At 27.9% G+C, this 107,987-nt stretch overlaps 14 protein-coding genes across 23 annotated transcripts in view; 8 read left to right on the forward strand and 6 right to left on the reverse strand.

Moving 5' to 3' along the window:
- The window catches only part of LOC103568265 (protein Smaug), an 8,723-nt gene extending 508 nt beyond the window's left edge, over positions 1–8,215 (forward strand). Inside the window, exons 1-6 of one of the 3 annotated variants that reach the window (XM_008545050.3) lie at positions 140–553; positions 1,233–1,539; positions 1,642–2,718; positions 2,806–2,965; positions 3,045–3,291; positions 4,092–8,215. In XM_008545050.3, coding sequence (XP_008543272.1) covers positions 1,326–1,539; positions 1,642–2,718; positions 2,806–2,965; positions 3,045–3,291; positions 4,092–4,256 — 1,863 coding nt within the window. In that variant the 5' untranslated portion in view covers positions 140–553; positions 1,233–1,325 and the 3' untranslated portion in view covers positions 4,257–8,215. Of the gene's footprint in view, positions 1–139; positions 554–999; positions 1,061–1,232; positions 1,540–1,641; positions 2,719–2,805; positions 2,966–3,044; positions 3,292–4,091 lie in introns of those variants that run through there. The other 2 variants (XM_008545052.3, XM_008545049.3) reach the window with 2 other exon arrangements.
- Positions 8,216–14,361: 6,146 nt separating this feature from the next.
- LOC103568262 (arfGAP with SH3 domain, ANK repeat and PH domain-containing protein) lies at positions 14,362–31,653 on the reverse strand. 3 transcript variants are annotated; one of them, XM_008545045.3, is made up of 16 exons: positions 30,960–31,653; positions 30,543–30,870; positions 24,739–24,811; positions 24,161–24,306; positions 21,845–22,342; positions 21,417–21,681; positions 21,103–21,330; positions 20,049–20,271; positions 19,786–19,966; positions 19,421–19,699; positions 19,159–19,278; positions 18,868–19,078; positions 17,884–18,168; positions 17,562–17,728; positions 15,717–15,785; positions 14,362–14,775 (listed from the first exon to the last, which is right to left on the reverse strand). In XM_008545045.3, exons 2-16 carry the CDS (start codon positions 30,666–30,668, stop codon positions 14,560–14,562), a joined length of 3,087 nt encoding a protein of 1,028 aa, XP_008543267.1. In that variant the 5' UTR covers positions 30,669–30,870; positions 30,960–31,653; the 3' UTR covers positions 14,362–14,559. The 3 variants fall into 3 exon arrangements, with proteins under 3 accessions (XP_008543267.1, XP_014296416.1, XP_053594223.1); XM_014440930.2 differs by having other exon boundaries at positions 30,543–31,653; XM_053738248.1 differs by lacking the exon at positions 15,717–15,785 and having other exon boundaries at positions 14,364–14,775; positions 30,960–31,652.
- Positions 31,654–33,523: 1,870 nt separating this feature from the next.
- LOC103568261 (40S ribosomal protein S19) lies at positions 33,524–34,499 on the reverse strand. The gene is made up of 3 exons (XM_008545044.1): positions 34,410–34,499; positions 34,081–34,151; positions 33,524–33,953 (listed from the first exon to the last, which is right to left on the reverse strand). Exons 2-3 carry the CDS (start codon positions 34,149–34,151, stop codon positions 33,560–33,562), a joined length of 465 nt encoding a protein of 154 aa, XP_008543266.1. The 5' UTR covers positions 34,410–34,499; the 3' UTR covers positions 33,524–33,559.
- Positions 34,500–34,572: 73 nt separating this feature from the next.
- On the forward strand, positions 34,573–37,508 carry LOC103568260 (persulfide dioxygenase ETHE1, mitochondrial). Of its 2 annotated transcripts, none has more exons than XM_008545043.2 (7): positions 34,573–34,673; positions 34,898–35,135; positions 35,285–35,429; positions 35,849–36,034; positions 36,146–36,234; positions 36,338–36,548; positions 36,823–37,508. In XM_008545043.2, exons 2-7 carry the CDS (start codon positions 34,974–34,976, stop codon positions 36,885–36,887), a joined length of 858 nt encoding a protein of 285 aa, XP_008543265.1. In that variant the 5' UTR covers positions 34,573–34,673; positions 34,898–34,973; the 3' UTR covers positions 36,888–37,508. The 2 variants fall into 2 exon arrangements, with proteins under 2 accessions (XP_008543265.1, XP_014296427.1); XM_014440941.2 differs by lacking the exon at positions 34,573–34,673 and adding an exon at positions 34,757–34,828.
- A 4,643-nt stretch (positions 37,509–42,151) lies between these two features.
- On the forward strand, positions 42,152–61,543 carry LOC103568259 (amyloid-beta-like protein). 3 transcript variants are annotated; one of them, XM_008545039.2, is made up of 13 exons: positions 42,152–42,686; positions 50,905–50,958; positions 51,064–51,195; positions 52,749–52,875; positions 53,233–53,323; positions 53,565–53,695; positions 55,761–56,218; positions 56,307–56,489; positions 56,612–56,683; positions 56,756–56,946; positions 57,073–57,233; positions 57,325–57,599; positions 57,695–61,543. In XM_008545039.2, exons 1-13 carry the CDS (start codon positions 42,621–42,623, stop codon positions 57,950–57,952), a joined length of 2,199 nt encoding a protein of 732 aa, XP_008543261.1. In that variant the 5' UTR covers positions 42,152–42,620; the 3' UTR covers positions 57,953–61,543. The 3 variants fall into 3 exon arrangements, with proteins under 3 accessions (XP_008543261.1, XP_008543262.1, XP_008543263.1); XM_008545040.3 differs by having other exon boundaries at positions 56,316–56,489; XM_008545041.2 differs by lacking the exon at positions 42,152–42,686 and adding an exon at positions 48,812–48,831.
- A 2,137-nt stretch (positions 61,544–63,680) lies between these two features.
- LOC103568258 (hormone-sensitive lipase) lies at positions 63,681–69,013 on the forward strand. The gene is made up of 7 exons (XM_008545037.3): positions 63,681–64,707; positions 64,778–64,979; positions 65,272–65,485; positions 66,608–66,798; positions 66,885–67,904; positions 67,978–68,103; positions 68,862–69,013. The coding sequence occupies exons 1-7, from the start codon at positions 64,331–64,333 to the stop codon at positions 68,928–68,930; spliced, it is 2,199 nt and encodes a 732-aa protein (XP_008543259.1). The 5' UTR covers positions 63,681–64,330; the 3' UTR covers positions 68,931–69,013.
- A 526-nt stretch (positions 69,014–69,539) lies between these two features.
- Positions 69,540–72,313, reverse strand: LOC103568257 (probable N-acetyltransferase san). 2 transcript variants are annotated; one of them, XM_008545035.2, is made up of 4 exons: positions 71,855–72,313; positions 71,363–71,519; positions 71,103–71,269; positions 69,540–69,902 (listed from the first exon to the last, which is right to left on the reverse strand). In XM_008545035.2, the coding sequence occupies exons 1-4, from the start codon at positions 71,860–71,862 to the stop codon at positions 69,734–69,736; spliced, it is 501 nt and encodes a 166-aa protein (XP_008543257.1). In that variant the 5' UTR covers positions 71,863–72,313; the 3' UTR covers positions 69,540–69,733. The 2 variants fall into 2 exon arrangements, with proteins under 2 accessions (XP_008543257.1, XP_008543258.1); XM_008545036.3 differs by lacking the exon at positions 71,855–72,313 and adding an exon at positions 71,617–71,831.
- Positions 72,314–73,931: 1,618 nt separating this feature from the next.
- Positions 73,932–76,917, forward strand: LOC103568254 (cap-specific mRNA (nucleoside-2'-O-)-methyltransferase 1). Its single transcript, XM_008545032.2, has 2 exons — positions 73,932–74,166; positions 74,326–76,917. Exons 1-2 carry the CDS (start codon positions 74,085–74,087, stop codon positions 76,899–76,901), a joined length of 2,658 nt encoding a protein of 885 aa, XP_008543254.2. The 5' UTR covers positions 73,932–74,084; the 3' UTR covers positions 76,902–76,917.
- A 305-nt stretch (positions 76,918–77,222) lies between these two features.
- LOC103568253 (nudC domain-containing protein 1) lies at positions 77,223–80,438 on the reverse strand. Its single transcript, XM_008545031.2, has 3 exons — positions 80,277–80,438; positions 78,802–79,777; positions 77,223–77,778 (listed from the first exon to the last, which is right to left on the reverse strand). The coding sequence occupies exons 1-3, from the start codon at positions 80,389–80,391 to the stop codon at positions 77,223–77,225; spliced, it is 1,647 nt and encodes a 548-aa protein (XP_008543253.1). The 5' UTR covers positions 80,392–80,438.
- A 782-nt stretch (positions 80,439–81,220) lies between these two features.
- Positions 81,221–83,786, reverse strand: LOC103568252 (N-alpha-acetyltransferase 60). The gene is made up of 2 exons (XM_008545030.2): positions 83,149–83,786; positions 81,221–82,328 (listed from the first exon to the last, which is right to left on the reverse strand). Exons 1-2 carry the CDS (start codon positions 83,612–83,614, stop codon positions 81,751–81,753), a joined length of 1,044 nt encoding a protein of 347 aa, XP_008543252.1. The 5' UTR covers positions 83,615–83,786; the 3' UTR covers positions 81,221–81,750.
- On the forward strand, positions 83,447–88,135 carry LOC103568250 (tether containing UBX domain for GLUT4). Of its 2 annotated transcripts, XM_008545028.2 has the most exons (10): positions 83,447–83,538; positions 83,911–84,025; positions 84,087–84,222; positions 84,327–84,420; positions 84,500–84,555; positions 85,576–85,825; positions 85,901–86,392; positions 86,469–86,826; positions 87,284–87,449; positions 87,536–88,135. In XM_008545028.2, the coding sequence occupies exons 4-10, from the start codon at positions 84,334–84,336 to the stop codon at positions 87,729–87,731; spliced, it is 1,605 nt and encodes a 534-aa protein (XP_008543250.1). In that variant the 5' UTR covers positions 83,447–83,538; positions 83,911–84,025; positions 84,087–84,222; positions 84,327–84,333; the 3' UTR covers positions 87,732–88,135. The 2 variants fall into 2 exon arrangements, with proteins under 2 accessions (XP_008543250.1, XP_008543249.1); XM_008545027.2 differs by having other exon boundaries at positions 84,087–84,420.
- Positions 88,136–88,195: 60 nt separating this feature from the next.
- On the reverse strand, positions 88,196–91,048 carry LOC103568251 (protein ecdysoneless). Its single transcript, XM_008545029.3, has 3 exons — positions 90,449–91,048; positions 89,493–89,986; positions 88,196–89,296 (listed from the first exon to the last, which is right to left on the reverse strand). Exons 1-3 carry the CDS (start codon positions 90,693–90,695, stop codon positions 88,202–88,204), a joined length of 1,836 nt encoding a protein of 611 aa, XP_008543251.1. The 5' UTR covers positions 90,696–91,048; the 3' UTR covers positions 88,196–88,201.
- Positions 91,049–92,484: 1,436 nt separating this feature from the next.
- On the forward strand, positions 92,485–97,242 carry LOC103568249 (xylosyltransferase oxt). The gene is made up of 5 exons (XM_014440947.2): positions 92,485–92,910; positions 93,080–93,564; positions 93,633–93,775; positions 93,902–94,068; positions 95,145–97,242. The coding sequence occupies exons 1-5, from the start codon at positions 92,728–92,730 to the stop codon at positions 97,065–97,067; spliced, it is 2,901 nt and encodes a 966-aa protein (XP_014296433.1). The 5' UTR covers positions 92,485–92,727; the 3' UTR covers positions 97,068–97,242.
- A 1,558-nt stretch (positions 97,243–98,800) lies between these two features.
- LOC103568248 (E3 ubiquitin-protein ligase ZNRF1) lies at positions 98,801–104,943 on the forward strand. Its single transcript, XM_008545023.3, has 4 exons — positions 98,801–99,794; positions 101,588–101,683; positions 102,256–102,361; positions 103,790–104,943. Exons 1-4 carry the CDS (start codon positions 99,392–99,394, stop codon positions 103,845–103,847), a joined length of 663 nt encoding a protein of 220 aa, XP_008543245.1. The 5' UTR covers positions 98,801–99,391; the 3' UTR covers positions 103,848–104,943.
- The last annotated feature ends 3,044 nt before the right edge of the window (positions 104,944–107,987 follow it).

Here is a 107,987-nt window from a genome sequence, read left to right on the forward strand (position 1 = left end):
ATAAAAAATATTTAACGTACATATACATATACATATATATGTATATTATCACGATAATCGAGACCCAAACATTGAAGATGGTGGCGAGACGCCCATCCCCTTTAATCCTCGTCCCTCTTGTCTAGGTTTAAAACCAGCCGACGCTTACGACGCGAGTAAGGACAAACTAAACCCACAACATTTGTGTAAGAGAAAGAGACCAATAATAGACATATATACATATACATATATAGGAATAGAAGGAAAGATTCCTTTTTGAAATTTGAGACTTAGTGTGTGCGTTTGGTGTATACATGTGCGTGTGTTTTGTGTCGTCGGTTTAACACCACGACAGCAGACGGGTTGTTAGTCGTCGTCGAGTCGTCATCATCGTATCATTTAACATTAAACTGACGCCTACTGCTTCTAATATACCATAAAAGATCGGATAATAAAATAATAAAATTGCCATTTGTCAGTACTATTATTATTATTACATTTTTTTTTATTAACACACAATTAAATGCATTGTCTAACTCAATGACATATTGTCGGCGAGGTGAAACAAGAGCGCGTAAGTTATTATATTTTAAATTATATTTATTCCATTAGTTTTATTTTATTTTTTATAAATTGCAATTCAACGCCGGAATGGATTATATGGTAGTCGAGCGAGTTGCTATAAATACACTCATCGTGGGGTAAACAAACTTGACCTCATCGGAATTCTTATCGATGTTATATACGTTGAGGTTATGTGGATGTTTTAATATAAGTAAATTTATAATTATAATTATAATAATAATTCGATTGTTAATTATCAAGGTGTAATCAGTATTTAAATTTAAATTTATTATTATTATCGTGAATATGTGAATTATTAACGCTGTATATATTTTATATAGTATGTTATATATACATAGTATATAACAGTATACGCAGTTGGTATAGAAGAAAGAGAGCCAAGTCAATATTATTTTCAACATAACAGATTAGTCGACAATGATGGTAGAGGTTGAGAAAGGTTCGTGCCAGCGAGGCGAATGACCTGTTGTGCGTTGGGTGGTGCTCCGTTTTTGCTGTAGTCTTTTATTATATTTTATTTTTCTCTGCTCTTTCGTTTTATTCATTCCTGTTTTATACCATTTTATTAATACTTAGATTATATTTATTTAAATTTTTTTGTTTTATTGTTGATTTATTTTTATGAAAAAATAAAGAGAAAAAAAAATTTTTTTTTTGTGTGTAATTAGGAGACGAGTACTTGTAAAATTTCATCCAAGGACGTCAGGACGTCAAGAATAATAATAAATACACCGTACTCAAGTACGAATAAACTACTAAATATGAAGTGGGCACCGGGTGCATTATTTTGCGAGCAAGTTGGCGAACTTACTCGTGTATTTTCACAGTGGAATGAGTGTGAACAAACAGTTGTACTGTACGCTCTTTTACGCCGAATACCAGCAGTACAAGCACGATTTTTGGCACAAGCAGTACAGCATTCACTTCATGCACTATCTGAACTCGATACGCAAGAGCTTAATGCCAACAATCCAGGTTAATACTTTGTTTTTATTCTATTTACACCTTACACACTTATTTTTGTAATGGCTATTTATTAAAATTACTTTTTTTTTTTTTTATCTATAAATATTTTAGCTTTTATCAATTCCCTGCTGTCAGAGTCAACTGAAGTTGCGATAAATCAACTACTAGCTCATCTGCCACTTTTACGACCTGGTAATGTTGAATGTAAACAATGTTATCTTGTGGCTATTCCTGAATTAGTAAGCCACTGTGTTAGCACTGGACAATTTACTGAACAAACTCAACAACTATTGAGTTATACATTAATACATCCAGCGATAACAAGCCAGGATCGTAGATCATTAACCCAATGGCTAAAACATTTAGAAGAAAGAATAACTGGTACTCCACCTATTCATAGTTTAGAGGAGTACACCAATCCATCGAATAAATGGGAGATCACGTGGAATAGAAATTCAAAACAACATCAACAGCATCCTAATAAAACGTCAAATTTGTTTACTGGTAATGGTGGCAGTGGTGGCGGACAGTCGGGCAATAATACATTTAATGTACAATTTCCACCGCAAATTATTCGTCAGCGAAGATCAAACAGTTTAACACCACCAGTTGCACCACCTCATCATCTTGAAGTTGCTGAGCGTACTAATAATACTCATAATAGTACCAGACACAAACCGCGTAGTTTCAGTGTGTCTGGTGATAACTCCAGCGGTCTTATCGGTTTAGGTCCTCTCAGTCCTCAGAGTTCATGTACCAGCAGCGGCAGCGAGGGACGCTTGGATGAAGCCTCGAGTCGTCCACTCAGCAGCGGAATGCGCGATGTACCGCGTTGGCTAAAGACACTACGTTTACATAAATATAGCTATCTTTTTACGACAATGAGTTATGATGAGATGTTGCAATTAACAGAAGATCAATTAGCTGAACAAGGTGTCACCAAAGGTGCACGCCATAAATTAGCATTGTCAATTAGCAAATTGCAACAACGTTACTCAACTCTTGTTAATTTAGAAAAAGAATTATTGACACCGATTGATACCCTTGAAACTTTTGGTGATGGACCAGCTCTGTTACTTGTTTCTACTCTCGATGAACTTAATACGATTCTTATGACGCCCCTGAAACCAAGTCAGGAAGATGATCCCCAGGATATCCCGGCACAGTTTACTAAAGTTATTGGCAAATGTATGTTTCTCCAATTCATTTATGTGTTATTATTATTATTCATTGTTGTATAATCGTTGTAATTTTTTTTTTTATTTAATGATTTAGTATGTAGCAGATTGGTATTGGATATGATTGATGAACAGATTCTCGTCGGTTGCATTAATATTTTAGAAAAAGTTCTTCAACATGATTGTTTCACTCCAAATCAGAAAGAGAAGGTACAGCAGTGGCGCAGTCGGTTGGGAAATCCACGACCTACACCAAAGTAATTTAAATTGCCTACTATTATTATTATTGTAAAGTGAAATAAAAATATTTTATTATTAATAATTAAATATAAACAGGTGGGTTTATGGAAATTACAGCAATAGACGATTTTACATAAATCCGCACACTAAAAAACCCAGTATCTACAGAGGTCCAGTTCATGATAATCATTTACAAAACAATAAATTTATGACAAGTTCACACAGAAATAGTATTTCAACACCGTACTTACAGAATAATCATAATCATGGAATTAACTCGAATATTTTACGAACAATTCATGTTGCTGAAAAACGACCGAGTTTACAAGAAAATAGTTTAGAGGTAATTATTACTTTCGTTTATTTTTTATTATGTATTGCGGATATTCTCAGACAATGCCCCCACTTTTTAAAAATATGCAATGACTTTCAACTGTCAATCATGTTCAAATTTTATTAATTATTTTTAAAAACAAATTAAAACCTCAATTGAGAAAAATACAACGTAGTCGCAATTTCGCCGAGATAAAGAATTGTAAAAAAATTACTTACAGTTGTTATCAGTTAGGAGTTAAACAAAATTTGTTGAATAAATTTTAGTTTAAAAAAATTCGAAGTATAAAATTGATTTGAAAATTTTACTGAAATTTATTTAAGGTAGTATTGTCGGTTTTAAAATCACGCTTCAGAATTTAATGAAACTCGACATATTAGTAGGTAATGATAAGAAAAAGATCCAATTAAATTTTTGAAGAGCTACAGAGAAAAAATAAATTCAATGAAACTTGTGATTTCTCTTGTAGCTTAATGTTAAATGTATGAAAATAAAAATTTTACTGGTTCTCTGTGGCTCTTTAAAAATTTAATTGGATCTTGCTCTTATCATTTTCTACCAATATGTCGAATTTCATTAAATTATGAACGGTAATTCTAAAACTGACTATACTACCTTAACATATTTTTCTTTAAGTCCCAACTGTAAGTAATTTTTTAAAAATCTACATCTCTTTAATTTTTTTTAATCAATTAATAAAATTTTGAAACGCTTATGACAATTAAGTCATTGAAATTTTTTAAAAAATAGGGAGTACTGTTTGAGAATGGCCTTAATTAACTTTTTTTTTTGTGCTTGTTTCATTGTAGCAATTGCAAAAAACTCTACAACGTACATTTAGTGCGCCGCGTGATCACTTTCTCAGTCAAAATAACACATCATTAGAAACGACCGAGCCAGAAATAAATTCAAGACTTGAATCACTGTGTATACGTATGACTGAGCAAGCTATTGGCAATTTCGGTGAGGCTTAATTTATTTTAATCATTTTTTTCTTTTTAATTTTACCAATCCATCTCGCTATTCTATTTTACTACACCGTATGCATATATATATATATATATATATATATATATATATATGTAAAAAAAAAATTACAAAAACTAATAGCTACAAGTGACACGGGACAAGTGCCCCTCGTTAGCCGTAATTTTCGGGAATTATATAGAAACATCGATAATTTTAATTAATAAAAGAAATGAAAATGAAAAGAATATGCATATATATATTTATATGTATGTATATTCATATTAAAAACAAGCATTGACTAATTAATTTTTCTCTGATGAATTTGTAAATCATATTTTATCAGTCATTGCAATTGTATTATTTATAATTGAAAAAAAAAAACTGACAATTTGGCAAGCCAAATGCTAATTGAAAGATTGATTCTTTCCGCTGACTTTTACTTCTATATTAATTAATTAATTAAAAAAGAAATAAAATATATATTGTATACTACAACAGAATTTGATAAAAATTCGTAGTGAGAAAGAAGAATAAAAATAATGTAATAATACGCGATTGTTTACTCGATAAATGTAAACGATAATTAAAAAAAAATAATAGTAATAATAATAATAAATGATTAATGTAATGAAGTAAACAAATTACGCGTTATTTGCAATATTTTATGTTATCCATTTCAGGAAATGGAGTTCTTCTTATTTTAGAACATCAATCAAGCATTATATGCGTTGTAATTTTTTTCTTTTATCGACTGATTTATAAATAGTAAATATTTTTTTTTTTTAACAGTTCCGTCAAACAGAACTTAGCAATGATTTTTTTTTTTTTTTAATTAAATTATAATCGAATCAAATTATTTTATATTTGCTTTAAAAATTTAATTTGAAATTAATTTTCACACTGATTAATAATTAACAGAAATTATTATTTGTTGCATGATATATAATTGAGTTGCGTAAATATTTATTTTTTATTTGTTTTTATTATCTTACAAACATCACTTATATAAAGACGAATTTTTTTCTGCGTATACAAACATAGCAAACTATATACACAATTATCTTTATAATTAATTAAATCTTAACAAAATCATTTTTAAAAAATTTTTAACAAATAAAATATTATTTTAATATCCCGGTGGCAGTATAGTAAGACTAAAGACCGTTCTATATACGTAATTCCATATTTTTTATTAGACTACTATTATTTCATAACAATTATCATTAGTACCATTAATTCGTTATGAATTACAATCATTAATGTTTAGTTAATATTAACTTAATTAATTATTTGGTTTTAAAAATTAAAAAAAAAACAAATTCAATGATTTTGTTTGCAAATATATATATATATATTTATCTATATATATATATTGCAAACAGTTACAAGGTATATTGAAAAGTAATATGAGTGCAAGTCGCAATAAATGTACTAATTATTTTTTAATTACCTGTCATTTTTCACAATACAGATAAAAAAACGTAAAATATAAAAAAAAGTAAAAAAAAAAAAAACATAAATATAGTATTTAAAAAATAGTTATAAAGATTATCATCACATAAAATTGCTTGTAACATCGAAATCTGTGGCTTTAAATTATAAACTAATTAATAAAAAAAAAGTAATAAGTAAATAATGAATAAATAAAAAAAAAAACACAACGTACTAAGCGTTAGCACTTGAATTAGCTTTGCGATATACCTTAATATTTTTTTGTGCAACACAAGTAAATTTACTAAATAATAATTAAATAATTTTAAATGCTAAATAAAAATTTAATTAAATAAAAAAAAAAAATAATGAAAGACTGACAATTTCGCGCGCCTGATTAGCTGAGAAAAATAATGATATGTAATAAATAATTTAAAAAATGTATGTAAGTAAATGCATTAATAATCTCTTTAGATAATTATGATCTCTTATTATTGTCTCTCGATAAATAAATTAATTAATTTTTTAAAAATGTATAATTAATTCTAATAATTAGTAATGTAATGTATAATATAACTTTGACCATGTTATGCTAATTGTTGGCGCGTGAATGTAACAATTGGAAGACTGCGGAAGGGAAAAAAACCTGTCAAAATAATAATTGATTAGAGAAAGGTATTAATAAAAAAATATAAAAAACAAAAAAAAAGAAAGAAAAAAATAAAAATAAAAAAAAAAGAATAAGGAGTACTAGTAGTAATTTTTTTTAGAATAATAATTAATATTGCTAATAAATAGCATTATTACTATATTTAGTATTTTAATAATTGATTAACAATTATCGATGATACGTGATAAATAATTGGTGATTAGTTATTCAACTATATCCCGATAACTGTCATGTTTATTGATGATAATGAGCTGGCTCGATAGAGTTACACCAAGCAATCACTGATACCCAAGATTATAAATGCAAACAATGAAAGAAAAATTTATTTCATAAAGTAACAAAACAAAAAAATAGATAATAGTTAAAAAGAGGTCTCATTGTAAAAAAGACAAAAAAACATTTTTCATCGTAATAATACATTTTTTAATTGTTGTAATAATATAATGAAGTTTACTATAGTTAAAAATTATATTTTAATATTTCTATAGGAGCAATTAATATTTTTTAGGCTTATAATGCTTCTAGCTCTTTTATTAACGACCAGAGAACTAAAATTTTTATAATGAAAAAAAAAACTTTGAGTCAATTTAAATATAAAGACTTTTTTTTATGTCCCAGTGAATTAGATAAATACTAATAGTGTTGTTATATATGGATGGAAAAAAAAAATATTTTTTCTGCGTATATTAATTTTTCATACTTGTATCCATTGTTTAGTTAACAGTAATTGTGAATTTGTCAATTTTACGATCAAAAGCTAGTCAACATTTTTTTTTCTTTTTAACTAATTTTTTTTTTTTTTAATCATTTCATACACATATATATATGTTCCGATTAATTATATATTATACATTTAAATAATCAATGCAACAATAAATGATTATACTTTGTGCAAGTGAATTAATTACATATATAAATATATATTAATTATTTCACTAGAATAAGATACATTTCACCGGATAGGCTTCATGTACTGAAATAAAAAACGAATAATGGGATTAATCAATTTGATTAAACAATAAATGAAATGGATTGTAATTGTAATGAGCCAATAAAATATAAAGACTGTTCCTGTGCTTGATATTGAAGAGCAGGAATTTCGTTTCAGTGTAATAATTTATCAGTAAATGAATCACATTATCTTATCTATTATAAAGGCAGGACCTAAAGTAACATTAAAAAAAAAAATTAAAGTGCAAGTCAAGCTTTTATTTGTCAATTTATTAGGAAATTGATAATTTAAAATCTTATGGTGTACCGAGTCTTAGAGAGCATGGGAGTCAAGGGTCATCGACGAAAAAAAAAGAAGATAACGTTATTTGGTTTAAAAATAAAATCACGCATTGTAATGCCTGTTGTTAATTCTTTTTTTTTGTTCTTCACTACCACCGTAATCTCACTGCTATTAGTTAATTAATTGATTAATAATCAATAACAATATAGTAATAATCACACATCACGAAAACCACCACAAACGTATTCGACATCCTGGTGCGACTTGGAGTTCACTCTTAGCTCGTTATTAAATAATCATATTATATTTAAAGAATGTAACACTTAAATTTATATTATATTAGAGGAGTCTGTATTTATTTTATATAAATATATATCTATATCTATATAAATATATACACAGAAACAAATGATTTCTTGGCGCAAATATTTTATGTGAATGTAGAGGATATGAGAAAATTTATAAATTTTAAATAAATAAATTAGGTAATTAAAATTTTGAAATTGAAGAAAATGCGCATACTTGTATTTTAATTATCTAAATACGCATTTTTTTATTCTTATATTTAAAAAATTACCAATTGTCTACATTTACTCTCATAACATTTTATGATAGTAAAGTAGGCAGATATCTGACAATTTTTAAAACTTTGAAATAATAAATTAAAATGTTTATAAAATAAAAATAAAAAAATGCATGTTTAGAAAATTCAAAATTCAGTACATGCATTTTTTTTAATTTTATGGTTTTAATTATTTAATTTTTTTATATGTAATTCAAAAATTGTATGTCTGTTACATTGGCACTCATTAATATTTTGCAATATCAGATAACATTGAATTTAGCGATTAATTATTAAAAAAAAATATTTCAAGCAATTGCACTTATAGTTTTTTTAATTTTCTACTTGTGCATATATTTAGATTTTTTTTTTTTTTTGGTAATTAAATAGTCAAAAAAAAATTCAAAAATCCTTAATTGTCTGCTAACTTCAAGACCATTTTATCAAATGAAAACAAAAATTTTTGGACGCAATAAATTTTTTTTTGGTCTTAAGAAAAATTTTTTTTGCCCCAAGAAAATTTTTATTTCAAATTTATAATTCGAAAAATTCTTTAGGGCAATTGAAAATTTTCTTGGGGTGAGTAAAAATATTTTGTGCCAAGAAATCCCTTTTTTTCTGTGTGTATATATAAAATTTAGAAATGGAATAAAACAATGTATCACGTGTTCTCGTGTTTAAGACTGGCGAATAGGGTTGTGTGTACTTAGGTAAAAGGCTGAGAGTTAAGAAAAAAAATGAAAAAGAAAAAAAAATTAATAAATAACAAGAAAATAGAAAAAAAAAAATCATTATTATTAAATAATTGAAAGTCAAATTTCGTGGTAATGTTGCTTTAGATAAAATTTTTTTGAGGCGGTGGTTAATTGTTAATTTAGTAAAAAAAAAAAAAAAAAAAAAAAAGTAATAATATTAACAATACAGACTTGCTAGATTTTTTTTTTTTTTAGTAATGTATGCGTATTTTAATTTATCCATAAGACACCGAGATTTAAAAAAAAAATAATAAATTAGCCAAACACTCGCTGCATGATTTTTGAAGTGCTTGTGTGCGTGTGTGTGTGTGGTGATAATTTGTTCATTTATTCATTATAAAGTGAACAAAAGAATATTTTATTATAATTAAGACGAGAGTTTGGCAAATGGTGTCTTTAAAACCCAGATAGCAAGCTAAAACTCATTTTTAATTTTTAAAAAATGATAATAAATAATCCTTAATGGATAATGATCTCTCTTTCTTTTTTTTTAAATAGATTTAATATTGTGCCCATAATTTTATTTTGCAATTTTTTTAATTTGAAAAGCGGGCTCCTCTGATTTAAAAAAAGTGTTTGCTAGCTGGGATTTATTATATTAGTTATGTAAGCCAGACAATTTGTAAAAACGCAATTTTTGTACTGTTATGAATTTATTGATAACAATAATATTAATTATAATAATTATAATATTAATAATAATAATAGTAATTGATAGACGAAAGTACACTAATGTTGCAGTGTGAAAATAAAAACCACTTTTCAATAAAAAAATTTTTCATACGCAATCAAAAATATAAATTGTTGTTTGTCTATTTATTTATTTATGTCACGCTTGATCGCATGCATTTGTACCTTTTTCCGATAAAACGATTTTTGTTATAAATTAAATTTTACATCATTAATTAAGACTATTCTTAAGCTATAATTATTAATGAGTGATTGATAAAAAAATTTTAGTTCTTATTCTAATATACACGTGAAAATTATCTCGTGTACAAAAAATTTTATTTACAATGAATTTAGATATAAATTTAATCATGAAATTCAGATTGTCACACAAATATATGATTGTCATAATTAATTTGTATCAACAACTATAGTCACGACAAAATTATGACTCAGTTAAATTTGTATCCAAGTGATCCAAAGTTCATTCACTGGATTAATTTTACAGTCGAAACTTATTTATGTAAATCAAGTACATGATAGAAGACATTTATTGGTAAAGTAATTTAAGTCAAGTTTCTATCGAAGTCATCCAAAGTTCAATCCAAAGACGTAATAAATTAATTTTAGAATTGATACGGATTTACTAGACGAAAAGTTGGAACAATTTCATGATGAAAGTCATATTTGTGTCACGATTGAAGTTTCGTGATAAAATCCAGATCTAAATTCATTACCGACAAAAATTTTTTTCACACGGGATTCTTGTTCAAAATGCTATGGTGTCATAGTAATGCCGGGCCATGTTGACGGTGGTAATCAAAAGGGATCATTAAGACTTAAGTCTGATTAAAGTTTGAAATAATTTGTACTCTAAAAGTTATACAAAAAATAAAAGTTTTTTTTTCGTATTATAAACTACTTGCCCGATTTGCCTCAAAATGTAATCAGCAGACTACGGAAGTTTGTGATCAACAATAATAATAAAAAGAAAGAATTCGACAGCAAGACTATTAGTAACAATTAGCAAGACCATCAGCAAGACAATTGTCTTATTGACATATTTTTTTCACAGCCTCAAGTTCGACGTTCTTTTATGACATTCGATATTTGAATTTATCTTTTAATTTAACCCAAGTAACACAGAATCAACTTTAAGATGTCTTTTAGAAAGATAAAACAAACTTTTTTTTGTCTCAGTCATCTTTTTTGGTATAAATACGACATACAAATGTTGGTTCCGGACTTCCGGAGATAGAGCCGAGTTATATTGTTTTTTGTCTTACTTCAATTTCTGATCTTTTTGTCAACATGTTAGTGCCTTATCGATGTGTCAAAAAGTAGCCGAAAAACTGATATCTTATAGATGTCTCAAAGGCAAGTGTGCTACTTGGGTTGATTCACGTGAATTTCCTCGCAAATGTCATTTTTGTACAGGGTAATTTGCGGAAATTCTTTTCTTTTATTATTATTGTTGAGCACAAACTTCCGTACCCTGATTATTATCAAATCCTTGTCAAACAAAAAAAAATCTGGAAAACGATTAACCCTGTGAGCAAACTCCAAAACTTCCCAATGTTTTTGAACTCAGGAAGCTTGAAGACATTATTTGTAAATTTTGCAGCTCTTAGAAATTAAAAAATGACTACATATTTTGTTGTTGAACCAAGAAAAATAAATTTAGCTAAAAAAAATTAATTATTGTCATAAGATATCTTAGGAACAAATCAACAGATTTAAACGTACTTGGACGCAACCAAAAGAATTCATCAAGATTTAAAACTGATTACGGGTGTAAAAGAATGTGTAGAATTGCGTTATTACTTTCAGAGTAATCAGTTTTCAGATCTAGTCTTTAAAATTTTTTATCATCTAAAGTCATTCGGGGTAACCGTACGCAGTCGATAAGTATACGCACCCCCTTTATCTCCAAAGGGGGGCAGAGGGGTCATGATATGCGCAGCGTAGTTAATTGTATAGTTATGTAGGGCACTGTGCGCACACTTACCCACAGCGCACACTTGCCCCACATGACTCTATCAGCGAGGAAATATTTCACGCAACAGAAAGTGAGATTTAATTATCTGTCATTTTGTTTTTAAATATATCAAGAATTCTATGCTACAGAAATAACTTTTGTTATCGCGGCAAAGATTTTCAAACCGAATTGCAGATATTCACGAAGGTAAATTTTGTTTTTTTTTTTATTTCGGTAATGTATTCAACTTCATTATCCAGCATAACTTTTGAGGTTATGTTTGGTTGCGATTAAGTTATACCCGGGTATACTAGGGGTGTGCGAATCGAATGGAATATATCTATTCGATTCTTATCGCATTATTTGAAACTTAGTAAATTATTCGTCAATTTTATAATGATCCGAAAATTTTTGAACTATTTGTAATTTTTTAAATTACTAGGTTCAAATCGAAAAAATTTTAGTCAGTGTTTAAATTTCAATTTTTATTTAATAGAGAGCTTAGTTTTGATAGTAACCAAAATTTGTTTCTAAATTCGATTTACTTCTGATAAAAATTTGAATTATTCGAAAAATTATCACTATTTTAAATCGTTCAAAAGATCATTTTTGAATTATTCGTAAATTTTTGAATAAGCCGAAAATTAATAAATAACTCGGAGTTTACAATTATTCGAAAATTTACAAACTATGCGATTCGCACATTCTTATTATATATATATATTTCTAAAAAACATCAATTTGGGGTAAGCTTACCCACGTTGTCTTACAGAAAAGAACGAGAAATTTTTCTAGAGAAAAAATTTATTTGATGTTTATTTTATTTCAGATTTAAATAATAATGCCGCGTAATTACATAAGAAAAAAACCTGAACGTACTCCTGTCACTGAACAACAAATTTCTATAGCGAAAGATTTGATATCTAATGGAAAAAGTAAGAGAGCTGCAGCAAGTGCAATTGGTATCAGCGAGTCTTCTTTACGGAAACGACTTAAGCTTGACGCAGCTGCTCCTTCATTAGGTAGATGGAAGCCAACTTTTAACGAAGAGCAAGAAGCAGAATTTGTATGCTATTGCAAGCAAATGGAAAATAGATACTGCGGGTTGACTACAGAAAATCTACGACGCATGGCTTATGATTATGCGACAGCTAATCAGATTGAAAACCGATTCGATTCATTGAGTCAAATGGCGGGCCGAGATTGGGTTGAAAGTTTTTTAAAACGTCATCCAGAATTAATTCTACGGGAAAAAAAGATCAGACCTGATCGGACCTGATTATAATAATAAAATAATAATAATAAGAACCATTATATTATCAATATTTCTCTAAATAATTTTTATTTGAATTAAATTTGATAATAATCAAACTGTGATAGTTTTTTTTTCTTCATATAATATTTTCAAAAGATTTATTGTGCACAATTATCAACGGTGACTGCCATCTATCAAATAGTAATACATAATTTATTAATGATAGTATATAAATAGTTATGCCGTTTTCTTAATTGATTCATTTTTATTTAGTTTATTTCATGAGTATGAATGCAGCTGACAGCAATTTTTTAAATTTTTGAATAAATAAATAAAATTTAAGTATAACTAAAATTTTAAAATTGCGTTTTTCAAAATTAAAAAAATTAGTACGCGCATTTTCCAAAATTTTATTATTTTAATTGATTAATTTGTTTATTTAAAATGTCTGTTACATTCACGCTCATTTTATTTCAGCCTTCTAATTAAGTATATGACTTGTTCGCCTTTTCATTTCGAACATTTAATTAAATAATTAATTATTAAAAGATAATGTGATAAATTTAAATGTTTACAATACAAATATATTAATAAATTTTTAAATTCACAACATAATAATAATAATTATCAATATATATCAAATACTCAGGCGATGTAATTTAAAATAAAATAAATTTGTCTTGCAAATACTTAATAAAAATATTTTAAATAATCATTATTTTATTATATTATAATTATTTCAAAGACAATTATTTTAAATATGACATGTAATTGCTGTTTGAACAGCTAATATTATTGATTGATAAATAGTCTGACATTTAATTGCATATTCTAGTAATTTTGTGTCTAACAAAAAAATTATCAAACAATAAAAGTTTCTGCATTATAAACGCTTATTCAATAAGTAAATATATAGATATATGTACACAATTGATATATTTACACTACCACGAAACCCATATCAGTTGATTAATTAACATTAATCGAATTTTCTTTGGTCTCACGTATTACAAGTCAAATTATTAATCAGCTTGAGTACATCAATATTTACCATTTACATTTTACGTCCTTACAATATTAATAATAATAATTATCTACAATTAATAAAGAATCTAATGACTAAAATTTAATTACTACATGCTGCTATCTTTCTTTATTCTATCTACAAACTAGACATTTATGGCAAATAAAAAAAAAATTCAAATTTTTTTTTCATTACGTCTTTTTTGTAGTTATATAAATAATTACTAATAATACTTTTTTTATGCAATACATCTATAGATTTATATATTAATTAAAATTATTTGTTCATTTAACGGCCAATATTTTCATATATTTTATAAATTTATATTTATTTAAAAGCCATCTTCTTTGAATTATTTTTCTTTTTCTTTTCTCAACTTTTTTTGGTAATTTTTTATTTTTCATTCCAAAAATATTTATCGAACTAATTATTATATTTTATATCTTTATTTAAATCGAAATGAAGATAATTATGTGTATATAGATTTATATACTTTTAATCATTGATTAATAAGTTAAATAATTAAAATTATAGATACATATAGGTCATATATTTATGTATATCACATTTAATATAACTCTGAACTCTGCATCAGAGTAGAGAGAAAAAAAATTGATAAAAGCAGATAATTGTTATGTATTAAAAAAAAGGATCAAGTGATTGAATTTACAAGTATTTAACATGCAGCTGACACTTAATTATCTTCATTTCCTGACTAATAGTCTTGCTGTTAGTCTTGCAGCATGTGCACAAAACTAATAGGGAACATTCCACGTCTTTCTGGCGATCTTTCGAGGGCTCCCTCCATCCAATTATCATCGTCAGTTTGCTCGTTGGTGACGATGATAATTTCGCCCTCACGAAATGACAGTTCATCTTCGTTGTCAGCATCGCAATCATAAAGCGCTCGGCATCGACGCAATCCATTTAAACTTGATGTCATTGGCTGTTCAAAATATAAATAAGATTTCAATATTATTATCATTAATCAATAAACTTGTTTACATTTAATTTAATTTTTTTTTTTTTTCAGCATTAAAATTTTGTTCTACAGACACTTGTGACAATTATTGTGACAACCTTGCGATAATTATGCAGTTTAATGCTGCATTTTATTTGAAACAACAAACTCATGCTTATTATGTAGAAATTTTTTTATAGCAAAAGTCATTAATTTTTGCATTAACTATTTAATTTCACAGATCTACTTATTTATGATTCTAAAACATGTTCTTTTTTTTTTTATTTTTTTTCAAATTTTATTTACTCACTTGTAGATTAAATTTATATTTAATCAATTACTGACATATAAGTTGATTAAAAAATATGAATGTTTTTTTTTTTTAATGCTTTTTTCATATAATTATTCAGTTTTTCACTGATTAGATGGATATATTTTACTTGATAATTAATATGTAAAGTATTTAAGAAAATAATATATTTAATAACCTGCAATTAAATAACATTATAATTACTTATTTTTTTATCAATTAATGAATGCGAAAAAATTGAAGAAAAAAAAATCTAAAAGAACATGTTTCAAAAAAAATTTGTAGAATTGCGAAATTATTTAATTAAAAGTTTTTTACAAAAATTAATTAAAAAATAAAAATTAAAAAGTAATTTTAAAATTTTTATTCTTAAACTGAAAAAACAGCTTAAAAATTTAATCATTAATTTATTTAATAGTTTTTAAACTTTTATTTTATGACATGAAGTATTTAATGAGTTATTGAGTAGTGATTATAATAATTAAGATTATTTGAGTATAAAAAAAATGAAATATGATAATAATATTTCTGAAAATGCAGATGAATGAGTGATTGATTACACATAGATGCAATTCACAAATGGCCATGCGGATAGGGTGCCGTGCAAAATGTTTACCAGATTCAAATTGGGGAGCAAAGATGAGGGCTCCTCGGCGTAGCTTTCAAGTCTGGATCGGTCCCTTCGCTGTACCAACAATGGTTAATAACAAACCATAAACCCACTATAATATACATATGAGATCTCCAAATAAAAAGCATGCTGCCTTTAATAACATAATTTCCAATATTTCCCTCATTTCTTCCTCAAATCACTTAATAATCAAATTTATTTTAATTATTCTCAGCACAATTTTTATATTTTATATAATTTAAGCAATCAATTTTTTTTTCTACATAAAATTAATCTTTGGGTAACGATATGATTTATGAGATGATAATGATCGATGACAAATATTTCTACTATAAATTTATAAATAATTATGATGTTATTTATGTTAATAATAAAATATGATTATTTAATTCAATTATTATAAAACATGACTTAAATTTTTGAATTATGGTTTATTTTATTAGTATGAAATGTTAAAAGTGCTCAAGCATAGTAAATTGTGGTTAATTGTTATTTATAGATAATTAAAATTAATTAAATTAACGCAATAAAAAAAAACTACGTGGCGTTTGTTAGTTAATGATTTTACTTTACGTTCTACAGGTAATAAAAAAAAAAAGAATATGAAATGAAATGAAAAGAAAAAAAAATAATGAGATTTCATTATTAGGTTTTATCCCAGCCACCTTAATAAATTAATATTTAAATAAAAATAATAATAATAACTTAAAAAGAAATTAAAGGAAATCTAAGACGACCTTCCACTTTTTTAATTTAACCAATGGACGAGCTGCAATAACTTTATTAAAATTTTATTAATTAATTAAAAAAAAAAATCGAGCATTGATTAAAAAATAGTCGACGTAGTTACAATTTTGTCAGAATATTGGTTTACAAAAAAAATACAGTTGTTTTAAGTCGCTGGTTTAATAAAATTTTTTAATTAAATTTCAGTAAAATCTTAATGCTTTGATTATAATTGGAGATTTTTAATGTTATAAGTTAAAATTTAATTAGAAAATTTAGTAAAACAGAGAAGATAAAAGACTCATTACCCGGTCACTTTTAATTGGAGTCAAATTAATCCACTCAATATAAATTGGTAAATGAAATGAAAAAATCAATTTTTTTTTTTTAAGTATTTTTTGTAATTTTAAATTGTATAATATAATTTTAATTTTAAGAATAATGTTGATAATTAATTTTTTGCATAAGATCATTGAGTGTACCCATGGTTGCTCACTAAAAGTTGTGATGTACCATTAATCGATTAATATATGGCAATATACTTGCTCTAAGACAATATCAGTTACATAACATATAGTTATAAGTTATAAAAATTATTAAAAAATTGAAGGTAATCTAAATTTAATCTGACAAAGGAACGTTTAAGTAAAAAATGTCAGGCTGCACGCGATTTTAAAAACAGCCACTTAATTTAAATTTATAATAAATTATCAAATACTTTATTTAATACGTCATATTCTTTTATATTTAGATTCACAAATAATTATTTATCAATGATAACGGTTTTTACTTGAAATTTTTACTATAAAAATTATAAAAACGCATTAATCAGTTAAAGTGAGCGACTAATGGTACGGATCGGGTTTAGGGACTTTCATCTCAATTTTAAACTGTGATAATTTTTTTTTCAAATCTATATCTTAGCAAAATTATAACTGTGTTGTTTTTTTTTTTTAATTGCTCCAATCTTTTTCTTTTTTTCAATTGATTGAAAAAATTTCCGTCCAGTTCTGACAGTTGATATTCATTGGAAATTTAAAAAGTTGGAGATACTGTCTAAGATTGCCTTTTAAAAAAGGAAAAAAAAAACTATCTAAAGCTTACCTTCCGGGGTGGAGGTACAGGATTACCTATTCCATGCTCAGAACACATTGAACTAAGGGATTCACTGCTACGACCATTACTTAATCTTGCAGAGCTACCGGCGGAAGGTGCAGGCGGTGGTGGATTCCTTGGTCTTTGTAACGTCGATGAATTTGATTTATCTATGGCTGTATAAGAAAAAAATGATATAATATTAATCATAAAGAAATCTCTGAAATTGAAGTAATAATAAATATGTGGAGTAAAAAAATAGTGGTAATACATAATATGAAATATAAAAAATATAAAAGAGGAAAACAAGGTGTAAGAGTAAAGTACATACTGTGGCTGGCTGATGAATCACCGCTGGGTGATCTTTTGTGATGCAGACTATTCAGAGTATTCAATGAATGTGGCAGACTATGCAATGTGTTACCCGCAAGAATGGGCTCGCTGGTGGTTCTACTGTGCGAGGAGCACGCTAAAGTTGCTGATGACGGTAAAGTTCCATAATGAGCTGTCAGCATTGTCCCGCCGTTTCCAGGTGGTGGAGGTGGTGCTACACGTTTCTTTAGTGACCCATGAATATTTACCAGACTGTACTCTGGTGGTCCCATTGGACTGGGAACTGTTAATAATTTTAAATAAAAATTAGTTAAGTGATAAATATTTATTTAAGAGCATTCTCAGTGTCCCTCATTTTTTAAAAATATGCTAATAACTTTTAACTGTCATAAGTGCATTAAAATTTTAATAATTAATTGAGAAAAAATTGAAACCTTAAGTAAAAAAAGGACACCGTAGTTGCAATTTCGCCGAGATAGAATTTTTTAAAAATTACTTACAGTTGTTATCAATTAGGAGTTAAACAAAATTTCTTGAATAAATTTTATCCTACAAAATTCAAAAATTCTAATTAAAATTGATATGAAGATTTTACTGAAATTTATTTTCCAAATTTCGTTTAACTCTCAACTGTAAGTAAGTTTTTTTATAATCTCTTTATACCTCAGCGAAATTGTCCTTTTTTTAATTAATGCTTTAATTTTTTTTTAAGCAATTGATAAAAGTTTGATACTCTTATAACAGGCGAAAGTCATTGAAAATTAAAAAAAAATGTAAAGCACTGTCTGAGAGTGACCTTTAGGGATAACATTAACATTAACGGAAGGCCAAAAATACTAATTTATCTCCAAGAAAAATTGTTTTAAAATTCTCATTTACTCTACGAGTGCAGCAAAGACAGTCCCGTTTATATTTTTGAGAATGAGAAAAAGTTCCGTTGGCGTTTCCCCTTAAAAACATAATTTATATTTAATAAACTAACCTACGACTGGTTTCCTTGACTGCGGAGGTGGTGGTGGGGGCATTTGCTGTCTACTTGTCATAGAATTTGGCGATGAGCCACTTTGCAGACTGTCACAAGTGCTGCTTCTACTTCGAAGTGTTATCGGTGAATCTCCTGGACCAGATCCACCGCCACCGGCATAAGAAGGTGGCCTACTACGTGACTTTTTTTCAGGTGTTAAACATCCGTTCTAAAAATACAAGTTTTTAATTTTTATATAATCCATTTTCCTTTAAAAATAATTAAAACCTAAAGTATATTTCAACATACTCGATCTTCAATTATTGTTTCATCATCAGAAAAGTCTGTCGATCCCTCATCATGTGATAAATTCCAATCAATATTGACGTTATCAAACAACGTTTTTTGTCGTTGCAATGCATGGCTTAGCTACAATAACAAACAAAAAAAAACATATTTATAGACTTTGGTGTGCTGTAGAAAATCAATATTAATTATTAAACACAGTTCCAATAAAAAAAAAATTGTTTTTTTTTATTTCTTTTGTCAGAATTTATTTTTAATGAATTACCAATTCTTTACAAGTTGGATGACCCATTTCCTGGGCAATATCCAACGGAGTCTTTTCTTGTTTGTTTCGTAGAGTTGGATCTGCGCCAGCGCGTAACAACAATTTCATAGCTTCCGCTCGATCATGCCTTGCAGAAAGATGTAGTGCCGTTTCACCCTCACTTGTAACCTTGTCTATATTACCCGTCGGCATATTTTGAATTAAAAAATCAACTATGTGAAGGCAATTACCCCCTATTTCACGTAAAATTGATAAATGCAATGCCGTCTCCCCAATATCCTGAATTATTATTGAATAAAAAAATAACATTTATATTTTTAATAATACGATAGCAATTTTAGCAATCAATAATTTTAATTACTTACTGAAGTAGGTAATGGAGCTGCCAGGTCAACCTTTTCACCATAAACTTGTAGTAAATGCTGGAGATCTTTATTGTTAACAGCATGCTCAAGATCAGACAATAGATCTCGTTCATCTTCACAAGTCCTCAATACGTATTTTTTATCGACATATTTAGCTCTTATGAATTCATATCTCTCCTCCCTATATATGTATAAAATACAATACAATAATATATGTACATAGATTTATTAAAAGTAGTAAAACTATTTGTACTATTACTAACATTGTGGACGTTGGAGTTGGCTTGTGATGATGATTTAAAGTTGCCTCCATAACTTCATTGAATGCTTGGTTGGTCATAAAACGTGCAAGTAACAATTGTGATGTACCAACATTGTCTAAAGTTAACGATTGTATCCTCGATATATGTACACCCAGATCACGATGAATGCCGCTACACTCAATACATACTATTATACCAAAGTTTGTTGACAGCCACGTTGCATCTATACAATTAGACAGTTCATTAATATTAGACTAATTCAAAAGTCTATTGTTTTTTCTCGAAACCTCCTATTAAATAGTTGCAGGGAGGTGAAATAAGATGTATGTTAAAAGATGAGCTCTTAATATTCACTCAGCAATTTTTGATGTCCCATTTAAATAACGTGGGGAAAAAAACAATTGTAAATTTGGAACTTTATACCGACAGTGGCTCATTGTACAGATAAGCTCAGGATATAATTTCATAGAAAATTGAACGCTCTACAAAAAAAGTCTTATCATTTTTTGACAAATTCATCTGTTCAAAAATTATTGGAACTTGACGTCAAATTTATAGTAAATTTCTAGATTTTTTTACTTTTCTGGCAAAACTATCAGACTTATCACAAAATGTCATAGGACTTTTTTTGAAGACAATTTTATTCTTTACAAATTATCTTTGATAAAGTTTTTTAAAATTTCGCATTGTTTTCTAGTTATTTCCATTTTAATACCAAGCTCTTGAAATCGATCAGAACACTATTTTTGAAGAGTTCCGTAAGAGCTCCAATAACTTTTGAACAGATGAATTTATAAAAAAGTAATAAGAGACTTTTCTTGTAGAACGTTTAACTCCCTATGAAATTATATCCTGAGCTTATGTGTACAATGAGCCATTGCTGAGGTATAAAATTCCAAACTTGAAATTTTTTTTCTCATGTTATTTAAATAGGAAATAGAAAATTGCGATGAGCGACTTCTAATTATTAATAGTAAGAGCTCATCTTTCAATAGGCATATATATATATATATACATATGTGTACGTATGTATAAAATAATTAAAACAAATTACCATTTTGTGATGAACAATCACAACATTTATCATTGCCATCTAATCGTAGAACACATCGTATAATAGCTTGCTGAAGTTCAACAAGACTAGGATTACCCTGACCAGCTTCAGCTTTCCCACTAGCATCAAAAGCTTTTAATAAAGCTCGTTCTTTACAATTAACAAGCACTGACATCCATGCACGTTGATCAGCTTCATCTTCTGCTTGAAAATGATACGTTCTACTGTCTAATAAAAAGAGAATTTTATTAATTATTAATTAAATTAATTTGTTGTTCGTAGCGTTACCGCAAAAAAATTAAAATAAAACTTACAGCTAATGAGATCAAAACCACGTTTATCATCGGGTACCAATTTAATCTGGCATGTTAATAAATTAACTCTTGTAGGTGGTTTATTTTCATCTGCATGACAAATATCAAGATAACCTTCAGCTTGAACAGCGCAACGACGTTTTTGCCAAACACGTCGCATTTTACCCTCACTTTTTTTTAACAGATGGCCGGAACGAGTGACTCCGTGCTGCTTATCGCCCTGCAGCTGATGAAGCGAATATCCCACGCTGGCGTTTGCATTCAACTGTTAAATTGTTTCACCATACATTCAAATTACTTTAATTTAAATATAAACATTAAAATTTATAAACTCATACATAAATTCAAGTATAATATTAAATATTTAAATATCTAAGTATAATTTAAAAGTACACAGAGTAATAAAATAAATAAAAAAATAAACTAACTTCCTTATCACAACCGGAACTCCTCAAGAGACTTCTCAACTCAGTTAAACGTCTTCTTTCTTCATCTTGAGTTTGTCTTATCTTCTGTAACTTAACACTCAAATCCGCAATGTAGGATCCAAAATGTTCAATTGTCTTTAGACCATCTTGAAAATAATTTGTTTGCGCATGATAATACTCAACAAGATGTTGCAGCAGCTCAATCCCTTTTTTAGTTTTTATTTCGTTAACTTTTATTAAATATTCACACATCTGTAATTGAAATAAACGTCGCTCTTTTTCCATTTCATCGGCAATCTCCGCTGGCGTTACTTCCGATCTAATAAGACCGGCTTCTTTAGCATGTTGTTTTTTTTCTTTTTCTATTTTTGCATACTTGGCCTCATAGTCTTTCCAGGCTTTTTCAAATGGCCTCTTCAGGTCGCCCTTGACACCCCGCAGGTCGCCCTTCAGCACTGAATCCAGTGGAAACATTACAATATTATTTATATTCTGCATCTGTAAAATAATTAATTTTTACTATTAATATTAGTATATGATATATTTATTTATTTATTTATTATTATGGTGAAAGTTATTATAAAGAAGGAAGAAGAAATTGAAGGTAAGCATGAAGATGAAAGTGATTCAGGATTTAAGGTGGGGTTTTCGCGGATGAGTTGTACCGAGGGGAATATCTTATAAGGAAGGAATCACATCACAGCGTCTTGATGTCTAGTCTTATAAGTTGATGAGGTAGGCTATATATATTTATAAACGTTATATATAGTCTGTATTAATCTATAGACGGTTAGTACTTATTCTCATACTCAAATCTATAACCCTCGATCCTTTGTCTAGCCCTCTCGACAGTACGATGACTCATATTGCTGCTATATGATGTTAGTAGTTTGCTTGCTTACATAAATGGATAGGAAAGAGAAAGGACCAGATATTAGATAGATATATATGGGTAGAGAGAAAGAGAGGCATTAAAAAAAAAAGAAAAAGTTGAGGACCGCTATGGATATATATGTGTATGGTTTTGTATGGTATTCCCCTCTAAAGCTAGATGCTCTCGAGCATGATTCCCCCTTGGATGCTTTACTTGCCGAAACGTGTATAGTACTACGATCGACGAGTAAAAGTTGAATGTGCTTCTGATAAAAGTTGTCAGTAAAGAGTATACTTGAAAAAAAAAAAAAAAAAAAATCAATTATGCTGACAACTTGATTTTATTACTTTTTAAGCTTGATAAAAAAAATCATGTTCTATCAAGGGAATATAAAATTTAAAAATAAAACAAACTGAAAGTTAATTTGAGACGATAATTGAGTTATTGCACTGAGAAAAAAATAACTTTTGCGAAAACAATATTTTTTTGAGTAATAAATCGATATAAATCATTGAATTATTAATTTCATATATAATGCGAAGAATTATTTTCTTGATAAGAAAATAAAAATTTATTTACACTACTGCAAAAAAAATATCAAAATATTAGTAGATTGGAATGTTTTTCTAGGAACGAAATGAAACATAAAAAATCTAGGTCTAGGCGACTGTCTAATTTCAAAACACAGTAAGGAACAAATTTTTTAAAATTGATTTTTTTAGTTCCAGTGAAGTCTTGTGAACATGATTCAATTAATGTTTAAAAAATTTTATTTTTGTCAGTTACTGTATTTTGAAATTAAGCAGTCGTAGATTTCTGAAATGTTTCACATAAGTGCTAGTATGCCAACAGAAAATTTCAACCACCCCCAATCACCCCACAATTCGTCTTACATATATTTTTTTAATTTTCGTTACGCGAAAAACCTTCCGATCTTCAGGTACATAAAATATCTTTATAAACTTGGGTTTCTTCAACTAAGAAAATTATTTTGAATGAAATTTTCAAATTTTCGCGCGAAAAATTGTGGTAGGAATATACAATTGTTTTAAAAGGTTTTTTTGTCACTGTGCGAAGTGGACAATAAAATATAAAATAAAAAATAAATAAATAAAAATCATGACGCGTGGCAAACGTGTCGAGGATGTTACACAACGCACAGCGACTAATAAGGCAAACACATCGAGACAGGATGAATTTGCACCAGGCGACTAATGAGTAATACCAATGAGCCTGAGGGCCGGCCTTCGAGACTTGTATTGCATTAATTGATCTATCACACAATTGAAACAATCATCAAATTATCAAGCTTCAGAAATGTCATCATAATTTATATTCATTATCATCATCAACTATCAACTCCATAATCCAGAGTTCATAGGCACTGAAGTTAAAATCATAAAGTAAGTGTATAAATAAAATAAAATATTATTTACGCTTACAAGAGTCTTCATCAGTGCACTGAGCTCCTTTGTAACGACAGCAAATTTAAAGAAAGCTGCACCAATATCATGCTCTTGTTCCTTAAGTGCAGCATCTCCTAATTTTTCCAATGCTCGTCCTAAGTACACTTCATTGTCCACGTGTGCTATAAATTTAAAAAATTAATTTTATTAATATTATTGATTTATGATATATAAATTATTGGTAAATGTAGTGCAAGCAAGAGGTCATCGACTACATTTAGTCCTTGTATTTAAAGGCATTGAGCTATACTAATGTAAGAAATAAGAGGCGCCAGAGAAATCGATTCCGTCTACCATTGCTGACTGCTGGCTTTCTCAATACACTTTGTACCTTGTGTACAATATTCTTGTTGCTATATTAGTACACCACTATTATTATAAAATGTACATAAGCTTTATTAAAGTCGAGAACATTATGATGAGACTTGGCGCGTGACCCGTGTCAAGTTCTCTCTTTAAGAAAACGCCTATCATAAAGTACTAAGGTTTCCATTCTACTCTGTACTAAACCGTCTTCAGTTTCTATTAAACTTTATTTTTTTTAGCTTCCTTACCATTTCCGGAGTTGTGAATAGCTTTGATCGCCTTCTTCAGCTTCGTTAAACCCTCACGATCAAAGTCCAGGGTCTGTAATATAAATTTAAAAAAATATAATAGTGATAGTAATAATAAACGAATTAAATTATTGTTTGATCATTAATCAACACATATGTAATAGTTTACACAAGGTCATTATAATAAAAATTAAATAAATGCTAATTATTATTAAAAACTCACTGGACGATAAATACATCGCACTGTTTTGTTGTTCATCAATTATTATTACATAAATTAGTTTATTAATGAATAATAATGATAACAATAGTAGATAATTAGTTAATGTTTTAATGAAAGACTTAATGATACACTGACAGTAGATTTACCGCAGACAAAAGTTCAAAGGCAATCATTGTTTTATTTTAATACTGGCCCGAATCTAAAGCTATTAATTGGCTTACAATCATACGAATCATCAAGGACAAAAAAAAACGACTAGTATAATAATAAATATAAATATAGTCATACATTTTGTTTATTTTTTTTTTTGCTTACTCAATTGCACTTTAATTTTAATTTTTCTCTTACCCTCATGCATGCAGAAGCAGTACATGATTTAATTGCAATCGTTTATACGTGAGTGTTAATTGGTGAATTACAAGCGGAAGTAATTTCAGGCACGTGGGACAGGTGAATACTTTTACGATAGCATTGCAGTACTGCCCAACCAAACAGATCCAACCCCTCATGAATTTATTCTTTATGTATTTTTATATAATAATAATTATTATTATTATTATTATTATCATCATATGAAACATGTACACTTACATTTTCATTCAATGACTCACACACCTTCATACCAATTTATCCATCTTATTTTTTTTAAATAAAGTAAAAAAATTTTATCGTTTTTAAATCAGAATTCCGGTTTTTCTATACCATCGCTCGTTTATATACTTATTATATACATTACATTAAATACATACATACATACATAAGACACTGACCTAAGATAAAGAAGAGGAGGAAAGAAAGAGGAAAAAGTTTTTTTTGTTGTTTTCCAATTAATCGGGAGCTTTCGGCATCTTCTGTCTCTTACTCAGCGTAATCGAGAAAAAATTTTTTTTTTATATCTATAATTTTTTCAGTCTATTCAGCAACAGCCAGTACTATAACTTTTATCTTCTGCGATGTCGAATGTAAAACCCAATTAATTCAAAGTGATAAATAACTTTTTTCTTTTTTTAAATAAAAAATTTTATTTTTCATCCCTAGTAATTACTGCAAAAAAAAGATTTAATTGGTATTTTAAGTGACAATTGTAATTAAAATGTTGACAATTAAAAAAATTGAATTGAGAATTTAATGAATAATAATTGTAAGAGAGAAAGGTATAATGAAGTGGACGAAGAAAAAGAAGAAACAGGTGATCCAGGTGTAAACGATGAAGAACGGAAGAAACCGAATAAATCCGAGGCTGTGAATATGAACTCCTGGCACAACAAACCAGCAACAGCACAGTGAGTGGAAGGAATTCCTGGAGCTTCGTCCTTGGTAGGTCGTTTATATTGCAACGGTTACGTGCTGTAATTTACAAAGAACATGCTCACGAGAAATTCACCATCAAGTTGTTGTGTTGTTGTTGTTGTTACTTGTTGTATGTCCGAGTTGCGTCTGTAATGTCTACTTCTTCTTTACGACTTTTTTTTTTTTTTCATTTTATTTATTACTATTTATTTATACTTGTTTACTGTGTATTCATATCACTAGATATATATAGATATATATATGTTTAACTACATTCTACAAAAGATAAGACTATTAAATACACACCCGGAGAAAAATGAGCTCAGGAAATTTATGAATTTTTATTATGCTCTCGACGAAATTTGAAACAGGAAGTCGAGTCGTCAAAAAATTATTATACTGTACTACAAAAAATATACATTTAAAACTTATTGATAAATTGTAATGAATATTATTTGTCTAAATTAAGAATTATAATAGAAAATTTTTAATTTCCACTCACAATAATAATTATAATACAGCATAATAATTTTTTAACATCTCAACTTCCTGTTTTAAGTTTGGTCAACAGCATAATAAAAATTCATAAATTTTTTGCTTCTATTTTAAAATTTTTGAACATCGAGTAATTTTTGGATTTTTTTAATACGATAAATTATAAAAAAAATAATATTGGAAGAAATTGCACCTATAGATCTTTTAATTTTCTACAAATGCATATTTTTAGTTTTTATTTTTTTGTACTTGACTTTTTGAAAAAAAAATCCGAAAATTGTTAATTGTCTGTTAACCAGGATCATAAGTTTATAGACAATTAACAATTTTCGGATTTTTTTTTCAAAAAGTCAAGTACAAAAAAATAGAAACTAAAAATATGCATACGTAGAAAATTTAAAAAACTACAAGTGAAATTTTTTTAAAATATTTTTTTTTATAATTTATCGTTTTGAAAAAAATTAAAAAATTAGTAGACGTTGGCTAACTTCCATATCACTGTACATCTCAAAGAAAGTAGAGAATAATAATTTGCATGTCCTGATGAGTTTCTTTCTACCTTACCGCACCTTCTGATGATGATGAGTAACAACATGATAACTAATAAGGGTATTTTGTGCACGGGTAAGTGTAAAAGGGTGTAGATTGTAAAATAATATAATATGTATATAATAATATAAGATTTAATTCGTTTGACCTATTTCGAGGTGAGGGCACTCCCTTCGAGGTAGAAAGATCCACGCCCCCTGACCCCCATAGGACATTGATCCATCGTTTTTTTTTCTATTTTATTCATTTTTTTTTTAATCATTTCTTTAGATATAATATACACTCGTGCTATTATTATATTTATTTTATCGCGACTGTGCGGTTTATGCAAATAATTTTCTTATATTTTATTTATTATGTTTTATTATTTTTCATTCCGCCTTTTCGCTTCATATCACTTATTCCTATTTTCGTTCTATCCATTCTAATGTAATGTTATGTGTAATGTAATGCGTGACATACGTATTATATATAATAATATTACATTGTCTAAGAATAAGCCGTACATATTTTTCATTACGTTAGTCATCAGCTATAAATATATATAAAATCCAGCTTTATGTCGTTTCGCTTTTATATTTAAATATTTTCATTTAAACTGTAGAAAATGAACGGAGTAAACATGGAGTAAATCCGGAGTAAATGATGACTATTAGTTTAATACTTTCGGAGTCAAATTCACTCCAAAGGAGTTTCCAAGTCGGAGTGAATGTGAATTTAAATAGAATCCAGATTACTCTGAAATCACTTCATTGAAAAAACGAATTCCGAATGACAAGTGAACTCGTGAATTAAAATCCATTTTCACTCCAAATTTATTTCCAATTTTTTACAGTGTACTTTTATGACAGAGCGATAAAATTATTTTTTTAGTATTCAAAGCCATTATTGACTTTTTTATCTAGTAATTGATTATTTTATTTTTAGAACTAAAAAAATTTTTCAATTTTTTTATATCAATCACCCAGGCGATAGATATTTTTTTATTGACGGATTAAACTTTTTTATTAGATTGATTTAAAAAAAAAAATTAGGGTAACAATTGATTTGAAAGTATTCAATAATATCTCAATAGTAATAAAAATAATTTGAATAAATTTTTTATAATAAACCGGTTATATAAAATATAAAACATGTAAAAAAATATCTGAATAGAAATAAAATGAGAATATATGAGAATGTATTTTATAAGCACAAGTTGATTTTAAACTAGAAATTCAGACTTTTGCGAGACATCGGAGAATATAAACGTGGACTAGTTCTACAATAGTATATAAGTATACATGTATATCTATGTGTACGGATATATCTACACTATTACATTGTATGAGAAATTTAACGACAGCTGTGGATTCTAAACTATCCCGAAAGCCCCTCGGACATATGAGTAAGAAAAAAAATATCACCCGGCCAACTTACAATAGAATCTCCCGCCAAATTATTTTAATGGTAAATATAAATATTTTAATATATTATTTATCCGTTATTTACGTTAAATTAAAATTTAATTATTCATGTGATTTATTTTTAAGGTCACTTGAAACGCGAGTAAAAAATTATTTTTTTTTTAAATATATCCGGTCCGGAAATATCACAAGATATGGAGAATGGACGACACCGCAAAATATCCGGACTTGCGTCCGGTATAACCTTTGGCATCACAGAAGATTCAATATTTCCATGACATGCGATTATTTAGATTACGAAACTGATCACAATCTTTAAATACACCCAAAATTGTATATATTGCAATATTGACTTTTAAAAAACACATTTACTGATTTTTTACATTTCATTTGGATACATGACTAAGGCCATTAGAAATGTCAGACATCGAAACTGATATCATGACCAGCACTTTTTTTGTATTACTTTACTTTTATAATCTTTCTTTATTGCTTGTAAATTTTACCAAACTAATTAATGTAATTTTATTATTGATTTTTGATTATTTAAATTTATGTTTAGTATCGAATTAAAATTAAATTAAAAAATATCTATTATTATTATTATTATTTTTTTTAAAGAACCGTAAGAAACAGTACACAAATTAAAAGGATTTGTTGGCGCAAAAAATTTAAATTACCTCAAGAAATTTTTTGAATTATAAATTGAAAACAAAAATTTTCTTGGGGTGAAAAAAAATTTTTTGGAGCAAGAAAAAAATTTTTGTCTTGAATTCATAATGCAAAATATTACTTATGTCAAGAAATCCTTTTCTGTGTACAAATAACAAGAATTACAGAGGACTTGTGAGAGACGAGACACGATGCCGACATCTAGTAAATTACAAAGTAGCAAAATAACTTTTTAAAAATCTTGTTTATAATAATTTTGATTATAAAATTTGTTCTTTCCATGTAAATTATAATTATTAATTATAAATATAAAAACAAAATGAACAACTATGATTTTTAAAAAAAATTTCTTTACGATGACGGAGTACTTGTTAGACAGGGGCGTGTGTTGGATGCCAGCAGCTCAACATTTAGAGGCTCGTCATCGTCATTGAAATTGTTGGGTCTCCAGCTGACCATTATTATATCTCATATTATAATCAGTACCATTATATGGACATAATTATTTCCGCGAAGATCCAGACCCCGTGTAAGAGCAAAATAAAAAGTGAAGGAACCGCGATTAGGACAACACCGGACGTTAAATTTTCTTGCTCAATTTTTTCTCAATCGTTTCAATCGCCAGGTCATTGAAATTCAATTGAATAAAATAATAGTAATAACCACATTCAAGTAAAAGAGTATAAAGTTTAATATTATGGAGCTCTTTTATCACAGTAAACAAAAAAAATATCATGCCGTGAATCCTCTGCAATTCGATCGCTTATTTTATTTTATTTCATTTTTTTTTTTTTTTTTTTTTATTTCTCTTTCTTCCTTTGTGTTTTTTTTATTTCACAATTTCTTATATCCACTTTTTTATTATTATTATTATCATCTATCCCATTGTGTTTTTTTTGTTCATGTATCGCATTCTCGAACTGTTTTAAATTCTTTCCTAATTGTGCCATTTGTTTATTTAGCACAATAATAAATCTTAAAATGTAATTATTCTCTAAAGATAACAATAATTAAAATTAATAAAATACAAAATAATTAAAGTGATAAGATTTTATGCTATATTGTAAACGTCAGAATATCAATCTTTTGTCTGACGTTAAATTCCTTGTTTCTTGACAAATAAAATTTATAATATTGACCATTAATAATATTTAAAAAAAAAAACTTACTTCTTCAAGTGCAGTTATAGTTTGTCTGCATTGTGGCATCCGAGATACAAATGTCGAAGTGGTTGGTGAATTATAATCCTCCCTCGTCTCCTCAACAAATTCACTAACCGCAATTAAACCAGGCATTTTTAACAATTAATCCATATACTTTTACTAATATATAGACATAAATAAACGATCACATTGATATTAATAAAAACAAAACTGTCACAATAGTATAATATAATATGAGTTTGCGAATCACAGTCTAAGAAGAAGAAGGAGGAGGTGGAGGCTAGAACACACCTCTCGTTTTTTTTACGCCCCCGCTTTGCCACTCACTTTTTCTCTTGCGTAAAAAAAAAACAAAACAAAATTAAAAATAAAATAACAAACTTGTAATAAAATATAATAATCCACTAATGTATAAATAATTACCCTGTTGATATATACACGTAAATATATATTTAATCCATCAGATTTATCACATTAACACTTAGTGTCTAGATGAAGCACATGCTTTGAGCATGAGCTCGTGATTATTTTCGTAACATCTTATTTACACTTAAGTAGTTAATTAAAAAACAATGAATCGTTATAATTTTTATATATTAATTTATATTGATAATAATAAATATGATAATTATTATTTTAAATATACGTGTATATATTTTATTGTTGTCACACAAACTTATGACCGATGAATACGATGAATAGATGTTATGGAATTTTGTTTAAGGATCACAATGGATCCATCAACACAATTTATACTATACATTATTATTAGTGTGTATTGAATATGTATCAGTGTTTAGATTATTTTATATGAATTACTACAATTGATGACTAGTGGTTTTATTATTATAATATATTATAAATCTCACTGGCACTGGTGATGGTGACTATTGTGTATGATAAAACCGACACTTGTGTGACTTGGTACTCGGTCGGTGCTAAGACAATTTTCAACTGTTTTCAATAGACAACACACACTACTGCATATTTATTGTACACACATACATACACTGAGCTGTAACGTATCGTAGTTTTCTGTAAACTATACCACGAAAGACTGCTACCAGCCTACCAGTCAGCTTTAGCTTCATGTCACAGTCTGAGTCTTATTCTATACATGTATACATTTAGATATATGTATATATTTTTCGTTGATGTTGTCTTTGTGTTGTGTGGCGTTGCTGTTTCGATTTTTATTTCAATAATGCGCATATTCCGCGTCTAGATGCCGCAATTTTGGCTGATAAATAAGAAATCTGTTTCAAAGTTCGCGCCATCTTTCAACGACTTTGAAAGAAAAATAGAAAATTTAAGAGATAAAAAACATTGATGGTAAAAAAGAATAAATTATGAAATGAGGAAAGAAATTAGATGATACTGATGTTAGTTGACGTTTAATTTTAAGATATTTTTAAAAATGATAAATTATAAAAAAAATATTTGGAAAAATTGCACTTCTGGTTTTTTAAATTTTCTATCTGTGCATATTTTTAGTTTTTTTTTTTTTTTTTTTTTTTTTGTCATTGATTTGGTAAAAAAAATCGGAAAATTGTTAATTTCAGAATCATTAAAGGAAAACAAATTTTTAAATGAGTGTCAATTTAAAAAATTTTGAAATAAGTGAATTAAATGTAGATCGAATAAAATTATAAAAATGCGTATTTATAGAATTTAAAAATCAATATGTGCATTTATTTTTATTTTTAAATTTTTAATTGCTTAATTCATTTAGTTGTAATTTAAAATTCGTTTCATATCTGCTACATTCACACTCATAATTTTAAACACTATTTTTTCAACTTCTTTTAATATTTTTGAAAGTTTTGAATATATATGTAATATCTGTGGAATATATGTAGTCAAAAAAAATTTACTTATGGTTTACAATACAAGAATTTGAGTAACAAAAAAATCTGTCTTGAAAATTTATCAAAGTATTATTTCAAAAGTTTTTTTAAATTTTTGTAAACATGGAATACTTATTTTAAATCTTTATTTATTAAGAGTAAAAACGATTGATTAAATTAGTAAAAGCTTGTAAAAAAAAATTTATTTATTATTGATAACAAATAAAGTAAAAGTACCTATTTTGGAATGATACTGAAAGTCATAGACTTAAAAAAAAATGTATTTCATTTTAATAAATAATTAAAATATTTATAGAGAAAACTTTCAAAAACTGCACATAAAAAATTTATAAAAATATATTTGTGCATATTTTAAAAATTTTATTCTACTTACAAGTAACTTGTTTAAAAAATTACAAAAATTTCTGGTGACTGCTACTTTCAGTATCATGTTTTGGGCACTACACTATTTGTAGACACTTATTTATTTATTTAACGTACTCTGCATTTTACATCTTTAAATATCACTGATAAATAATTCACAGTGATTTTATAATTATACACATGTAATATTGATCTAGTATATTTGCATAAGTACGTCGTATGCACTATCAAAGAAATTAACTTCTACTTATTTCCCTGTGTAGATCTTCAAGAAGTTCTAATCTCATCAAAAGCTCTTAGATCTTGAGGTACGAGAATAATGTTTAGATTTTAAATTATAAGTAGATCCACCTGAATTTCATTCATAAAAGTTAACAATTACTGAACAAAAAAAATGTTTCAATAATCATTTATTTTTATCTTGTATTTTGGTAAATAAATATATAAAATATGAGCATAATTAAAGTAACTTGAATACGACAGAACCATCTGAGAGTTTACTGCGAATTGAATAAATTTATTTAATCAAAATTTTAAAATGTCCGGAACTGGTAATTTTACCCTATAATAAATAAATGATTACCCTGATTAAACAAAACGATTCACTCAATGATAAATAATGTAAATCTATATAGTAGTAAAATTGAATAGTTTTGGTTTGTTTCTAATCGTTTTGAATCGTTTCTTTTAATCAGAGTATCGTAACAACCTTTGAAATATGAATAAAAAAAAACAAAAAAAAAAAAAACAATAACGTAAATTTAAAAAAATTTTATTATTGAATTACAATCCTTAAAGAACGAGAGTTTCTTGAAGTTTCAATTGTTTTTTACTTTTAGCTTTCACCTGAGCAGCAATACGATCTAAATCACGGCGTCCCTGGCTGGTGAGTTTACGACCACCAAGGGGAGCTTTTTCGATAAGTTTAAGTTGCTCCAAACTTTGAAGAGCTCTACGTGCAAGGCCGCCAGAAGATTTGCAAAAGTGGCTGGGGTGAGTTCCATTACGTTTACGTCCACCGAATATTTTTGTTACCGCACCAACACCAATGGGACTGCGGATGTAAATATGACGAACGAGGGCTGCGCACCTTGTGAAATACCAATCGGGATCATATGGTGCTAATTCTTTGAATTGACCTGATTTTATTATGTCCATACATTCTGGTACGCGCATTTTACCAGTTCTATTAAAAAATAATTTATAATTTATTACCAGTACAAAATTTAAATATGCGCATATATAAATATATAAATGTTGGTAAAGTAGAAAAATAACAAACTAAGAATTAGGTTAAGTTTTTAAAAACTCACTTTTTTAGAAAGCTTGCAAAAGCTTTCACAAATTTGTGTTGATCAACGTCTAGCAAAGTCACAGACGGCATCTGAAATAATTTGAATTATTTATTAGCAATAAATATTTAAAATATAAGAGTTTAAATGTCACGTGAACACGTATCACATGGATGCATAATAAAACGGTGTACACATGTGTTTATATTACAAATAAAATAAAAAATTCGCCGTAAAATATTTCAAATTAATAGTAATAAATTAATAATTAATATATTTTTGATATTAAGAATAGTTTATTTAAATATTTTAATTGATTAATTCGTTTTATAAGCATGGATATGACAAACCTTGGATCGCTATCTTAAATCACGACGAAAAAGAACTTGTTGAGATGGCAGCATGGGAAATAGGGGTAAGTAGGCCATCTTTATTCTCCGTAGGATGGCAGACGTGATTATTCTTTTGATTTGGTGGCTCCATTGGCGCGCGCGGGTGGATTTAAATGCGCGCGCATTTTGAATCTGTAAAAAATTATTATTGATTTGAATTTCAAAATGAATAGAAATAAAAATATCATCGTGTTTAAATAATTGATTGCATAATTAAAATAGGTAAGTTTTGTATTTTAAATTATTTATTAATTAATTTTTAAATTTATAGATATTATTTTAGACAAGTACGTAATTGAAACTAGGTTATGTTTTAAATTTCAGTAGAAGTGCCACGGATAAATATAAAAAAGATTATTTGATTAATTATTAATCTGGTTTGATAATGTGATAATTAAAATATGAACCAGACAGATAAAATTTAAAATAAAATATAACTGTTTCAGTCTGATGTCACCACTGAATAATAGTGTCATAAATTATTATCGTACTTGGATATCTCCCCAAAATCTGTCATAAATAATGTCAAAATTAATTGGTAAATGTATTAATATTTTAACAATAAATATTAAGCGACATTGTGTTACCAAAATGACCCGGAAGTGTCTGTCAAATGTACAATATCACAAGGATGACACTTTAACAGAGCCAATACCTCACTCCAAAGACTTCTTTTTCCGCCAGGTAAATTTAATAAAAATAAAATTTTTATTGATTATTCACCCGATGACTACATACAATATTAAACTATAGATCAATAGAATATTTCAATAAATAATAACATCCATTTTTTATTTTCATATTGAATAATAAATTTGATATTTTATTTACAGCTATTTGACATTACTTCCAGTACATATACATATTTATTAGCAGATATATTAAAAAGAGAAGCAGTTTTAATAGATCCAGTTGTTGACTTGGCTGAAAGAGATGCTAAATTAATCAGAGAACTAGGATTAAAACTCAAATACGCAAGTAAATATTTTATTTTATAAGTAGGTATATATTATTAACATAAGACAATTAATAAATATATATATATAAGCAATTATTGTACACGAGTGTACAAAGTGTTACTAGTGTGAAATCTTAATCGAAATACTCAGAATAGTTTTAGCAATTGTTAAACTCTCATTGCATAAAACTTTAATCTCTCATACTACTCTACTAATACCTAAAAGCTTTCCACCTCTTGAGAATTTGACGACTTATCTGAGGATTGCCGAATTAACGGTAAACTTTGGCAATTACATTCAAGAAGCTAAGATTGCTTTGATAAAATTTCATGAATCTCTATACAACGATTGTAGAATAAACGATACGAGATATAATGTTGATATTAATATCAATTAAAATAAACTAAACAAAATATATATTTTTTTAAATTGTTTAAGTAAACACCCACATGCATGCTGATCATATAACAGGAACAGGTAAATTAAAATCAATATTACCTGGTTGTAAATCAATTATATCACGACGTAGTGGTGCGCAAGCGGATATTTTGCTTGAACCACATGATTCAATTAATTTTGGACGACATCAATTAGAAGCTTTACCAACTCCAGGTCATACAGAAGGTCAGTATTATTTTTAAAAATCAATACGACACTAAAACTTTGTTTGTATGTTTTATTTATTTATTCTAGTATTAATTAAATTGATGTTTATCTTTTTTATTATGTATACAGGTTGCGTGACGTACGTGTGTCGTGAACAGGGTATCGCATTTACTGGAGATACTCTATTAATACGTGGATGTGGTAGAACAGACTTCCAGGTTTGTATTACATTTACTATAGAAGCCCGTCAAGTAGCACAAGGATATTTCAAATCCACGGTAATTTTTATTATTATTATTTTATTTGTTTTTGTATACTCAGGGTGGCTCACCAGAAATTCTTTATGAATCAGTACACACGGTGATATTTAATTTACCGTCAAACTTCCGGCTTTATCCAGCTCATGATTATACAGGTCGTACTGTAACTACAGTTGTTGAAGAACGTATTTTAAATCCACGACTTAGTAAATCTAAAGATGAATTTATCAAGATTATGAACAACTTAAATCTTCCTTATCCTAAGATGATTGGTATATTTACATTTCATTATTTATATATATAAAATATATATTATTCGGCTATGATGTTTAATCTTACAAACTTTTGGCGGATGTCTAGCAAATGCTATACTTATATTTTATTTTTTTTTTTCTCAAGCGTGAGATAAAAATAAAAAATAGAATAAAAGTAAAAGAGAAAAAGTTTGAAATTTCTCATGACAGGCTGTTGTAGAGTATAGCAGCAAGACGTGTCTTGTTTTACTGATGACGTTGAAAAGAGCCTCACAGTCGAATATTGTTTCAGACAAAGCCGTACCAGCAAACAAAGTTTGTGGCATTTACGAGTATCAAACAGAGAAAGAAGAATAAATGATACTATCGCTTCTGCTACCGCTGTTACTGTTGTACTAAAGAGGATAGAGGTAAAGTAAAAGTATCGAGGAAATCCACATATTTTCTTTTTCTTTTTCATATAAATAGTATAAAAAATAGCAATGATAAAAGATAAATCTTTTGGCATCTTCCTCACTTTTCGCGAGAAGCGTAATCGTCTTTTATTTCACAATGAATTCAACAGTGAAGGGAGAGTTTAAAAATAAAAAAATAAAAAAAATAGAAAATAGAGTAAAATAAAAAGTATCTCGAATGTGGTGTGACTGGTACGCGAATGTCAGAGGCAAAGAGGAGGATAACGGTACGAGCGAGACTCTATTGTTAAGAGGAAATAAAACGGATTCGCTGGACTCTGATGGCACGTGCGGTATCGTCAGCTCTTTGTGAACAAATAATCGCGTTTTACGTCGCTGCTCCATTATACCAAAGCACCATCGGCATCAGGTATAAGAAACTAAAAATTCCTCTGTGATTATTCTAAAATAATTATATTTTATAAACTATTTACATATTTATATTCATAATTACTGTTTTTTTAAATTTTAAATATGCATTCAGGGATTATTGTTAATAATAAATAAAATAAAAAAAAGAAAAAAGTTATTAAATTGCATTTTTTTTTAAATCGACTTTAATTTTTTTTTTATTTTTATTTCTGTTATGGTGTTACCAGCGGCATTCATCCAAGTCTTTTAGCTTGAGGCTTTAAAGCCTCAGTAGTTTCTAAGATGTTGCTGTCTCTTGTATTGGGTAAGTGTAAAAGAATTGACTATATACAATGTGAAAATGAACGAGAGAATTGAATTTTCAGGCGTACATTTCCCATGCTAGAGGCATCGAGAAGCTTCAACTTGCCCTCTTGTTCCCCTTTTATTTTCTCTCCCTTACTTTAGCTCTGGCTGATTCGCTCGCTCGCTCACTTTGGATTGTGAGAGGAGTTTACGGAATATAATCGTGTTGTCGAAACCCGCGTTTCAACGAAAGCACTGAAACACTGAAAGCGGTGAGTAGTACGGAGGGTGCGAAGAGACAGAGGAACTTTGAAAGGTGAGAGAGTAAGAGAGTTAAGCTCGAGGAGAGTGAGAGTGGGCGCGAATGTAGAAGGATTGAGGGAGTAAGAGGGTGGAAAACACAACCCTATGGTGTCAAAGTGCACTAGTAGTTGGTTATACATGTGATGGTGGGCTTCGTTCCTGGGTTCTTCTGCTGTATGGCCGAGGGTTGAAATCGATACCGTTGCCAGGACAACCGTGACTACGCTACGCCCGCCACACGAGCGAGAAAACTCGCGGGCCAAGGCTACTCTCTCTTACACTTTCTCTCTCTTGTTCTCTTGCTCTTTCTTCTTTGTCGGTTCTCTTTTTTTTTATTTTTCCCCCCTTTCTCCCACAGTTTTGTACCGCTTATATATACATATAGGTATTTTTTTAAAAAATAAAGTAAAAATAACAATGTAAATAGAACGAAGAAGAAGAAAAAGACTAAGGAGATGAAGTAAAAGAAGAACAAGAAGAAAAAATAAGTTTGTTACTTATAATTTTACAATGCCGTAGGCGAGAAATAGGAAACGAGAGAAACAGTTTACAGTTTAAATTTTATTCCGAGATAAATATTATTATAAAATTATATAAAATTTTAAATTATGTATGTATAAAATAGCAGCAGGCGATGAGAGACCAGCAGAGGTTGAATTAAAAAATAAGAAATTTTTAATAGTTTTATTTTTTTAAATATATAATAACGTTATTATTATCAAATATTCTACTCTCTTGAGCTTTTAGCCGCAGCACACAGTAATATTGGGTGTATACCAACGCTAACGAGACGTACTTGGCCTAATGGCAAAGTCTTTTTGAAAAAACGTAAAAGAGAACTAAAAGGAGCTAGAGAGAAAATTATTAAGAATAAGAGAGTTTCAAAGCTTTAGACGTTAGAGTCGAGAGATGAGAAGTTTGCTGCCAGCACGAAAATTGATGTCAACTTGGTCAAGTAACTGGTAAGGAGAGAGAGAGTATATATAGAAGAGGATTAACGTGAGGAATTGAGGATAAAATAAAGCGATAGATGTGGACTTTTGGACTTTCTGGGGCTGGTTTGTTACACATTGGCTGAGGGTGGAAACGACGTGGACAGATAGCAGTAGGGGGTTTCCGAGCTTAAAGAAGGGGAAATCCCTGAAGGATATAGCATGGTAGGCTCTCTCTTTATATATATATAAAGTAGGTATAGCTGGTGTGAAAGAGCCAATGAAATGGCTTGAGTTAAAGCCACCACGTGAATCCAACAGCGTCATCATCAGAGGATTATCGTCGTCAGCCACCAGTCATTATTTAAGACTGCCATTTTCAATTTTATAAATTGACCTTCTTTACTTTAATATAATATATATGTATATACGTATGACCTTCTACGATATTTAACATTTTTTATAATATATACCGTCTACATTTTTCGACATTTGATCATTCTTCAATAAGCTTGATGGATTTAGTTGACTAGTAATGAGGCGCCAAAGCCGGAATCTCGTCCTTAAACTAAACAAGACAATTGCGGACAAGAAAATCCATATGGACGAGCATTAAACACAGCTTGGGCTTTACTTCACTCCAAGTTTGAGTCAAGTATCTACAGGTTGTTGATTTAAACACCGGGGAGAGGGGGGAGGGTGTATTTGAACATTTTCACGACATCGATTTGTCTGCGACGACAATCATTCGTTTTCGATCTGTCAATTAGTTGTATATATAAGTACGTATGCATTTACTTTTTATCTTTATCTAAAACCTAATCTATCTCACTTAATTCCCTCTACTCTCGTTCTCTTTTGTCATCGATTGAATGCTAGTGGCATACTCGAACACTCATGGCATTCGAGTGCCGTTTCAATTTCTGCGGGAATCCCATGCTTGGAATCCAGTCCGAGACAATTCCTCGATAATCAAGTCCCTCTCCTGTTGTCGTTGTACTTCCACTCGCCTTATTCACTTGACATCTCGAGTTTCCGTTATTAAACCGCCTGTCGTTACGGTTCTCTTCCAATCACGATTTACTTTTTTTATATAAAAATAAAAAGAAGGAAATTAACTAAAATAAAATAGGATAAGAAGTCAAAAAGTAAATAGAATGAAAAATCTTAAAGTGCACCAATTCCCTTTACTTGTAGTGTATAACCAATCTTGATTCAATGAGAAAACGAATGAGTCACTCGAGTTAACCGCACGCTCATTCTCATCCTCATCGTACAACGTACATTCAATTTTATTCTATTTCCTCAGACTTATTGACCTAACATTTAAACCAACTTGTAGTAATATTCTCGACAAATGTTCTGCAAATGGAAAAAATTTTACTTTTGTTTGATTTTAAATTTTTACTCTGCTAATATTAACAATATCTTGTGGTAATTTTACATTATACTCATTCACATTAAAAAAAAAAACTTTAATCTTAACAATGTCAAGTTCTCTAATAAAAATTTACATTACTACTTTAAATTCCACTATTCAAATATTATATATTTTAAAATCTCTTAAATAAAAATTCTATTCTATCGATTTTTACATTAAAATTCTTATATATTTTAAAGCCACCTCATCATTTTTCAAGCAGTTAAAAATGTCATCGAAAGGATCACGATCTCGTCATAAATTTATTATTAAATACCACATATTTTATTTATAAGTTGTACGTTCCCATCACTTTGATAAATTACTAAATTATTGCCAATAAATTATTTAATTAAAAAATGCCGAGCAATTGAATAATAACTCATGAGAAAAAAAAAAAATTTGCATAGATTAATTAAATGAAACGAAAGAAAATTTTTAAAAATTCATTTGATTTTTATTTGAAATTTAATTCGTTAAAAATTAAAAAAAAAATTATCGAGTTTTTTTTTAAAGCTTTTCTATTCAATCGAAATTACTTTTTGATGCAATCCATTTAATCTATTGAATTAACTTTTTCGTGAATTAATAATCTAAATTATTCAATCTTATTTAAATTAGATTTAATTTCCCAATTTTTTAGATAACTTTTTTTTCTTTGTTATAAACATTAATCTTCAAGATAAAGAAGAATTAATTATCAATTAACTTAAACAAAAAAAATTTAATTATTTTGTAGAAATTTTTTTTTAAAATCATCTAATTCTCTTTATAAAAATAAATTATTCAAATTATTCTGAAGTTAGTTGACAATTTATAATTTTTGGATTTTATTTTTTCAACGAATCAATTAAGAAAAAGAAAAAAAAAATAAAAATATGCACATGTAGAAAATTTAAAAAACTATAAGTGAAATTTTTTAAAATTAATTTTTTAAATATTTTATTTAAAAAGAAAAACCAAAACCTACTTGACATTGGCTAATTATGATACTGGATTTGGCAGACGTCAAATAATTTTTTGATTCTTAACAAACTGATGAATTATAAAAAAAAAAATATGTAAAAAATTTGCACCTTTAGTTCTTTAAATTTTCTACATGTGCATATTTTTATTTTTTTTTTAAATTCAAACTGTTGAAAAAAAAAAAAATCAAAAAATTCTAAATTGTCTGCTAACTTCAGGATCATGGCTAATTTCAGTACTATCTTGAAGTTAACAGACAATTAACAATTAATAATTTTCGGATTTTTTTCAACACATCTATTACAAAAAAATAAAATAAAAATATATAATTTGTCATTTTGAAAAAATTCTAAAATTATTAGACGGCAGCTAATTTCAGTATGATTCTTGTTGACAGACAATTAAAAATTTTCGGATTTTTTTTCAACAAATCGATTACCAAAAAAAAAAAAAAAAAAACTAAAAACATGCACATATAGAAAATAAAAAAACCTATAGGTGCAATTTTTTATAACCCTTTTTTACAATTTATCGTTTTGAAAAAAATAATTAAACGTCAGCTACTTCCGTATCATATTATTTGAAATGATTAAATTAATGGATAATTATAATTAGATATTGAATATCATTGAGACACAAAGACGTGAAATACAATTTGTGGGATTAATGTGGTTTGGATTTGACAGCAGAGAGCTTTAGACAGAGAAATATACAAAAAATCCTGTCTAATTTTTAAAATAACTGGGTTCCCGCCGCGTTATCGACTGGCGTTACTGCGCATCCTCATGACGCAGCAGCCCCCAATAAACGTTTCTCATTGGTTATTAATTCAGCGCCGCCATATTGGCTCTTTCACCGTCGTCCCCGACGTAGTTCGGTGGTCTGATGGTCTGATCGAGCGACCCACCCAGCGGGTAGCGAAAACGAAGGAGCCACAGTTACGCGGCGGTAACCGTGCGGCGCCTGATTCTGGCGTCTGTCAATTCTTCATATATACATATATACCTAAATAATACTGACTCCATTTACGCAATAAAATATTACGATATATTGTTATCAGAGCAAGTATTTAAATACAATCCAGTAATAATAAAACTGACATATCAATTCACTTGTGAGTGATCATTAAGTGATTTAAAAGACGTGACATTTACGTGTGTATTTATTTATTTACTCGTGTATTTTATTTAGTTTTTTTTTTATCCATTAATTTGTGATTAGATAAAATATTGATTTGAAACTAAAGCATAAAAACAAATCATAAACTGTAGGCGTTTTTAAATTTTATAACAAAAGGACGACGTGCTGCGCCGGCAGCGGCAAGGAATTTTTTTATTTTAATAGTGTGTACGACAAAATGTCAGTAAGGATGATCAACATTTGTCTGACAGCGATTATCGGCCTCCTGGTGGCACAGACACAGGTGAGTTTTATTCTACGTACCATTAATAACGATCGATTATTAGTTTTTTTTTTAGTCAGGTAATGCGGCAAGTATGTTATGTATGAGGAGTGTAAGTGATACATTTTTATTACTAAATTGTGTAGATTTCTAGAGACATCAATGCTGGCTTGGTAATTTTTTTCTTCCAGTTTTATATGAACTGATGTAAAATAATGTAAATAATAGACTACAAGTAACGTAATATCGATCTAAATTAACGAATAATTTGATTACTTGTTAAAGCGACGTTTTGTAAATGGAGTGGAGAGTGAGGGAGTACGAGGAGTAAAGAGAAGAGAAGAGTGAAAGAGTAAGAGGGGTTCAGCATAGCCAGTACATACGTTCTTTCTCTTTCCCTTTTACTTTGTCTGTCTCGTCCAATCTCTCTTTATTCGCCCTCGCAATCTCGTAACGCCTCTAACCTGATTACCGGCAGCATAACGCGGATTTTCGTATGATGACGTTATAAAAGAGTTCATAAGAGCTCAAAGACAATTTACGGCAGTACGTATTTTTTTTTTCTTTTTATGCCAATGTCCGAAAAGAAAAATTGGTCTGGGTTTTCGATGACTCTTTTGTTCATGCACTTTAGTTTAATTTTTTATGCTTGTTGTTTTCTTCTTTTTTTTCTTTATATTTTTATTTTCTTTATTCTTACCCAGCAAATTTACCATCTGCCGCGTAATTTAAATTTCAAATGGTCTGGCATCCTCCCGCGGTAGGGCTGACTCTGTTTGCCGAGACTGGAGAGCGTCAACTGCAGAGACGCAGGAAATTGCATGAGGTTTGCTTTAGAGTAGGAATAGGAAGTAATATATATGTATAACATATATTGAATATATATATATATATATATATATGGAGGGCTATGTGGATGGTAGCGTGTGATAGCGATTTCTCTCTCGATCTCTCAATTGTTATCACTATCTAAAATCGATTTTTCAAATCATTCCTATTCTAAACTATATTTTATCCTTGACAATTTTCTAAGACGTCTTTTCCATTATTACTATTATTATTGTTATTATTATTATTACTATTATTATATTTTTTAGTCTAAGCTTTTTCAATTTCATGGCAGTAGTCATATAGATTGGATTTATAAATCTGACAATTCGATTTCTCGACACGACTCGACCTGGTTTGCAAGTGGACTTTTAATAAATTCAAATCGCGTCCAGAATAATCGCTGGCAAGTTGAAGAAGTGGAAGAAGAAGAAGAAGAAAAAGATGAAGAAGTGAAAGAAGAATGAGAAGAAGGAGCAGCTCATCCGATAGCTGAGATGAGATAAGATGAAATGGGAGTAAAAAGAGTAAGAGAGATGAGCTTTGAAAAGTTTGTCGAGTCGACGATCTTATGACATCGATATTCGTCTCCTTGAAACCTTCTTCTTCCTTACCGTCTATTATATTATATCTTTTCTCTTCTTGACACTTTAGCACAGTGCAAACTGTGACTCGTTAAGTCTAATAATTGATCGTTAGTATATTAGTGAGAGTCTGTTAACGCTGTACTCACTGATAGCAGTAGTCAAGTTAAGTAACAACAACGTGCGTTGTAGTTGTATAAGAAGAAAATTACGAACAAGACAAGAGAAGAGATGATGAGAAGAACAAGAATTAAAGAGGGGATTTATTATTCTTGAGAGTGTAACGAGGGCGCGAAATTCAAGAGATGAAAAGTATAATAATGGACGAGGAGAAAATGCAAATACAAGAAGGCAAAGCACTAAGTGCATTAAATGAATCCTCTCAGACTAAATATTATGTAATAAATAGGTAAAAAAGTCTTTATCATTTCATTTTTTTTATATTATTTGTTTTCACATTTTTTTTTTAATTTGTTGCTTCATTATAGCGTTTATTTGATGAGCTAATGTAGTAAACATTTATTTTTTTTTATAATGGTTAAATATAAGTATTGATTTAATTGAATAACAATGTACTCCCACATGTTTATTATTATGATGAGAAGGAGAGAGAGTTGTAAAATTATTGAATACCGTTGACGCATAAAGTTAGATTGGCATATGGATCAATGATGATGTGTATTGTATGCTATATGATATTATTATTATTATTTTACACATATTGTTTTTATGTTATTAGTAGGCGTGGTAAAGAGTGTGCGAAAATAAAATGATATAACAATTGCGTCATATTTAAATATCAACATGACACATTCATTTGTATACAGAGAGAAATATAAATATTTATACTAATTTTAAATATTAATGTCAAGAGGAAAAATAAATAAAAATAAAAATTATAATATATTAATAATGAATATGAAAGAAATAAAAATATATTTTCATATTTATGTGTGTTCAGTAGTTACTGCCGTTGAATGAATAGTATATATGCTTATAGCATAGCATACAACACTCTACTAACTCTCTACTGGTCTGCTGAAGAAAACGACGGTGGCTTTTACATATTTATTCATTGCGGCTAAAACCCGAGAAAGAGGTCGCGAGTCAAAGAACCGAGAGACGTGAAAAAATAAAGTATATATATATATATATATATATATATATATATATACATCTAAGCGTAAGAGAAAGAGAGAAAGATAAAAATGATAGTATGAGAGAGTAAAGTTAAAAGTATATAGAGAAGGTGTGATACGTGCAACGAGACGATGAGTTGAGAGAGTAGAGAGTGACGATACGAGAGGGGACGGAAAAAGCCAACGAAACCCTTGAGAGTCTTAGAGCTGTGGACATTGTCGAATGTTCTATGGAGATGAATAAAAAAAACGATATATAAAAGCTGATGAAAAAAAAATAAATAAAAAAAAAAAAATGAAAGAAAAGTAAAGTAAAAAATAAAAGAAATGAGAATGAGAATAAGAGAAAATGTGTGTTGGATTTTCTTCAGTCGACTCTATTTTCTTTCGCTTCTTTTACTTGTATTCTATTCTATTCTTTTGATGCACGCAGCCAAGAATGGAACATTTGTATCGACCTCAAGCTTACTACTATAAACCCAAAAGACAACACACAAAACATAAGACACTACAAATGACATATATATCTATATATACAAAATCCACACAAAACAACACATCAAGCATCAAGATAAGACCGAAACGCTCGAGTGCAACTTCCGATCTTGCTTTCTGGTTACGAGGAGAGATGACTAATGCTCCATGCCATGACTTCCACTTAAGTGATCATGCTTTCAAAATAGTCGCGTATCATAGCTTTTATACTGTTTGTGTTTTCTATTTATAATATAAAAGCCGATATTCATATATGTATATACGGTTATAAAAAAAATCCTTAATATATTTTTATTAAAATTGATTTTTCTTTTTTTAATATTAAAATTCAAGGTTAATGGTTCTCTTGCTACTCATTACAATGAACTTTTGATACTTTAATTCGAGTATTTGAATCAAGACTTAACGTTTTAAACAACCTATTGTACTAAGTTGAGATAATTATGAAACAACTTTATTTAAAACATTTATTACAAATTTATGTAATACGTACTTCCTTGCAAAACTCTCTACTTATTACAATTCTAATAAATTACACGTTGTTTAAAGATCATGAGATCATAAGCGGTACTATAATAGCTTTCAATAATACTCCAACTATAAGTGATCGTAAAAATTTTTTATTTGTAATAAAAATATTTAGAAAAATTAAAATATATGTATTTTTATACTGAACAATTATTCAAGAGATTAAATTAAAGAAAAAATTTATTGTAAACTGTACACTGTAAAATATCTGGAGTGAATTCGGAGTGATCAAGGATTTTATTTAAACCCAAATTTATTCCGTCACTCGGAGTTCCGGAGTCTTAGAAAAAAATACTCCGCATACGGAGTAAATAAGGAGTTTGTTTTTTTAGCTGAGTGATCTGGATTTTATTTAAATTCGTATTCACTCCGATTCAGAATTTTAATATTAAAATAAACTCCCCTTCGGAATGAATTTTACTCCGAGTTGATTAAATAAATACATACACGGAAAAAAATGATTGACAATAATTGTAGTTAAACTTCTTATAATTATTTATGTTATGTTCAATAACTAATGTCGTTTCAATCAGTAAAATTATGAGTTTAATGTTTAAACTGCTATAATTAACAGTTAACTTGTCGAAAAATTGTATCTGTTATTACTTTCTTACGTTCTACTCCATAATATTTACTAATATTCGGTCTAGGCGCGCTGCTGATGAGAATCTGAGTATTATTTACTAATATTTTTTTTCCGTGTAGTCATCCACTCAGGATTTAATACTTGTTCACTTTGCAAATTTTTTACATTGTAAGGTAAGAGACCCAATACCCAATCAGGGAACTCTAGTACCCGATCACTCATGTATTTGTATATCTATATTAACTAAATTTTACTCAATATATATATATAAATACATGGAGTGATAGGGTACTAGTTTTCTGATCGGGTACTACGTCTTTTATCTTACACTGTAAAAAATTGGGAGTGAAACTGGAATGATTATAGATTTTATTTCACTCCAGATTTAATCCGCGTTTACTTCAAAAATTTTTTACAGTATAATAATAAATTTTTCATAATAAATTTATCAATCAATAACTGTGTATTGAAAGTATAAAAGAAATGGTATTATCTTAAAAATTAATTTCTCATTTTAATAAAAAAGTAATAATGGAAATAGGTCAGTAATAAAGATTCATTAATAAGGACATAAAGGAAACGATTATTAATATTATAATAATAATAATTATTATTATTCGTTATTAAATACCATTACTATTATAATTTTTTTAATAAAAATAATATGATAATATTATATATAAAAAAATCGTTTAACGCCATGCCGGAAGTCCTGTGAATTCACACCACGTTTTTAATAAAGCCAAGTACAAGTAGCAAGTAGACGTTTCCTGAGGCCTTCTATTCTATTCTATTCTATTCTGTGTAACTATTCTTGTGATATTCAATTCAAGAAGCATAGCTAAAGCTAGCGTAATCGACACGTGATAAAATAAAACTTTACTTTTTACACTATGCTACTTCATTCCCTTCTGGGTTACAATTTGTCTCAGACTTCAAACAACTCCTCGATTTTTTTTGTAATCATTATCCTTATTATTAGTATTATTATTAGTTTTTTTTATTCTACAAGGTTTCATGGGTATTGCAGTTATTTATGTGCAGAAGCACAATGACTCACGACCCCATAGAAGACATGAAAGAGTCAGTGACTCATTGTTAAAATGTGCAAACCCTCAAGAGACATAAAATAATCAATATCACGGTACTTTAATTAAATTATTTTTTTATTTTTTAAACTCATAAAAAGCTTTTCACTTGACTTTATTTCTTTATTATGTAGTTCTCTTTACTTTATTTTACTTCACTTTACTTCAATTAAATTCATTTCATTTTATATGCTGATGATATTTAATTTGTATACTGAGTAAAAAAATACAACTCTAAACAAAAGAATATTTTTTAATTCAAAAATTTATTTTTCTCTTAATAAGTTTTTGATGCTCTAAAAATTTTCTTCAAGTTCAACTTTATTTAATTTTAATTAAAAATTATAAAAAATATTAAAGATTTTTATAAATATATATACAGAAAAAAATAATTTCTTGACACAAAAAATTTTTATTTGTCCCAATAAATTTTTTTCATTATAAATTGAAGACAAAAATTTTTTTTGGTCTAGAAAAAATTTTTTGCAGTAAGAAATACTTTTTTCTGTATACAATTTTTATAAAAATTTACAGACAATTTCAGTAAATTATTTTAAAAAAATCTTTTATGTAAGAGAATATTTATTTTTTTGCATAGTATAGCTTTTTTTTATTATATCAATGAGATTTAATGATGTGAGACATAAAAATCGATGACACTATAAGTAGTATGTGTAGTACATGTAATGTAAGTGGTAATATACACATGAAAATATTCATACGAGTAGTGTCTAGAGGACTGTGGGATACGTTTGAGTGAAACTCGAGAGAATCAGAGAGCAAGACCGATATTTCTCGCGTGGGTTATCTTCAATCTGTGAACGATAAGACGATGTTGGGTGTATAGGTAGCATTGGTTGACCTGTGGGAAACGCTTGGTGTACCCAATCACTCTTTCTCGTCTCCAAGGAACTAAATGTATATAGTATATAAATATATATCTATCTATATCTATATGTATGTATACATTTCATTAAAAAGAGTCGTACATCTATGCCAATCTTTATATTTTCTGTACACATTTTTGTGAACACCAATATTTTATTAAAAGTACTATTTAACAAAAATTAATTTTATTTAATTCAAAAAAATATATGCAAATAAATTAAAAAATTATTACTTGAAATAATTCAAAAAAATGGTAAATCAAATAATGGAATATTTAATTTGTTTAAAAACGTAATTATTTTATATTTTTAAATTTTTTAAAATATGAATATTTAAAAATTGGGAGTGAATTTGGAGTAATTACGGATTTTACTTCAACTCGGATTTCCAGAGTATTAGAAAAAGTTACTTCGCATACGGAGTAAATAGGAAATTTGTTTTTCTAGCGGAGTAATTTCAGAGTTATCTGGATTATATTTAAATCAACATTTACTCCAATTCGAAGTTTGAATATTTAAATAAATTCCTTTTCGGAATAAATTTTACTCTGAACCAGAGTTACAATATTAAAGTAAACTTTTTTTCCCTTCGGAGTGAATTTTACTCCAAAAAAATTAAATATATACACATGCGCTCCGCATTCACTCTGGATTTCATCTGCATTCTCTACGCAAATTTTTCATCGTATGTCGTGTAAACAAATTCGAACTTTTTAATTGCTCAGAATTTATTTTATTTTATTTGCTTAATATAAAAGAGCATTCTACTGTTAAGAGCTCAAAATATACCATGTTTGCTGTGATTTTTTTAGCTCCGCAAATAAATAAGGTCAAAGCAATTTTTTTTTCTCACATTTTTATTAAGGTTTTATGGACAAATTTTTTTTTTTTCATCCAATAAAAAAAGATTGATTTTACGCGCCTCGTAACGCGCAGTGATTGACGTTGTTCAATATAAGTCGTGTCATACTCTTTTAAAATGAAAAAGAAAAAATGTCTATTGTTATTAAATAATTTATTATGTCGTAATAATATTTTTTTTTTCGATTAAAGTTAATAATTGATAAATTGAAATGCGGTGAATTTTTTCTTTACTTGTCATTATTTTTATGACAAATGATGTGATAATATTTAATAATTAACTAAATTGTTATTAATTCTATATACTATTATTTTAAAAAATGATTGTATAGAAATTCCAATTAATTGATGTTTAGTTGAAACTGATGAAAAATTTTTTAAATATTTACATACATATTTGTTTTTGTTAAAAATACGTTTTTATTATTTGCTATTTATATATTTTTTAAACCGCTTATTTGGCGGGGGATTGATGAAAATTTAATTGCCAGGATTTAAATTTTTAAAAAGTTAAGGGGGAATTGAAAGTGAGAGAAAAATCGAAGTTCAATAATATGGTTGATCTGTAATTGAATATTTTAGCAAAGGTATTTTTTTCCCCAATTTGTTTTTATAACAACGCAATTCTGACACTAACTATTCATATATATATAAATATATATGGAGATATTTTAAACCATTTGATTACTTCTAACTGAAATAAATGGAAATATTTAATCTATTCGTTTACTGGCAATATTTTAATTAATAAAATTGAACAATAAAAAAAAAATTGCCGCTATTTTTTTAAAGAATTAAAATCTTGATTTAAATTCAGCAAGAAAAAATGAATTTAATATTTTATAGATTATCAGTAATCTAGTCTCATATATTTGAAATAGAGCTGAAAAAATAATTTAAAAAACTAAAGATTTTTTTGTTAGATTTAATTTAATTTTTTGTGACATTTATCGTGTGAACGAATATATTCATCAAATTGTATTAAATGTAGGATTTTTTTTTTAAATAAATTATAACTAACAAAGTAAAATTGAATGTTTAAATAACATTCGTAGTATTAATTAATTAACTTTTTAATCAAGCAATATGTAAAAAAAAAATTCAATTTTTTCATACACTGTAAAATTCTTTGAACTATATTAATATTAAAGGATTTTAATTACAACCGTAAAAAATGACTTGTGAATAAAATTCCTTTAAAATGATATTCTTCTATTAAATTTATTATTAAATTTGATTACAGGCCGTGTCAGAGAGACTAGAATTGGCGCCAGCCGGAGGAAGATCTGAGCCTCAGGTATTTAATTATTAAATACTAAAATATATATGAATGTTATTAAACATAATCCACAACAGTATTTATTTTATATTTTAATGAATTTTTTTATCATTAAAAAACTAGGTTGCTACGCTTTGTGAAGCCAGTGAGACGTATCTTGCACAGCATATGGGCGAACAAGGACGATGGGTATCGTCAACGGACACAAAAAGCTGCATGACAGACAAACTGGAGATTCTCGAGTACTGCAAGAAGGTGAAAAAAAAATTAAAATATACACATTTTTATTTAAAAATAAACTCCAACAATTAAAATTCACAATATATATATACACTGATGTTCATCTAGTATCATACTTCATTATACAGTCGTTTTTTCTTGTATAGTACTATCATTACAATAATAACAGCAATAAGAAAAATAATGAGAGAGTTAACGAAATACATTAAAGATAAAACACATGATCCTGAAGTTAGCAGACAATTATGTACCTGAAGATCGGAACGTTTTTCGCGCAACGACAATGAAAAAAATTCATGTAATTTTACAGTTTAAGGCTGGGCCGTACTAAACGAACTATTGAATTTTACTATTCTTTTAATTTATTAATCAATTGTTATTATAGAAATTTTTATAGCTCCCGAAAATTTTTTCACATTTGTGTAAGACAAACTTTTTCGGAAGGTTTTCATCGTTTGAGTGACATAATTATTCAAAACGTTATTAGAAAAGTAAAATTCCAAAATTCGGTTAGTACGGCCCAGCTTTAAAGATGACTTTAAGGGTAATCGAGGGTCGCTGCAAGTTTCGGCTGGCATACTAATATTTATGCGAAACATTTCAGAAATCTAGATCCAGTAGATTTTTTATTTTTCATTCCGTTTTTCTATTTTCGTTCTGCGATTTTCGGTTTGTTTTTTAACAAATCAATTAAAAAAAAAAAAAAACTAAAAATATGCACATGTAGAAAATGAAAAAAAGCTACAAGTGCAGTTTTTTTTTTAAATTATTAGATGTCCGTTAAATTCAAGATCATTAAAACACAGAGACCAGTACCGCCCACAAGATAAGATGACGAGTAAGGGATTGTCAACAGTTTGATCTCTATTTACTTTAATTACTTAACAATTAGTACATATAATAGTTGAATAATTAGAAGAGCCTACAAACTTAATTGTTCATATACATATTCATTCGACAGCTCGAGGACGTATAATATAATAATATATTCAACGAGTATTATATATAATACAATATAACGTGTTGTTACAGTAGTAGTAGTAGTCGTAGTAGTGGTCATATTAAGTGTAGTGGTAGTTTCACTTCTACTACTATAATGATATTTTAAAGTGAAAATTCATAGCTAAAATGTATAATACCAAACGATCATCTTGAACGAGATTTAGCTAATCCATTTATACGGAAAAGCGGGCCGGAATCCGCCACAGTGGTCTGTACGTTAATCGTCCATGCAATCGCGAGAAACGCTTACCTTCCTAAGGATCACTTTAATCTGCTTAGTTTTGGGATCGGTTTTCTTGATCCCCCCAACTTGTATATCCCACGTTGGTAATCTTCTGTATCGATCATTTTCGATCACTAAATTTGAATTGTTAATCCGGATGCTCTCTATAAGTTCAAGCGAATAAATCATGTTACTCATAATAGTATGAAAATAAAAATAAAAAAAAATGAAACTGTCATATTTCTTTTTTTATTAATTCTTATCTGGTAAATTTATTGGTCTCTTGTGATAGTATTCTCTGTTATATATCTTAATACTAAGTAATATATAATTTTATTTTTAGGCATATCCGAAGAGAGACATAACGAATATTGTCGAGTCGTCTCACTATGTACGAGTTGGCGGTTGGTGTAAACCTGGACGAACTAAATGCAAACTGTCTCGATGGGTCAAGCCGTACAGATGCCTTGGTACTTGAAAATATATAAATCTATATAACTGTCTATCTTGAAGCACTCCAGACTACAGTTTATTGATCAATTTAATAAAAAATAACACAATAAAAAATTCAACAAGAAAATTTATTTACGAGTCTTTAATTTTTTTTTTTTTTATAAGACACGTGTTTATTGATTTGCTAAAAAAAAAGTATTAAATTACACGGTTTAATATTTAAATCGATAGAATTGCATTAATTGATGTAAAAGAGTTGAATAACCTCGAGTGACTCATAAGTAATATTTAGTAATGATAATAATGATAAGAATCAAAGAAAAGACGTTAAATATAGAAATTTTAATCAATTTTTTTTCTTTTTTAAATCACAGAGGGACCTTTCCAGAGTGACGCTCTTCTTGTACCAGAAGGATGTCTCTTTGATCACTTACACAATCACACCAAATGCTGGGAGTCTCACAGGTAAGACTCATTGAAGTTAATTAATTTAATTAAATACTTTTCATTTTTTTTAACTGTAGAAATCCGATCTTTAAAAATCACTTTCTATTTCGAGTTAAAAAAAAAATGTCTACCAAGTGAATTTATACTTGAATTATACGTCAATAAAAATGACGTGACATATACATGCATATTATAACTACGTTGAAGATCATTTTACAAGATTAAGTACATAGTCATGTATATTTGTTTATGACTCTAGGTGGAACTCGACGGCAGCAGACACATGTCGAGAGAGAAACATGAATTTACGGAGTTTTGCGATGCTATTGCCTTGCGGAATATCTCTCTTCTCCGGTGTGGAGTTTGTGTGCTGTCCCAAACATCTGAAAGGTAGTTCTATATCTTTGTAAATAACAGCTTACTTTAGTAGCCCGTGCATTTAAGAAAAAGCTAAACAAATAAAATATAAAAAAGTATAAAAAATATGAATAATATGACAATAATAAGTAAACTTGTGGACACAAACACGTCAAAAGGTGACAGGTAAAAGCCTGACGTATTTATATTTTTTATGTAGTGTATCGGCGAGAGAAAGATAGCGTCAGAGAGTGAGCAAGCTGAAGAGGGTTGAAGAGACGTAATTTATCGAAGAACACGAGGGTGTATTAAATGAGTAGGGTATGGCCTTCTGTGTCCTAGCACGTTTTGCTTGGCGCTGCTCAAGCAATCAATAATGTACGTCTACGTCGACGACTGCGCGTCGCGACGACTCTATACAACATATTCCTTGTCCTTTTCTATCTTCCCAACAAAATAGACATATATATATATATACATATATATATATATGTATACGTATATACATACACATATACAACATAGTTATATACATTACTACGGTATATCCACGACGCATAAAACGTCATGGAATTCCGGAGATAACGTAAATACGACTGGCTATCTACTGGCACTCGCAAATGGTTACCAACATAAATGATATGTATATATATATGTATATAAAGGTATAGGTACATATATATCGTGACATGATGACTTGAAGCCTTGGTCCAACGTTCAGGTTTCGTCTATTCAGCATTCGGCTTTATCTCCGTTAGAATTGCGGCTATAGGACATCCGTTCTTCTTTTACTTTTTCTTGGTCTTTATAGTTTTTTTTTTATCCAACCGCCACCCTCGTCAGGAGTGAGCTCGATCGATCCCTCTTCTCACTCTTTTGGTCTCGCTTTGATTATCGAGTACCCCAAACCAAGCCGACGATGCTTCTCGTTACGTCTATTGCACAGTAAATTGCCCGATTCAATGCTTTAAGACACAAGACTTTGTGACCTACACATGTACAAATACACATCCAACGACTACTGAGTGCTGTATTATTAACAATAAGAAAAAAAAAATATATAAAAGAACGTTCGTCGATGAAATTCTCAAGTCTTATATTTTTATACATATGTACATTATTTTTTACTTTTACTGACGTTTGATATAGGCTGCAATCGAAGACTCGACGTTTCCGCTCTGCTTTCTATCCTTTATTATTATTTTTTTTTCTTGTGCTTTTATTATCATTGAAAATAAAAATAGGTAACACATGAAAGCCGAGTAAGTTTATATCCACTGTGAGATATAATATACTACTTTGCCGCGGTGACCTAGATATAAAAGTGCAATGTTGAAGAGAAACGGCATAGGAACTTGGACACGCGGAAGGATGTCGTGAAGATGGCTCATCAAGTCCACCAGGTCTATTCTTCTTGTTCTTAAAAAATAAAAAAAAAAAGACTAAAAATGAGACAGTAGGTCTCTTGAGATTCTAGTTAGTCTTGTGTAGCTGTGGGCTACATCATTTCAAACATTGTTTAAATAAGTTCTATTCTTAAAAAAGAAGTTCGTAGAAATAAAAAAAGAAGTAAATTAGAGACGGAAGACTGCACGATGCTTCATGTCACATTGATGTACTACTAATTTATATCTTGCCTAAAGTTAATTTAAGTAAAATGAAGATCTGCGAAATTGGTTGAATTTTTTTATTCGAATTGCATGATTCAATATCCGTATCCAATCAATCGGCCGTAGTAGTTTGAGAAGTAGGAGATATAGATATAGTAGTGCGCAGTTTGGAAGAAAAAGAATTTCGATAAGTGGATTGTCGTATCGCAGCCCAAATGCCGCGTCGTCTTTCACTGCAGAACTTGTTCTCTTTACTCTTTTTCCTCTTTACCTATACTGCATTCTCACCAAACTCGTGAATCGTTCCAATCGTTCTGACGCGCGGTGGTATTCCAGACGTGATGGGAATTTCTCGGTTACTTGCCAGAACTCGTTGAAGCTTAAGGATTTTATTTATAAACGTAGATGATTAATTTCTTTGCTTGTTTTATTTTATTTTTCTTTTTGTTTTTAATTTATCTAAAATTTTTAAAAAATTTTTATTCTAGATAATGTTAAGCCAAAAAAACCAATTGATTTACCGGTTGTCAAAGGCACAGAGGATGACTTAGACGAAGACGAGGATGATTTAGACGATGATGATGACATTGATAGTGATGGAGACAGCGACAGTGAGGCTGACAATGAGGACGATGACTCGGATGGTGATCTAGAGGACGTACTGAGCGATCAAGCGTATGAAGATGAGAGCGATGAGGCATATCTTGATGATTATGACACGACAACTGCAAGCAGTAAGCCCTCGACCACTGTATCAACAACGGAGAAAAGTAAACAAGAAGCTACTGCAATGCCTGTACCTGTTAGCTCAAGCTCTCAATCACCATCACAGCCCCAGGGGACACCTGATCCATATTTAACGCACTTTGATCCACGTTCCGAGCACCAGAGTTACAAACAAGCGCAAATGCGTCTCGAGGAAGTACACAAAGAAAAAGTTACAAAGGTAAATCGATTTATTATTCTAATATATTTTTTTTTATGAGGAGGAAGGTGGTGCCATTGTCGCGATCTGTTTGCTGCAACTTTTTCAGGTGATGAAGGACTGGAGTGATCTCGAGGAAAGATATCAAGATATACGTGCTCGTGATCCAGTTGCTGCTGATGCATTTAAACGATGGATGACTGCTAGATTCCAGGAGACTGTTGCGGCTTTAGAAGCCAGTGGTGCTGCTGAGAAACATCAGTTAAGTGCAATGCATCAGCAACGAGTTCAAGTGAGTATCATTTTCCCTTATCAATCCTCGCTTATCTTATCCTGGAATATTTAATCTCCTTTGAAACATTAACACGACGAGGATCAGTGTAATTAAACTGATAATTATTGATTACCTTTTAGGAAGCTGTCAAACAGAGAAATGAAGAAGCTATGTCTTGTTACACTGCTGCGTTGAATGAAACACCACCAAATGTATATAAATTATTTATTTATATAAGAATTTTATTATTAACAAATAATATATTATTTAATAATTAATTGTAGATGCACCGAATTCAAAAATGCCTGCAAAAATTGCTACGTGCTCTTCATAAAGATCGACATCACACAATCGCTCACTACAAACATTTATTAGACAGTAGTCTGGAGCAAGCACAGCGTGAGAAACCAGCGACACTTGAACATTTAGCTGAAATTGACAGGATTACAAATCAAAGTCTCTTGATGTTGGAACGGTAGAGACTAAAAAATTATTTATTATCCATTCACCATTGATCATACTGATTATAATGAAATGGGTTTTTTTTTTTAATTTTTTTTAATAAAAAAAATATTAAATCATTATTGAAATTCATTCATAGGTATCCAGAATTGAGTGCTAAAATTGGACGGCTGATGGATGATTATGTATTGGCCCTCAGGAGCAAAGACGAGACGCCGGGACTTCTTCTTGCTATGACGCGGGAAGCTGAGGCTGCTATTTTGGATAAATACCAAGCTGATGTAGCAAGCAAACAACAAGGTAAATATTCATTTATATTCAGCGTTTATTTATTTCAAAAATGAAGGTAGATCTGGTTATTAATTAATTTAATAAATATTTGTGTTTACAGAAAAGGAACATCAAAAGCAGTTGGAGCGCGAACGTAAAGAGCAGCGTAAAGTAGAAAGAGGAGAGTTGCGTTCGGAGCAAGAACAACACGAGGATGGAGATCCTGTTATTGAGAAGAAAGATATAGTGCAGCCTCCAGTTGAGCCACAGCAGCAGCAACAGTCACAGCAGCAGCAGCAACAGCAGCAACAACAGTCAGCAGCTGCTGCAATGCACAACGAGGGTATTATCAGAGCTGCACACAGTATGACTCATGATGTTTCGCATTCAGAACCTGTAAGTTTAATAACAGTACTGATAAAAAAAAAGTTATTACTTTATTTTAAAATAATTTTTTATTAACAACGTGTGTGATATTTTTTGTACTTTAGGGATATTCTGTAAGGCGAGAGATTTATCACAGAGAAAGCCGTTCAGTTTACTTCACTTTAGCATTTGTTGGTATTGCACTGGTGGGTGCGGCACTTGTTGCCGTTGCAGTATTCAAAAGACGCAGTGCCAGAAGCCCACATAGTCAAGGATTTATAGAAGTTGATCAAGCGGCAACTCCCGAAGAACGACACGTCGCCAATATGCAAATAAACGGATATGAAAATCCTACTTACAAATATTTCGAAGTGAAAGAATAAGTTTATTATAATTAAAGCAAAAAGAAATTTTCTTTTTTTATTTTTTTTTTCCACGACGATCGGTAGGAAGATAATCGATCAAAAAAAAAATTATCTACACACTGTTTGTCTCATTAATAACTTTCTCACCCACATCTCCCTTGGAGAAATCTCAGAATCTCATATAGCAGTTCGTGATTTAAAAAAAAAGTAATTAATTAATTAAATAAAGATTAGTTTATACATGCTTTCGCGCGATCCTGCAGAATATACTGGTATATTAATATATTAACGACCGGCTGGATCAGACAAAATTTTTTTAATTAATTAAAAAAAAATAAAAAATAAAAAAAAAAACGTCTAATTGTTAATCATCTCAAGACGTATGATATTCTAAATGTGCCGTCCGTCATCGTAATCACGTGCCATAGAGGCGAGACATTGTAGGACTTTGATGTTTGGAAGCGCAATCATGTCTTTTTACAACACCCATACATACGCATCTCTTTCAGAAATTTTTTACTTTTGTTCTGATATTTTTCAAGATTCTTTACAGTTTATGATGTAAAAGAATTTAAATAAAAGTAAAAAAATAAAAAAAAAGTAATTAAAATAAAGTATAAAAAATATAATTAAGAAGCCGTAGCTTGGATCTGGCAGCCGTGCAGGCAATCGACTGTAGCTTTAACTGCAGAGCTAATTGAAGATATTTATTACACAATGAATATATAAGTAAATAAATGAATAAATGAATGAGAGCTAGCTATTATGTAGCATGTACGCGAAAGTATATGAAACGCCATAATTATTTAAAAAGAAAAAAATTACAAGTACTCTTGAAATATCAGAACGTCCATTGATAAAATTTTTATTTTAAACTCGTACTATTTTATTATTATTATCATTATTTATAACGTCCACTGCCTGTTATTATTTTTTATTTTTAAAAATAAGTAACCAGTACTTAATTGTTCGCTATTAAAATTTTAGATAATAAACTTAATTTTACTATTATTGACATTATTATTTAAAATTTATGTTAATTAATAATTTAACAAACAAATTTATATTATTTTATCATTCCATAAGTCATTGTTTATTTACACATTATTTTTATTTGAATTATTAAAAATATTTATTTTAAAAAAACAAAACGATCGTCTCGTTAATTTTTTTTTATCATCTACTCAATTAAATTTTATTGCAGTGCGACATAATTACCTCCTAATAACGTAAAAAAAAAATTGAAACTTAATTATTAAAAAAAAAAGTGGCGGCTGTTAAAATTACCCTCAGTTTTTTTTTTCTTTTAAATTCCATTCTCAAAAAATCGTTCATACAATAACTATCTTAGGATAATTTTAATGGTACATATACATGTATGATGAATACAGATAATATAATATGAAGATAATGAGAATGATAAATATATATATATATTATATATTACACACGTTTAATGCTTATATATTTGTATATGATCAAGAGATAGATACACCCACCTTTGGCCCGGATATCCACGCGTTACTTTTTAATTAAAATTTTTTATTTTAATCATCTTACCCCCTTATAAAATAAATATTTGAAGAAAAGCAAAAATAATTGATTTCAAAAATTAACTTAATTATTTCTTAATATTTTGAATACTGAGGACACGTGTGACGAAATAAATATTTACCAATTAATTTAATCATCATAATAAAAAAAATAATTACTCTTAATTAAAAACTATTAATGGTGAATTGGATAAATAGTTAATTTGCTTGTTAACGCATTAAATAATTTTTTTTGTGGTATTAATATTTAATGGGTAAATGATAATGATTAATAATTAATTCGTCGCACGTACCTCGATGTGAAATGATGATGGATTGGCCAAGGTACATACACACTAAAACGACTACACAGATACATATACACGCGGTAAAAAAAAGTAAATAATTGAATAAATATAAATATAAATAATAAAAAAAAAAACATACTCTTTACTGCTAAATGTTATATTAAAAATATTATTTTAGATATGTTAAGAAAATAAAATAATAATACAGCAATTACTACGTGAACGTCAAATGGCGAGGATGAAAAATACAGCAGATAGCATCAATACATTTAAATAATAATTATAATAATAATAAATAATATTAATGATAATTACATAATGATATATAACTATATAGCTCAATAAAAAATAATGAAATAAAATAAACGAGTATGTATTTATATATCATTATAAATAAATAATTATGTACCTATAGTGTGTAGTTACTAAAAAAAAAAAAAAAAAATGAAAAAAAATAAAAAAAAAGCATTGTCGTATGTAAAACAGGACTGACTCCGCGTCACAGGTTTTGTATAAATTTATCAAAGTTATATTTTATTTTAATTATTATTAATAATTAATTATTGTTTTTATTTAACAGTACAGTCCATTACCACGATGGTAATTTTATTTATTTATAATTTTATTTGATTAAAAAAATAAAATAAAATTGATAAGAATTTTCGTGGGATCGGACGTAACAGTATTAGAACGATTGGAGCATATCAGTTTGATAAATTTAATTTTGAAGGTAACTGATTAAATTGTTTAGTGACCTTCAAAATTATCCTGTGACCTGGTATCAGACCAACTCTATACGTAAGTTTAAGAATTGATTTTTGTAAAGAGGTAATAATTCTATACTGAAATAATAATACTTACGACTTAGCTTAATTAATTAAAATAATAAATAAATAAATAAAGCACGTGAGGTGTGAAAAGATTAATAAATAAAATAAATAAAAAAAAATATACGTCCTTCAGTAGAAGTCCAAGTTGCAAATGGATTATAATAATAATATTAAATTATCTGATCTGGTATTTTATACTAATTTTAATTTTATTTAATGACACGTAATATTTAGTTTCAGTTGATAATAATTAATTAAAAATCCAATTCCTTTTGCACTCCCTGTTAAATTACTTGGATGTAAGTGAAAATTCCTTTAAAAAAAATAAATTAATTATAAATAATTGCATGCATATTTCAGAATTATTGTTAATAAATAAAATTATTAATAAAATAAAAATAAACAGTTCAAAATGTACAGCCGATTCGCCCAAGTTTCGCTTCGCACATATGAGACACTTATTAAATATATTTAATTAAATGTGTGTCATAAAATAATTTTTTTTGTCATTGTACAATAAATATTTATTAAAAGAATGAAAGAGGGAGAGAATGACAGACGAATGATTATTGAAAGAAGAACAGGCTCGTTAGAAAAAAATATAAATAAATGAATAAACAAAGAAAGCTTATTATTAACAGCAATATATCGAAGATTACATTTTTTTTTAATTTAATTCAATTTTTTTTTAATTAGATACGTTTATCCGCAGTACGTATTAACTAATTAATGTCTTTAATTTTTTATTAGTTCTTCGGAGTGGACTTGATAATAAATTAAATTTTAATATTAATGCGGATGAAATAATGATAGTAAATTTTTTTCTTTTCTACTCGATCTTTTTATTTTACCGTAAAATAAAAATATAAACTTGGTAAATTATTGTGTTTGTGGATACATGTAATTCTACTTATCAATAAAATATTTAAAAATACCTTATTTATGTTATTTTTATTTGTGTACTCATATATATTTAGTAAATAAAGCTGAATAAAATTTTAGAGCTAGAGAATATAAAGAAATATGATTACCTTGACTATGTGAATAAATTTTATATGAGGCATTAAATATGTACTTTTTTTAGTTTATTGATCTTCAGAGAATAATTTGTTTTTACTGCTCGAGTTCCACTCATACATTTTTAATAAGTTTTGGATTTATTTAAATTTAAAAAATTATTAAACACTAAAATTTAGATCAGATTACGTATTGATCCTGATTAAAAACCGACTAATTCTAAATGAACATTTTGAATTGCAATCTATCGGAATTTTAGTGATAAGGGATTTCCAATTAAATCCTATTGAAACCGAATAAATGTTATTTTCTGATTAAATCCTATTAAATTTCCCTCCAGGAGGATTCCAATTAAAAGCCAATCGGATTTTAATTGATTTTTAATCAGGAAACTCGACAAGTGTTTAGTTTCAAAATTTGATAGTTTTTAAATTTGAAACTTGATAAATAATTTTTTTCACAGACTTACTTTCGGGTTTTTTTTTAGAATAACTTCAAGCTCCAATGAAATTTTTACGTCTTACGCAGTAAACAAATTAATACAATATATTTATTTTAAATATTTAATGAAAGAATCTAGTCTAATACTTCTCCATTACATGACAAGTGAATATGTAGACTTTTTTCAGAAGATAAAAATTTTTTCAAGACTTCCCAAGAGTGCTAACTAGGCTGTGATCTGCTACCATGAATTGTTATCTAAATTTTGAAGTAAACAAAATTTTTTTTTTTAATTATTATAAATAAATGATTGTAAATGTAGCAGAAATTTGTCAACTTTTATTAATTTTTAAATAAATCAGCAAAATGTAAATAGAATTAATAGCAGGCTTAACTTTGTGACATCATAAAGATATCAGTTTTTAGGCTGTTTTTTTATATAAGGCATCAAAATGTTGACAAAACGATCAGAACTTTATGTCAGCGAAAAAATACCTAAACATACTTGACGACAAAAAGTTAATTATAAATAGTGGTAAAATAAGTCATCTAAACCCCTTCTTAATTAACATAAGACAGGAAAAACAACACAAATTTTCTTTGTTTCTGCAACCAACATCTGTACGTCTTATTTATATCAGAAAAACTTGGCTTTGAGGCAAAAAAAAATATGTCTTGTCCTTTTAAAAGACATCTTAAAGTTGTCTCTGTACTACTTGGGGCATTTTTTCTTATTTTTATCTTTTAAATTTTTTAATTAATTTATTTTAAATTTAAAATTTGTCTCATATCTGCCATTTTCACGCTCATTTAAAAAATTATTTACTTAAATTTATATTATTTTGTTACAAATATATCATTATGAATACAATTGGTAATAAAACAAGAATATTTGGCGTAAGGAAACTAGTAGAATTTGAAAATGTTGTGTCAATAATGAGTGTAAAATGTAGCAGACATACCTCGACTTTGTAGTTATAAATAAAAAAAAATTAAATAATTAAAAAAATAAAATTTTAAGGAAATACATGCACGGAATTTTGAATTTTCTAAACATACATTTTTTTATTTTTATTTTATAAACATGTTCATTTATGAGTGTAAATGCAGCAGACATCAGACAAATTTTAAATTATTAATAAGTCGAGTAAATAATTAATAAAATAAAATTTTAAAAAATGCGCATTTACAAAATTTAAAAATTAATAATTGCAAATTTTAAATTTGTCTGATGTCTGCTACGCTCTGATTAAAAAATCTAATTTGAAATTATTCGAAAAATCTAAATTATGCCATATTGTATCATATCATAAAATTATAATTTGCAATAATTCAAAATAATTTAAAATTCTCAATTTCGAATTATTTTAAATTTTAAAAATATGATTTGCTATGATTTCTTAATCAGTGACATTCAGACTCGTATTAATTTATTATTTCAAATTTTTAAAATTGTCAGATGTTCGCTAATTTTACTATCATGTATCAGTAATTCATTAAAATTGTGTTTTCTTTTACGTACTGAAGGTGGATGACGTCTATGGGGTTGATGTCATTTATAGAACTTGCCCTTTACGACCCAAGGTCTTTAATACAAAGATGTATTCGATAAAATTTACATTGAATATTCAAACATCCATAAATTTGTCCGCCATCTTTAAATAACCGGATATTGAAAATCTGAATTATCAACAACAATGAAAATAGAATACTTTCAAGAAAATAGAGAGAAGAGAAACGTCAAACGTCAAATATGTCAAATGTATAATATAATATTATCATTGGGCAGCTGTCAGTGTAAAACCAAAGATAAATAAATACTCTAACTGATAACAAATAAATATTTGCAACAACAATTATAAATAAATAACACAGCTACCAATACTTAAAACGTACTGTAGTGTTTTCGTAATGTCAATAATAATAAATTAACCTTAAAAATATACAAGTAATGACACTACACTATAAACAAGCAGCTGTTGTTGTTACAAAGTAACAAAGAATAATTTAAATATCATGCGGAATTGATTTCAAAATTTTTATTTTTAATATCTAATTAATCTTCATCACTGTATAGTATAAATTCTGACCTTTGGAGTGTATCATTTTAAATCAACCGCATAAAATTTATTCATTAGTCATTATGCTGAAAGTGATAAGCAGTTTAAAATTTTATAAATAGAAATCTAGTAGTACAGTTATTTTATTTTATGATTTTAAAATTTTTAAATTAATGTAAATTATTTATTTTACTTTAAAATAATTTTAATGTCACTCGCTGATGAATTAACGAGGCCTTTAGAGCCTGAAAATCATAATGAAGAACGAGATCCACCAATTTGGAGAATATTACATGAGTTAGCGACTTCAAATCGTGATTATTTCGCTAAACAACTCGATGAAAATGGTCTAAGAATCCACGCAGCTCACAATGTCATCCTAGATAACTATCAAGAATTACGTGAGTTGTATAAAGAAATATCAGAGATTGCACCAGAATTTGATTTTGATGAAATTACTCCTGGTAATGGATACCGAAGTTTTCTTAAACTTGTCGATCAATGTCTGCTACATACTGGTAGTATATGCAGGCATATTCATTCCTACAAAGACTCTGTGCTTTTTAGAAAGTCAAATTATATGAGGTATTTTTTAAAAATATATTTAATGCTTATTTTAAAATTACAAATTAATTGTAAATTTAATTATTTGTAGAGAGATTGAAGCTTGCTCACAACTAGTTGTGTCAATAACGACATTTTTGCATCATTTAAAAACGCTTTATAGTTGGAGTGAACTAGCAAGTGATGGTAAATTGTCATTGTTTCCATCAGACGAACATAGTCCTCAAGAATTATTAAACCAAGCTGGAAATATTGATCAGTATTGTTTTTATGGAAGATGTTTAGCTTTTCAAGTAAATATTATTTTAATTTTGGTGTCTCATATTCATGATAATTAGTTAAAATAAACGAATCACAGTTTCTTGGACAAAAATTGCTTATTGTTTAATGTTTGTTGTTAATTTTTGTAAAATGTTTCATCGATTACCCAACTTTACCAAGTACTCAATGAACAACAAACATGAAATAGTTATAAGAAATTTTTGTCTAAGAAATTGTGATTCCTTTATTTCAAGTAAATATTATTATCTTATAGATTTGATGTCATTTTAATAGGCTGTAAAATTTAAATAAATTATTTAATAGTTTGTAGATAGTGTTAAGTACGTGTTAAAAGGATTAGTGTCGTCCATGGCAACATTTAGTGAAATTTATTATACCAATGGATCATTACTTAATAGATGTACTCAATCAGTTAAATATTTTATTGATCCAGAAGCACGTGCTCGTCGTATTGTTAATATTTCACAACGAGCTGAAGTTGATTTTTGTAAATCATTTTGGATGCTTAATGAAGCTGGTTTGTTTTATTATTTTATTTAAGTTCAACATATTTTTCTTTTTTTTTTTATCATTTTTTCAAATTTTCATTTTTCATTGTAATTATAATTATTATTATTAAATTCGTTTGGATTGGAAGAACAAAAACGGATGACTGGTGAAAATATTCAATCCAAAAATATCTAGAAAAATTATTCAATAACACAAATATCGTGGTATTGCTGATAGACTGAGTTAGCTAATGGTAGATAATATTTTTGAATATTTTTACCGTGCTAAAGAAAATACCTAATTGCCTGACTCTTATCAGTATTCAGTCTTCTTAAATATTTTATTTACAAATATATTTTCTAACTAAGAATTTTTATAAATCTGTAAAAATATTAATAATTGTTTGTTGGAATAATTTTATTAGTGAAATATACAGGAAAAAAAGAGCAGTGGAAAATTCAAATATTAGATGTTACACTGTAATAATTGAGCTTACTTCTTGTAATAAAGTAATTATACTTATAGATACCAAATTTTACAGTTTCATTGTATTTTTAGTTGAACTTCTATGAAATAATATCATTTTTACAGTTTTACAGCAAAGGGACTTTGCTGATATTTGAAACTGTATTTTTCCACTATTCTTTTTTCTGTGAATATAAGAAAGCTGATAATCAGGTATTTTATCCTGTAATAGTGATAAAAAAACATTAAATTCTTTAGGTTTCTGATTGAATAAAAAAGAAAATGTCCTGCTTTAATTTTTTAAGTTTAATTAGGGGCCGTTCATAAAATACTTCACTCAAAATTTTACCCTTTAAGACCCCTTTCCCCTTACTCACGCTATGCCACATTTTTTGCGATCGCTCTATCAATATTGCGTCATAAATAATAGACCCCCTCCTCCTATTATGACGGAAATATATACACAAAAATATTTATACATTTACAAATATGAAACGAATGATTTTCTTTCGTAACAAAAAAATAAAATTTTAAACAAACCGAGAGAAAAGTTTGCAAAATTGTTTGATGAGCTGTGAACGTCACGTTTCCTCAGACACCTCGACCTCCAGTCGAGAAGTGCGAACGTATTTTATGAACGGGTTCTTATTTAAATATTTATCACTTTTAATAAATAAATTTTCAGATATAGTTCAATTTGTGCCATCAATGTTAATGCCTTCTTTGCCAATAAATCAAGTGATATCAATCCCTCCTGACGAATTAACATTGACAACAACCGATGGTATTAATGTAAAAATACCCATTCCAAATAGTCATATAGGAAAGAAACCGATCCATGTGAGATTACTGAGTTCTAAACGTAGAATAGGAATGGTATATTATCATATTAACTTAATTAATTAAATGGGCTGACAAACAAAAAAATAAGTTACCCTATGTCTATTTATACATTTCCGTAGGTTGGATCTGCTCGAGCAAGTGGAGAACTATATGGACCATCAGATGTACTTGTATTTCATTGTCACGGTGGTGGTTTTGTAGCACAGACTTCAAAATCCCACGAGCTTTATTTGCGTAACTGGGCGATAGAACTTGATGTGCCGTTGCTGAGTGTTGACTACAGTTTAGCACCTGAAGCACCTTATCCACGAGCTATTGAAGAAGTTGTTTACTCTTATGCATGGGCATTGAAACACGCGAACTCATTGCTAGGAAGTACTGCTAAAAAAATAATATTTGTTGGTGACTCTGCAGGCGCAAATTTAAATCTTGCTTTAACAACAAAATGTTTTGAAATGAATATTCGTAAACCAGATGGTATTTTTATGGCTTATGTACCAGTACTTGTAGAATTTGTTCCATCACCTTCAAGGATGCTTGGATTAACTGATCCATTGTTACCATTTGGATTTATGATGCGTTGTTTGAAGGCTTATACGCTCGGCGATACTCAAATTTCCCCAAAAGACAAAGATGTTGACGTTGAATCAACAACATCTGACACTGAATCATTCGCTGAAGTAAGTGAGAGTGATCTTATTGCACTGGCACTGAGTCCCAATGGCGATGAAACTAATGAAAATAAATTAGCATCATTACCATCAGACTCCACACTAAATTCAGTTAGTTTAGTTGACGTTGACGCTACCCAGTTGCCTCAGCCCACTTCAACAAGTGAAACATCTCAAGATTATATTAAAAAATTTTTTGACTTTTATAAAAATGCCGCTGCACGTCTTTCTCCATCATTAGCTAATGGGGTTAACCATGACTATGATAATTATTCTGACAGCAATACGTCAGTTGGTTTTTTTGGTTTAACTTTTGGTAAAAGTATTAAAAAGTTACGTGAATTAGATGATGAAGATGCCAAGAGTCCGAGCGAAGAATTTGTTTTTACTGTACCACGTGATCCTTTGCTAAGTCCTTATCGTATATCTGATGATATACTAAGAAAATTACCACCGATCAAAATATTGGTCAGTATTAATTTGTTGTTAATAATTATTATCATTCAAAATAGATTTTCAATTAGTATTTTTATTTCTTTAGACGACAGACTTGGATCCTTGTCTTGATGATTGTGTTATGTTTGGACGTAAATTAAAACAACTTGGTAATAATATAACATTAGATATTGTGAAAGGATTACCACATGGATTTTTAAGTTTATCTGGAGTAAGTACTTTTAATTAATAGTATTTTTTCCCATTAAGAGCAGAAATTTAAACTTTCTGAGTAGGTAAGGTAAAAGACCCAATACCGGATCAGGAAACTAGTACCCGATCACTTTATATATTTGTATAAATATATTTAGTAAAATTTAGGAAATATAGATATACAAAGACATGAGTGATCAGGTACTAGGTCTTTTACCTTATGGTGAAAAATAAATTTTTCATGGTACGAGCATCGAAACCTAAAGTTTCAGTGTTTCTACAGCCTGTCAAAAAGAGTTAATGAGTTTCGTTCATTGGGAAGAAACAAATAATGTTTCTGCCCGCTGACTGAAGGTTTTTGCAATTTAAACTCTGATATTTGTCATTTATTTAATAGTAATTTAAAACCATTATTTTTATTTACGTAAATGACAGTTTTGACTTTGTGATTAAGTTTTATAAAAATTAGTGTCAATAATAAATAGTATTTATAGTTTCTGCTTAATTATAAATTGCAAATGACAATTTAATAATTGATGGCACCAATGGTCTTAAATTAACTTGTTTCTGACTGGCTGCTGACACAAACTTTAAGTTCCAATGCAGGTAATCATGAAAAATTTAGTGTGTAACTCAGGATAAAACACGATTTCAGACTACGGGTGATGGCAGCCAACTTCACCTTGGTCTAAAATCTTTAACTTTCATCCCTTGTCACATAAAATACTATTATAATTGTTGCTACCAAAAATTAAAAGTAATAATTTCTTTTTTTAGATGTCTAAAGAAGCTCAGGAAGGCTCTAATATATGTATTAAAAAAATTAAACAACTAATGAATATGTAATAATGACTAAAGCTTTATTAATTAGAAAGCTGTATGACTCAAGTATTTTAATGGAATTTGTAAATGTGTAAAGTCAAAACGTTGACCAATTTTAATGCATTATTAATGTTCGATGCCTAAATAATTGTTCTATATATTATATATACATACTTTATGATAATTAAATTAAATGAAATATTTCTATATATACATAAATACATATATTTAATAATAAAATGTCGACACTTTGAATCCGCAGGACGGACAAGTCAATGCAAAGTATTATAGTTAAAAATAAAAACACAAAGACCACGCAGTTTTTTTTTTGTTTCGTTATATCATGGCAGCACGAATTTATTTACTATATTATATAATGATAATAATAATTAATATAATTATTTCAAATACAAGAGAATTTTTTAATCTTATTTTTTTATTTTTTACAAACAAGTCTTCTAATTATTTTATTCAATAAAATATTTAACGTTTTAATGCACAAATTTGTGCGTAAGAATAAATAAATTTGACATTAAATAAATAAATTATAAAAGTTATCAGTTGTCTATTCAACAATTACTTTTAAATTATGATTGAAGTACAAAGTATTTAAAAAAAAAAAAAGAAACAATATAAGAAATAAGAGAATATTTTATTGACATTTTGTACAGCGGATAAACAAAAAAAAAAGTTAAAATTAATAACTAAACAGAATGAAATAATAACCAAGACAAGATAATCGTAAAATGTGATATTATTCACGATAATTGAGTTTAATTTAGTATTTTACTTTTGTTTGTTTATTATTAGATTACGTATTAATATTATTAAATTGAAATTTGATGGTTTGAATTTATTTGAGGGCGTAATGTTTTTTGTAAAACGTGTGCATCTGCAGGTTCAATTCTTTTGTAATAATGTTGTTTCGTTTCAACAATTTCAAACCCAAATTTTTTATAAAAATCAATAGCTCCTTCGTTGTTCACTTGAACATGCCTGTAAAAGATTCCGTCACATTAAAAATCGATATATATTTATACAATTTAGTACTCAACTTAATCTACTCACTGAATTTTATAAATAGAAAAATTTTACAATTACTCTTCAGTCCATCATAAAATATATACACATTCCAAACATAATTAATTTTTGTTATCGAACAATGAAAAAATCAGACTAAAGTCCGATAAATTATATGACAATACAGATAAGTAAAAATAATTTTCTTTTCTTTTCTATTAAAAGTTAGTACTTAAATAAATAATTTAAAAAATTTGTGAGAACTTAGAGGCTTTTATACTTTTCCCAGACAATGGCAACTGAAGAGAATAATTGACAAATACTATTGAATACTTAATGAGCTTAAATTATAGAAAGCTTTAATAAAATAATTATGCAAATTCTCAACTCTTATTCTTGTTGCTTTCATAGAAACTGGAGAGAACAAAACACCAGATTTTTTTCTGAATTTCTTTTATCTGTGTCTAGATTTTTTAAACTGAGTAAATCTCATAAGTTATTAATTATTCTTTTCAATTTTACACACACACATACACGCACACATACACACATTTTATTAATTATTATGATCCTGAAGTTAACAGGCAATTAATAATTTTCGGATTTTTTTTCAACAAATTAATTACAAAAAAATCAAAAGAAATTTGCACATGTAGAAAATTTCAAAAACTATAGGTGCAATTTTTTTTTTTTATAATTCACCGTTTTAAAAAAAAATTCAAAAACTATTACACGTCAGCTAACTTCAGTATCATAAATTATTTAATGATAGAAAAGAAAAATATCATATTAATATTTGCTTACTCAATAAAATAATTTACAGGACTTTATTATTATTTAAATATCAAACGAAAAATTTTATCTTATAAATTCATCACACAATAATTTTCCTTATACAATTTCTAACAATTATTATGTGATTCACTATAAAAAAAGTGTTTAAAATAATTTTCCCGCTCAAGAAAAAATACTAGAAATAATTTTCTTTAAGCAAAAATAACCCAAGCCAAATTTTACCAAGTAAATTATATAAATTATGACAGGATATTATTGTTTAAGAAATTATTTTTCATTCTTATCTATAATAAATTTCAAAAATATATTTAACGATGGACAAATGTGTGATAATATAAAGTAATTATAAAATTTTTCTACTTTGATTAATAATAAACTTACAGAAATATTGAATCGAAGTTTCCATCCTTGTGTACATAATTTAATACATGTTGTACCATAACCGTACCAATACCAAGTCTTCTGTATGGTGATAAACATCCCAGCGTCATTATGTACAATCTTCGTGAATTTTCCGATGTGTCAACTCTACAGCAAACTGCTCCAACCTTTTTAATTAGCATTCATGTAATTAATAATTATTAAAATAGACAATAATGATGTATAGAAAAACAAAAACAGTAACAAAATAAAGTAAATACCACAATGTCATTGTAGTAAGCTAATTTGGCAAGTTCACCAGCCTCCAAGACATCCTTGTAAAATTTTTCATTGTATGATACGGGAAATACAACTTGATTAAGTAATTTTAATTGTTTAATATTGTGCTGGGTCACATCTCCGAGTTCTATTTTAGCCCTAAAATTTAAAATAACAATTAAATAAATAAATTATTAAATTATGTGGTAATTAGAAGACATTAAAATATTAATTTAATTAATATATAAAAACGTACGGCATTGCGCACGAGAATTACACCAGTGGATCATTCAAAGTTAAATACTTTTCAGTACATTATATTATATATTTTGTATTAAGTTTATATATTTTTGGTATTTATTGATGCGTAAATGTTTATAGATTGTTATAAATTACTAAATTTAATTGACAACTAGATAAATATACTGTTTAATATATTATTGTTGAGAGTTAATAATTTTTTATAACCTAAAAAGTTTTAATATAAATTTTACCTGGTCATATTTTACGCGGATGTCAAGAGAGTGTACTGGTGAAGATCGTGAATAAGAGTAACAAGGAAATCAAGAAGAGAGTCGACTCTGCCGCGCAAGCTGTGTAATATTTATATATATGTATATAAATTACACAATATATCTATATAGATTTTGTTATATTCTTTATGCTTTGCGCGGCTTTTATCGAGTTTCCGTTTAATTTAGCCGCCTAAAATTTTCTTAAATATTTACAGATAAATTTTTAATTAGCCATGTATTCGTTAAATTTTTCACACTAAAATTAACTTTTAAAAATATAACACTGTTATTTATAAAAGTTGAATCGTTCACTAAAAATATTTATGATTTTCTATTTTTGAAATTTTTCAAAAATCTTGAACTTTGAAATACAAGTCAAATATTAAGAGCCAGTTATTTAGTTGCAAGCGTTGTAAGGAATGTAAAAACTGAAAGACTAAAAAGTTGTACAGAGGGAAATAAAATTTGTTCATTTACTAAGGCCAGTTTTCCAAACCGGGTTTATTTTTAATCTGGGTTTAAATTATTATTGGTGGTATGTTTATATATATTATCAATATATATACTAGTAATTATTAATAGATAAACTACCAATATTAATTTAAGCCCAGATAAAAATAATCCCTGTTTGAAAAACTGACCCTCAATAAATATCAATTATCGTAAATAATAATAATAATAATACCCCATATTAAAATTATCTTGACTTATTTATTGTTTTATTTTTTTCAGTTATTAACTAAAATTTTTTTTGTTTATTCTTACTGTACAAAATGTTAATAACAGATTATCTTATTTCTTATGTTCTTTTATTCTTTTTTAAATTATTAATTACTTAAATTACAATTTAATTGTAATCGCTGAATAGACAACTGATAGTTTTTACAATTTACTTTTACAATTATTTTTTAACAAATTTGTGTATTAAATTGTTAAATATTTTATTGATTAAAATAAATAATTAGATGACTTGTTTGTAAGAATTAAAAACAGACGAAAAATTCTCTTATAAGTGAAATAAAAATTTTAATTGTCATTATTAAATAATACTATGGTATAGTAAATAATTCGATGAGTGTGAATGCAACTGACAAGTGTGAATCTTTTAAATTTTTGAATAGCTAAATTTAAATTTAAAAATGGGTATTTAGATCAATGAAAAATTCGTACGCGCTTTTTTAAAAATTTTATTATCTTAATTTATTTATTTATTCATTTATTTAAAATTCATAAAATGTCACATATCTGCCACAATCACACTCATAATAGTCGGTACTTATTCGTAAATAACAAAACAATTGATGAGAGTGAATGTAGCAGACATAAGAGAATTTACAAATTTTAAATAAATAAATTAATTAAAATAATGAAATTTTAAAAAAATGCGCGTACTGATTTTCCATTGATCTGAGTACCCATTTTTCAATTTTTATTCTACTTGCATTTTATTTATTTATTTAAAAATTTAAAAAATTGCCACTTGTCAGTTACATTCACACATGAAGAAATTATTGAGTGACCGGTCTATTATTTTATTTTATTTATAATTAATTATATTCTTATATTTATCAGTTCAATAAACACATTCCTGTAAGCTGTCAAATTGAACTTTTTGAACAAATTTTCAAATTCAATAAATGTGAATGTAGCAGATGAGATGAGTGTGAACGTAGCAAACATAAAACAATTTATAAATTTTAAATAAATAAATTTAAATATAGAGATTAAAGAAAATGCGCGTACTGGTTTTTCAATTATGTGAGTATGCATTTTTAAATTTTCATTCTCCCATTTTATTTTTTTATTCTTACATTTAAAAAATTACCAATCGTCGGTTACATTCACACTTATTCCAATCCACTCTTATATCTCTATTTAAATTTAATTATTAATTACTTAATACCTTTATTATAATTGAACTCGGAATAATTAAATGTTTTTTTGTTCGCCGGTAATTTAATTTAACTTGAATAAATTAAAGATTCAGATTTTTTTTATCAGGTTCAAAAATCAATCTATAGTTTATGTACGCAAAAGTATCATTAACTTCCTATAGTCTATAGATCTAGTACCAGACACATACACGTTGATCGTGTATGTTTGTCGTTATGGTTTTATTTTTAACAATGTTTTTAATTGTTAAATAAATAAATAAATAAAATAATAGCTGTGTGTCAGCAGTGCTAAAATTACTATTAATAAATAAAAAATGTCAATAGCTGATGTTTTAACTAAAAATAATAATTTATCATTAACAAATTCAATAATGGAATCTTCGAGGTTAAGTAGTGGTATGTTATTAAATTTATTTTGTATATTAATAAAATATATATTTAAATATTATTATGCTTAAATAATAAAAACAATTATTTATTATTTATCTATTTAATATTAAGCATATTATTTGAATATTTATTAATTACCAACATATTTTTAATTATTTTTAAAAGATTCTGATGGAAGTGCGCAGAATTATTCAATGATGCCATCAAAACACAAATTATCCGAGTCAGAAGATGACTTGGAGCATGATGACAAACGTGCTAAGTTTGATAACGATTCAGACGATGAATCAAACAGAGAACTGTCACATCAAGTGACACCTTTAATGGAGCAAACAACTTCGGATAACGGTCGTCGTTCAATGCATAAATTTGGTAAACGTAAATTTCATAAGTCAGAAGACTTGGAGCCCGATGATAAACGCGCTAAGTTTGGTAGCGAGTCAAACAGAGGGCTGTCACATCAAGAGGAACCTTCGACAGAGCAGACAATTTCGAATATCGGTCGTCGTATGTTGCAAAAAATGGGTTACTCTGAAGGACGTGGTCTTGGTAAATACGAGCAGGGTCGTGTGGCTCCAGTAGAAGCGTTTCAACAGAAAGGTCGTCGTGGTTTGGGTCACGACAATAAAAAATTAACAGAGGCTACACTTAAATGGGATCCATCAGCGGAAGTTGTTGATGTCCATGAAAATATGCTTTGGCTTGATAACTCTAAAACTCCACCTTCTCTCGACGAAATGGAATCTTGGATTGTTTTAGGACGTAGACCAGATACTATTGACAACGAAACACTATTCTGTGATCCCCAGATTGTTCAGCAAGTTGTTAATTCAAAAACAATATTTGACACACTAGATAAAAATGAAATGCATCGGGCACGTAGTCGTTCAAATCCTTATGAGACAATTCGCGGAGCTTTTTTTCTCAATCGCGCTGCTGTTAAAATGGCAAATATTGACAAAGCATGTAATTTTATGTTCACTCATCGAAATATTGGTAGCAATGAGACACTTTATTTTGCTGATGTCTGTGCTGGTCCTGGTGGCTTCAGCGAGTACGTTTTGTGGAGAACTAAGTGGGGAGCAAAAGGTTTTGGTTTTACGCTGCGTGATTCAAATGACTTTAAGCTAGAAGATTTTTATGCTGCGTCACCTGAAACTTTTCATCCATTCTACGGTCCAAAGGAAGATGGTAATGTATATGATCCAGATAATCAACAAGCATTTAAACGTATCGTTATGCAGTCTACAAGAAATAAAGGTCTTCATTTTATGATGGCCGATGGTGGGTTTTCAGTAGACGGTCAAGAAAATATACAAGAAATTCTCTCAAAACAATTGTATCTCTGTCAATGTCTTGTTGCGCTGATGATTGTCCGTGAAGGCGGTCATTTTGTTACCAAATTATTTGATTTATTTACTCCATTTAGCGCAGGATTAGTTTATTTAATGCACCGGTGTTTCAAAAGAGTTTGTATCTTCAAACCAAATACCTCCAGACCAGCAAACTCTGAACGTTACTTAATTTGTAAAGAAAAATTACCAGACACTGAAGATGTCATACAATATTTAGACCACGTTAATAAATTACTTCTAAAAAAAGATTTAAATCGTGATGTCATTGGTCTAGTGCCGCTGGATATTCTACAAGGGGATGAAAATTTTTTTATGTACTTGAAAGAATCAAATGAATCACTTGGTAGTAAACAAGTAGTTGGTTTATTAAAAATAGCAGCTTACTGTGAAGATCCCACGCTCAGTGAAAAAAGGCAGGCTCAAATGCGTAAAGAGTGTCTTGAATATTGGGAACTTCCTGATGAAAGTCGTACCCGACCACGTGATCAAAGGCCCGATGATCATGTGCAAACTCTTATTGGTGCTGCACTTCAAGCTCTTTATACCAGTAAATTAACGACATTAACAAATGATAATTTGACATCAACAATATTATCTCGGCCTTGTAATTGGTTTTGTCTGCCATGTGAAGCTAAAAATTCAGCGGACGTTGAAAAACTTCCGACATTTTATTTCAGTGCCGGTCGTACCAAAGTTTATCGTTACGTTCGTAAAATGTGGTCACGTGTTGAAAATATTGAGTTACCAGCGCACACATTTATTTATGCTGAAATTGTTACTGAAATGCGCGGAGACAGCAGAACCCAAAGAAGAACTAATGCACTTCATATTATCGATGCCTGGCTTCTCGGTAATAAAGAAGTTAATCAAAAGTACTTACCAGATCGTCATGCTATGATTGAACAATTTTGTGAATTATTGTGGTCACCGGGTAATAAATCAACGATGCGCGTACGTCCTAAGCCACTTTATTCATTGGACGATGATTTACCAGCTGTAATGAATTTAAAAACTCGAGTTTTAAAAAATAATTCTCAAGTGGAGGCTCTGCATCCTGGAGAACCGATTTATTCAATAAACTCTGACGATGAACGTGATCAGTTTTATATTGTACCAAATAGCATGATATTTTTAAATTCTATTCAACCTCCGTGGGCTAAACATTTGAGCCGTAGTACTGGTTATCACTACTTCTTTAATTCACAGACAGATGCTAAATTTTATAATGACAGAAGACCTGATGATTCGGTTGCTGATTTTACTAGTAGTATTTGTTCACGTATTTTTTGGTTTTGGCAGGATTCAAATTCTCCAAAGTTATTTGATCTTAATGCTAGAATAAAAAATATATGTCCGGGTAACACTATTACTAAATCATCAAAGTAGTAAATAAATAAATTTTAAACAACATTACATATTTTTTATTCAGTCAATTTTTTGTTTTATTTTTTTTTTTTCATTTTAATTAACCTACTTAATATTTTATTTTATAAAAGTGAATGCTTTTAATTTTATCTTTCTTTGATTTAACGTTGGACTGATTTTACTTTCAAAATTAATTTTAAGTAATGTAAATATTGTACATTTATATAAAATGACTGTGAGAGGTTTTTTGTAAAATACAAAAACGATAAAAAATTATGTATCATGTAATTTAAATAAATGATATCAATAAACTTATATGATGATTAAAAAAAAATATGAAAATTATGAAACATTTAATTTATACAGTTTATCTTGAGTTAATAAAATAATAAAATTATCTGTTGCAATAGCGCCCATTATTGCCGTTGAGTCAACACCTAAATCAATTATTTTTTGTTTAGCAATCAGAGCATTTTGTTGAGGTTTTTCATACAAAAATCCATGTTTCTTGTGTTCAATAATCGCAACATAACTGCAGTTACACGGTGATATACAAAATTTTTTGTTTGTTTTACTGGCCTCGACGTAACCAAAACCAGGAAAAATATTTTTATGAACTAACTCCCATTCTGCGCCTTTGTCAATAGATTCCCATACACAGCCATCGTGATTATAACGCACGCAGAGAACTTGACATGTTTTTAATTTATGAGTAAATAATATACGGTTGTGTGAAGTCAGTATTGTTAAATGTGTTGTCGTATGATTTGTTAAATTTATTCTTTGTAATGTATTTTCACCTCCTTCTAAATCACATTCTTCCAATTGTTCAGAATTGAAACCTATAGCTGGTTGGTCACTGCTGTTACTTTGTTGATCTGAACACAAATGAGCCAGTCTGAAAAATATAATTAATTATTTATATTATTAAGAGAATAAGGAAAATTTTGTTACAGCCATATGCCGTAAGATAAAGTCTAATTAGATATTTGATATTTGTTATTCCCAAAATCGGATAGCGGAAAATAATCATGGAAATGAATCGCAAAATCCAAGATTATTCTCATCTATCCTGATCTATTATCAATAAATGGTTTGATTCATACTTGAAAATAGTAAATTTCTTATTCTTTGCTTAAAGTATTAATTTTCTATCATATTTATATGATAAAATAAATTTGTTATTAAATTTGGTATCGTTAGAAAGGTCTTGACTTGAATTTGTGCCTTTTCATGATTAAAACTCTTGTTTGTTGCCAAGTATCGAGATGAATAAATTTATCTATGTCATTTGAATTACATTTAAATTACGCGGGAAAAGACAATCGTATTGAACGACTCATGATGCGAAGCATCAGAGAGTGCTTTTTATTTTCTTTAAATAAATAAATTAATAATTTAATTACTCTGTCGCTAAATATGACTGAATATATATAAATTGAGAGAAACAAGAAAATTTAGTCTATTCCATGTCTTCTATGATAATAAAAATTAAACAGATTTAATTTGTTATCAGTGAAAAAAAAATATATTAGACTAATAAAAAAAAATTTAATGAGCAGATTTTTTTTTTTCAAAAATCCCATAATTACACAATCATCGAAATCAATAAGTTTGCGAGTTAATGATGGGATTTGTCTCATTAAATTTCAATAATAAAAATAAACAAAAGATTCTAATTAATTTTAGAGTATGGGTTTTAATAAACAGTTAAATTCAAATCAAATTTTATAAACTTCGTAGTAATACTCGGGTAGTGACTGTAGGTTGCTCGCTTATTATTAAACATTTAATTGATTTCACTAATTTCCATGGTTTTTCTTTTTAAAAAAATTTCTGATAGTTCTAAAAAATCTTTTACTAAAAAAAAGAAATACTGATTTTAATTTTCAGTCTTTAAAAAATTAATTTATAAGTTTACCTTGAATGGATTTCAGAAGCTAATGCATCATTAGGTAAACATTCACCGTCAGTATCATTTTTAATTAATTCATTCCACATTTGTCCTGTTTCCTGTTTCATTAATTCTAATTTTAATGTATCGTTTTCGCAGTTCCAAGTCGCTAAGTCGTAATCAAGACGAAAAGGTACTTCTCCATTAATTAAAATCTCATCTTCAATGACAACTGAAATTTCCGTTGCTGATACTTTAACTTTAGGCTTATTCCCCTTGTACTTTTGCGGAATTTTAACCCAAACTGTTAAAGATTCTTCATCCTGTGACCAAGAATATTTAGGTATTTTTATATCGTTACTTTTATTAACTTCATTACTATCTTTATTTTGAATACTTTTCAATGAGTCGTAAGTAAATTTAGCTGGGTCTTGACTTAATAAATTTATATACTCGCCATTGGGTTCGATAAAAACATATTCAATGGGACCTTTCATTGCCAACTCTTGTTTCTGATAAATTTCAATACCATCAGATAAATTTGCGGTGTTTTTAAATTTATAAGACAGCAAAACTAACTTTGAGTGTTTTTTTCCATCAATTGTGACAATTGTGTACATTGATATAATCAATAAATTTTTTTCTTTAACATAACGAGCATCGAGTAAAACTCCCGGTTCAACATTTTGAATTACCAGTGATTTAGACTCAAAATTAATCATAATTATTTCAACGGTTGTGTCACCACGTGACAGAACAACAATATTGTCATCAGCAAAAGCTATTGTCGGATTAAATTTACACGAATCATTAACAAATGATGGTTGTGTTGTTTTTATTTGATTAAGAGTTCCATCTTCTTTTAATTGCCAGACTTGATAGTCTTCGTCCCAGAACCAGCATGAAGAATCATATGGATTTTTAAACAGATGATTATGAAATGCGAATAGTTTAGCTTCTAACCATGAGTCTTGATCACTTGATGGTTCTTTGTGCTTGACATCTACAATTTTTATCATTTTTAATTATAAAGTACCCGCTAAATTAAGAAATTCATTGAAAAGAATGGAAACTAATTTAATACTTTTGAATTCTTTTTATCGCAGCATTTACTGATTGGAATAAATTGAGAAGAATTCGACGTCGTGAGTTCATTTGAATTTTATTTAATTATAGAAGAGACCAGAAATTTAGTTTTAATTACTGATGGAAATGAATTAGAGAAATTCAGAATTTTTTTAATATTTGAATTTTTTTTAATTTTCTACGAGACCAGAAATTCGAAAATTATTTAGTCATTGAAAAGAATAGAAGTAAATTAGTTTGATCGATGTGGAGAAAAATTTGAGGAATTAAAATTATTGAAATTAATTTATATTTCATTTTTTTCAATTCTATTCAATGAATTTTTTTAATCAGGGCTCATAAATTATTCTTAATTACAACTGCATGTATAAACTGAGGTTAAGACTAAACAAAATATGTATAAACATAATACTTACGTTTAGATAAATCTATTTGTTTGGTTATTGGAACAATTTCAGATGAAAATTGATATTTTTCAAATTTATTGTTTAATAAATTTTTTTTTGGACGTAATTCTATTATTTTTGTCATATTTTTTTAATCTAACAAGTGCGTGTGTGTAATCAAAATATTTTCGTTTTACAGCGCTCTCTACTTTATTTTTAAAAATTTTCATTGGAGTATCTACGATATGGATCAAAATATTCATCAAATAATTTTTTGCGTAGCAACTTTCAAATAATAATAATTAACTTAAGATTTATATAAAATTGAAAAAGAAACAAATTAAGAAAGAAATTTTCAATTTCTGTTTTACTAAAGTCAAAGTTTTTTTAAAAACTTTTAGTTTTTTTTTTTAACTTTTATTCAAAAATTATTTTTATATTAAATTTTGTTCTATAATTTAATATTTTTAGATTTGTATACAAATAAAATGATTAATTTCCATCTGATATTTGATTAAAGATAGATTAAATTACAGTCAGAATTTCTTTGCTTCTGATTTTTCGATTAAAATTTCATAGAAATAAATTCGGAAAATAATTTACAAAAATTCAATGTTAAGTTTCTAAAATAAATATTTTTAAATTATTAAAAGTTTACAAACTAGTTCACTTTTAAACTGTGGAGTTTGCAAAGATAAAACTGCGCCACAAGTAGACACAATTTAAATTTTTCAAAAATTTAAAAAGACACTTTAGAAAACCAGTCCTTTAAATTCTTTGTTCAAACTTGAAATAAAAAACTAGCATTATAAAAATGATATCTAAGTTTATAAAATTTATAGATTGTTTAGAAATTTATATTAAATAAATAATTAAATTAACAATGGGTAATTAGTAATTATTTATCAAAATTTTAAATCATAATATATAAATTTTTATAACGTGTCAATTTTTATTAAAAACAGTAAATTACACTATATACTTTAAATATATATATTTATATATAATATATACATTATATAGAATTAAAAATATGTGATTTTAATAAATAAATGTGTAACAAATCCTGCATGGATCAATAATTAATAAAAGTAAAGTAAAAGTACCAATGACTGGGTGCTCAGACTCGTAAAAATTTTTAAACTGTGCATTTCATGTATGAAAAATTTACAACATAACTGCATACTTTCCGGAATTAAATTCTACAATTTAAAAATAATTAAGAGTCTAAGTACCTAGTCATCAATTGGAGCTTGGCTAATATTTCGTACTATTACCCTACTAATTAAAGAAAAATATAGTCGATAAAATTTAAAAAATAGATAAAGTATTAAAAGTAATCTTTAATAAAGCTTTAGTAACATATCTTAGTAACATAAATAATCTCTTACAACATTTAAATAATGTCTAATTTAAATTACAAAACTAATTTCAGACAAGATCAATAAAAATTCTACTGGTCGATTTTATTATAAAATTTCAATCTCATCCGACAATTTAAATATCATCTATGATAAGAGAGCAGAGTGGCAGCCCACATTAGTCGTTGCCATATCCAGTGTGGAACTCTACATGGTCCTAAACTAGCCATAGCACCGGCTAAATGACGCATCCAGTCCCAAATACCCCAGGGCGGATGGCCACCATTGACATACAGTACATATGTAAAACCATCACGGCATTTACCACGTATTGAATAATAATATGGCAGAAAACTATGTAATCTAAAATTACATCTTTGGTAAAATAATATTGCCGGTGCATTACTCGACAGTACATGTAAAAATACAGCTTTAACTGTTGAACGTTCTGGTGCTGTTACGTGTGCCAATAACTGTTCAAGTAATAATGAAGCAATACCATTTCTTCTATAAGCACGACGTACTCCTAAACTCAATATGTAACCAACGAGTGATTCTTTACCTAAACTTGAACACAATATACCTTGATCTTCTTTATTCAATGTTGCAAATGGTTTTATTTCAGCAACTATTAATCCAATAATAACACCACCAAATACTGCTGCTAGTGCATAAAATCGTGATGAACTTGTTATGTCTTCGTACCATGAATATGGATAGTCTATTGTTTAAATAAAATAAATTAATAGGTAACAATAAATTTAATTTTAACTCTAATCTCTGGAACATGGGTCATTTGTGTCCATGAATTTTCAAATATTGTACTGTGAGCAGCCGAATGTCTCCAAATTTTTATGAAAATGTTTATTGAAAAAGGAATTTCCGAATTTTTTTTAATTTTTCCTTACGGAATAACATACCCTAATAGCCATTTTATCCGAAAATTGGTGGCAACTTGAAAATTAAATTTACTCGAAATCTGCCAAAAATTCCAAAAGAGATTTCGGAAATCTGGCAGAAACCACATTTAGATAGTCGTAAATAGTCTAACATTACTAAATAATAATTTACTTTTAATAAATTGTAATCCTGGGAGAGCCATCTCTAATTATTTTTCATTATAAAATTTTTTTTGGAATCTACCACTTAAAGATTTCGAGCCAATGAATAAGTGGTACCTTTCAAATTTGCGATAACTTTATTACGCTAGATGTCCTTACCTAAACTAATTTTTTGTCGGATGTCCGCTACTTTCAAAATCATCAGTATTTCACCTCTATATTTTGTAGTCAAAAAACAGATTTAAGTATAAAAGTTAACGAATATTTGCTGCCAAATGGAATGGCAATTTGGAATTCGATTTGCTTGAAACTTATTTCCCGAATGTGACGGAAAATTGCAGAGTTAACTTTTTCTGAGCAACCCTAACTACTAGGGTAGTTAAATGAATGGCGGAGGCTAGTGACCCATGTTCCAGGTTGACGGGTGCTGAAAACAGTGACGAGGTATCAGGATTAGATTAACATAATAAATAAATTTACCTATTGGGAACCAATCTTGACATAACGCGCGCACTTCTTCTAAATCTTCTGGACAAAGAAAACGTAATTGTACATCACCCAGAAGACACAGCGGTACTGTCACAGTAGACGACGACGATGACGTTGATGACTTATTACAATTGTATAAAAAATTTTGTGGACGGTTATTATCATTTTTATTAATTTCATTATTATATTTATCATTAGCTGATGTGGCTGTTGACGGTGACAATGACGATGACGATGACAATGAACCAGCTGATGATACTGCTGATGTATTGTAACGTTCTATTGAAATAGCCATTTCATTATAATCATTGCATTTACGTTGTTGTTGTTGATGTTGATGGTAATAGTGCTGGTGATTTTGTTGCTTGTAATTATTTGGTGGTACGTTTCTTTTTAATTTATTGTCAATTAATATTTGAAAATCCGTATTTCCTCCGATTACAACAACGCCAGCCATCACATATTTTATTTACCTCAATCCACATTTTTATTCATCATTACATTTATTTTTATAAACTTTATTCATTCAAATATATAACGTTATATATTCATAAACAAACACTTGAATCACGTTAAAAATTTAAAATGAATCACGTCACCAGTTTTCCCTATCAAATATTTTATTTCAATGTAATTTGTCATTTTAATTCATTGGTTCATTGTTATTTTTATTTTTAATATATACTTTTTTTTATATAATATTATATTATATATACATATATGAGTAAATATACTATTTATTTATTTATTTAGTCGTAGGTTAAATTTGAATATTTGGCGTTTAAATTGTACTGCTGTTAACGTTAGAAATGATCAATGTATAAATTAATGATAATTGATAATAATCGACGACAGGGATAAATTAATGGTATGTATGAATGTACAAAAGAAAAAGTGATACACAAGCAAGTATTTTTTTTTTTTTTTAGTTTAATGTTTGGACAAATCTTAACAGCTGTTTTGACGTAACTGCGCGCCTCTACACTTATTTTATATATATATTATATATTTATTCACACATACAGGATTGATAAGACAATTATGATGAGTTTGCTCCTTTTAAATGTATAGTTTTAAAATTGTAAAATATAAATCAATTATAAAATTATTGTTTTAAATAATATCAATTAAATTATTTATTATTATAAATTATTTAATTTTATATTAAGTAATAAAATGGCATCCAATAAAAGTGTTACGGTATTGGCACCTAATGGGAGACGTCAAAATGTTAAAATTACTCCAAATACAACAATATTACAGGTAATTTTTTAAAAATTATATATGTTAATTTTTAATTATTTATTTAAATATTTAATTTTTAAATATTTAAATGCTTTAGGTTTTGGAAGAAGTTTGTCAGAAACAAGGATATGCTTCAAAAAAGTGGGACTTAAAGTAAGTTTTGGGTTATAAATTTAATTTTAAAAATTTATAAGATTAATTGATAAAAAATATTGATAGTATGATTAGCACACTACTTTGTATAAAAATATTTATAAAGGATTGGATAATAAACAGAGAAAAAATGAATATGAATGTAGCAAACATCAGAAAAATTTTAAATTATTAATAGATAGAGTAAGTAATTAAAAAATTTTTAAATTAATAAGTGCATTTTTTATAAATAATATTTTTTAAATTAATTACTTTATTTATTTATAGTTTTAAATTTGTCTGATGTCTGCTAAATTCACACTCATGAGAAAAAATATTTTTTGTTAATATCATAATTTATTTATTTAATTTAAATGCCAAGGCATAAATCGAATGGCAATGAGTATAAGAATGTTTTAAGTTAAAGTACACGTATATGCAAAGTAAAATAATAGTTATCTAGATATGTGTGATGTAAGAATATTGATATTACTAAGAAATTAATTATTTTATTAATTAAGTTTAAAGAAAATATGTACCCAGATTTAAAAACAGAATTGAAAAGGATCTACAATGTTAAAACTCCATAAGAGAAAGAATTGAAAGTATTCAGAAGTATTAAAAAGAATTCAAATTTCATTATTTTTAAAACTTTTCAATTTTTTTTTTTTAATCAGGGTAAGTTAGCCTTTATAAACTTTACGAAGATTTTACGTGGATAGTTTGCCTATGACCTTTATAAATTTTTAAGTAAGAGACCGAATACTTGATCAGGAAACTAGTACCTGGTTACTCATGTATTTGTATATTTATATATATTAAGTTTACTAAATATATATATATACAAATATATAAGTAATCGGGTACTAGTTCCCTGATCAAGTAGAGTCATGTGGGACAAGTGTGCGCACCCTTGTCCCACATGATTCTACCAGGTCTTTTATCTTACCGAGTTTTTAAAAAAAGTTTCAAACAAAGTAGAGTTTGATAACTAATTAATTAACAAATTGATTGATATAAAATATTTATTTGAATAATTAGACACTTCAATACAATATTGGATGTTAATTCAATATTTCGTTTCACTGGATTGCCTAATAATGCACAACTGGAGATGACACCAAGGCCAACAGAACGCGAAATGTCTGTAGTAACAATTGGTATCCAATTAGAAAATGGGCAAAGATTAATGGGTGATTTTAATCCCGATACGTCATTGAATGAAATAATTAACACTCTTTGTTCTAATGAACAAGCTGATGATACTGTTATTGTTTATATGCATCAAGAAGTAATACTTAAATATTTTTTATGTTAATAATTTATGATTCATCTAATATCTAATTATTATTATTTTTATTTTTAGTTACATGGACGAGATAATTTAGAAAAAACAACATTACAGTCACTGGGACTAAACAGCGGACGTGCTATGTTGAGATTGATACATCGTGATTTAAATAAATTGAATACCCAAGCTCATGTAGCCGGACAATTGAATTCAAAACCTAGTAAATCGAGTGACAAAGAACGCGGTGGAAAGAACAGTCAGAAATCAAGTGGTACATCTGTTACTGATCAAATAAAAAAAGCTATTAATGACCCACTGGCGTTGCTAAGGTCTGAGAAAAGTGATAAAGGACATAACAAAAATGGTGGTAATAAATCTGGTGGAAGTAAAAAAATGCCTGGTAGTGGACACGTTTTAGGAAGAGGCGAAAGTAAAATTGAAACTGCAGTACAAGCAGAAGAACATGCTAAAGTAGAAACTGGTTATGAGCAAATTACAACAGAGAATGATGCTATGGAAACTAATCAAGACACTCATAGTGATATTGTTAACGAACCGATAGACTTTGTAAGATACATTTTTTTTGTGCTTAAAAATATTTATTGTTATTTATAAATAAGTGCTAATACTTTTTTTCTGTTAGTTGGGAGAAAGAAACGCATTGGTGTTCAATCAAGCGGGAGCACAAGCGGTTCCTCACGAAGATTTGCCAGATAATTTCTTTGATCTGACAGTTGATGATGCCAAATCATTGCTTCGTGACGCTAAACGTCAACGAGACGACATAGAAGGAGCACCACTTACTACTAATGCTCAGCGAAAATTAGAACGTGATCGAGCCACTCTTAATAAACTTCATAAATATCGACGCACTATTTTGAGAATACAATTTCCTAATCAAATGGTCCTGCAAGGTATCTTTGGTCCACTTGAAACTGTACAGATGGTCAAAGATTTTGTCAAAGGTTATTTAGCAGATTCTGAACAAGATTTTACTTTATGTAAGAATTACTTTATATATTTTTTTATGTATAGTAATATTATGCTAGTATATTATTGTAGAATTGATAGAAAACAAACTAAATAATTTAAAAAATTGAAAAAAAAATTTGATTTTATTAAAATTGTTCACTTCGGTAACTTCAATTTTTATTTTTTAACTTTTGAAGCTCTATAAGAGCTTTTTTTTGATAAAGGATTAGATTCCCAATAAAATCATATTTGACTATAAAAAATAAACAAATAAATTTGTCATTAACTCGTGATATTTTTTTCAAATTTGATTGTTTTGTTAATTTTCCTTGTATCAATATTAATACTGAGACCTTCAACTTGGCGGAGATTTTTTTTTATGTATATCCGAAAGGATTTAAAGGGGCGCACTTTTTGAAATTAAATAATTAGTATTATGAAGACTAACTGATATATATTTATATAAATAATAGCAAATTATTTTAGATTGTACACCACCGAAAAAAAATTTAACTCCACAGTCTCGTCTTATTGATGAAAATCTAGTACCATCAGCAATTATTTATTATTCAGGACCATCAGAATTGAAAGCTGATTTAAATAAAAAATTAGTTGACCCTAAAATTGCTAGTGTTCATGCAATTAAATCAAGGTAAATATTTTATAGTTTATTTACTCAGTTATTAGTAAAATATATGAATAAATTATTGAATAATTTATTTTATTTTTGATTTTTAGAATAGCTATGACTCGGAATGATCCAGATAATTCTGGCGATTCAAATGCAAATATTGAACCGGAAACTATTCAAATAAGAGAAACAATTCAAAATAATTCAGTACCCAGTAGCAGCAGCGGTGAAGGGTCAAATGTATTTAATACTGATCGTATTAAAAATTACACTCCAAAATGGTTCAAAAATGCTTTCAAGTAAAGATAAAAAAAAAACAAAGAACAATTAATAAAAATCAAGTAATTATTTTATAATTTTCTTTTTCAAATGAGCAATTAAAAATAATCATGATCGTAGGAACTTAAATTGATAAGAAAAAGAATCATTGTATAGGCAGAAATTGGTGCATTTATTGCAGCTATTGGTGTACATCAGGATTCAAGCGCAAACGCACCTTTTTTTTTGTTCATTTTCTTTTTTTGATTTTTTTTTCTTTTTTCGCTGTTATTTACATAAAAGAGTAAAAAGAATTACAGTAATGATAAAGTGTAAAAACAACAATAAAAATCAAGTTTTCTTATTATATTAAATGAGTGATGTAAATGATTAATTATCATTAATAGCACAGTGTCTTTTTATGTATCAAGTATAAGTATAAAGCTTTTTCTTAGCGTTAATTCATTAATATTAATAGAATAATAATAATTATAATTGTAAACATTAATTAAAAATTAACTTTGAAGATCAGGAGGGACAGTTGTTGGTGATTGAAGTTGTAAATGCATTAAACGTCGAACAGGACCACCGATAATGTTACCAGCAGGACCAGCGCCACCGGCTTCCTCTTCTATACTTTCCATCAAATTTGATTCAACAGAGTCTTTAAAGCGACTTGACATACTGTCATTATCTTTAGCTAATTCAGCTTCAAGCTGTGCATCCATTAATTTCATATATTTGTCTATTTCACCACCACGTTCATCTTCTTCATCACCACCTAGAGAGCCCTCTGAGCTGCCATCGAATTCACCATCGCCACCAGGTACCACGAGATCCAAAATGTCACGCAAAGTGCTATCGAATACTTCTGGATCAAAATCTATTCTTCCGACATCTTCAATATCATTTTTATTCTCGTCATCAGCACGCGACCCGCTTGAAAATTCAATACCGTCGACGTCACTTTTTTGATTCAAAAATACTTTAACTTTATCCTTGAGATTGAGAGGCTCTTGAGGTGGTTTTTTGTTACCGTGGATCCAGTGTTGTCCCAGCATGTCTTCTAGCTGTGCAGCATCGACATTCAACCAGCTGTCATCGTCTGGAGGACTGAGAGAAGCTTCATCTTGTGCGTGCATTTCAAAATCTTCGGTCTTAACATTTTTCCAAGCTTCTAAAATTTTCATAGCCGCACTGTTATCCGTTGACACATAGATTGCATTTAATGGATGAGCTGCTAAGTACTCTTTGGCTGTTTGTGTCAATCTCTCACGTTCTTTACTACCTTCGAGGGTACTTCTAAAGTACCCACTAGCTTCTAAACGATGACGATATTCTCTCCACTGATTGTCATCTATACTTTCAGATGATTCTTTACGTCTTAGTTGTTCGTTTGCTCTGGCTACCAGCATCTCTAAGCCACAAGCTATTTTAATACCTAATAAATGTGCGTTATACTTTGGACTGTTGGTTGGTGGAAAATTCCAACCGGTTCTTGGATCACCTGTGTAACGACAGTGTGAACTCATTGCGTATAAACACTTGGTCATTTGGACATTCACCATAGTACGTTGTTCCGGTGGAAAATATCTCATGGCACGACATACCTAAAAATTTTTATTATTTATTAAAATAATTAAATACTCTAGCTTATAAATTTTTACATTTCATTGATGCGATTAATGAAAAACTTAAACAATTTTAAATAAAAGATTTACTAATACTAAAATTGTCGCTTAAAAAACAATTTTAATGTTTTAAGACTAAATTTTGCAAACTGGTAGTTAAAAAAAAATTTGAAACCTTTCTTTCCAAAGGATCCGAATGAACAATCGTCCGAATTGCTGAAGCAATAAGTCCTGGATTTTGAGCAAGTATTGAAGCAGCTTTTTCTGGCAAAAAAGCACGTGCTTTATGTTTTCTTAACTTTAATTCATCTGGATAAACAGCTAGACGTTTCTTTAACGTCTCTTGCGCCTCTCGAGACAGTAAATAATTTTGTGAATTTTCCGAAATGCGTTTTAACTGTTGAATTGGAGGTACACGTTTGTCTTGGACGACGTGAATTCGTCCGTCAAAAATATAAACACGATCTTGGCAGGTTTCTGGCTCAGCCCAACGGGGAAGATAATTAGCAGTCTCAATTAATAAAAATTCACCATCTGAATCTACAAGTCGAGCTATCAATCCGTCAAAGGATTCAGTTAATTTGAAGATTAGGAAGACGGTAAACCATTCGTCTCCCACATCTTCGTCAAAACGAAGCGATGCATAAATATGTGGTACTAATGATGATTCTAAATAAATGAATAAATAAATTAAAATAATAATAATAATAATGATAATAATAGTAAAAATAATTACACTGTAAAAAATTTTGTGAACGCGGATAAAATCCAGAGATGACATTAAAGTTGGCGGACATCTGATAATTTTTTAAATTTTTAAATGAAATAAAATTTTTTTAACAAAAAAATTAAAAAATTCTAAAATCAGTACATGCATTTTTTATTTTATCAATTTGTTTAATTTTTTTATATGTCATTTAAAAATTGTCTTATGTCTGCTACATTTACATTCACAATCTGGAGTGGATTTGAAGTGAATGCAGATTTAAATATAATCCAGACCACTCCGGAACTCTGAGTGACAGAGTGAATTTGAATTTAAATAAAATCCGTAATCAATTCCGGTTTTTACAGTATAATCTCTATTATGATGATGAATTGATCATTGAAATAAAATTTGAATATATTTACCTTGAGATACAGTTGAAGTATGAAGCATTTGATTAAGTACTATTGCTTGTTTGGTTCTTGGATGAAATACTAAAGAATCGTGATGCCAAAGATAATCATTTGTAAATTTATTAATAAATTCATTATATTTATTAATTTCTTCATTTAGTATTGTTTCACTGACACTATCTGTTTCCATTGAATAACAAAATTTTGGATAAAGAAAACACTCAAGAGTATCTTCATTTTGTACTCGATTGGCAGCCATTTTTTTATTGTTTAAAATAATAATTGTTAAATGATTAAATTAAATTATTTTTATTAATTTTGAATTTAAATAAGACGAAATACTTTCAGTGCGTATAAAGTAACCTACAAAACAAAAACCTAATAATCACTTATTAGTTTTGGGTTTTACCACTAGGGTTAATTTTTTCACATATTTTAAAAATAAATATTGATAAACAATACCGGTGATAACGATTATTAATGTATGGAATAATTAAAATAGAAACTGTAGCCTTCACATGTCCCGGTTTTGAAAGAATGTATTTACTAATAAACGATAATTGTTTGAATTTTTTTTTCTGCGTAAATGTTCGCAAATATTGCGCGTAAATTTTTTTAAAATATTGCGTATGTTATTGGTAACGATATTGATAGAAAAGAGGGGATCAATTTAATGACAGCAATAAAAATTTTAAATAAATGATACTGACGTTAGCCGACGTTTCATAATTTTTGAATTTTTTATAAAACGATAAATTATAAAAAAAAAAAAAAAATATTTGAAAAAATTGCATCTATAGTTCTTTGAATTTTCTACATGTCCATATTTTTAAATTTTGTTTTAGTTGTCATTGATCTGTTGAAAAAAAATTCCGAAGATTAGTAATTGTCTGTTAACTTTATTATCATTTAAAATAAAATTTATTTATTGATATTTAAAAAATTAATTTTGCATTTTCAATTGCAGGTAATTAATTAAATATTATACTTTATGACTGGAACAAATGCGGATTTTAAAAGAATTTAGAGAGCAATTTTTTGGGATGTCAATTTTTTCAAATATTTAAATTTCGCGGCAGTTTATAATTAGTCATTAAATAATTTTATTTTGAAATATAGTTTTATAAATTAGTCAATTAAATATAAAAATAATATAGGAGATAAATTTTATCATCAAAAGATTAAAACTTAATTATTCAATTTTAAATTATAACAAGATATTTAAATAAATGCCAAAAATATATAGAGGTGCAAGAATTTTAAAAATAAGAAGACTGTCGTCTCTAAATAATAATTATCCATTTTTTAAATTTCAGGTAAAGGCTATGGAATGCCCTGTTGTTAAAAAGATGGCAAGTGTTGGTAAAATAAATTATTTAGCTAACCAGGCTTTATTTTTTATGACGTTTGATAATTGAAGGCATAGATTCATTACTATTTACTATTTCCTATGCATGCTGAGCTAAGTTTCATAAAAAATTCAGTGACACCTAACTTTTTTTTTTATTTTTCAGATAAAAATACTTGTACACTTTCAGTATCAATGAATAAAATTGAATGAGAAAATAATACCAATAGTAGAACATAACTTTTCTATGAAATTTTGAATTGGTTTCAATAAAATTTCATTGAAAATTTTTATTTTCATTCACTCTGCTGTCAATTAGATTTTAGTAGATATTTAATTTGATTTTCGAATCAGAGAATTTCAAATTTAAATGGGTAATTAAATTTATACAGAATAAGATACTTCCGCTACCCTCGAAGTCGATCTTTACCCTCTTAGCAGCTGAGTCGACACCAAATTTTACGATTTGTTACAATTTCAAATAATAAATTTTAAAATACATTCAGTTGTAATATTAACTGATATAAACTACAAAATAAAATAATTTCTAAATTATTTGAATTATTTTTTAAAAAACTAAAATCCAAGTTGATTTAAAAAATACCGAAACTTTATGTCAGCAAATTAACGGGTCCCTAGACAAAATACCTCTAAGGCTGAACTGAAGTTAGCAAAAATTTACGTTATAAATATAATTTTAAAAAAATAGCTTTTATGAGTATACGAAAAATCACCCTTAATCGGAGCATGGTATTCATGTCTATATATATAATATATATACAGAGCATTGTCGAGTTAAATAGTAATAGCAGCAGCAGTAAGTAGAGCAGTGGCAGCAGTAACTATAAAAGCAATAAAATCATCTCTCTTTACTATACGTTGTGAGAGATGATGTTCAAGTACCATCGTTGCCGTATAGTTGAACATGAAAGCCATATGAAGTATGGTTCGTTCACCCAAAATGGCAGCAAAAGGGCTGCTAGAAGGCCGGTCATCAAATTGTTTAAGAAAATATCGTATATTTTTTATTTTTGTCGGTACAATAATGTGCGTACAAATTTATCTAGCGTATTCCTTTTTTAAATTAGAAAATCAAGACAACACGTCAGTACATTCTTCTGACGAGGTGAATAAATCTTTTTTTAGTTAACCTTGTGCTATTTAACACTTGTCGTTTAAAATAAATAAATAAACAAATGAAAATTATTATTTGTTTATTTTTAAATTATTTAAAAAATTAATATAAGTTGATAATGATAATAATAATAATAATAAAAATATTTATTTAATTACAGGTTAATCCTGGAAAAATTGACAGGAGTGATGGTTTACCACAACAATATAAACAATTAAAATTACCGCCTGACAAATATGTGAATAATGGCAATAGTAATAATAAATTGCTGTCAATTCAAAATCGTACGGCTAAAATAAGTAAATTGGACAGAGAATCATTGAATTTTGTCCCGAGTTGTGATGTGACAGGTCGAGAAGCAATAAGTGCTGTCACACGTGCACGCAGTCAAGCTTGCAAAGAATTAATAGTCAATGTGTCATGTTTGAGTCAACAGGGTGAACTTTATCCTGAAAGATTATACTCATCTTGTCCACATTCACTTGGTTTTATCAAAAGTCCTAAAAGTTTAGGATGTTTTAAAGATGATAAAATTCTAAGAATTTTATCTGATTATTATATCACTTTTAAAACAAATAATTCTCCAGAGACCTGTGCCTTTTTGTGTTTACAGTCTGGTTATCCTTTTGCAGGAACTGAATATTCGTATGTATTTTATTTTTTTATTATTTAATTAATTAAACTATTGTTTTAATTAATTACTTTTGTTTTAGAACTGAGTGTTTTTGTGGAATAGATGAACCATCTTCTGTAAAACGTTTACCAGACTCTAGTTGTAATATGAAATGTTCGGGAGATTCTAAGCAATCATGTGGTGGCTATTTAGCTATCAATGTTTATCGTACTGGTATTCAAAGTAATTATGATCTATTATAATTTGCTTGTGTACTGATAAGAAAATTTATTATTTTAAAAAGTTATCAGTCAAAATAAAAATAGTGGTCCAAATAAATTTTATAAATATTTCTTTTTTTTTTTATAGAATTTAAGGTACAAGAAGCAAGAAATTCAAGTATCAAAACTGGTAAAGAAAAACCAGCAAGAATAGCTTTTTTATTAACAGTTAATGGACGTGCTAGTCGACAAGTTAAACGTTTAATTAATATACTTTACGATCCATTACATTTTTATTATATTCATGTTGATGCAGTACGTATTTAAATTATTTATAATAATTATGAAACTAAAAGCCTTCGTCTACAGATTTTTAAATGCTGGATACGATTATGCTATCAGTAAATTTTTAATACGCCACCGTTTAAAGATAACAGCAATTTAAGTCCTAGAAATATCGAATTTTCATTATTTTTAATTACTGATAGATTAAAAGTTGCGATATAAATTTTTTTATATAAAAATAAAGTTGTGGCTTAATAAGTTCAATTTATTTCTAAAAAATTTTGACTTAAAATTTATTTAACCAACGGTTTTCTGGAAATTTAGATCTCAGATTTTAATTACAACACAAGGTTCAGCATTTAAAAATCTCTTGTTAATTTTAAATGAAAATTTTGAGGACATTCTCAAGTAGTGCCCCCACTTTTTAAAAATATGCAATGACTTTTAATTATCATAACCGTATTAAAATTTTATGAATTAATTAAAAAAAATTAATTACAGTTGTTATCAATTAGGAGTTAAACGAAATTTGTTGAGTAATTTTTAGCCTACAAGATTTGAAAATTCAAATTATAAAATTGACATGAAGATTTTACTAAAATTGATTTACTAAATTTCGTTTAACTTCCAATTGATGTCAACTGTAATTTTTTTTCTAAATCCATCAGCGAAATAGCAAGTACGCTGTCATTTTCTCAATTAATGCTTTAATTTTTTTTAATTAATTAATAAAATTTTGATACACTTATGACAGTTGAGTCATATATTTGTTTATTTATTTATTACCGTTTTCCATAATTTACAAAATTTTTCAATATTAATTTGCTTTATCACAGTGCGAATTACAAAACAAAAACAGCAACAATAAAAAAAATTTTAAAAAAGAATAACAATGAACCATAAAATAATAAACATGAACATTCATACAGTCTAATTATGAGGCTCAATAAATTGTCTTTTTGAATGTATTAGAGATACACCAAAACCAATTATCGATTCCGAGTAATCATTTACCAATAAAAATTTTCAAATTTTTAAAAAGGGGGGAGGCATTATCTGCAAATGACTTTAATAATTTGTAATTAAATAAAATTTATTTGTTCTAGAGACAAGATTATATGTATCGTGAAATGTTGAAAGTGGAAAAAGTATGTCGAAGAAAAAATATTAAAGTTGCAAGAGGTTTAAACCTACGGCATGCAAGTATATGGGGTGGAGCTAGTCTACTAACAACATTATTGACCTCAGCTCAACAAATGTTGCAACATTCACAGCATTGGGATTTTTTGGTAAATTTATCAGAATCAGATTTTCCAATAAAAAGTAACAAACATTTAACTGACTTTCTAACGTGGAATAGAGGATATAATTTTGTTAAATCACACGGCAGAGAAGTTCAACGATTTATATCAAAACAAGGTCTCGATAAGACATTTGTTGAATGTGAGGCGCGAATGTGGAGGTTGGGTGATAGAAAATTACCCAAAGGTATACAAATTGATGGTGGTAGTGATTGGGTAGCACTGAGTCGCGATTTTGTTGAATATGTTGCTGATTCTCAACCTGATGATCTTGTTACTGGTTTATTAAAAATATTTCAATACACATTACTACCAGCCGAATCATTTTTTCATACTGTTCTCCGAAATTCTAAGTTCTGTGATACTTATGTTGATAATAATTTACACGTCACTAATTGGAAACGCAAATTAGGATGTAAATGCCAGTATAAAGCCATCGTTGATTGGTGTGGTTGCAGTCCTAACGATTTTAAATCTGATGATTTTACTCGGATACGAAATACTGAAGATCGTAATTTATTTTTCGCTCGGAAATTTGAACCAGTTATCGATCAACGTATCATTGATAAAGTTGAACAATGGCTTTATCCAGACAAATACAACGATAGTAAATCAAAAAAAGGTTACGATATGTATTGGCAAAATTTGTATCATCAAGCAGATTTAAGTCCAACATGTGACGATACACTTCTGACTATTTCAAATTCATTAGCAAGACTTACTTACGCTAAATTTAACGTCAATTCAACTTATATTCGTCTTTTAGAAACAACTGCGTTCTTTAAAAATAATAAATTTAATGGTATTTTAATATTAGCCGAGTTTAATAATGCAGTCAAAGCTTATGAGACAACTAATTTATTAATTAATAATAATAATAGTAGTAGTAATAATAATAATAATAATTTCCCAGAGCGTATTGAAGCATTAGTTACATTGAAACGTAATTATACTGTAAATAAAGCGTGGTCTGAGCGCATAAACTGGATATCAGTAAATACAGATTATGATCAAAAGGAACAAACATTTAGAAATTTTATGGGTAGTATTGGTCCAGTATCGTCGCCAATTTTAGCTTACGAATTTGATTTATCTCTAGTGACACCGAGGAATTTAACAGTACTGTGGATTAATCCCAGTGGGAGTTTAGTTGATGTTAATTATTTGCAAATTGAAGAGTCATCATTGATTGGTTCTGTCAAACCACAACTTGATGAACCATTGGCTATTGGAAAATGGAATGTTTTATTGATTGCTGATACGGTGTTAGCTGCTCAGTTAACATTCTTTGTAACTCCACTTGAATATTGGAAGAATCGTAAAATTACATCTAAAAAAGCGCGGGAAATTCATAATGGATTAATTAATGGCAATAATAAATCTGATCGTTTGCCGCGGGAAATAAATCGCAGATGGTTAGATATCATAAAAGACAGTGGATTATCTCGTAGTAATGATAATAATTACAATGAAAACAATAATAATATTAAAAATAATAATAATGAAATTAATGAGAGATTAGGACTGGATTTAAATAAATGGATTGATGAACTTGTAAGACAGTATTACTCTATTGATGATGTGTGTATCGTTAGTAAAGGTCAGTTACGCAATAAAATTAATAATAATAATAATAATAATAATAATTTAAAACAATGTTATCAAACTAATTGGAGCTCTATGAGTCCTGATTCTAAGGCTGATCTTTATAATTTATGTGAAAAATAATTAATTACTATATTTATTATAATGAAAACGCCATTCACGTGCCATCATCATAAAATCAACAATAATTTTAAACTATTATCATTTACTGTTAACGAACAAACGATAAATTAATATAAATTTAACAAAAATAATTAATCGCCTTTGTATAATAAACGGTAAATATTTTTGTAATGAATATCTGTATATATCATAATTTATATTGGATTTGTATATAATAATAATTAACATACAAAATGTAATAAAAGTTAATAATATTGATTAAAAATATTTGTTTATATTTATTATTCCTTTGACATAATAGAGATTTTTGTTTTTAATTTAATTTCATATAAAAAAAATCTGAAAACTGGTTGATCATATGAACCAGCTCTAAAACTTTCTGCTGTTTTCGAGCTGGGAAAGCTCAAAATCGTTATTATTGGTAAACTTTTGAGGTCTTCGAGCTCAAAAACGGCTGGACGAAAAATATATAGGGTAGCAGTACCGTTTTTGACCACTTTAGGGCCAGTGGTGGCCACTTAGAAATGGTAAATAAAATCATTTTTACAATACGCAATGACATAATTAATTTTTTCAATGTGTTCGAAGATACTTTTATCACACTAATACAATGGAATTTTTTTTTAATACGATTTCATTGATTAAAATAAAGTATTGAATGTCAAAAAATAGAGCAGTGGTCACAAATGGTTCTTCCATCCTACATTTCGCTAAAAAAAAAAGTAATTTTTGCACCTGGATTGCGTCAATCGAAAGAACTTGTCGAGATTTAAATTTGATCAAACTTAGAAACAATACGGTCGAGTGATTTACGAGTTATGCAACAAAAATTTAAAACAACATTTTTTTCTGATTATTTTTCGTGTAACTTGTAAACTACTCGGCCAATCAAGTTCAAAATCTTATCAGTTCTAAGTTTTGACGAACTCTTTCGATTGCTGCAAAATACGTCCAGATCGGTTGACCCATTTCAAAAATATCGTAGGACAAAAAAAGTATACACGCACATACATACACTCAGACGTCCATCTGAAAATAGACAAAATAGTTTTCTAGGACCTCAAAATATCGACAGTTGATAATAACTTTATTTTCAAAAATTGGACCGAAACCAATTACTTCCCTTTTTTTTTAAACATTCCAATTTTCAAAGCAGGAAATTAAAAAAAAAAAAAAAAAAAAAAAAAAATGCGCATGTAAAAAATTTAAAAAGCTATAAGTGCAATTTTCCAAATTTTTCTTTTCATAATTTTAATTTTTTTAAATTCAAAAACTATAAGACGTCAGCTAACTTCGATATCATTTAAAATTTAGTTTCTATAAATTAATATATTTTTTTATCAGTTGTATTAATTCATTAATAAATCTATATAAAATTATTGGCTTATCACGTTATACATATTATTAAAATGAATTTCTTTTACGTCATCATTAAAGAAATTTATTATTGACCTTTGTCAATCACTTTGAATATTTATTCAGAGTCAAGACTTTATTCGATCGCATTAAATAATTAATTACTTGCTCAATATTTAGCATATTAATTATTGTCAGTTTCAAAAATAAATTATCATAAATTTGAATTTAAAAATAAAATAGTTGGTAATAAAATGTGTATATTAAAATACAGACAGTGTTACCAACCCATTGAAATAAAAATATTGAAATTTGTCAATACTCTAGAGATAATTCTAGTAAAATCTTAGTGAAAAAAATATATACCATCACTTAAGATGTCGGTGTGATTGTTGTTTCGTGATGAACCCATTAGGCCGTGGATATTATTATATTTTATCCCGAAATGACTTGCTCGTTGTGGCAAAAATATATTAAATTTTGGCCTAAATTTATAAGTAACAAGTGTTTTATTATTAATAATTAGTATTATTTAACAATAATCAAATTTTGTTAGTGTTTTTATACAATACTTTTTTTTTATTCTTTCGTTTTTTCTTTTTTTTTTATTATTTTATTTTTATTTATTTTTTTAAATAGACTAACATTTAATTCTTCTTGAAGAAGAGTTTTTACAAGTGTGTGTAACTACCAACGGAAATTGAAGAACCAGTAGGGTCACAGACTGACGATACGAATTGACTTTTTTCCGAAAAAAAAAAAAAAAAAATAAATAAAATAAAAAAAATAAAATAAAAAATTAATTAAAATACTCGGAACGAACGCGTATTTTTAGGTATATAAATAAATATATACTGAAGTGAATATAAAAAAATATATTAATAAAATTTATTTGTTTAAAAATAAACAAAGCAGACAATAATAATAAAGTGTTAAAGTGTAATAAATAAAATAAATAATAATTTGTTATGGGAGCAAAAACAAGTACCGTAGCACAAGCTACGGGTGGAAATGGACAGTCTTCCACCGGTACAACAGCAACAAATGATTCAACAACAACAGCAACGACAATGCAGGGTTTTTCAATATTAAGATCACTACCTGGTGGTGTTAGTTTACTACAGCATCATAATCAACAAAATAATCAAACTCAATCATCTCGAGTTGCTGGTGATAATAGACAACGAGCTAGATCATTGAGTTCAGTGCCAGATTTGTCAGGGGAGCAGGCAGTTAACCTAGCAAATACTGTTGGTTTAAATGTTGGACAAGCACTTGGATTAGGTAATCTTGATTCTGATGACGGTGATGAGGACAGTGGTAGAGTTTATGCTACACATAGCTTGCCTTCACACATTTGGTCATTTAATGGTAAATTTAAACTTGTTACCGAATTTTAATACTTTAATATTATATTTTTTTCAGGTTTCCATCTTCTGATTTAGAAAAATTATTTAAAATGATTCAAAACAATTTGAATAGACTAGTATATAGATATATATTTAGCATGAAGTAAATCATTTTTCTTAATATGATAGTAAAGTTATCAGACATTTGAAAATTTTAAAAACTCCTAAATAATAGATTAAAAGGTTTATAAAATAAAAATTAAAAATTCATGTCTAGAAAATTCAAAATTCAGTACATGCATTTTTTTTAATTTTATTATTTTAATTATTTAATTTTTTTGTGTAATTAAAAAAGTTATATGACTGCTAAATTTACATTCATTTCTTACTCAGGGTCATGCGTTTTTTTTTTTTTTTACAAATACCTTTAATGTCATTTTAAATAAATAAGATTATCTATTACAGTAAAAGCAGCAGATAATTTTTATTTTTAAATAAATAAACTAAATATTTATCAAGAAATAAATTATAAAAATCCTACCAAAGTATTTTTAAAAATCTGCGCGCAAATTTACAAATACGTAATTTGTTAACAACTTAAAAATTATCAGACTGTTATTTTAAGTATCGTCATTATATACTATTTATTTTATCCATTAAAGTAAATATATATAATGGTAAAATAAATATATAAACGTTTAAAGTCCCCTATTTTCTTTTTTTTTCTTAATTTTCCCAATAGATTAGTCACTGATTTTTTCTAGAAGCCATTAAAAGTCCATTAGTATCAAATCATGGTAATTTAACGAAAAATATTCTACAATTAACTTTAAACGTACCTAAATATATACATACATATATAAATATAAAGATATATGATAAGGTTATGTACGCACTAATTACAAGACGTAATAACAACAAAATAATTTTCTGCCGTACCGTTGATAATGTCAATGACGACAACAACGACAATGACAACGAATTACTACCAATGGCAATTGACAAATACATTCATATATATTTATATTTATATATATATGTTAATATACGACTTATAAGAGTGATGAAAGAATCATTAAAGTTAATATCAAGTTAAAGTAACACGAGCGAACGTTCGATCTGATTTTTTTTTTTATTTAAAAAAATATATACGCAGTAGTATATCCTTATATATTTATGTATACTAAATATATGTATATATAGATTGTGGATATATATTGTAGGTATAGTACAAAGAAAAGGAAATACGTGGGTGTTTAACGGCATTTGTTTTGGCGCGTGTTGCTGAGGTGGTTGGCCTGGTAACCGTGGGTACAATCGATGCCGGCAGCGGCCCGGCACACGTTAGGTGATTTTATTGATAGTGTATATAAGCTGGTGTGTACATAGTTTCCACGATCTAAATATCAAGGCTACTGTTGTACGTACATCTGCACTTAATCATTGTATTATTTTTTTTTTTGTTTTGTTTTGTTCGTTTGTTAAAAATGTTTTGATGGTGATTTTATTTAAAAGTCTTATTATTTATTTTATTTATGGTTTAAATTGTTGAAGACTAGGATGGTGGTGATAAGGTTAGGCTAGGTCGCGAGGGCTTGGTGGTGATCACGATATGGGTGTTATTGTAAGCTCGTGTTTAAATGAATCGGAGACTGAAGTTGTTCCAACACATCATGCAAGACGTGTTATCTATGGTTAGATTATTGCGTATTAATAGACTTTATTTATTTATTATTGATATGATGGAAATAATACTTATATTTTTTTAATAGTGATATTTTATTCATTGGAAATATGTATATATTTTTTTTTAAGGTCTGAAATGCCCTGTTTGCTCCAAATTTATTCTGCCAGATGACATTGAGTGTCACTTGGTGATGTGCCTGACAAAACCACGTCTTAGCTACAACGGTAATGTATTATTTTTTATTATTGTTTGTTATATTATATGAGTGAATGTATCAGACAGACAATTCAATTTCAAAATTTTTTAAATGCGCATTTTTTAAAATTTTATTTTATTAATTATCTATAATTTTAAATTTGTCTGATTACTGCATAGACACTCATTAAATTATTATACTTATGTTTTTTTTATCATTGTATACACGATAGTTTATCGTAAGATTGTGATATTGATTTTTAATTATTAACTTAAATTCATTTTATTTTATTTATTGTAACAACATTTTTTTTTTTAACTTTTAGTCTTACTTTTATAAAATAATTAAAATTGTATTTATTTATAGAATATTTATTTTAATTAATGTAAATAATGGAATTATTGTTTATATAAATTATCATTGTATTTATAAAATACTGATAATTGAGTAGAAGTTTGACCTGTGACTTCTTAAAATATTTTTATGTTTAATAATTAAATCTCAGTATTCAATTTATCTCAATGTTTTGAACTATTTTTTTCTTTTTTTTAATTATTTTATTGTTATTGATATCAATTATAATATATCTTATTATTACAGAGGATGTATTAGCCGATGAAAAAGGAGAATGTGTTATTTGCCTGGAAGATTTACAACCAGGTGATGTGATAGCCCGCTTACCTTGTCTATGTATATACCACAAAAAGTAAGATATATTATTATATATATGTTTTTAAATATTTAATGAAGATAATTATAATAAATGATATGTAGCAGGAATGTGGACACATGGAAAATACTAGTTATTAATTTAGCGACGTTTCGATTCTTTTATTGAATCTTCATCAGACATGTATATAAATATTAGACTGTGCGAAATAAAATTGTTTTTTTTTTCGGTCCCATACGAAAATCACGTTATATGTACATGTAAAAAAAATTTTGGTTGGCATAACAGCAGCCGTAGTTGAGGTTACTACAAGTTGGAGTAAAGAAATGCCAACTCCAACTTGGAATAACTTGTGGAAACGTGTACTATTTATGTAGTATCCTTTACTACATATTGGAGTACTCGCTACCACAATATTGTAGTTAGAACCACAATTTTTTTCCGTGTAACAAAAAAAAAATTGGGTACCAAGTTGGGACCTTCAACTCAATTACAAAACGCGTGCTCGCTTAAATAAGACTTTCCATTTAAATAACATGGGAAAAATCTTTTTTTAACTGAAATTTTATAACTCGTTAACGAATCAATAAATTAAAATGATCGTAACATATTTTTGTAGAGGTTTGAATGTTTTACAAAAAAGGTCTCTTATAAATTTTTGATAAATTTAATCATTTAAAAGTTATTTTGTTTACAAAAATTTCACTTTTTTCCATATAATTGAATTGTAAAACTTGTTACTTTTGAACTATGAAATTAAAAAATGATTAAATAACATATTTTAATTGCAAAAAAGAATAATCTACAAGAAAGGTCTTATGACATTTTGCGATGACTGATAGTTTTGTGAGAAACGGGAATTTTGCCATAAATTTGAATTAAAGCTTCAATAATCTATGAGTGGTTTGATTTATCAAAACATTATAAAATACCTTTTTTGTAGAGTTTCAATTTCCTACAAGAATATTTATTAGTTATGTAAATTCATTGATCAGTTAACGAGTTATAGAATTTTAAAGTTCAAAATAAATTTTTCCCGTGTTATTTAAATAGGAAATCTTATTTAAGCGAGCACGCGTTTTGTAATGGAGTTGGAGGACCTAACTTTTATTTATGTAATATACAACAAAATTTTCATTTGGGACCGAAACAAAAATATCGATTTTATTTGACAGTCTAATAAATATACATAGATCACAAATATAATAAAAAACATAAATACAATAAAGTAACTTTATCAAGTACATTACCAATATACAATATTTGTAGTGTAAAAAAATATAATAACTTATCGCACATGTTACAGAATTGTTTGTAAATAATGAAAAAAAATTTATAAATCTTATTAATTAATAAATTAAAATATTCCTGCTACATATCATTTATTAATTATAATGAATGCGATTAAACAGAACGATAATTGTAACAATTACAAGAGTAATAATAATCAAACTTTTATTACAGCTGCATTGACAAATGGTTTCAAGTAAACCGCAGCTGTCCTGAGCATCCTGGTGATTGATTTCCACTTGGTGAAATTAAAAGTAATTTAAAAATAACAAAAAACCGTAAAATAAAGCAAAACGAAATCAACTGAAAATGAAAAAAAGTGAAACAAATAATTGGTTAAATAAATAATAATAATAATTAAACATAAATATGTGACTCGAAGAGCAATCGATGAATTGTAAGTTGAGGAGTGACAGGACAAGTGAGATGGGGGGTTTAAAAAAAAATACATATTTAACTAGTCAAGGGTGGCCGCTAGTCTGCGATGGTGATTTCTATTCGTAAACGTGGCGTTCGTTTGATTATAAATATTTAAATAATAATAATAATAAAAAAAAATGAAAAATAAACCAAGACTCGACTTTGATAAATTTTCGGGTTAAATTAATTAAGTAATTAAGATGAATAAACAATGGACAGATTTAATTGAATTTTTAATTTTTAATATTAATAATGGGAGTTTCATCGCCATATGATACAGCTGTTATGTGCTGATTATCTTATATGTACCTATAATTATTATTATTGATTATAATTATTACTATTATTATTATTATTATCATTACTATTATTATTATTATTATTTAAATTTTACTATTATTAAAATTTTAATTATTATTATTATTTTTATCCTATTAATGCTCTTTTGCTTGATACCGATTGTACCATATTTATAAATTTAATTAACTTAGTTTTACAATTTAAAGTCGAAAAAAAAAAGATAGTGTTTAAGCATAAAACCATTACCGATTAAGATCAATGAACATATTACTGTAATTATTATTATTACAATTCTGATTATTTTAATAATTATTTTGAGCGGGGGAAAAAGTGATGTTTAGTCGAAGATATACAAATATATGTCTGTTTTGAAACAGGTGAGCTGTATCTTAGATAAATTATTATAATTATTAATTTTAATAATTTTACAATTGAGATAATGTATTGTTTTTTGTTGTCTGTTGGGGGATGAGTGCTAGAAAGGATATTTTTGATACTTTCATAAATGGGAGAGAACCAGGATGTGAAAGATATATTAATATGAAGTAAAGGATTTGTCATTGTGCTGTTGACGCTGTAGTAATAATAAAGGTTCTAATTGAATTTTTTTTTTTAATCTTTTTTTTTGAGTTGAATATAAATTTATCCTGGAGATAATTATTTTTTTTACACAGAAAAAAAATATTTCTTGGCGCAAAAAATATTGACTTGCCTTAGGAAATTTTTTGCATCATAAATTAAAAACAAAATTTTTTGGGACGAGAAAAAAATTATTGCGTCTAAAAAATTTTTTTTAGTTTTAAGAAAATATTTTTCTTTATAATGGGGATTTTATGGTGTACGTGGCGCCGTCAAAAGACCGCGAATTCTTGTAGACCTCAACAAAATAAAATTTTTTTGAAGACTACAATTTTTCTAAATCTTGCTAAGTTTTCAAGAACGATACATTATGAGAAAAATGCGATTTTTTCAAAAAAGTGAAAAATTTCATGAGTGTGAAGGGTAGCAGACATCAGATAAATTTAAAATTATTAATAAATAGAGTAAATAATTAAGAAAATACAATTTTTAAAAAATGCACATTTGAACAATTTTTAAATTATTAAGTGCATTTTTTATAAATTATATTTTTTTAATTATTTACTCTATTTATTTATAATTTTAAATTTGCTTGATGTCTGCTACATTTACTCTCATAACTTTTCATAGATTTTAATATCTTAAATTTTTTTTTTGTATGTTTTTTCGGAAACTACATTCAAAGACAAAAATTTTGAAAAAAAAAAGTTTAAATTGGTCCATTTTTGAAAAAGTTACAGCTATTTGAAAAAGAAAATTTTTTTTCTGTGTACTTATTAATAACTTCTTTAGTAATTTTAAAAATTTTCTAAGTATTAAATTTTTTTTGTTTAAAATTTTTCAAGATAAAAAAATAATACGGAATTATTTAACTGTTGATAATAAAGTTTTTTTTTCCATTGTTATGTCAGTAGGAAAATGGTAAACTACGAATTGTGTAGTTTGCTTATTTATCATCAGTATCAACTGCTGATAAAATAAACTTATATTATAAATATATATATATATATAATAAATAAATTTTTAATTTTGTGATAATAAATATCACGCAATGCGAGATATATCGCAAATTAATTTTACACAATAATTTTACACGACTGATTATTTAGAATAAATGTTTAATTAAAATTAATTTGAAAATAAACATGTTTATTAAATATGAAATAAACTTTAGTAAATTGTAAATAAATAATTGATGATGAAAGTAAAATGGATTCAAATATTATTATTTTTATAAAATATATTTATTAAATTAAGTATAATAATTTGGTGAATTGATGGGTAATAAAATTTTCCAGAGGGTTGAGAAGGAAAAAAAAAGGATAATGCTGACACGTGGCAATTCCCGTGCCTGGCCATACATCACAGTGAGCCTTGACATCGATGTGACTCCCTTAGAATTAAGCTCGCAGTACCCTCTGCTCCGCACGCCCCAAATATTCAGAGCGAATGCCAGGTGCATTGTTTCGTGCTCCCGTCATCTACGATTACCGCGAACCCAATCCCTTTCTGACTCTAACATTCTGCAACCCTCTCCATAAGCGATACTGAAAGAGTAATAGTTGTAGTAGTAGCAGTAGCAATAGTAGTAGATGTCACCCCTCGTAGGCAAAGCGATCGTGTCCTTGCTTTAGGGTCGATGTCATCACCACTTGCTTCGTTATACACTTGCAATACCTGGGATGACAAGTTCTAATTCCTGTTCTTTGACACTTTCCTTCTTTCTTCCTTTATTTTTTTTTTTAAATCTAATAATCGTTTGTAAAATTCACTATTCATCTTACGGACAACATCTAGATGACTTGTAAAATTTTAATGAGTAAAATAAAAGTTCTATCCGTATATACTTTTATACATAAGATTTGATAAAACAACTAAATTAATGAAATAAAGTAAAAAAGATGGAGGGGAAAAAATTCCATATATCCTGTGGCTAAAGGGACAAAGAATAAAACAATAAGGATATTTCTGGAATACGTGGCACAAGCAAAGCACCGAAAGCTCAAATGTCTCGTATAGGTTTTTTCCTACGTTTAATCAAGAAATTCGCGGTCGGCTGGTCGCGCGTATTCCCGACTACGAGAGGATTGTCACGAAAGCTCATTTTGTACCTGGTTTTTCCTTGCTGAGTAGAAAGCTTTCGCTCTACAGAAGAAGATGAGTAAGAAAGATCGGGCTTAACAAAAAAATAAATGAAATAAAAAAAGCTTGAGCACATTTTGCTGTCAGTTAGATTACGAATCTCACTGGGGCCGGGTAGTAATCAGTAGAAACTACTCGACTTACTTCTGGGATTACTCACAAGTTTCATCGGGCTGTTAGTCAATTAAGAAAGATAATCGTTAATTTTTTAAGCTACATAGTAAATATATATATGTGTTATACTTGATATGAATACTAAAATGTATTAATATTACTAATCACGGTGCTTGATCTACTTTTCTAATAATTATATAATTTGTCATTTTTATTTAATAATTAAACTATTGCGTTGTTGTCTTATGTAAATTTAAAAAAATAATTACTAAATTAAATTGTTTTTATTCTGATATTTAGTAATGTTAATATACGTTCTGTGCACTATAGTTTTTTTTTAATAATAATATAGAGTGAAAAAATTAATAGGAAAATTTATCAATTGTCGCAAAAATAAAAATTTAAAAAACCATAAAATTTTCACGCATGCGCCAATTACTACACCCCGATTAAGAAAAGCGATTTAAAATGATTAAAAACAAATTTTTAAAAATATTTTTCATAAATTTTAAAACCTAAGTTTTAAACATTAAATTTTTTTGAAAAGTCTCAAATCATTCGTTATTCAATAATTTAGGGAGATTTGAACTTATACAATTTTCTAAATACTTGACAATAATTTTTAATCACTAAATGATAGACGAATTTTTCAATTGTTGAAAGAGTGGGGACGATTCGAAAATATGAATTTTTTTAAAAATACTCTTAAATACTTTTCAATCACATAATAATTGAATCCAATTTTATATGGAGATTCAGAAAAATTAAAAAATATTACTATTTTCAAATACTTGAAATTTTTTTTTGATAGCTAAGT

The sequence above is a fragment of the Microplitis demolitor genome, chromosome 4 (genome assembly GCF_026212275.2).
Source record: "Microplitis demolitor isolate Queensland-Clemson2020A chromosome 4, iyMicDemo2.1a, whole genome shotgun sequence".
Taxonomy (NCBI): Eukaryota; Metazoa; Arthropoda; class Insecta; order Hymenoptera; family Braconidae; genus Microplitis; species Microplitis demolitor.

Excerpts from the sequence above, each read along its gene's own strand:
- LOC103568262 (XM_008545045.3), bottom strand. The coding sequence starts at position 30,668 with ATGCCTGGTTTAATTGCGGTTAGTGAATTTGTTGAGGAGACGAGGGAG. Across the intron at positions 21,682-21,844 it reads GTTCCGGTTGTGATAAGGAA|TTGAATGCAAACGCCAGCGT; the intron begins GTTAGTTTATTT and ends ACAATTTAACAG. Across the intron at positions 19,700-19,785 it reads CAGCTCCATTACCTACTTCA|GATATTGGGGAGACGGCATT; the intron begins GTAAGTAATTAA and ends ATAATAATTCAG.
- LOC103568261 (XM_008545044.1), bottom strand. The coding sequence starts at position 34,151 with ATGCCGTCTGTGACTTTGCTAGACGTTGATCAACACAAATTTGTGAAA. Across the intron at positions 33,954-34,080 it reads TTTGCAAGCTTTCTAAAAAA|AACTGGTAAAATGCGCGTAC; the intron begins GTGAGTTTTTAA and ends ATTTTTTAATAG.
- LOC103568260 (XM_008545043.2), top strand. The coding sequence starts at position 34,974 with ATGTCAAAATTAATTGGTAAATGTATTAATATTTTAACAATAAATATT. Across the intron at positions 36,035-36,145 it reads AACTCCAGGTCATACAGAAG|GTTGCGTGACGTACGTGTGT; the intron begins GTCAGTATTATT and ends TTATGTATACAG. Across the intron at positions 36,549-36,822 it reads TCCTTATCCTAAGATGATTG|ACAAAGCCGTACCAGCAAAC; the intron begins GTATATTTACAT and ends ATATTGTTTCAG.
- LOC103568259 (XM_008545039.2), top strand. The coding sequence starts at position 42,621 with ATGTCAGTAAGGATGATCAACATTTGTCTGACAGCGATTATCGGCCTC. Across the intron at positions 53,696-55,760 it reads CTGTCCCAAACATCTGAAAG|ATAATGTTAAGCCAAAAAAA; the intron begins GTAGTTCTATAT and ends TTTTTATTCTAG. Across the intron at positions 56,947-57,072 it reads AGTCTCTTGATGTTGGAACG|GTATCCAGAATTGAGTGCTA; the intron begins GTAGAGACTAAA and ends ATTCATTCATAG.
- LOC103568258 (XM_008545037.3), top strand. The coding sequence starts at position 64,331 with ATGTCACTCGCTGATGAATTAACGAGGCCTTTAGAGCCTGAAAATCAT. Across the intron at positions 66,799-66,884 it reads CTAAACGTAGAATAGGAATG|GTTGGATCTGCTCGAGCAAG; the intron begins GTATATTATCAT and ends ACATTTCCGTAG. Across the intron at positions 68,104-68,861 it reads GATTTTTAAGTTTATCTGGA|ATGTCTAAAGAAGCTCAGGA; the intron begins GTAAGTACTTTT and ends TTCTTTTTTTAG.
- LOC103568257 (XM_008545035.2), bottom strand. Across the intron at positions 71,270-71,362 it reads CTTACTACAATGACATTGTG|GTTGGAGCAGTTTGCTGTAG; the intron begins GTATTTACTTTA and ends CTAATTAAAAAG. Across the intron at positions 69,903-71,102 it reads AACTTCGATTCAATATTTCT|GCATGTTCAAGTGAACAACG; the intron begins GTAAGTTTATTA and ends AATCTTTTACAG.
- LOC103568254 (XM_008545032.2), top strand. The coding sequence starts at position 74,085 with ATGTCAATAGCTGATGTTTTAACTAAAAATAATAATTTATCATTAACA. Across the intron at positions 74,167-74,325 it reads ATCTTCGAGGTTAAGTAGTG|ATTCTGATGGAAGTGCGCAG; the intron begins GTATGTTATTAA and ends TATTTTTAAAAG.
- LOC103568253 (XM_008545031.2), bottom strand. The coding sequence starts at position 80,391 with ATGACAAAAATAATAGAATTACGTCCAAAAAAAAATTTATTAAACAAT. Across the intron at positions 79,778-80,276 it reads ACAAATAGATTTATCTAAAC|ATGTCAAGCACAAAGAACCA; the intron begins GTAAGTATTATG and ends TAAAAATTGTAG. Across the intron at positions 77,779-78,801 it reads GCTTCTGAAATCCATTCAAG|ACTGGCTCATTTGTGTTCAG; the intron begins GTAAACTTATAA and ends TATATTTTTCAG.
- LOC103568252 (XM_008545030.2), bottom strand. The coding sequence starts at position 83,614 with ATGGCTGGCGTTGTTGTAATCGGAGGAAATACGGATTTTCAAATATTA. Across the intron at positions 82,329-83,148 it reads TCAAGATTGGTTCCCAATAG|ACTATCCATATTCATGGTAC; the intron begins GTAAATTTATTT and ends TTTAAACAATAG.
- LOC103568250 (XM_008545027.2), top strand. The coding sequence starts at position 84,334 with ATGGCATCCAATAAAAGTGTTACGGTATTGGCACCTAATGGGAGACGT. Across the intron at positions 84,556-85,575 it reads TCAAAAAAGTGGGACTTAAA|ACACTTCAATACAATATTGG; the intron begins GTAAGTTTTGGG and ends TTGAATAATTAG. Across the intron at positions 86,393-86,468 it reads TTAACGAACCGATAGACTTT|TTGGGAGAAAGAAACGCATT; the intron begins GTAAGATACATT and ends TTTTTCTGTTAG.
- LOC103568251 (XM_008545029.3), bottom strand. The coding sequence starts at position 90,695 with ATGGCTGCCAATCGAGTACAAAATGAAGATACTCTTGAGTGTTTTCTT. Across the intron at positions 89,987-90,448 it reads TACTTCAACTGTATCTCAAG|AATCATCATTAGTACCACAT; the intron begins GTAAATATATTC and ends TCATTTATTTAG. Across the intron at positions 89,297-89,492 it reads CGGATCCTTTGGAAAGAAAG|GTATGTCGTGCCATGAGATA; the intron begins GTTTCAAATTTT and ends AAAAATTTTTAG.
- LOC103568249 (XM_014440947.2), top strand. The coding sequence starts at position 92,728 with ATGGTTCGTTCACCCAAAATGGCAGCAAAAGGGCTGCTAGAAGGCCGG. Across the intron at positions 93,565-93,632 it reads TTTGCAGGAACTGAATATTC|AACTGAGTGTTTTTGTGGAA; the intron begins GTATGTATTTTA and ends CTTTTGTTTTAG. Across the intron at positions 93,776-93,901 it reads TTATCGTACTGGTATTCAAA|AATTTAAGGTACAAGAAGCA; the intron begins GTAATTATGATC and ends TTTTTTTTATAG.
- LOC103568248 (XM_008545023.3), top strand. The coding sequence starts at position 99,392 with ATGGGAGCAAAAACAAGTACCGTAGCACAAGCTACGGGTGGAAATGGA. Across the intron at positions 99,795-101,587 it reads ACACATTTGGTCATTTAATG|GTCTGAAATGCCCTGTTTGC; the intron begins GTAAATTTAAAC and ends TTTTTTTTTAAG. Across the intron at positions 101,684-102,255 it reads ACCACGTCTTAGCTACAACG|AGGATGTATTAGCCGATGAA; the intron begins GTAATGTATTAT and ends TTATTATTACAG.